At 42.4% G+C, this 144,179-nt stretch overlaps 5 protein-coding genes and 1 pseudogene across 5 annotated transcripts; 1 reads left to right on the top strand and 5 right to left on the bottom strand.

The window, feature by feature from the left end:
- Nucleotides 1-28,594: 28,594 nt before the first annotated feature.
- On the bottom strand, nucleotides 28,595-30,280 carry LOC146578247 (E3 ubiquitin-protein ligase TRIM21-like). Its single transcript, XM_085268555.1, has one exon. The coding sequence runs from the start codon at nucleotides 30,278-30,280 to the stop codon at nucleotides 28,607-28,609; it is 1,674 nt and encodes a 557-aa protein (XP_085124681.1). The 3' UTR covers nucleotides 28,595-28,606.
- A 22,363-nt stretch (nucleotides 30,281-52,643) lies between these two features.
- Nucleotides 52,644-118,695, bottom strand: LOC146578245 (spermatogenesis-associated protein 20-like). The gene is made up of 16 exons (XM_085257713.1): nucleotides 118,420-118,695; nucleotides 117,316-117,444; nucleotides 117,161-117,225; nucleotides 116,921-117,075; nucleotides 116,685-116,828; nucleotides 116,306-116,507; nucleotides 116,059-116,189; nucleotides 114,857-114,961; nucleotides 113,705-113,779; nucleotides 112,141-112,353; nucleotides 111,746-111,938; nucleotides 108,081-108,249; nucleotides 98,430-98,638; nucleotides 80,620-80,819; nucleotides 77,236-77,316; nucleotides 52,644-54,900 (listed from the first exon to the last, which is right to left on the bottom strand). The coding sequence occupies exons 1-16, from the start codon at nucleotides 118,614-118,616 to the stop codon at nucleotides 54,697-54,699; spliced, it is 2,472 nt and encodes an 823-aa protein (XP_085113839.1). The 5' UTR covers nucleotides 118,617-118,695; the 3' UTR covers nucleotides 52,644-54,696.
- LOC146578246 (histone H1 pseudogene) lies at nucleotides 83,112-87,400 on the top strand (annotated as a pseudogene).
- Nucleotides 118,696-119,006: 311 nt separating the features above from the next.
- LOC146578244 (PI-PLC X domain-containing protein 1-like) lies at nucleotides 119,007-122,005 on the bottom strand. Its single transcript, XM_085268598.1, has 5 exons — nucleotides 120,824-122,005; nucleotides 120,598-120,729; nucleotides 120,074-120,238; nucleotides 119,749-119,932; nucleotides 119,007-119,555 (listed from the first exon to the last, which is right to left on the bottom strand). The coding sequence occupies exons 1-5, from the start codon at nucleotides 121,058-121,060 to the stop codon at nucleotides 119,326-119,328; spliced, it is 948 nt and encodes a 315-aa protein (XP_085124724.1). The 5' UTR covers nucleotides 121,061-122,005; the 3' UTR covers nucleotides 119,007-119,325.
- Nucleotides 122,006-128,069: 6,064 nt separating this feature from the next.
- LOC146578243 (uncharacterized) lies at nucleotides 128,070-130,671 on the bottom strand. Its single transcript, XM_085268625.1, has 2 exons — nucleotides 129,512-130,671; nucleotides 128,070-128,636 (listed from the first exon to the last, which is right to left on the bottom strand). Exons 1-2 carry the CDS (start codon nucleotides 129,769-129,771, stop codon nucleotides 128,366-128,368), a joined length of 531 nt encoding a protein of 176 aa, XP_085124751.1. The 5' UTR covers nucleotides 129,772-130,671; the 3' UTR covers nucleotides 128,070-128,365.
- A 1,062-nt stretch (nucleotides 130,672-131,733) lies between these two features.
- On the bottom strand, nucleotides 131,734-133,416 carry LOC146578242 (E3 ubiquitin-protein ligase TRIM21-like). Its single transcript, XM_085268582.1, has one exon. It carries the CDS (start codon nucleotides 133,414-133,416, stop codon nucleotides 131,770-131,772), a length of 1,647 nt encoding a protein of 548 aa, XP_085124708.1. The 3' UTR covers nucleotides 131,734-131,769.
- Between the last annotated feature and the right edge of the window lie 10,763 nt (nucleotides 133,417-144,179).

The raw sequence follows: 144,179 nt of genomic DNA, 5'->3' as shown, positions 1-144,179 counted from the left end.
ATAAAACAGGGAAGATGTGGGGTTAATGCGCACTAATGTTAAAGAAGATTGTGTCACAGGGTTTTAGAGAAGCATTACATGTTAACTACAGTAGCTCCATAATGAATGAGTAACACGGGAAAAAGCTGTCCTGTAAAATTCAAACAAATCAAACAGTTGGAGCTGTTTAGTAAAGGAGCCGCCGACTAATATCATGTAAAAATGTGTAAGAATTCAAGAAAATTACCGTATTTCCTGGACTACAAAGCGCACCTGAATATTAGCCGCACAAGCTAAAATCAGGGGAAAATCCTGTTTTGTACATACATTACCGCACGTGACTAAAAGCCGCAGGTGTTTCAATGTTGACTTATCATATGTAAGAGAATATGCACAAAGCGAATTGTCAGGAAAGAGATGGCTGTTTGGAGACACACCCCTTTTATTAATATTTTGAAAAACAAGTTATGGGTACATATTTGCATAACTTTTTAGGTATACGTACAAGTAGCGGTAATTACAAGTACGAAACATGTACTGTGCTTCATAAATGGGTAACAAATGTAGTATATAACAATAACCTACAGCACACCAGAAAAATAGCTTCGGACTACTGTTATGTATGAACCAAGAATTATTGTGTGCTATGCAAGCCATCGCCAGTAGGGGGCACCACGCCCAGTTATGTGTGTGTGTTACTTCTGTGTTATCCCAATAAAGAAGAAGTCAACTTGTAAACAAACTATTGTGTGTGCAGTCTGACTCGGCATAAGCTCTAATAGTGTATTGACACTACAGTGGAAATATAACAACTACCTTTTAGGCTCAGGTGCAGTGACACGGCTTTAACAAGAAGAAAAGTCAGTCATTCACCATCTTTCTCTTCTTCCTGCGCACTAAAACCACCAAAGTCCTCTTCTCCAGTGTCGGATACGAACAGGCTCAGGGTGGCTTCCTCATCCACTCTCAGCTTCTTTCCTTCGTTGTCACTTTCAAAACCAAAGAAATCCTCGTTGTCAGTGTCAGAGTCGAACACCCTCTGAAGGGCCGTGGCGGTGTCCTCCTCTTCATCATGCAGCAGTCCAGCCCTTCGAAATCCGTTGGTGATCATGGATGTTTTCACACTTTTCCACGCTGTCAGATTCCACCGGTGGAGTTGAGCATAACTTGCTTCTCGCAAGTTTATCGCCGCTCATCATCCACGCCTCCTGCTGAACGCGAGGAGGAGGAGGAGGAGGAGGAGGAGGAGGATGGGAGATATGAGTGGTGATGGTGGTTGTTGTTGTTGTTGCTCTTTCTGTTGTTGCAACAGAGATTGGTGTCACAGAACCTGCAGGAGAGATGAGGAAGCTGGTTCAGTCAGTTTATCATCAGCTTAGCAGATTGGCTTTAAACAGGAAGTGATGTCAGTGTTCTGACCTCTGACCCTCAGAAAGCTCTGAGGAGATGATCCAAACTCATCAGTAGAACACCAGTAGAGACCTTCATCAGACTGCTGCACGTTAATGGTGATTATGTGCTCTGATTTAGGTCCAACAGGACGTCCATTAAAGTAGAAATAAGCTGCAGCTGTGCCACCAATTTTGTTTTTACAGCGTAGAGTGACATCACTTCCTGTCCTCACAGGAAGTGCAGGGATCTCCAGGATCACTTCTTTATCTGAGGAAAAGACCCACAGAGTGAGTTAGAGGTGGTATAACAGTCTGCTGTTAGTCTGATGAAATGAATGACTTCATTACCTGATACAGTGATGTTGACTTCTTCACTCTTCTCTCCAGCTTCACCTTCACACCAGTAAACTCCACTGACTGGGCTGAACTCATCAAAAACACAGGATGGACCATTGAACCTCCCGAAGCCCCGCCCCCCTGCTCCACATGACTCAGTCCCACTTCCTGTGTCCCTCTTCACCGTCCATCCATCAGAGCCCAGCTGACCGTCACATGTCAGAGACACTGAGGCTGCTGTGAAGAACTGCTGAAGGTTTGGACTGACGCTCAGAGAGACTGGAGGACAGACGGACAGTTTCTATCAGTGTTTACACTCAGTGTTTGTCCTGGACCATGGTGCACTTCATCTACTCACCTGCACAAACAGTCAGTGCAGACAGCAGCAGCACACACACACCTGCAACAGGTCAGAGGTCACTGAAGGTCAGAGGGCAGGAACCTGTTTCAATCTGGTCTTGTTCCAAAAACATCACATTAAAGGGGGGAGACCTTTAATTCACTTTTAAGGTTCTGTTTGGGCTTAAAAGTACATTTAGACTTATAAACATCACACAAAGCGCCAGCTCAGTTTTAACACATGCTGACGAAACTATGTTGGTACACTTGGTCTGAATGAGGTGGGCGTCATATCTAGGGATGGGTATTGATAAGATTTTCACGATTCCGATTCCATTTTCGATTCTGTTTAACGATTCAATTCTTTATCGATTCTCTTATCGATTCTTTTTAAAAAGGAGAACACGAAGGTCGATTAGCTTAGAACTTTGTTTTATATCTTCTCTTTGAACAAGGTAGAAATTTAGGAGTAACATGGCCTTACAAACCCAACAGTGAGATCTTAAGAGATCCAGCCTACGGCTCTTCAATGGGGTGTCACAGGGTCCCCAGGAAAAAAATTGTAAATGTAAAATAATAAAATAAATATTCTTCTGTAGCAATAACAAAGTAAAACATAAATTATTCTGTAGCAATTACACAAGAATATCCAGTAATGTCCCTGCCTACAATTAAACACATTCACTTACCGAAAATCGGGGGCATCTGCTGTGGCAAATGGGTGCAAGCCTTTTACCACAAACTTAGTCACTGCTCGGTGACATTCGTCTATCCTGGCCTGAAAGGAGAAGCTACCTGTAGACTGCAGCGAGAACTGCCAGCATCTGAGCCGGACAGACTCTGTCTCTCTCATCATGGTCACCTAAACGCACAGTAATGGCAGGTCTTGTAATAAGGCAGATCGCGCTAACATAATATGCACTGTTAGTTGATTATTTACCTGCCGCATTAACGGGAGAGGACGTGCAAACGTTACCGCTGCTGCTGGGTTGAGATTCACGAGTCCGGAGCGAATTAAAAACACGACATTCATTTAAGGTCATCGCGTGTTTTGTGAGCAAGTGCTTTTGCATATTTGTAGTGTTTCCTCCCTTAAATGAAATATCTACTTTTCAAGTACTGCAAGTTGCCCTGTTGTCATCCGTTCTCGTAAAGTATAACCAAACTTTTGAGCGTTTGAGCCGCTTTCGCGCAGTGTTTCCTGCCAGGTAAATGACGCTCCGCAACGTGGTGACGTCATTCGGGGCGACTGGAATCGATAAGGGAATCGTTTGCAAAAATGGCAAACAATTCCAAGGGATTGAAGCAGTGGGAACCGGTTCTCAACAAGAACCGGTTTTCGATACCCATCCCTAGTCATATCTGTTTTGACAATCCAACACCCTGCACCTAAACATTTCCCAAACTAAGCAGATTTTGGGGAATTGTTGATTATTGGAAGCAGAAGAGAAACTGCTCCCCACTCAGGCTTCATGAAGACTCAGCAGTTTGGGGTGGATGGGCAATGGGGAATAAAAGAGTAAGGGGTACAGCAGGCAAGAAAAGCATTCTCAGGATTAAACAGTCAGAACTTATAAACCAAAGCCATGGGATAAGGGTTAGTTGTTTATTCAGCATCAGCTGCTGAATAAAAACCTGGAGAAGCTGCTTCATTGATCTTTATTCACAGGTTTGAGTCCCAGTTTGCTTCTGTTTGAAGCTCATCATGAGAAAAATAACAAAATACACAAAAGTAAGGTAAATGACAAAAAACAGTCTCCAGTCCTTTCATTAGAGTCCACATGAAGGAAAGTTTGCTCTCTATAGTGGAAGTGAAGACTACATAACAGACCAGAGGAGCATGTGGTACCTGCAGCTAGCAGCTGTGGTTTCCTGAATGAAAGTTGATCTTCGATAAAAAAAAGAGGTTGCCTGACTTCTCTACAAGTCAACATGTTACAGACAACAAACTGGATATGAAGGTCCAACTCTCTGAGTCCAGAACACACGATGGATCTGAACTTTAAAACAACAAAAACACTAAAGAAGAAGAGTGAACTCTTCTTCTCGCATAAACGTAACTTCAGACTTTGGACAGACCTGAAGAGATTTCATTTTAGAGTCAGTCAGTGAGAGCATCCAGCACACACTCTGTTACTGTGTTATAAGATAAATGAACGCTATGAGTGAGTGAAGGATTTCAGCGTTTGACTCACCGAGGAGCAGAGACACAGATGAAGTCTTCATGTTGTCGGGACGACGACTGGCAGCAGAGTGACACCTTCAGCTTCACCACTTCCCTGTCAAGATCATCACGCTGCTGCTTCTGGACAGCGAGGACGAGGAAGAGCTGGTGATGCGCAGTTAGCTGATTTGGATCAAAGCTAGCTCCTTATTTGGTACAGAGGAGGGAAGTAGAGGGCGGAGGTGGCTGTGAGCTGGGGTTTAAGAAGCTGCTGTACATCCAATCATCCAATCAACACTTAGGAACTCTTTCAAACCAGCAATCAGCAGCATCCACCTGCCTCAACAGTCAACACACACATATCCATACTCACATCTCAGAGAAAGCAGAGAAAGATGCACACCATCCCGTGGGAGGAGCCAAACGTCTAAAAATATTTGACCATGTGATCATGTATCATGAAATTTATCCCCACCCCAAAATCAAACATTTCTCCCCTAAAAGAAATGGACTTGGGGTTCAGAGTGTGTTTGGGGAGTGTGGGTTCATCTTGTCTCCACACTGGGTGAGTGCTGAATATTTGTATATGTGTGTATGAGGGTGGTGTATGTTTGTGTCTGTGTGTGCATGTTTGTCTATGTCTATGTGTCAAGTCAGGTCTCACATACTGGCTCACTCCCGGCGGCTGCTTGGCAGGGCCTGGCATCCGTGACTCCGTCAGGCTACTTTGGGGGGTGGAGGGCCCTCAAACCTCGGGCCTCGGTCTGCTCTGGTGCAGCTGGCTGCCGGCCCTCTCTGACTTCTGCACTGTGGCTGCTGGGTGACATCCCATATAGGCATCTCTTCAGCTCTTTCAAGGAGGGTGGAGCATCTGCCCATCCGGTGGTCCTGGGGGGGGGGCTGAATCTATGACTCCCCACACTCACTATCAGATCGTTACACGGAAAAACCTTTTGAATATAAGTGCACACAGGTGTGCGTCAAGATGAACCGAATCAACCTTTTGGGACTGCAGGGAGGGCACTGGCTGCCTCGAGAGCGAAATGCCGTGACCTGTTATTGGAGATACAACATCAGGAAATCTTTATATGGTATTAACCTGCTGTGCCCAGAAAATGGCACAGCTCATGGTGTGTTTGAAAAGCTGGGAAATCTAATATTGGATGCACTTAAGCTGCAACTGGGAACCAGCAAAGTAACACATTCACATTTAATGAAGTTTGGTGTGAGTGAGCAAGTATTTCACTGAGGCAATTCAGTTCAGGGGGATGTGTAGGCTGGGATATCATCCACGTAGGCTTCTAGTTGAACAGCGTTGACCAGCCTCATCAGGAATGTTGCTCGTTCACGTCTGCTAAATTTTTAAATCCAAAACTTCAATTATATTGTACGAAATGGTCAGGTGTGACAAAAGCATGTATGCATGATTACAGTTTTTACTGCCACGAGGACTGGACCGGATTCTGGACCGGAGTTTTTCCCATTTTGTGGATAAGCTGTCGGTCCACCGTTTACCTCAGCTGTCAATGCTGGAGCTGAGAAATGTCCACTTTTATTTACTCTCAAACAGGGTGTAAAACTTTGTGCAAGTTAATAAAGCTCACTGCTGACCGAGGACAGCCATGCTGAGGTGAGCTGTCGACGATATGCTAAACTGTTGGTTAGCGTTGGTATTAGCCTCTGTTAGACTGTGCTAGCTGCAAACAGCAGCTAACAGAGGCTTTTCCACTTTCCTTGAAGTGGATCCTTCATCATTTGTTTGTATTCATGTGTTTTTGGCAGTTCTAGTAAATTGTAAACTCAGTCAAGAAAATCTGGATAAATGACAGATTTGTGTATGAAATGTTTTTAAGTATAGTTTTTAACGTACTTCATCTGGAAACAGACTGTTTTTCAATGAGGCCTAATACTTTTCTTATGTTGAAAGCTGATAGAGGACAGGGTTTGATGAATATCTGTGAGAGATTAGAGATTCAGAACAGAAACGCTAAGGCTGCTAATCTTTGTCTTTGTACCATTTTTCTTGTATCCACTGATATTAGCTAATAAATGTACGGTCTGCACATTTCTTCTGTGTGTGATGATGATTTATTTGTATAAAGAAAAAACTAGCTGTCACAACACAAATCAGTCAAATGTCTGATGTTTTACATATGTATATGTGTTACAGTGCTGCATTTCTGTCCTGACCTTTGACCCCATGCTCAGACTAAAGGTTCACACAGGCTGGTGTGTAAAAACAGCTAACAATGCATTTCTGTGTAAAGCATCATTTGTAGTAAACATTTAATGCCTGTTTCAGTTTTACACAACCTGATGGAAAAGAGAAGGAGAGCAAAGGTCAGTGAAGGGAACGACTGTAGTGCAAATACAGGTGATGTCAGTGAGGATGTGACCCTGCTGCCCTCTCCTAAACAGAGGAGACATTGTTACCCCAATACTGTCAGGCCAACATCAGCAATAAAACAGGGAAGATGTGGGGTTAATGCGCACTAATGTTAAAGAGGATTGTGTCACAGGGTTTTAGAGAAGCATTACATGTTAACTACAGTAGCTCCATAATGAATGAGTAACACGGGAAAAAGCTGTCCTGTAAAATTCAAACAAATCAAACAGTTGGAGCTGTTTAGTAAAGGAGCCGCCGACTAATATCATGTAAAAATGTGTAAGAATTCAAGAAAATTACCGTATTTCCTGGACTACAAAGCGCACCTGAATATTAGCCGCACAAGCTAAAATCAGGGGAAAATCCTGTTTTGTACATACATTACCGCACGTGACTAAAAGCCGCAGGTGTTTCAATGTTGACTTATCATATGTAAGAGAATATGCACAAAGCGAATTGTCAGGAAAGAGATGGCTGTTTGGAGACACACCCCTTTTATTAATATTTTGAAAAACAAGTTATGGGTACATATTTGCATAACTTTTTAGGTATACGTACAAGTAGCGGTAATTACAAGTACGAAACATGTACTGTGCTTCATAAATGGGTAACAAATGTAGTACATAACAATAACCTACAGCACACCAGAAAAATAGCTTCGGACTACTGTTATGTATGAACCAAGAATTATTGTGTGCTATGCAAGCCATCGCCAGTAGGGGGCACCACGCCCAGTTATGTGTGTGTGTTACTTCTGTGTTATCCCAATAAAGAAGAAGTCAACTTGTAAACAAACTATTGTGTGTGCAGTCTGACTCGGCATAAGCTCTAATAGTGTATTGACACTACAGTGGAAATATAACAACTACCTTTTAGGCTCAGGTGCAGTGACACGGCTTTAACAAGAAGAAAAGTCAGTCATTCACCATCTTTCTCTTCTTCCTGCGCACTAAAACCACCAAAGTCCTCTTCTCCAGTGTCGGATACGAACAGGCTCAGGGTGGCTTCCTCATCCACTCTCAGCTTCTTTCCTTCGTTGTCACTTTCAAAACCAAAGAAATCCTCGTTGTCAGTGTCAGAGTCGAACACCCTCTGAAGGGCCGTGGCGGTGTCCTCCTCTTCATCATGCAGCAGTCCAGCCCTTCGAAATCCGTTGGTGATCATGGATGTTTTCACACTTTTCCACGCTGTCAGATTCCACCGGTGGAGTTGAGCATAACTTGCTTCTCGCAAGTTTATCGCCGCTCATCATCCACGCCTCCTGCTGAACGCGAGGAGGAGGAGGAGGAGGAGGAGGAGGAGGATGGGAGATATGAGTGGTGATGGTGGTTGTTGTTGTTGTTGCTCTTTCTGTTGTTGCAACAGAGATTGGTGTCACAGAACCTGCAGGAGAGATGAGGAAGCTGGTTCAGTCAGTTTATCATCAGCTTAGCAGATTGGCTTTAAACAGGAAGTGATGTCAGTGTTCTGACCTCTGACCCTCAGAAAGCTCTGAGGAGATGATCCAAACTCATCAGTAGAACACCAGTAGAGACCTTCATCAGACTGCTGCACGTTAATGGTGATTATGTGCTCTGATTTAGGTCCAACAGGACGTCCATTAAAGTAGAAATAAGCTGCAGCTGTGCCACCAATTTTGTTTTTACAGCGTAGAGTGACATCACTTCCTGTCCTCACAGGAAGTGCAGGGATCTCCAGGATCACTTCTTTATCTGAGGAAAAGACCCACAGAGTGAGTTAGAGGTGGTATAACAGTCTGCTGTTAGTCTGATGAAATGAATGACTTCATTACCTGATACAGTGATGTTGACTTCTTCACTCTTCTCTCCAGCTTCACCTTCACACCAGTAAACTCCACTGACTGGGCTGAACTCATCAAAAACACAGGATGGACCATTGAACCTCCCGAAGCCCCGCCCCCCTGCTCCACATGACTCAGTCCCACTTCCTGTGTCCCTCTTCACCGTCCATCCATCAGAGCCCAGCTGACCGTCACATGTCAGAGACACTGAGGCTGCTGTGAAGAACTGCTGAAGGTTTGGACTGACGCTCAGAGAGACTGGAGGACAGACGGACAGTTTCTATCAGTGTTTACACTCAGTGTTTGTCCTGGACCATGGTGCACTTCATCTACTCACCTGCACAAACAGTCAGTGCAGACAGCAGCAGCACACACACACCTGCAACAGGTCAGAGGTCACTGAAGGTCAGAGGGCAGGAACCTGTTTCAATCTGGTCTTGTTCCAAAAACATCACATTAAAGGGGGGAGACCTTTAATTCACTTTTAAGGTTCTGTTTGGGCTTAAAAGTACATTTAGACTTATAAACATCACACAAAGCGCCAGCTCAGTTTTAACACATGCTGACGAAACTATGTTGGTACACTTGGTCTGAATGAGGTGGGCGTCATATCTAGGGATGGGTATTGATAAGATTTTCACGATTCCGATTCCATTTTCGATTCTGTTTAACGATTCAATTCTTTATCGATTCTCTTATCGATTCTTTTTAAAAAGGAGAACACGAAGGTCGATTAGCTTAGAACTTTGTTTTATATCTTCTCTTTGAACAAGGTAGAAATTTAGGAGTAACATGGCCTTACAAACCCAACAGTGAGATCTTAAGAGATCCAGCCTACGGCTCTTCAATGGGGTGTCACAGGGTCCCCAGGAAAAAAATTGTAAATGTAAAATAATAAAATAAATATTCTTCTGTAGCAATAACAAAGTAAAACATAAATTATTCTGTAGCAATTACACAAGAATATCCAGTAATGTCCCTGCCTACAATTAAACACATTCACTTACCGAAAATCGGGGGCATCTGCTGTGGCAAATGGGTGCAAGCCTTTTACCACAAACTTAGTCACTGCTCGGTGACATTCGTCTATCCTGGCCTGAAAGGAGAAGCTACCTGTAGACTGCAGCGAGAACTGCCAGCATCTGAGCCGGACAGACTCTGTCTCTCTCATCATGGTCACCTAAACGCACAGTAATGGCAGGTCTTGTAATAAGGCAGATCGCGCTAACATAATATGCACTGTTAGTTGATTATTTACCTGCCGCATTAACGGGAGAGGACGTGCAAACGTTACCGCTGCTGCTGGGCTGAGATTCACGAGTCCGGAGCGAATTAAAAACACGACATTCATTTAAGGTCATCGCGTGTTTTGTGAGCAAGTGCTTTTGCATATTTGTAGTGTTTCCTCCCTTAAATGAAATATCTACTTTTCAAGTACTGCAAGTTGCCCTGTTGTCATCCGTTCTCGTAAAGTATAACCAAACTTTTGAGCGTTTGAGCCGCTTTCGCGCAGTGTTTCCTGCCAGGTAAATGACGCTCCGCAACGTGGTGACGTCATTCGGGGCGACTGGAATCGATAAGGGAATCGTTTGCAAAAATGGCAAACAATTCCAAGGGATTGAAGCAGTGGGAACCGGTTCTCAACAAGAACCGGTTTTCGATACCCATCCCTAGTCATATCTGTTTTGACAATCCAACACCCTGCACCTAAACATTTCCCAAACTAAGCAGATTTTGGGGAATTGTTGATTATTGGAAGCAGAAGAGAAACTGCTCCCCACTCAGGCTTCATGAAGACTCAGCAGTTTGGGGTGGATGGGCAATGGGGAATAAAAGAGTAAGGGGTACAGCAGGCAAGAAAAGCATTCTCAGGATTAAACAGTCAGAACTTATAAACCAAAGCCATGGGATAAGGGTTAGTTGTTTATTCAGCATCAGCTGCTGAATAAAAAGCTGGAGAAGCTGCTTCATTGATCTTTATTCACAGGTTTGAGTCCCAGTTTGCTTCTGTTTGAAGCTCATCATGAGAAAAATAACAAAATACACAAAAGTAAGGTAAATGACAAAAAACAGTCTCCAGTCCTTTCATTAGAGTCCACATGAAGGAAAGTTTGCTCTCTATAGTGGAAGTGAAGACTACATAACAGACCAGAGGAGCATGTGGTACCTGCAGCTAGCAGCTGTGGTTTCCTGAATGAAAGTTGATCTTCGATAAAAAAAAGAGGTTGCCTGACTTCTCTACAAGTCAACATGTTACAGACAACAAACTGGATATGAAGGTCCAACTCTCTGAGTCCAGAACACACGATGGATCTGAACTTTAAAACAACAAAAACACTAAAGAAGAAGAGTGAACTCTTCTTCTCGCATAAACGTAACTTCAGACTTTGGACAGACCTGAAGAGATTTCATTTTAGAGTCAGTCAGTGAGAGCATCCAGCACACACTCTGTTACTGTGTTATAAGATAAATGAACGCTATGAGTGAGTGAAGGATTTCAGCGTTTGACTCACCGAGGAGCAGAGACACAGATGAAGTCTTCATGTTGTCGGGACGACGACTGGCAGCAGAGTGACACCTTCAGCTTCACCACTTCCCTGTCAAGATCATCACGCTGCTGCTTCTGGACAGCGAGGACGAGGAAGAGCTGGTGATGCGCAGTTAGCTGATTTGGATCAAAGCTAGCTCCTTATTTGGTACAGAGGAGGGAAGTAGAGGGCGGAGGTGGCTGTGAGCTGGGGTTTAAGAAGCTGCTGTACATCCAATCATCCAATCAACACTTAGGAACTCTTTCAAACCAGCAATCAGCAGCATCCACCTGCCTCAACAGTCAACACACACATATCCATACTCACATCTCAGAGAAAGCAGAGAAAGATGCACACCATCCCGTGGGAGGAGCCAAACGTCTAAAAATATTTGACCATGTGATCATGTATCATGAAATTTATCCCCACCCCAAAATCAAACATTTCTCCCCTAAAAGAAATGGACTTGGGGTTCAGAGTGTGTTTGGGGAGTGTGGGTTCATCTTGTCTCCACACTGGGTGAGTGCTGAATATTTGTATATGTGTGTATGAGGGTGGTGTATGTTTGTGTCTGTGTGTGCATGTTTGTCTATGTCTATGTGTCAAGTCAGGTCTCACATACTGGCTCACTCCCGGCGGCTGCTTGGCAGGGCCTGGCATCCGTGACTCCGTCAGGCTACTTTGGGGGGTGGAGGGCCCTCAAACCTCGGGCCTCGGTCTGCTCTGGTGCAGCTGGCTGCCGGCCCTCTCTGACTTCTGCACTGTGGCTGCTGGGTGACATCCCATATAGGCATCTCTTCAGCTCTTTCAAGGAGGGTGGAGCATCTGCCCATCCGGTGGTCCTGGGGGGGGGGCTGAATCTATGACTCCCCACACTCACTATCAGATCGTTACACGGAAAAACCTTTTGAATATAAGTGCACACAGGTGTGCGTCAAGATGAACCGAATCAACCTTTTGGGACTGCAGGGAGGGCACTGGCTGCCTCGAGAGCGAAATGCCGTGACCTGTTATTGGAGATACAACATCAGGAAATCTTTATATGGTATTAACCTGCTGTGCCCAGAAAATGGCACAGCTCATGGTGTGTTTGAAAAGCTGGGAAATCTAATATTGGATGCACTTAAGCTGCAACTGGGAACCAGCAAAGTAACACATTCACATTTAATGAAGTTTGGTGTGAGTGAGCAAGTATTTCACTGAGGCAATTCAGTTCAGGGGGATGTGTAGGCTGGGATATCATCCACGTAGGCTTCTAGTTGAACAGCGTTGACCAGCCTCATCAGGAATGTTGCTCGTTCACGTCTGCTAAATTTTTAAATCCAAAACTTCAATTATATTGTACGAAATGGTCAGGTGTGACAAAAGCATGTATGCATGATTACAGTTTTTACTGCCACGAGGACTGGACCGGATTCTGGACCGGAGTTTTTCCCATTTTGTGGATAAGCTGTCGGTCCACCGTTTACCTCAGCTGTCAATGCTGGAGCTGAGAAATGTCCACTTTTATTTACTCTCAAACAGGGTGTAAAACTTTGTGAAAGGAGTCTTGTGCAACCAGTGTTGGGGAGTAACGCAATACATGTACTGCCGTTACGTATTGAAAATACAAAATATGAGTAACTGTATTCCGTTACAGTTACCGTTTAAAAAGGTGGTATTCAGAATACAGTTACTTTGTTGAAATAAATGGATTACACTGCGGTACTTTCCTGTTTCATATTGTCGCGGGTCAGGACTGTTTGGGTTTTGTTTGACAGCTACGTTCTGTAGTTCCGGGCGGCAGCGTTGCGGTTTCCATGGTTACAGGGTGACGCTCTCGCTCTGCGTGTTTCCTGGGTGAGAGAGCGCCTTTTTGTTGTTGTTGTTGTTGTGGTAAGCTAATAGGCAGAATGCAGAATGTAGCCTCACGGGCAGTGTAGTCCGTGCTGCAGGGAGAATGGACTGCCATACTCGTTATGTGTCTGTGAGCACGAGGAGGGAGAAAAAGGAAAAGTAGTAGCTGTCATCGAGCAGAAACAGGAGCTGGAAGCATGTAAATATAATAATAACCACTGCAGCCAAGAAGAGAGCCTGACGAGCCCAGCTGTAAGTAAGCTATTAAGACACATTGCATGTCTCCCTGGAAGCCCTAAAGATTAGTTGGAAAACTTATCAGAGGGCAGTTAAGGCCGATAAACACTCCTACTTTTCTCAATTTATTTCGGCCAACTCCCACAACCCTCGTGTTTTATACAATACGATTAATTCTGTACTTAACTTGGAGGGTTACAACCTTTTGCCGTCCTCTGAGGCTATGTGCAATAAGTTTATTACCTTTTTTGTGGACAAGGTTGCTACCCTGAGGCCTCTGATTCCACCTTTGTGGATCCTTGCTCAAGCCTATTCCCTGCTTTTGCACCGATTTCTCTGCGTGACTTAGAGGAGTTGGTGCTACATGCTAAGTGGCTGTGGCTCCCCGAATGATGTTGTTACTCCCCGCTTTCTCCGAAAAGTATTTCCCATCATTGGACCTTATATCCTGAAAATTATCAATACTAGTCTGTTAACCAGTCATGTTCCTAGTGGGTTTAAACGTGCAGTCATACACCCCTTACTTAAGAAACCTGGCCTTGATAGTTCTACTATGTCAAATTTTAGACCTATCTCCAAACTTCCCTTTTTAAGCAGGGATCTATCCTTGGGCCATTATTTTTCTCGCTGTATTTACTCCTCCTTGGTGCGATTTTTTTCGTAAACACGGAGTGTCATTTCATTTGTATGCCGATGACTGTCAGCTTTACTTACCTTTTAGTCATTTGGATACCTCCCCATGTCAATCACTGCTTGACTGTCTTAGCGATATTAAATTATGGATGGCAAATAATGTTTTGAATTTTAATGGTCACAAAACGGAAGCAATTTTATATGGCCCACATCGCTCTACTGATTCTCCAGATGTTGATTTTGGTGATTTGACCTCTCATCTGAAAAGTTCAGTCACTAATCTTGGTGTTAAACTTGATTCTGCGCTTACTTTTGAAGGTCATATAAATGGAGTGATAAAATCAGCTTTTTATCACCTCAGACGCCTGTCGAAGGTTAAGCCTTTCCTTTCCAAACCCAATTTGGAAACTCTTATTCATGCTTTTATCACCTCACGTCTGGACTATTGTAATTCCCTTTTAATAGGGGTCGGGTCGGGCACCTTGTCACGCCTGCAGTTAGTGCAAAATGCGGCGGCGCGATTTTTAACCGGTAGTAGGAAATTCGATCACATCACTCCGGTTCTGGCTTCCTTGCATTGGCTTCCCATTGAATTTAGGGTTCGTTTTAAAGTCCTTTTATTGGTTTTTAAATCTTTAAATGGTCTGGCTCCTGTCTATTTATCTGATTTGCTGAAGCCACATGTTCGCTCGCTCCGTTCAGCTGAGCAGCTGTTGCTGTCGGTCCCTAAGTCGCGGCTGAAATGCAGAGGAGACAGAGCGTTTTCAATTGCGGCTCCGATGCTCTGGAATAACCTTCCCCTCCAAATTAGACAAGCGTCGTCAGTGCAGGTCTTTAAGTCCAGATTAAAAACCTATTTTTATTCCCTGGCTTTTAACTCTGTAGGAAACTGACACCTCTTATTTATTTTATTGTATGTAATGATTTTATGGTATTTTTAATTTGGTTGTTGTTTTGATCTGTGTTGTTCAGCACTTTGGTCTGCCTGGTGTGTTCTTAAAGTGTTATACAAATAAACGATGATGATGATGATGATGATGACTCGACTGAACGCTGTGTTCGTGTTTTCCTCAAATACAATAACTTCCATTGCAGCAGCCTTTCAACGCCTCTCTCTGTCTCTGCTAGCAAAGTTGACCCAGACAACAAAGTAAAGCTAGTTTTCAGCTACGAGCCCGACACGGACCCGACGTATGAGCCAGAGGTCCTTTACTACGGTTTGGAGTCGCGGACCTTCAGTAACAGTAATAAATCACAGCAATAGTACATTCACGTAGTTGTAAACAGCATGATAATATATTAAGTAATCCAAAGTATTCATAATACGTTACATTTTAAAAGTAACCTTCCCAACACTGTGTGCAAGTTAATAAAGCTCACTGCTGACCGAGGACAGCCATGCTGAGGTGAGCTGTCGACGATATGCTAAACTGTTGGTTAGCGTTGGTATTAGCCTCTGTTAGACTGTGCCAGCTGCAAACAGCAGCTAACAGAGGCTTTTCCACTTTCCTTGAAGTGGATCCTTCATCATTTGTTTGTATTCATGTTTTTTTGGCAGTTCTAGTAAATTGTAAACTCAGTCAAGAAAATCTGGATAAATCACAGATATTTTTAAAGTACTTCATCTGCACACAGACTGTTTTTCAATGAGGCCTAATACTTTTCTTATGTTGAAAGCTGATAGAGGACAGGGTTTGATGAATATCTGTGAGAGATTAGAGATTCAGAACAGAAACGCTAAGGCTGCTAGTGTTTGTCTTCATACCATTTTTCTTGTATCCACTGATATTAGCTAATAAATGTACGGTCTGCACATTTCTTCTGTGTGTGATGATGATTTATTTGTATAAACGAAAATGTCACAACACAAATCAGTCAAATGTCTGATGTTCTACATATGTATAAGTGTTACAGTGCTGCATTTCTGTCCTGACCTTTGACCCCATGCTCAGACTAAAGGTCCACACAGGCTGGTGTGTAAAAACAGCTAACAATGCATTTCTGTGTAAAGCATCATTTGTAGTAAACATTTAATGCCTGTTTCAGTTTTACACAACCTGATGGAAAAGAGAAGGAGAGCAAAGGTCAGTGAAGGGAACGACTGTAGTGCAAATACAGGTGATGTCAGTGAGGATGTGACCCTGCTGCCCTCTCCTAAACAGAGGAGACATTGTTACCCCAATACTGTCAGGCCAACATCAGCAATAAAACAGGGAAGATGTGGGGTTAATGCGCACTAATGTTAAAGAAGATTGTGTCACAGGGTTTTAGAGAAGCATTACATGTTAACTACAGTAGCTCCATAATGAATGAGTAACACGGGAAAAAGCTGTCCTGTAAAATTCAAACAAATCAAACAGTTGGAGCTGTTTAGTAAAGGAGCCGCCGACTAATATCATGTAAAAATGTTTAAGAATTCAAGAAAATTGTTTCACTTTCTTGTACACAAACCAAAGAAACTTCCAGACATTTCACCAGAAAAAGATGAATCTGTTGATCTCACAGTTTTCCATGCTTTCATCTCCTCCAGTCTCCTCACGTAGTGCAGACTTTACTCAGTCAAGAGTCCAGCTCGTTCAAAACTCTGCTGCCACACTTTCAGCATATTTCAAAAACAGCGCTACACTGGCTACCTGTGATTTTACCATATTAATGGCTACTTTTAAAGCGTTCCTTGAGCTTGTTGAGACCCACATTACAAATGATGTTACATCCTCAGATCAGAGCCCCAAATAAAGCTTATTGTTATTCATGTTTTTATTGTTGGCTCCAATGGAGAGGTTGTTGTTCAGTTCCACCTGCAAACACAGATCCCGTTTGAGTTGCCTCAGGAAGCTCATCTAGTGCAAAACTGCCAAATCAAACATGCTGAGCTACCGGCTCCACCTGTTTATTATTTATTAATAATAAATTATAGAATGTGTTACTGTTTATCTGCAAGACCTTCATTAGGAACCTGGAATTTTAAATCATTATGCTATTATTATCATTTCAAAATGCCAATCACTGGCTGTCACTACAGGTCTGTGCTGGACTTTCAGTAACAGCCACTTCCATGCAACAACTGCCTGAAGCATAGTACACTAAAAACTCATTCTTTACAAATCCCTTTGCAGCCCTGGCAAAAGCCTGCTTTTAGTAAATGGTAGAAGGACTGGTTCTTATGTAGCATTTATATAGCGCTACTCTGACGCCACAGCCAGGGTTCAGTTTATCAGCAAGAGATTTTTATTTAAACAAAGGAATAAACTGAAGGCTTATTTTTGGCCAAGACAAACATCAAAGTTGAAGGCAGCTGGACATTTGGATGCAGAATGTACACTTTTTAAGCAATGGCAAGAAAAACAGATGAGCAGGGCCTTCATACTGAAAAACAGGACAAGCTCTAAATCTTAGCAGGGAGCTGACGGGACTGGCAGAGAGAAAATCCTCTTCTTCCCATCCTCCTTTAAATTTGATCTGGGAAACTCCATCAATAACTCAGCCCTGATGCACAAGAGAACGAGAATGAGTAGATGGTTAAAAGAGAATCCAGGAGATGGAAAGACAAGACGAATAGAGGAGCAAAGAAATTATCACAAGGACCCACAGTGGACAAAGGGTCATAATCATATTTTGTGAAGCAATAACTTGTTGGATAACAGCTGAATGTGTACCTGCAGTGTCCTCGGACTGGAGAAAACAACATGTGAGTGTGTATCTGTAATTTTATTGGCTGATTGTCTGAAGTTCATATCCTGATAGGTGACTTGACTCAGACTTTATGACAGCGTCCTTTCTGCAGGAATGAGAAAGACGAGGATTTAAACACGAGACAAATAATAAAAGATTCTAAACCGAAGACGTCTGCCAGCATGGAGCACAAACTGGGAGTCATCAGGACGCTACAACACAGAGCGAACACCATCCCCACAGACACAGCAGCCAGGAGGAACATCACATCAAGAAGGCCCTGAGTAAATGTGGTTATCCCAGCTAGTGATGTGTGGGTCGCGAAGGAAACTCTCAGAGCCGACTCTTTGACGTGAACGACACGAGCCGGCTCCTTATCGCGAGCCGTGGGTTTTTCTTTCTCTCACCCTCTCTCTCTCTTGCACTTTTTTCCGCTTCACTGAGCAGAGGGGGGAGGGGCGGTAGTGACACTCAGTAGCACAGGAACAGAGCGGGAGGGAGAGAAAGAGAGCAGGGACAACAACGTCACATTAGAAAGGTATAGTAATCATCCACAACTATTTTCAGTTGCAGATGATAAAGGATTCAGAAAGTTTATTCATGCAGGTCCATATGACAGAGAATATGCATCTTCTTTTTGTTTTCATATTATAATTTATATTTAATTGTGTTGTGGTTTGCAGTGTTTTGTGTTGGTTCACTTTAAATTTGTTTAAAAGGAAAAAGCTGAAAATTTAAATAGTTAAAAGTTGAAATGTGAATAGTTGGTTTTTGTATGATTTATTTATTACATTTTATGTGGAGTGAATAAAAAAGTATATTTACGGTGGCCCCTACAGACAAAGCACGTACGAACTCCGAGGCATGTACAGAAGACAACAGAAGTGCTCCAGGATGCTAGGGGGCAGTGTTGAGCTTTTGTTACCTAGAGGCTACACAAGTCAGCAAGTACCAACGACCGGATTTGGTGTGAGGTAGTAACAGGCAGTGTTGGTCAAGTTACTTGAAAAAAGTAATCAGTATCTAATTACTGATTACTTCCCAAAAAAGTAATCCCGTTACTTTACTGATTACTTATTTTCAAAAGTAATTAATTACTTAGTTACTTAGTTACTTTTTAAAAACACAATTTACAACCTGAAGAGGTGATAAAGTGATAGATCTTTCAGCCCAATTCTACTTTTTCTACATAATCCATCATACAAAATGTAATCAAATGGAAAAGTCTCTTTTTAAAACTTGTTTTATCAGTTTTAATCTTTTAACTTTATGCATCAAGCAAAAATTTAATTATATGAAACATTCTCTGACTTGAATAAATTAGTTTAACATTTAAACCTATTTTCTGCACATTCCAGCACATAAAATAAAATATTTTTTGTGTTTACACTCAGTCTTTCAAATAGATGCAAGTAAAACACAGCAGAAAATAAATAAAGTCAAAGTCTCAGCGGTCCTGTTGCTCTATTTTCACCTGTAAAGCAGGAGTGGGGTAGGCGGAGGTTTACCCTGGTGCAGGTGTGCTGCGGTCAGTGTAAGAATCCGCGAGTTTCTCTGTGAGTTTCCCATTACGTCGTTGCGCACTCGGTGCTTGCTTGGAAGTTTAGGGGTTTTTTTCGCTGTAAAAAGAATTTTTTTCCCACGCACGATGGACACTAATGTTTTTGTTACTTTTTATGGAATCAAACTCAAAGTAAGGTCAGTACTTCCACGCTTTAAACGCTGCACGCTCATACTCTCTCCCGCACTCGATATGTGATCCATTGTTGATCTGCACACAGCTGTTGTCACGAACGGCGCACTCGCTTACGTCACTGTCGTGAGACATTCTGGCAAAAAATCACGGTTTTAGTAACGCAGTAACGCAGCGTTCCTACGGGAAAGTAACGGTAATCTAATTACCATTTTTGCAATAGTAATCCCTTACTTTACTCGTTACTTGAAAAAAGTAATCAGTAACGCATTACTGCCCATCTCTGGTAACAGGTAAATGAACATTTGTTTAAATTATTTGAATATATATGAGTTCTTGTGTATTATTCTGCCCCTCGGTTGTTACTTTGCTGGGTTTCTTTGGCTGGCGCATTTCTCAGGTTTCCCAATAGTTGGCAGTATTACCCCTTCAGTTTGTGGCTTCTTCTTTGGTTGTTTGGTGTGCGCTACACTGTCCCCTTTGGTGATGTGTTGTAAGCAGCAGGAAAAGTTCACGCAGGCAATGTGAGAAAATGCATGGAGCAGAAAACAAGCTGCACAACTTTAAGCCCAGTTTACATCGTTGGGGAGTTTGTTGAGCCATAATCTGTAAGTAAGCAATGTCTAACTTCATTTTCTGTAAGATTGTTACTTTCATGTTACTTAAAAGGTTATTTGAACGTATAAGGAAAGATGTTAATGGTGAATGTAAAGCATAAGGAAAGCTATGTTGCTAACTTCTGTTTTGTTTACAAAATATGTTGATACTGATGCTACGTATTATTTTACTGTATGTTCACAGTCTTACAAATCAAAAGAGGAAAAAACGGTCTTCAGTTAAAGACACAAAGGCAAAGCGATGTGTCCTGTCGTTCCTGGAACCATCTCCTCTTATGTTAAGCTCGCTGCATAGGGTGAATAGCCATAGCCACCTGAGGGCAGCAGATATATAAATACACAAACAATACACACATGCTTTCTCTTTTGTAATTTAAATGATCTGCTCTGTTTTGAAGTTCAGTTAAAGCTAGAAATGTGTTTTGGAGTTTGCACGTGCTTTGTGTCGTGGTCCTCGTGCCTCGCTGGCTGACTCTGTGTTTGGCAACATGTTTTGTTTGTTTTGTTTCCTTTGCGCTCTCTCTCCTCTGCTGGGGCGGTGCTCATTACGGGCTCCGCCCCTGGCCCACGCACCTGTGCTCACCGTCACACCTGCAGCCGATCCCAGCTGATTTGGAGCACTATTTATGACGGCGGACCTGAACCTGTATCTGTGAGTTTGAGACTATCCCTAACCTGGACGTCTCTCTCTGTGTGTATATAGATCTGCCCTGGACCCGAGCAAGTGTGTGTGTGTTTGGAACCCACTGAGAGCATGTATGGGATTAATGCCTGCTTCCCCCGGACCCTGGAGCCCCGGACCGTTTTTAATTAAAGCAACAAAACAACCTGAAGAGCCGCTTGGGAGCCGGAAGAGCCGGTTCTCTAAAAAGAGCCGGAAATCCCATCACTAATTCCAGCTGGACTTTTGTCAAAACCTGTAGTGATACTGTTGTGACAGGAGTATCGGAGCAGTTGAGATGCATTTTTTCTAAACACTGGGTCTCTGTGGAATTTAAACCCCAAAACACGCTGCGCCAAAAATTGTTCCACCCCAAGGATCGGGTCTTATACTTTATCAATAAAAGTGTCTCTATATTTTTCATGTAAGATAAGTTCTCTGCTAAACAATGTGAATGGGGACCGTTTATAATTGAATTATAGTATATAATTACATAATTATTAAGGAAAATTTATTTTTCCATGTAAAATGTTTAATCTAATGAGCTCTGGGGGGTTTGACACACTTTATACCTTGTTTTTTGTTCCAAAACAGCAAAGCTGCAACCAGAATAAGATCTAGAAGACCCAGAGAACCCAGAGCAGCTACAGGTGAGATGATGGAGGAGGACGATGTAGAAGGAGGGGAATTGAGATTGGTAATTGTTGTTGGTGGTGGTTTGGTGGCACTTGGTGAAATGGTGGTGGTGTCATAGACATCTGCAGGAGAGATGATAAAACTTGGTCATTGAATTTATTATAAGCTCAGCAGGTTAGCTTTAAACAGGAAGTGATGTCAGTGTTCTGACCTCTGACCCTCAGAAAGCTCTGAGGAGATGATCCAAACTCATCAGTAGAACACCAGTAGAGACCTTCATCAGACTGCTGCACGTTAATGGTGATGTTTTTCTCTGATTTAGGTCCAACAGGACGTCCATTAAAGTAGAAATAAGCTGCAGCTGTGCCACCAGTTTTCTTCTTACAGCGTAGTGTGACATCACTTCCTGTCCTCACAGGAAGTGCAGGGATCTGCAGGATCACATGTTTATCTGAGGAAAAGACCCACAGAGTGATGTAGAGGTGGTATAACAGTCTGCTGTTAGTCTGATGAAATGAATGACTTCATTACCTGATACAGTGATGTTGACTTCTTCACTCTTCTCTCCAGCTTCACCTTCACACCAGTAAACTCCACTGATTGGCTCGCTTTGCTTATCAAGCAAACAGGATGAACCATTTAACCTCCCGAAGCCCCGCCCACCTGCTCCACATGACTCAGTCCCACTTCCTGTGTCCCTCTTCACCGTCCATCCATCAGAGCCCAGCTGACCTTCACATGTCAGAGACACTGAGGCTGCTGTGAAGAACTGCTGAAGGTTTGGACTGACGCTCAGAGAGACTGGAGGACAGACGGACAGTTTCTATCAGTGTTTACACTCAGTGTTTGTCCTGGACCATGGTGCACTTCATCTACTCACCTGCACAAGCAGTCAGTGCAGACAGCAGCAGCACACACACACCTGCAACAGGAGGTCAGAGGTCATTTAAAGAAAGACTGAGGCTGCACAGTTTTTTTTTTCTCTCAGGAAACTTTTTAATCTCCTGAAGTATCTGCCACAATCTAAGGAGCTTGGAAAGAAAAGCGTCTGGACTTCTTTGAGTTGCTTGAAGACGTTTCACCTCTCATCTGAGAAGCTTCTTCAGTTCTAGGATCAAACGGTGAAGAGACCCACATTTAAGCTCAGTGGGAGTTTCCCACTGAGAGGGACAATGGACCCCCTGATGATCCTCTACCTAATCACATGAGCCAAGGTGTGGTAATGGGTGTGGGTCACAATCAGCCAGGGTTTTACTGCTACTACTTTGTACTTTCTTACTTTGAGTACATTTCATAGTCTGTACTTTTTTTTACTTTTACTTGAGTTAATAAGTTGAATCAGTACTTCATCTTTTACTGGAGTATTTTTGAACACTAGTATTTGTACTTCTACTTAATTATGGAAGGTCTGTATTTTTGCCAGATCTGTGAGCCACGCAGATTAAACTACACAAACACCACCGTGCACTGTAACAGGAACAGGAAGTTATAAAATACCACCGAGACAGCAACGCAGGTTAGCCTGTCTTTTCCTGTTTTCTATACATTTTTTGATCAGATGGCAATCAACGGTAAACATCACAGTGCACAGCATTGTAAACAATGGAGAAGGAACTGTGCATGGATGAGCTTTCATTCATGTGCAGAGAAGAAAGTGTGGGACTAAGAAGCCACCCTTCAGTTTTTATTTTCAGATTTGCGGCCTGTTTCACTCCCACACTGCTGCTGTTTAAAGGTCATCATGTCAACGGGAATGGGAACTTTAACAGTCAAAACCGTCTGTGGTTGTTTGAATACACTCAGTCCTCTTAATGGAAAATTGGCTGTGAATAGAGGAAGTGAAGACTAGATAAAAGAGGGGACGCAGTCAGAGGACCCTGTGCTTCATGCAGTCAGAGGCTGTGGTTTCCTGACTGAAGAGATGTTTGATGAAAAGAGGTCAAGTCTCTTTTGTTCTTTTGGTCTTCATGTTACTGACACTTAGCTGGGCAGAAAGTTTAATCGCTGACTTAGTCCAGACTATATGGTGACTTTCCTGCAGGACTCCAGGTTAAACTGCTGAGAGTCTGAACCTCTGAGAGGTTTGCAGTGATGATGAGATCGATTTAAACCGAAAAACTTTCATCATGCATGTTTGAAACCATTTTCTATCACTCTTCATACATTTCAGTTAGAACTGTGAGCTCCATTATTCAACATTAACATCACTTCTTGGTTCCTGCCCAACTTCACAGCCACCAATCAAATGAAACCAGAAAGACATAAGAAGGAGAATGAACTGTTCCTCCTGCCTTGACGAAACTTTTCAGAATTTTTACATGAACTTTAAAGTCAGTAGCTGCAAGCTTGTAACTGCTGAAAGGTTGTTTTCCTGCCATATTGTTTGTTGGAGCTGTGATAAATAAATCGATGATTTTAGTGTTTGACTCACCGAGGAGCAGAGAGACCGGTGCAGTCTTCATGTTGTCTGGATGACGACTGAACGTCAGTCTGAGCAGCAGAGAGACGCCTTCAGCTTCAGCACTTCCCCGTTAACAGTCTTCAGTATGTCACGCTGCTGCTCCATCACAAAGAGGCAGAGCAGCTTCTCCAGCAAACATCAGTGAATGAGATGTTCCGTTGGGTAATTCAGCTCCGAATCTATAATCCTTTTAAAAAACAAATTCCCTTTTCCTACAAAATGTTAATTGAACTCACATGTAGTTATAAGGAAAAACAGACTGTATGTGTCCAAGTCCAAACTATAAATGTATATCATCACTTTAGCTCCATCTTTGTAGAAGTAGTCGGTTTAAATCTGGTTTTACTATCTTAGAAAACATTATGAGTTGCAGCACTTTATAATAACTAAGAAGCTGTAAAATTAAAGGTGTTGAGGTGGCAGGCAGGATGTAGGACCCAAACGCAGGATCCAGAGACAGAATGATTAACTAAAGTGGCAGCTTTATTGCTGGAGAACATTCAAATAGAAATAGAAGAAAACAAAACTAGAAACTCAAAACTTAAGCCCAAACTAGAAACCCGGGAAACTAGAAAATCAAACCAGGAAAGAGTGAACCAGAACATTACCAGAAGCACATAGAAAACAAAACACAGTACAGTGAGGGTACAACACAACAACTAACAGAGAAACACAGGGCTTAAATACACAAGCAGGACTACGAGAAGATGGGGAATAGGTGGTAACACATCTGGGACAAATCAGGCCTAATGACAGAAGGGAAGCAAAACCAAGCACACTGCACACAGGACAGGGACTATCAAAATAAAACAGGAAACACATGAGGCACAGACTTGATACTGAACAGAGGGAACACAGAGCACAGGGACAGGATTGACAAACTGCAACATGAGACACGACTGAACAAGAAAATCAGCATGAAGACAGAACTAAACCTTGAGTAAACATGAGGGCTGCAGGAAGAAAACCCAAGTAGATTAGATTAGATTAGATTAGATTAGATGAAACTTTATTAATCCCTCGGGTGGGTTCCTCCAGGAAATTCAGTTTCCAGTAGCAAAGCACCGAAAGAAGTTGCATGTTACAGATACATTAAGGGGAATGAGAGTAAGGATATAAGCATAAATACACCACATATACACATATATAGATACAGAATATACAATATGGATAAATAGGATTGCTCATTTGAGTGAGTATATTTCACCGTTGCTTTCGTATACATGAAGCGGACATACCTGAGTGGCTGCGATCTAATCCTGTTTACATAAAGTAAGCCTGCTCCCGAGCAGGTTTACGCTTACGGATCTGTTGCTATGACAGCAAGTCCCGGATGAGCTTCGGAGAACCGAACGATCCAAGATCACGCGAAATCGTCAACAATCAAATCCAGCTAACTTACTTACCCCCTACCCACCTGGCCTGTTGCCGGGTAACACTCTGCTGTTGTCTGGTTTCCAGAGGAGGCTGTCCAGGTGAGACACACATAGACAGGCTTATAAAAGTTTGGACTCTTTATTTGGACTCATTTCCAACAATGTCACCACCAATAAAGTTATGGATTATCTTGCATTAATAGGCTGCTGGTTTTCTTTACTCGTTTCAGGTGTTACCAGCAAAATAGTTGTTTAATCATCTGGAAATGTACCCAGATTTATTTATTTAGACAGACATCTTGACCCCCCAATGTTCAATACAAAGTCACGCCGATGGTTACGTACCTGTGCGGTTTACCTGTGTGTGTGTTTCAGGACAGGAAGTGTGTACTGCACGTACTTACCTGTCAGCTCCATAACTGTGGTCTCCCTGGGAGACACCAGGTAAGTTTACAGGTAAAGTCTGGTTCACGTGTTTGTCGTGCTGTTGTTTATTTGTTTGTTTGGTTTCTATACGCTCGGCCCAGCCTCCTCCTCCTGCTCCCATCATGCACCTGGGTGAGTGGGCTCTGAGCAGTGAGTCACGTGCTCATCGTCGTCTTTAAACTTTATTTTATCTTTAAAAATTTAAGATCGGGTCATGTTTTTATTCCTGAGGCTTTAACTGTGAAAGGGCACATCCTGTTTACATCCTGGTAACAGCTCCGTCTGCTCAGACTTTACTGCCGAACTGGTTTGGGGGCGTGGCGTCAAACTGAGGGTTTTCTTCATATTTACAGTCGGTGTGAAAACGTCAGAAGGTTTGAGTGAAAAGAGAGAAAAAGATGTTTGTGAGGATTCACGTTGTGGATATCTGAGGTTATCAGAGTGTCAGGAAGGGAAACCTGAAGAAAGTCAAAGAGCCGCCCAGCACAGAACAAGCCTGTCAGAGCAAAGACTTCAAAGACTCTACAGGCTGCACAGGGACGCACTGTGAGCTCACAGAGCTCCACGTCTGCAGACACCTTCAGCCACACTGCTGAGGACGAAGACCTGCAGACTGAAACGTCCTGTGGTCAGAGGAGGTGAAACGAGAAGAAGATGCAGCTACAACCCAAAGAACAGCGTCCACACAGTGAAGCACGGTGGGGACGCTGTGGGGGGGCCACCACAGAGAGAAACAGGCGTCCTGCAGGACGTTTCCACAGGGCCGAGCCGTGAGTCTGCAGAGACATAACCTCTGTGTCTGTCTCAGGTGTGTGACGGGGACGCTGATGACTTCCTCCTCCACTTCCTGTTGTGTCTGTGCAGCAGTGATGTCATGATTCGGCCGCTCAGCCTCACCTGCAGGAAACACACCAACCAGAGACCAGAAGGTAACCCCACCCTCACCACCCTCACCACCCTGACTGCAACCTTCAGAGTCGTGTGTGTGTGTTTCAGAGGTGAGGAGGTTCACTCGAGGAGACAGAGAGTTCCTGACCAGACTGGCTCCTCCCCTTCAGCTCACCTGTCTGCACCTCCACCCTGACTGAGCTCCACCTGCTTCGTTCTGACTTCATCTGTTCTACGTGTTCGTACAAATAAAACTTTATTGTTCCTCCTGTCACACGGTATCTCACCTTCACTGACCCTGACGCTGGTGATCAGGGTCAGAGGTCACACGAAGCTCTCTGGGTTTAACCTCACACGAAAGGGGCGTCGCTGTCATCATCACAAAGGGGCCTATAACAGGTCATGTGACCCTTCTACAGGAAGTGATCCCTGTGGGTGGCGCCCACATCAGAGACGTTCTCAGATGGTGATTCATCAAACCTGCACCAGTAAAATCTGACAGTAGAAGGATGATGAGTGAAACTGGTTAATCTGGTGTTTGTGGCACAGAAGGTTTGACCTCCACTGTGTGACACGGGTCAGACTCCAGCTGGGCCTGCCGCTCTCAGCCTCACTCTGAGGAAGCCTACAGTCTGTCACAGTGGAAACTACACCGGGGGACCCCATCCTTGGGGTGGACCCATTTTTGTTTTAGCATGTTTTGGGGTTTAAAAGCCACAGAGACGCGGTGCTTAGGAAAAATGCATTTCAGCTGTGCTGATGCTCCTGACATGTATAAGACTGGGGAAACCTGCATTCAGCTGGACCTGAAAAACACTATGTCCAGATAAACACAATCAACTTTTGGAGAAAAATAAAAGATTCTTCATCAGACTAACAACTAAAAACATGACACTTACCTTAACAGTGTGGGCTACATCAAATATATTCAAGACCGACAACAACACTTCTCACTGCTGCTAATTTTAACAAAACTAAACAAAAAGTAGAAAAAGGCAATTCACCAAGTCTTGAAAAGTAAAACTGAAAAATAGAAACACAGAATAAAATAAAACATCCATCCAGATCTTTACCACCAACAACATAAAATCTATCTTGATTAAATGGCCAAATTCTCCAATAAATTAGCAATAATAAAGTAAGAAAAAATAAGACATTCAATTTATGGACGCTCAAATTAACAGAGCGACATTAAACGCACCTCATTGCCTGCCGTAGCGTTCTTCGCAGCTGCACTTCACCTCAAAGGTCGGTTAATACATCGGATTGAACTTAACCAAAGTCCAATTAAAGGAAAATAAATGTTTCTAACAAATACAATGAAGAAGATTAAAATAATTCACTGTCAGTTACTGTCGCTGTGAGTTTGACGAGGTCAGCTGCTTCATTTGGTTCTGCCTAAAGTTCTCTCAGTGATCCAGTGTTTATATGATAAGATACGTGTTTAATGCAGAGAGTTGGAATTACAAGTTGGTAAGAAGCTTTTTAACAAAGGTTTGATTTAAGCTTGAAGTTCAAAGGTGAAAGAAATTTCACGTTTGATGAAGGAAGATCAAGGCTAACAAGGACATAGGTCAAAGGTCAAAATAAGGTAAGGTGAGAAAATATAATAGATATATATAATCAATCAATAAGGTGAAAATATCAGATAAAAGGGTTTATTTGGTTATAAGGAATAAAGAGGTCAAAGGTCAAAACAAGAGACACTGGTAGAGACCTCAAATCATTGTTACTGAAGAAGGAGGAGTTCTTTAACAGTACGACATTGATAGAGTTTGTTTGTGTGTTTGAGAGTTCAGACTGAAAGGGAGCGCACAATCGTGTGTGTGTCTGCAGCTGTTGTGTTGTTGCTGCATCGTTGCCTCAGGGGGAAAGTTGTGTGTGTGTTATGCAGACTAGCAGAGACTGCAGCTGTCAGCAGCCACACACACTTTCTATTCTTCAAATCAAATCACAGTGAAACATGTTCACTGACAGCTCAGCTTCAGCATCGTCTTCATGCTGTGACTGCAGCCGTTCAACTCTGTTTGTCTTTAACCCAAATCATCACAACATGCAAATATAATCATCAAAATGATGTGACTGGAAGGATGCAGCAGTCTGTGCTCCACCTTTCTCCTCCACACCTGCAGGTGGAGAACATGGATGCATGAATCTCTACAGAGTTCTTTGAATATTATCCGTCTCATCAGTTTTCAGTGAACAAAACTCCTCACAGAGCCAAAATAAGCAGTTTGTATCCAACATAACTCAGCTGGACTCTGATGCTCCGTATAACAGCCACACATGAGTCTGGATTCACTCAAAGCATTGAACAAACTTTATTGGAAATGAAGCTTTTGGACATTTGTTCTCTGATATTTGCTCTTCAGCTCGAGTCTCCATCAGTGGGAACATTTCCTGATTCAACTTTTCTTCTGTTCAAATCAAACTCCATGAGAATCAAAGTGTGAATCAGAGTCCTGATGATCAGATTCTATAGAAACATGGAGACTGTAGAGGATTTACACTCAATATGTTCATTTGTTCCCTTCAAGAAAAATCAATCATTCATCCAATAAAATCAGTCGTTGATCAGTTTGATTGACAGGACAGATGATCAGAGGTGCAGAGTTTTTACCTCCATCATTGAAACAGGGACCGAAGTATGGGTGGAGTTTGTGAGTGAAGGAGCAGCCAGTAAAGGAGTAGATCAGAGCTGCAGCACCTACATCATAAAAGGAGACCAGACCCTCCTCATAATCCACAAACACCCCCACCTTCTCAGGACCAGGATGAAGACAGAGACGAACTGAAGGACCAGCATTAGCTTCGTACTCATTTCCATTTCTCAGCACTACAGTCCAGAAACCATCCTGAGGTCTCACTGTGATTCCTCCCTTCCTGTTGATCGACTCTGTGGCCACTCCTAAAATCCATTTAGTTTTTCCTTTAACCTGAACCTCAAAGTAAAATCTGCCTGAAGAGAAACTCTGCTCTCCTAAAACACAAACACACAGAGAAAATCTCTCTGGGTTGTCTGGAAGATTCTTCCTCACATCACTATGATAAACTTGTTTTCCATCATCAGACAGGATGAGTTTAGGATGAGCTGTATCAGGATCCAGAGTCACATCCACCTCATGCTGCTGCACCCTCTGCAGCTCTGCAGCCTCTAACAGCTTCTTCTTCATGGGTTTCCAGACTGTCTCCTCCAGCTGAGCCACAGCTCTCCCCACAGTCCCCTCATATGATGGTGGATGAACTCTGACCTCTGTCCAGTCCTTGCTGGGTGGAGCAGCTTTCAGGGAGGAGAAGCTTTGGAGGAGGTGGAGGTGGTCTTCAGAGCGTGAGAGCTGCTCCACCTCAGAGCTTCTCTCCATCAGCTCAGAGATTTCCTGTTCCAGATCTTTGATGAGACCTTCAGCCTGTTTCTCTGTAGCTTCCTGTTTGTCTTCGATCTCCTTCATGAGCTCCTTCAGGCGTCTCTCAACAGACTCCATCAGAGCCGTGAGGACCTGAACACCTTCTGCTTTCTGTCTGTCTGCAGCATCTTTACTCATCTTCACCGACTCTGTGATCTCCTGAATCTTCAGTCGTCTCTTCTGGATCATCTGCTGAATCTCAGCCTCTGTCTTCTCCAGCTCTGCCTTCTTTCCTTCATATTCTTCTCTCAGAGGAACAAACTCGTGGTTCTTGTGGTCTAAAACAGAGCAGAGCATGCAGACACATGTCTGGTCGGTCTTACAGAACAGCTGCAGGAGGTTATCGTGCTTCGTGCACATCCTGCCTTCCAGGTTCTCCACAGCATCAACCAGCTGATGTCTTTTCAGACCTTTCACTGTCAGATGAGGCTCCAGGTGAGTCTGACAGTAGGAGGTCTGACACACCAGGCAGGACTTCAGGGCCTTCAGTCTGGTTCCAGTGCAGACGTCACAGGGAACTTCTCCTGGTTTGGCAGCTTGTTGCTCTGAGCTGCTGCTGCTGGCTTTCTGCTGAGCTTCACGTCTGAACTGAGCAACCATCTCAGAGAACAAAGTGTTGATCTTTAGCTGAGGTCGAGTGTAGAAAGTCTCTTTACACATGGGACACTGACAGCTCTGACTCATGTCCCAGTGCTGACTGATGCAGGTTTTGCAGAAGTTGTGTCCACATGGTGTAGAGACTGGATCAGTGAACACATCCAGACAGATGGAGCACAGAAACTGATCTTCAGATCGCAGATTGCTGGCAGCAGACATGTCTGCACTCTGAGGGAGAAAGAAAAGAAACATTTGATTCAAGATTCACTTTAAATTTCATTTTACAAAGAGAGAAACAAGCGTCAGTAGTCTGAGGAGCTTGGAGAGAAAAGCGTCTGGACTTCTTTAAGTTTCTTTTCATCACAGAAGCTTCTTCACCTCATCCTCAACACGGACCAAGGAATGAATACTGCACTTTTGGAAGAACTCCCTCCCCTGCAACCTCTTATCGTCAAAGGGACGGAGGTGGAGAGGGCAAACAGCCACAGATTCCTGGGACTGCAGGTTACATCAGACCTGAGTTGGACTCTCAACACTACAGCAACTGTGAAAAAAGCCCAACAAAGGCTTTATTTCATTCGGCTGCTCAGGAAAGCTGGCATGAACCACCACCCTCTCACCCAGGCCTGCAGAGGACTGATAGACAGCATCCTCACCGCAGGCATCACTGTCTGGTATGGAAACACTACACAGACAGAGAGGAAGGCTCTGCAGAGTCAGAAAGTCTGCAGAGAGGATTATGGGAACAACACTTGCATCCATGGACCTGCACATACAAAGCTGCACATACAATCTCAGACACAACAGAGCGGACAGCAGCATCACACACAGAACACGATTCTTCAACAGCTTCTTCCCCACAACTGTCAGACTGACGGCAAACAAAAACACACTGAACACTTAAAATAACACAGCACTACTTAACCTCACTTTGAATGTATCATCGGTTCACTGACCATCGGGCAATACACTCACAACAGACTTGTGAAACAGATCTGTGGAACAAATGTGCAACACTGTGAGTGCGATAAGAGGTAGAGAACTACACACTCTCTGTACATTTTCTTCTTTTTCTTTGTATATAGAAAATAGTACGACTACCCTACTCCGGACTTCATTTCTATCCTTCTGCTTTTTCTGTCTTTATATTGTTAAAGTGTGATTTGACTTGGAAAGCTCTGCACAAGTATTCCACTGTGCATGGACTGTTGGTCCTGTGTGCAAATGTCAAAATAAAAATCTTGAACCTTCAGTTGTCAGAGTAACTGGTGGAGACCCAGCAACACACTCAGACACAAACTGGTTCATCTGAAACACAAACTGAACAACGTCGTGTCTGCTGTACAGTGCAGCGTCCAGATGAACAGGATCAACAGGATGAACATCTTTTTAACAGTCGTTACAAAGATGTGAAGTTGTTTGGCTGACACAGACAAACAGTATCCCACATTCTTGATTTTTAGCTCACAAACACGTCTTATAAGGACTTATTGATCCTGAAATGTTGGAGGTTTTAGCTCTTTAAACAGTAAAGTTACAGGAGGATACAGATAATTATCAGGAAAATGTCCTCGGTTTGTTAAAATGATCCCGTCCGATAACACACGAGAACAATAAATGTATCATTTTCTGTTGTAACCCACAAACTGAACGGTCACACTCATCTTTCATGTTGTCACTAAAACATCACTCCTTCCACGTCTAGTTGGTCGTGATGGAGGCGGAGTGCGTTGGGTCCGCTTTCCCTGCCCAGCCGATGTTCCTGACGCAGGGAAACAGATCCTGTTGGGGATCCCTACCTCGGCACAACACCTGCCATGGTCTTTGCACACTCACCACAGTAAATGCATCATGTTGTCAGCTTTACAGTATCATAGTCAGAGAAACTGGTCAGGCCGCTCTCTTCCAAATGTCTACACTTCACCCTTTTACTGTCAGTGGGCTCAGAGTCCATCTAATGTGGCTCATTATCTGATGCCGTCTGCAGACCAGTGTTAGACACTGAGAGGTTGATGGCTCCGTGTCAGAGCACCGGCCTTAACGAAAAAGTTATCAATCGTTCTTTTCATCTTTTCTCATTACCCACAGCTACATCCACTCCTATCACGCTGCTCACCTCTGCTGCGACGATTCAAACAGCCGGAAAGTAAATAATTTGGAGACGGTGCGTTTGTGTCACAGTGAACAGTGAAAACAGAGACTTTCTAAAACGATGATGCATGTTAGTCATGTGATGCAGGCATGTGACCAATTAAACAAAGATAGTGGAGAGCATTATACAGCAGCAGTTTTGACAGTCCTATTAAAGATGAATATCAGTCTGCACATGCTCCACAGAGCTTTTCTTCAAATTCTTTATTTCTCTCTCGCTTTTGCAACTTTGTACTTTTGTGTTACTCGCAGCAACAACTCCACCTCATTGTTAGTCCATTTTAAAACTCGGTGCTTTTCCTCCACCTTTTGCCGCGACGTTTCAAACAGCCGGAAAGTGAATAAGCGGCAGACAGAAATGAGACCGGTCGAATCGTCTTGCGTTTCACGCATGCGCAGGACTGGAACGTAAGCGTTTTCAGCCGTCTTAATGTGGACGCACAACTCTGTGAAAACGACTGAAAACACCAGTGTGGACCAGGGGCGGAGCGTGGGGGTGGCTTACTGGGCTTAAGCCCGGGTTGTTTTGTCAGAAGCCCGGGGTCTTTTGGAGTGTAATTTTTTTCATAGTTAGATGCCTGGCTGACAACTGTATAAAACAAAAAGTACACACAATATTCGAAGCACATAGTGCACACCGTGGGAATTTACGACTGTGCATGAATCCCCCCTGATATTGGTATGATCCGAGCTCAGGCACTAAGCGACTGAGCGAGGGGGCGGGGCAGCTGCTGCCTGTGAGTGCGCTGTTGTAGAGACGGAGCCAGCCATACTAAGGAGAGCTTAAGTTTGACCAGGTACCAAAGCAAATCATTCGTACCGTACAAATAATGTAAATATGACGGTGCATCACGAAAGATTGATATCAAACTGATCACTTGACCAATATTATTTTACTTGCTCTTCAAGTGAATCAACAAATGGCGAAACAAAAAGCCGAACAAATGCTATTTTTTTTAGAGTCTTAGCTTACGTGTGTTTATTTCATATTTTCAGTTCTTACCCTCCCCGACTAAATCGGTTTCAGTTATGCACTGAAATATAAGAATGGACATTAGAGGGTTCTTTCAAAGAAAAAACTCAGGTAAATGTTATTTTATATATTATGCTTTGTATGTTGTTCAGTATATTTCTATGCAAAACAAGAGGGATTTCAGTACACAGCAGGATATTCACATCTGTAACCAGATATTTACACTTTAGGGAGAAAACATAAAACATTTTTACTGTACAACATCAATTTAGAGTAAACTTTTCTTTTAGATAAATATTGAAATATCTTTTGAATTAGTTAAATGTCAGAATAAAGAGAGACAGAGCTGTATTTTTTATCACTTTCATCAAATTTAGGAGTACATGTACACTAAGTTTATTGTTAACTAATAAGAAACTCCAGACGATTCCATTCTGAGCTGAAGAAGCTTCTGATAGGTTAGTAGAGTCCCATGTGAGTAAATTTTCTGTGACATGGGAAAATCAAAAGATGTCAACCAAAACACCAGGAACAGAACTGTGGAGCTCCATAAGTGTGGCTCAGTTTGAATACAATTTGGTGCCATTTGCAATTAAGAAATACAGACAGTTTCTCTCTTTACTCTTAAAGTTAACAAATATGTTTTTTATATTTATCAATCTAAAAAATAAACATTTAGTCTGATTTGATGTTACAATTAAAAAAGTGTTTGTGTTTTGATCTGAACAGTACATAAATATCTGGTTTCAACTGTATATTTGATGATTATCAGCACAAAGAGAGAGAGAGAGGAACAGAGAGGGAGAGAGAGGGAGATGGAGAATGAGGACAGAACAGAGATGAACAAGAGCAGGTGAGACACACATGTTAGTCAAATGGTTGTTTACCAAAAGTATCACCGTATCACAGGTCCTCATGTATCTCGTACCTAGTGTTTCTTTTTAGGTTTGTTATTTTTCAAATTCTATATTTATTAAGTTCTGCAGGCTTGTTTGCACAACAAGGCTAAATAATTATATAAACCTTTCTGAATCTAAATATTGTACTTTGGTAGAATTAAACAATAAATGTACTGCAGGTCTATGATGACTTTTAGTGCTACTATCATCTAGTTCTGATTCTGGTTCTGTCTTGGTTAAGTCCTCAGTAGTCCTGATTTTGAACTGTTGTAGTCCTGTTTTAATTCCGGATCAGTTCTGGGTCTGGTTGAATTGGGGTTTAGTCCTCATGTCTTGATGCAGCCCCGATTTTGTTCTGCCTTGCTGCCTAATTAAAAAACTAGTTTAAGGTGTCCTGCACATGTGATATATATTTTTCCCTATATGAAGTCATTGTTTTTTGAACAAAACTCAAAACAGAGCCAATTAATCTTTCAGTAATTTCTACCCCCCCCCCCCCCCCCCCAAAAAAAAAAAAAAAAAATCCCACATGCATACTACCCTTTTGGGCTAAGCCCCGGGTGTTTCAAATGTCTGGCTCCGCCTCTGGTGTGGACGCGGAGCGCTGTTTTCAAATCTATCCGGGCGAGTGTGGACGTAGCCTAAGTGGCACCATGGAGAAATGAGGTGGCGCTCTAGACCCTGATGAAGTGAACAGAGTGAAGATTTGTGTAGAAGCAGGAAGTGTGATCAGCTGCACTCACCACTGTTGCTGAGAGAAACCTGATGGACTCCAGTGAATCTTCTTTTAGAGACAAACAGGACTCGACTGCAGCTCTGCTGCTGCTCTCTCACACTGTCACTTCTGCAAAATGACGTTGAGCTTCTTGTTTTTCAGCTGTTGCTCCGCCTCTTCCTGCCTCTCCCTTTACAGGAATCAGCCGGTCTGTACTCAGTGACTGTGTGCAGCGGGTGGGAGGAGTGAGGAGTGGTGTGTGGGTAAAGTTCAAACAGTAATGACGGCCTCAGGTGATCAGGAGAAACTCACCTGGATTTCCTTTTTCCACAGCAGACTGAGAGCTTCAGGTGGACCCTGAAGGAGGTCTCAGACACAGGTGGTAAAAGTACACACAGTGTGTACTGAAGTAGAAGTACTACTGTTAAAAATACTCCAAGTACTGTTTCAACTTCTTTACTCAAGTAAAAGTAAAAAGTACTGGCTGTGAAATGAGAGTAAAAAGAGCTGATTGAAGAACATTTCTAACACGTGTTTATACAAAGCTAACTGAACCATGTGCTGCATCAACGTGATAATAAAATAATATTATTCACTTTGTTTCTGTCTAAATTTGAATTCTAATAAATATTTTAGCTTGAAATAAGTGAAAAAAATCTGCCAATGGAACAAGTTAAAACTCTCTATTTTTTCTCTGGTTTCAAGATTCACTGTCTTGAAAAAAGTTCATATCTGGTGGCGGACGCCCTCAGACATCGGTGCGTTGGTGGTTCTTTGTGTCCGGGGATGGGCGTCCAGGTACACACCGGCTCACTCCTTGGCGGCCGCTTATCGGGGCCTGGAGCCTGGGGCTCGCTCGGGCCACTTCGGGGGTGGGGTGCCCTCGGCCTCTCGGCCTGGGGCTCGGTCACTCAGGCACAGCTGGCTGCCGGCGGAGCTCACGGGCGCGTCACTGCAACCCCCCCTGGCTTCTGCTCCGCAGCTGCTGAGTGAACCCTCATCTGGGACTCTCCTCAGCTCTTTCTGGGACAGTGGCGCGGCTGCCCCTCTGTGGGTCTTCCTTGGTCTCTTGTGTTCTGGGGGCCTCTGGATGTCTGGAGTTTTGATCTCCTCCATACCTGCTTCATGCCCTGGAGGACGGGGCTGTGGCCCCCCCACACCCTCTAGCAGATCATTACATGAAGGAACCTTTTAAAAACAAGCGCGTCCATGCTCACAGGTGTACACACCGGTGCTCACACACACAAACTACACCCTTGTTTGGCTCCTACCTTAAGGTCAAGGTCAAGGTCAAATTTATTTATATAGCACATTTCAAACAGCTGATGCTGCACAAAGTGCTTAACAATATAAAAATGGTATTAAAAAGCAACAATGTAATACAATAATAACAATAAAAAACAATAATAGGACAGTAAAAGAATTAAAACAATAACTAAACTAATTCAAATAAGACCAAAATGCTTGGGTCATAGTTTGTTAAAGGCCAGGGCATAGAAATGTGTCTTTAGTAAAGATTTAAATTGCTCAAGTGTTTGTGCAGATCTAATATTTAAGGGGAGACTATTCCAAAGTCTGGGACCTGCCACAGAGAAGGATCTATCACCACGGGATTTGAGGTTAGTCCGTGGGATGGACAGCATTAGTTTTGAGCTAGACCTCGTGGTTTTTCCTGGAGCATAGGCAGAGAGGAGCTCAGACAGGTAAGGAGGGGCTCGGGCGTTAAGTGACTTAAAAACAAAAAGTAAAAGTTTAAATTGGATCCTGTAGGAGACAGGAAGCCAGTGTAAAGAAGCTAAAAGTGGGGTTATATGCTCTCTCCGTTTGGTACCAGTTAGCAGGCGAGCAGCTGCATTTTGAACCATCTGAAGATGATGGATGGTGGCCTGATCTAGACCATAATACAATGAATTGCAGTAGTCCAATCTGCAAGTAAGAAAAAGGTGAATAACACGCTCAAAGACGTTAGCCGGAAGGTATGGCTTTACCTTGGCTAGCTGTCTTAACTAAAAAAAAACAGGACTGAACTACTGCACTCACCTGCTTATTCAATTTAAAAGAACCATCAATATAGACACAGAGGTTTTTTACATGTGTTTTACAATACGAGGAAAGTAGCCCAGAGTGCTGTCGATATGATTAAAGTTGCCAAAAATGACAACTTCAGTTTTATTTTCATTTAGCTTTAAAACATTTAATGACAACCACTGTTTGACATCATCAAGGCAGCGTAATAAGAGCTGGGGATGGTCTGACCCTGCTTTTAAAGGTAGATAAATCTGCAAATCATCAGCAAAACAATGAAATGAAATGCTGTACCGCGAGAAGATGGAGCCCAATGGCAACAAATAGACTGCGAACAGAGCAGGACCCAAAATAGAGCCTTGAGGTACACCGTATTTAAGAGGGGCTATTTTGGAGTTGTGGGGGCCCATACTGACATAAAAAAACCTTTCTGACAGATAGGACCGAAACCACTGTAAGGCAGATCCTTTTAGGCCAGCATGAAATTCTAGCCGTGATAACAGGATGTCATGGTCGACCGTGTCAAAAGCTGCTGACAAGTCCAACAATAAAAGGGCAGCAGGGCTGCCAGAGTCCAGAGTTAAAAGAATAGCATTAAAAATCCTTAAAAGTGCTGCCTCAGTGCTATGTAGGGATTTAAAACCAGATTGAAATTTTTCAGAGATCATATAAGAATCAAGGTGTGCCTGCAACTGTAGGTAGACCACTTTCTCCAAGACTTTAGATAGAAAAGGAAGCTTTGAGATAGGCCTGTAGTTGGACAGAACAGTTGGGTCCAGGTTTTGTTTTTTAAGAAGAGGCTGAACTACAGCTTGTTTAAAGCATGATGGGACGCAGCCTGTAGCAAGGGACGTATTAATTAATCTCAGGATAAAAGGCCCAACAGTATTAAAAGTGCTTTTAAGCAAGCTCGGGGGAGACAATCAGAGGGGCAGTGTGATGATCTTAGGTTACTAACTACCGCGGTCAAGTCCTTAAGGGAGACGGGATCAAACTGCTCTAAGACAGCTGAGCACACAGGAGAAAGACTCTGATCTGAGGCAGCAGACAACGAGACAAGGGCCCTGATCAATAGGATCTTGTCATTAAAAAATGCTAAAAAATCATCGCACATACTTGGTGAAGAAGTGACTCCAGAATTATCACATAAACTAAGAAAGCGATTAAGAACGTTAAAAAGTACCTGAGGCCTGTGACTGTTTACTGACACTAAGTTTGAGACCTTAAAGCACACTGTGCGCTGTCGATCTTACGTGCTGCACAATAATGTTTAATATTTAGTATTACTGTTATAGTCACATAGATCATCGTGATGTTGTTTATACTATTGCTCTAGTCTTCCTCTGCTTGTTTTCTTTTTTCTTTCTCAACAGGTGATCAAGAGAAAGGAAAAAGAAAAAAAAAGGTGATGAAGCAGATTTTCATCGTGTTTTCTCTCTCTCTCTCTTTTCCTTTTTCTTTCTCTCTCCTTCTGTTAACTTTCTTCTGAACTTTTCTTCTTGTTTTTCTTTCCCGTCCCCGAGTCCAGTCTGGCCTGATTACAATAACTTATAAAAATAACTAATAAAGATCAAATAAACTATGACAATCAAGTGGACCAGTATTGCAAAAGGCCCACTTGGGAAAGTAAATCTGTTGGGCATTTGTCTTGGCCTTCAGACATAATTCTGATTGCTACAGTGCCAGACAGGACACACACACACACACACACACACACACACACACACACACACACACACACACACACACACACACACACACACACACACATTACACAGTTAACTATTTCTTTGTTAAATAAACTGAACCAGCTAAACCTTGTTTGTGTACCTGTATAGCCAAAATAACCTCGACACATCAAAGCATGGACTCAGCAACAGATCATGTAAGTTGGAGCCTCCATGGATCAGACTTCTTTGTCCAGCACATTCCACAGATGCTCATTTTGTATTGAGACTGGATTGAGATTAGATAGAGATTTGGATTGAGTAATTTGCTGTGCTGTGCTCCTCTAACCATTCCTGAACCATTTGTCCTTTGTGGCAGGGCGCATTATCCTGCTACAAGAGGCCACTGCCATCACAGAATACTGTTTCCATGAAAGGTTGCACATGGTCTGCAAAAATACTTAAGTAGGTGGTACTTGTGAAAGTAACACCCGCGTGGATGGCAGGGCCCAAGGTTTCCTAGCAGAACACTGTGCAAAGGTTCACACTACCTTCGCCAGCTTGTCTTCTTCCCATAGTGCATTCTGGTGCCAGGTTTTCCTGGCAGCTGGCCACAGAAAACATAAGTCAACAGACCAGACCACCTTCTTCCATTGCTCCGTGGTCTATTTCTAAAGCTCATGTGCCCACTGATGGTATTTTCAGTGGTGGACAAGGGTCAGCAATGGTACCCTGACTGGTCTGTGGCTATGTAGCCCCAAAACACAACAAATTGTGATACACTGTGTATACACGGACCAACCTTCGCTCCGCACATGAATCTGTGAGCCTTGGCCATCCATGGCCATGCCATTGGTTCACCTCTCCTTCTTCCTTGGTATAATTTTGATAGATACTGACAACTGCAGGCCAAGAAAACTGCACAAGAACTGCATTTTTGGAGATGCTCTGACCCAGTCATCTAGCCATCACAATAGGCCCTTGTCAAAATTGCTCGCATCCTTACGCTTGCCCATTTTTCTGCTTCTAACACATCTACTTTGAGGATACAAAGTTCACTTGCTCTCTAATATGCCACTCACCAACAGGTACCATGATAAAGAGATAAACAGTGCTACTGACTTCACCTAATAATGTTACGCCTGATAAGCGTTCTTTGTTCAGCATTCTGGCTCTCTTCCCAGAAAACCTCCAAAGTCTTGCATCCATGCCCGAAGCACCTCAACTGGCTCCTTTTAACACAAAGGAACAGCAGCTCTACTTTGAGCTCCCTGCAGTGTCTGACGTCCAAGTCAAATATTGGAGACATTGTTCAACACCTGGATTACTGGCACACAAATCTGCCAGTCTATCTAAAGCTCCATCTTCCTATCACTCATAAATAAAATGTCGAGCAACATGAATTCCCTGATTTGGGGCAGTCTTCCTCTCCAACTCACAGGGAGCAATATCCAGCATATCCTGCCACTGAATAACTTTTGGAGTCATCCTCAAGTGGTCATTGGAGGAATTGGAATTTTTTGACCCTTCTTAATTTTACAAGCCTGGACACATCCACTCCATAACACTGGAATAGATCTGGAAAAAAATCTTAGACTTTCTCAGGGCTACAAAGTCACAAACTGCCCCTTAAAGCCACAATGCAGCATAAGTGTCCAGCGTCACACTGTCCCACATCGCATTTCCCTTCAGTTCTGGTCCCATGATAACAGATGGCCAGAGCCTGGTGACATGTGTCCACAAATGTCAACAAATGTCGTGCAAATGTCAAGGCCGCAGACAAAGAAGGCAAGCAGGGATAGTTGAGTTTGTGTGTGTACGCACTACATGAATGTGGAAGGGAGATCTTTTTGGGAAGGCAACAAAAAAAATGGCAACATGACAGTATATATGATATAGACAACACAAAGAAATCATGAGCCCCTTACGACCCCTCACCTCAGCTTACAGCAGCTCAGCCGACCCCTCGTCTGTGGCAGGTTTAAGCCAATAATGATCACACACCATCATCAAAAGTGACAGGTCCTACCGTACACTGACAGTGATTCCAATTAGGAGGACGAAATGAGCAGCAGGCAGTAGAAAATTACCAGACTGTCTTGTGCAACAGTTTGATTTTTTTTCCCCCCCTTACCAAGTATGACGCAAGACCCTGACACTGAGTAAGAGGAAAGAGGACAGAACTGTAGAGGACAATGGGAAACCACGGAGGCTTTAATGAGCACCTCTTTCTTTCCACTTTCATCTAACTGGGCTAACATGATGAACTAGTCGTCCTGTTCCCGCTTAGCCTCCATCGCTCTAGTTACCTCCCTACACGCCGCACAAACCAGGCCTGGTACCTCATGATAAATTTACAGCGGAGCAGGTGAGAGGGAGATGGAGAGCACGAGTTTGCTCTGTTGTAATGAATAAATGTCGATTTGTTCTCTCTGGTTTCTCTTGCACTCTTTGTCTACCAGCCCACCAGCAGCCACAAGCTGGCATATGCACTGTTTTTATTGTCCTTTTACAACAAAAAGTGAATTAAAACCTGGGTTAACCCTATATATGGCTGGAGTTTAGTGTGCTTAGCCACGTGATGAGTAAAAAAGGATCATTTAGTGCATTCAAGTTAAATGCGGTCAACTTTCAGTAATTTAAAGTCTCTTTAATAAAATGGGTTTTCAAAAAGAGCAAACTCTAATCAGCAGCAGCTCTAACTGAACTTGTCTGACTGTGATTGCACAGCAGGCCTTGCATCAATGGGCATGCAAACAAGCAACAGGCTTTGTCCAGACAAATGAGCTGAGGAGAATTTAGCCATCTCAGGCCCACCCACCATATCTACTGTGGTGGTTGGGCCCACTGGGGCCCACTGTCACACTATCTACTGTGGAACTGCTCCTATGTGGTGTTTAAGAAACAGTCAGCACTTAAAAATTAATAAATTAACACAACTGCTCAACTGCTTGTTAGCGCACATATCTAATTACCCAATCACCCAATCACAAGGCTGCTTACTTAGTACATTTAGCAATGCAAACATGGTCAAGACTGAAATTCAAAATGAGCATCAGAATGAGGAAGAAAGGTGATTTAAGTGACTGTGGCGAGGTTGTTGGTGTCAGACATGCTGATCTCAGTATTTCAGAAACCCGTGATCTGCTGGGATTTACCCACACAAACATCAGTAGCTTTAAAGAGGATGGACTGAAAAAGAGAAAATGTGCAGTGAGTAACAGTTTTCTGGGCTGAAATGCGTTGTTGATGCCAGGGGTCAGAGGAGAATGACCAGACTGCTTCAAGCTGATAGGAAGGCAACAGTAAATCAAACAATAAAATTCAATAACATTTGGTTCATGGGTTCAACATAGGGCCAAATAATAACAAAAGTCATCTTAAATGCTTTACATTGTAAGGTAAAGATGCTACAATAATACAGAGAAACTCCAACAATCAGATGACCTATTAATAAACAAAATAATAGGAAGTAACCCCTGGCAGCAATCTGCTGTGTGTGGTTGGAGGTGAGGTGATGAACACAGGACAACAGACACACCGTGAAAGAGAGCCTGAAATGAATAATAACTAATGATTAAATGCAGATGGTGTATAAACACACAGTGAATGAAAGGAGGTGAGTGAAGAAGAAAAAATATGTGCATCATGGAAGATCCCTAGGATTATTGCAGCATAACTAAGGGGGGGTTCAGGGTCACCTTCTTCAGCCCTGACTACATGCTTTATCAAAAAGAAAAGTTTTTAGCCTCATTTTAAAAGTAGAGGAGGTTGTCTGTCTCCTAAACCCAAACTGGGAGCCGCCTCCACAGAAGTGGGGCCTGAAAACTGAGGGCTCAGCCTCCCATTCTACTTTTAAGTATCCATAGAACTGCAACTAAGCCAGCAGTCTAAGAGCAAAGTGCTCTATTGGGGTGATACAGCACTGTGATGTCTTAAGATAAGATGGAGCCTGATTATTCAAGAAAGGGATATTTTTTGGCACACTTTGGACTTATCAGCTGAGCAGTGTTTAAACACCACAGCCGACCTGAGTATTGTTGAATATGTCCGTCCCTTTATAATCACATTGTACCCATGTTCTGATGGCTGCCTCCAGCAGTATGCAACGTCACAGAACTCAAATCACCTCAGACCTTTTTCTTGAAATCATTGTCATGTGGCCTGCAAAGTCACCGCTTGTCAATCCAGTTTTTGGGATCAGGTGGAATGGGAGAGTCGCATCATGGATCTGCTGGAACTTTGTGATGCCATCATGTCAACATGGACCAAAATCTCTGAGATTAGCGCTTTGTTGAATCTGTGCTCTGAAGAATTAGGGTAGGTCTGTAATTGAGAAGAAAAACAAAGGCGTTCCCATAATAACAGAATGGATTTAGGAGTTTCATTGCTCACAGCTCTTGCATGTTCTGTCTGAATGATGACTGGTTGATTATGTGTTCTGCTGCTCCTACATTCAATGAAAGCATATTAATCAAGAAGACCGATGAAAGACTTTTTCAGTCTGCAGAAGAAGTTAATCAGATGTTGGTTATATCAGCTAGGGTGGTTATATGACACTGACATATGGCAACTTTTTCATGAGTAAAAGTAGACAAATAAATTAAAGTTATTAATAATATTTTATATTAATTGTCTTTTTTCCAGGCATTAACAGGTTTCCATTGGAGAACCCTGTCTGAGAAACATGGGGTTTCATGAGATAAATTATAGACTGGTGTAGAAACTCAAAAAGATTTGTTTTTCTTGCTGTCATGAGGGAAAGGGAATCTTTGCTCACATTCTTTAATGATATCTCGCCTGGAGCCGTGCTTTATGTCCACTGGGCAGCTTTATAGTGCACTGTAGCAGCTGGAAAAGGCAACACAACAACAGAAGGGCAGTGATAACATTCACACAAAGTGACTGAATGGGAACAATAAAACAAGTTACTGAATTTCACACCTCACAAAGACGACAGTCAGTGTTCTGCCCAGCACTCCAACCATAATAATCTAAGGTACAACAATAAAACATCTATATGTGGTCAAAGTCAAAATGTACAAAAACTGAAATATTTTAATTCCTTTTTAAATGGATTGTAGACCCACCAGTGCTGATCCAGCCAATTAAAAATGATGGAGTTAGGGAATCTTGAAACCATAAAAGCTGTACATGCCAGGTCTGTGCAATTATTTGTAATAGAACAATAATGTCAGCATTTAAAGAGGACGTTGAAACTGTACCAATAACTGTGAGCGTTCCCACTGCAGTTGCCAAGGTTCCAGCTGGAAACAGGAACCTGCTGGTTTTTGGAGAGTCCTGAGGGAATGTCAGAATGTTAAAAGAGTAAAAGAGCATAGGCACCATGTGTCTATATATAGTTTACACTGTTTGCATAAGTGCATTTTAACTATACAGGTAGGCGCTTCTCCTGCAACGCTCTTGGTTTGGTACACTTTGCTGGTGTTTCTTCATTCAACTTTTGCCGGCACGTTTATCTCAGTTTTCTACTTCCTGTAGTATCTTTCTGCGTATCCTGTGCATGCAGTCTGATATTCTTCTGTCTGTGTTGTTCCGACATCATCACAACAGTGTTGGTCCAGAATTAGCATTTCAACTGACCACCCACATTTTCTGAGCAATCAGTTAGCGTTAGCAAAGAAGTTAGCTAATGCTATTGAAAGCTACCACTACCAAACCAATGTGAGTAACCTAAATTTGGCTAACCACAAACCTAAGTTGATAATAGTATTATTTATACATTGTATAAATGGATAATGAATAAAGAAAACACCTGGGATGATTACCATTTGTTCCAGAAGAGAGATTATATAAATAAAAGCATTTCTTTTCTTTTTCCTCCACATTCTAAAGCTTGACATTGCAAAAATGGGCATTGTTGAGCCTGGATTTTTGTAGTGATGTAGGAACAACACAAACAACACCGTCAGGCTGGTAGCCGTTAACCTCTGGTCTTTCAGCTGAGCTGCCAGCCAAACTTCTTGATAAAAACTTTGCAGTGCAAGACCTCATGGTACACTCGCTTTCTCTCTACCTGTGACCAGGTAGGTGTAGTTTGTTCTCTCGTGTAGTTTGTTCTCTCCACCCTTCATCCAACATGACGGTCTAGCAGTAGCCTACAGACTTAACTGTTGGGTAGGGAGGCAGAGCAAGCCATCTATTAATCAGAAGGTTTGTGGTTTGATCCCTGGTTTTTCAGTCTGCATCCTAAATATTCTTTGGCAAGATACTAACTCCAAGTTCCTCTCCACTGGATTCATCACAGTGTGAATGTTCATATAAGCACTAAGAAAAAAGTGCTTGTATGAATGGGTGAATGAGCCATGTTGCATTAAGCACTTTAAGTACTTGGAGTGGAAATGCACCATATAAGAAGATTTAGACCGCAATGACCTGACTAACTGAGAACTTACACGGCTTTATGAGAACCAGTCCGTTACCCCAAAACACACACAGACACACTATGGTTTGCTGAGCTAAGCTGCAAATCTTAACATGGCTTCGTCCTCCATTGCACCTTAATAATTTATTTACTATTTCCAGTTTTTGTAAAGCACTTCTGTGGTGTTACCATGAGTTTGCGTTGACTTAACGCAGCCCCAGAGATAGAGAATGACACTTGGTGGATCTGGCACACTTCTACCTCTCCGAGGCTTGTGGGGTGCTCGGACTAACCATGCTAAATTCTTGGAGACAGTGGTCTGAGGGGGCACAAAACCTGAAACGCTGACTACAAAGTGGGACTAGCCTGATATGCAGTGACTCCATCATACTTGTAGACTGTTTCTACAGATGTGGTGTCAGTTCCATGTATTTCCATATATAAAATAACTGGTGGTACCAGCATGGCACCACAGAAATGGTGGGCCCAAAGCTGGGACCATTAATGCTAGTGTCTAGGTAAGAAATTTGCTCATTATTGGAAGATGGAGCCCATGGATTCTGCCCACCATAATTCAGTTATAATGGAAATTACCTGAACTTCTGCTCGTAAACCTGTTGAATAGCAGGTTTGATCTTGAAAGACACCAAAGCAGAACTAACTGCACGAGTAATTTTTGGTGGAAATGATTTATCACATCGACTTGGATAATCTACCTTTCAGCAGATCCTAACAGTTGTTCCCTTTATGGGCGGTCCAAGTTGTTTTGGTTGTACACAAATGAATACGGGAATGACAATGATGGCTGGCTTTTGTCTTACCAATGTGTAACAAAGTTTTCATTGCTATAATATCAGCACTGACATATCAACATCAGTAGTGACACTGCTATTAAGAGAAGCTAGGTGCTGCAACAGATGTTGTGTTCTGTGTTCTCACGTTTAAAGGAAATTCATACATTCTGGGAAAAAACAAACAAACTGTGTGACACCATAAATAACCAAAAATACATGGATGCATGCTGTTTGTGCTGAAATGTCAAAATCAAGTATGTTGTTTCCCATCTAGGCTGTGTCCATGACTCTATTATCCCTCCACCTCCAACCCAGCCATCAGTTGGCCTGACAGTGTCTGGCTGGATGCACTCTGCTGCCCATGACTGCTTTTGACATGCTGTTGCCTCTGATATAGTCTGAGCCATGATCCAACACTCCTGCCTACACAATTCTGTCATGCACATAAGTTAGCTAAAATGTCAAACTGAGAAAGCAAGGAGGAGCAGATACAGAAAGGTAAAGGAGGTGACACTGTGGCAACAACTCAGTGTTTGAATGTAATGTTTTTCATCCTCCTGCCTCTTGAACTTTGGATCAAGTGATGATGAATTTTGAACAGAGAACTCTTTCTTCATCACTAGACTAGACTAACTCATCATTGCAGAACATCCATCCAACCATTTCCACTTATCAAATTTACAGCCTGGAGAGGTCACCAGTCTGTTACAGGACAAACACAGTTCCCATACAGACACCCATTCAACCTATGGCTAATTTAGAATAACTAATTAACCTGAAATACAGGAAGCTGGGTTATCCAAAGTTTGGCTGGACTGCTGAGAGAAAGGTTCATCAGCAGCTTTAAATTTCTCCAAGTATGTAATGTATGAAAGTGTGTGTGTGTGAACATATGGAAGACGTGTTTGTTTTTGGGACATCTACGCTTATATTTTATATCTGAGGATCTTTGTAACTATGTTTAAAAAACTTTATACAAATAAAGTTATTATCGTATGATTATTTTTTATTGCATACAGCCTCTCTGAAATCCTGAAATGGACAACCAAAGTTCTACAAAAGGATTAGTGAGCACTGCTCCACACACTAAAACTTTAGAAATGAAGGAAAACAAAGAAGCAAAGAAAGAGCCAGAAAATACATTGAATCAATTGATGGCGTTCCAGGGAGCTCTTGATGAGAAGAAAAAGAAAATGAAGAAGGCAAACAAAGAAACTGAAAAGGCAAAAATGGCAATGAGGGAAAGGCAGAGAGCACTAGAAAGGGGAAACATGCAGTAAGCAAAGAGGGAAAAGGAAACAGCAAAGAAGACAACTGAATAGGCAAAACTGAAAATGAGGGACTGAAAAGTCCAGTGAGCTCTGGAAGAGGAAATACAGAAGGCAAAGGAGGAAAATGAAACAGTAGGGAAGGCAACAGAAATGACAAAGAAACAAATGATAGAAGTTTAGAGAGTGCTGGGAGAGAAGAAAAAAGAGATCCAGAAGCAAGTGAAAGCAAGTGAAGCAGCAAAACATGCAACTGAAATTGCACAACTGCAAGCTGAGGTAGCAGAACTGAAACCCGAAGAAGCAAAGATGGGACTGATGGAAATGCAGACTGAATTGGAAGTAGAGGACAAGGAAATAAAAACAGGCAAAGATGCAAACTGAAATCGCAAAAAAAGAACTGATGGAATTCCAGAGAAAGCTCAAGGAGGCCAAAAAAGAAATCCAAGAAGCAAAGACAGAAAATGTAAAAGTGAACCAGGAAACTGAAATTGCAAACAAAAGGAAGTCATGGAAATCCAGACAGCACTGAAAGACGAAAAATTAGAAGCAAATATGGAAACTGGAATAGCAAAGAAGTACTGAACCGAATTGAACTGAAATGAAGTTCATTTATTTAAGTACAATCAAAGACTGCAGCAATCCATCTAATGCTTTGGATGTGTTGCCAGGAGAAAGTTTTTTTTTTCTCTTTAAAGAATATGGCAGGACAAATGACAAGACTTCAACAATGTTCTTTAGACCAACAAGATCAAAGGGGCGATAAGTCACTATCATGCACAGGACCAGGTTAGGTGCAAACCAAACACCACATACCAGCCGTAAAGCACGGTGGTGGAAGTATAACGATTCGGGCTTGTTTTGCAGCCAAAGAATCTGGGGGTTCCTTTATACATTGTGTCAACCATGAACTCCATTCTACACCAAAGTAGTTTAGAGTCAAACGTAAGGCAGCTAAGGCTTGTCGTTGATGTTAATTTAATAATGCGTTAAAATCTTTTGTATTAGCTTTATTAGTTAAAAAACACTAACTTTCAAGTCCACCTCACTTGGCACATGATCTGGTTCTTATATAGTGCTTTTCTACATTCATACTCCAATGAGAACACATTAAGCAACTCAGGGCTCAGTATTTTGTACAAAGACACCTTTTGCATCAGGATACTCTGGCAAACAGACTGGAGCAGCTCGGAATCAAAACACCAACCTTCCAGGTTAGTAAATGACCTGCTCCGCCTGCTGCCTGAGCTATAGCCCCCCTACCTGCTCAACCTTAGCACCTCAGCAACTTCCCTTGTAGTGTGAAATAATGGTGCATCAGCTCGTTTGAATCCTTGGGACCCCGCTCTCCCAGTTTAACTCTATTTTTGCTTTGTGTAATCAACAAAGTACCAGCCTGGGCTGATAAGCGGTACTGATTTTCTCCAGGAGGTTTAGGTCTTATCAGACAAGTTCCAGTGTTGTGATACCTGTTTTGACTGTCTCTCTCTCTCTCTCACACACACACACACACACACACACACACACACACACACACACACACACACACACACATTTACAGTGTTGATTCCATATTTCAGATATCTGAAGTGTTTTCACAGAATCACATAAACACACAATGCACGTATCTAATTATTTACAAGTGACAACAACATTTTTATTTTTATTAAAAAGAAAGTTTTTTCTCAAAGATTTTTCTTTTCCTTTTAAACAAAGCATCTTAAACAGTTTGAGAAATGAAATGTCCTGTAAGAACACATCAGGAGTGGAGAGAAAACCTTAAGACTCGTGAGCTGGGTGACAGAAAGTACGCAACACCTCCCCCTCTGCTGAATGTTCCTCCTTTCCTCCAAGTTGGTGTGTTGCTGTTCCCGGCCCCCTGTGGCCTCATTATAACACAGACTGAAACACAGCAGCCATGTCTGATAGCAAGGACAACAGCACACGCACACACACACAGACACACAGACACTTGCTTTCATCTAAAACACAGATCGTTCCACACACTTAATGTCCGTTCAAAAACCAGAACGGAGTCACGAAACACATGCACGCTAAATAATAAGGAATTATATAACAAGACAAATACAGCTCTATAATTTTAGCTTCACTTCATTGTTTACATCCAACCCACACAAAATGTAGGATATACATCAATTCTCTCTAAACATTTGGAAAATGCAAATCGCATTCAAAACAGGAAACGCAACTATGGCAGCAATGTACATCATCATATTTTCCAACAGGATCTTTGAGATGGTTTCAGCTCTGCTTGGTCTTACCATCTTCATGTTCATATCCAAACTTTTATCAGCTTTTATCAGTGGAGAGGCATGTCACCTGCTCTAATAAACCTTTTAGGAGGCTAGACTGGTTAAAAATATTTACAGGTTCACTGCTTTCCCTCTTGATTATTACAACTCTCTTTATATAGCATTTGGTTAAAAAACATACCAATAAAACACTCAATTTTAAATTGTTCCACAATGCAGCTCGACCCTTTTATTAAGTGGTTGCAGACATGCAACCGCTAACCACATGACGTTAACTTATCTGTCATTTTGGATGTGCGACAATCATGGCAACAATGTGAGCCCCAGTCCTACAAACCTTTTTGTAGCCCTTTGCTAGCTCAGATTTTTACTGTTGCTAGGCTAGTTGTTAGCAATTATTTACAGATAAACATGAACATCTACAGGCAACTGTGGAAATGTGTATATACGTATACATGTATTTTATGTTCACGTATGTGTGCTTATGTGTGAATGTGTACATTTTTGTACATGTATGTGCATATTTGCATGTACACATATTTTTTACAAACATACATGGATGTCTTATAATGTTTTCATCTTATCTATTTTAACTCTTTTTAATTATATTATCCCTCTGTTCAGCACTTTGGCCGACACTTGATGTCTTTTAAATGTGCTATATAAATAAAGATGACTTGACTAGATAAGGACTAGGAGGTTTTTGCTGCAGTGAGAGACTCTCTAGGAAGCCTACAAGAACCACTGCCAAACAGTCGAGGAATATACATTTTAAGCTAGCAACTGGTGGCTGTATCATGGCCAAAACAGCATGCAACTTTTGAGCAATGTGCATGACATCGCGTGAACATTTTTGTTGGAAAAACCATTGTTGGCATGCAGAGCAGGAAGACATTTCTTGAGGTTGACCACCAGGTGTGCATTCATTTCAGGTGAGATTTTGGCTAACTCCTCTTTACAGAAACTTTAAATCCTTTCATGGCTATCACTTAGCAACTTGAAGCTCCCTCCAAAGATTTTCTATAGGATTGAGGTGTGGACACTGGCTAGCCTACTCTATAACTTTAATGGGCTTCTTCTTTAGTCATGTTAGAAGACCCATCTTTAGATTTTACGCCACATGCTGGTCCATTGGCCCCTTAATGCGGTGAAGTTGTCGTACCCTTGGTGGAAAAACAGCCCCGACTTTAGATGTTATTCCAGCTCCGTGCTTGACTGTGGGAATGGAGCTCTTTGTGTCATAACCTTTATGTAATGTGTTTTTCCTTCTGGATTTTTGGTCAATATTCTTTCTCTTTCTCTCTATTAAAATGAAACTGTCATAAAAATTAGAGACTGTTCATTTCTTTGTGACTGAGCAAGTTAACAAATTCAGCAGGTGATCACATAATTGTTTCCTCCCTCTGTATGTGCAGACTTAGAAACCAGTCTTCTTTTTTTGTGGATTTGAAACTAAATCTCATAAATTGTGATATATTATAGAAATTAAATTAAAATTTAATTAAAAAGTGCAGATTAAGTATTTTTATTTAAAAATGAGTAAAATATCTTTCAAAAAAACGATTAACAAAAACCTTATTAAAACATCTCTTCCTTTATGTGCACAGCTGTATTACTGTGTCATGCCTTTTGCGTATGCACTCCATTTAGCCTCTTTCTACAAAGGTGCTGCTCAAAATGTACAAGTTTATCATTCATATCATGACTAAGATCTGAGGCATGCAGATTACAACTTCATAATTAGCGGGCCGTCAGGTTAGCTGGGGTCAAACACTAATCTCAGTGCTAATTAAAATTTAGCTTGTGCAGCTCATCAAAACAATTAGTGGAGAACAATAATGAGAGGAGTGATGGAAGGAGGGGGACTGTGTGTGCTTGTAGACTAGGATTCAATAAATGAGACAGAGGCTCCAACATGCTTTCAATGCCAATGGCACAGCAGTGGAATGGCCAGTGTGTATATGCCACCAAGACAGAGGGGTCCAATCCTGGGAGAAGATGAGAGGAAAGGGAGGAGAAGGAAGCAAGCGAGAGAGAGCGGTGTGGAAATACAAGAAAAGGAGCATCCAAATGTTTCAACAGACAGAAAGAACAACCGCTCACAATCTGATAAGTTAAGAAAAGTGATGCTGGGACATTTCATTCAAATCTCTCTCCCTCTGCCTCATGTTCTTCCTCCCCACAGCCTTGTTTTCCTCTTGGCTACTTCTTCTTCCACAGAAGCAGCCGTCTGCCAATATGATCCCTCCTCAATCTTAAGGTGACACGAAAAAAAGGAGGGGAGGGCGGAGACTTGGCTGACAAAAGTACAGAGACAAAAGTAAACAAGTGCAGATGGTCTGCGTGTTGTTAAAGGACAGCGGTGGATGCGAGGTGAAGGACACGAATCTGCCGCCACCATTGCGGAAACTTTGCATTTCTCCTCTCGTCTTTTTCTTCTCGCTTTGCTTCCGCAGCCCAGAGGATGACCCTCAGAGACTTGCCTGCCTCGACATCGGCGGTCCATCTGTGTCTCCCTAAAACACACGCAGTAATACACACACTCCCAAGTGTTTCACACAATGTTTACATTACATTGGCCCAGCCTACAGCGGGAAACAGACAGCAAGAGAATACACAACTGACGGCTTCTCTCTGTACGAGTATTTATAGTACAGAGAAGAAAAACGCTGCTGGGACAGACTCACTCACTCCTTCATGGAATTTCCCCATCTTGGACGTCACAGACAAAAACGAACACCACAAAAATGACACTTATTCTGGGCACCTTTATAGCTGCATTACATAACGCAGCACATTCAAACAAAACAGAAGCATCAATCCAAAAATCAAACACCCACTGCTTGTAGGAGAAATAGATTTATTATTCGGGGGTTGTGAATATACATGCTCTGTTTTTTTATGATGTCTAAAGGTAAAGACAACATTCACAAGGCGGATCTTTTGTGCAACAGTTTCAGTAGACTCGCTCCTCACAGATAAAAGCATCATAAAATGTATGTACACGGTTACACACAAATCAACCGCCGCCAGGCAGGTCTCCTCTGTCAAATCCGTGTGTCGTGAACACAGGAGCTGGAACGCATGCCGGAGAGGTCCCTCTGCAAAATGTTATCGGCCCAGTTCATTTAAAGGGCTCTCAGTTTATCCTCTATTAGGGATCTTCTGGGGTAACGGTAAAGCTACAACTTTTTGCAAAGTTGCTACAGGTTTTTCAGATTGCCACTGTTGCTTAGCTCATCTGAGCATTTCTACACATTGATTTGAATTAAAACCTGGAGCTGATATTTGAGGTAATACCTGGTATTGCTGATAAAGAACAGGCTGGAGTAACAGATGTGGAATGGCTAGCAGGACGACACCCTCAAGATTTGTCAAGGGTAGACATTTGTTCAAACACAAGTAAGAGAAATGAGACAACTGCAGACCGACTCAGAGTGTAATTAGAAAACGTGCGCACGGGTGAATGTCTCTCTGAGAAGACACACACAACGAGCACAGGCTGCTTGCTTTATTTATAAGGCAAAAATGGGTTACATAGTACTTCCTCTTTTAACTGTCAGGGAAGAGGTTAAACATTAAATCAGCTTATCTGATCTTTCACACACTGGGATAAGAATACAGAAGTATATCATGCTTGTCAAACATCTCAGACACTGAGGTAAGGAATGCATCATGTTTTCCTTTAACAATAGACTTGGTTAGGTGATTCTTCAACAATAGGCTTGGTTATGTGAAAATATATGAACACAAGAAAATATAAGGCATACTTGGTTAGAATATAAGGCACACTTGATTATATTGTATTACAGAGATTTGGTTATAATGTATAATGTAGAAAATCTCTAACAAGATTCCTTAGCCCTACCCCTACCAACATCAGCTGCTAAAGCACCGCCATCCAGTGATGGCAAAGCCGGACTCACTAGCCACATCCAACAAAAAAAGAACTAGGCTTGAGCTGCAGGTCTTAGAAGAGCAGTTTTTGAGGATAACATGCTCGGTCAGTTTATTCAGCTGTCATTCTATCTGCGTGTTTGTAGTTCCGTCTAGGGCTGAACGATATATCGCATTTGCGATAATATCGCGACATGATCAAGTGCAATTTTCTAACCGCAAAGGCTGCGATTATACTGCGATTATATTATACAATTCATGGGCTGCATCCTCCTGAGGCCGCATTTGTAGACCGATTACGTCACAGCGACGCGCCGAAGGCTGTCCAAATTACTACCATATCCCAGAATTCATAGCGCGGCCCAGCCAAACTCCAGTTTCCAGCAATGGTGGCCGCTACTAAGTTTTAAAATTACTCATACTAATCTTTCTGGGTCACAAAATAAACTTTTAACATATTTTCAGGCGAGAAAGTAGTTGTGTAAACATCAAATATCTGCTCGGTTTATCAAGATATCCCATATTTGCAAAAGTGCTTCGACGTTTTCAGAGGCGTCTGCTACCCACCAGCTCGACAGCTAGCCGGGAGCTCGAGGGTTACTGATGCGGCCGAGAACGGCACAACTCCCGGCACATCATTTTCAGATCACCGCGGAGTTTCGCTGCTCGCGTTAAACGTAATATATAAGTCACTTAGACAACCTAAAAATGTTATTGTTGGGCTTTTTTCAGTGTTTTGTTTGTTCGTGAGTAAATCGGTTTGGCTGAGATTAAAGTTATTAGATTAGATAAAATAAAACTTTATTAATCCCCCGGGTGGGTTCCTCCTTGGTTTTCACACAGCTGACTAAACGTCAAACAGAAAACTTATTAAACAGAAGTATGAGACAGTCGAGAATTTACACCAGTGTCTGGTTATATTTTAGATAGCAAGAAGCAGACGGCCGAGTTTATTAAACTCCACCGAGACAGCGGTGACGCTAATCAGAACTAGACCGTCCAATTTCACGCCTTTAAACTTTAAAGGCGTGTTTGTGTGTGTGTTTATACAATTGCTATTATGTTTGCACTTTATGTGTAATGTTACTGACTGCAGAGATCAGTAAGATGTGTGTATTTTTTATTTATTAGTTTTATTTATTTAATATTATTTTTTAATTGAATGACTGTCTAGTAGTTCACAGATGTCGAAAAACTGAGTGTGGTAAAGCCACTGATTTTTTTTATGTATATTTCTGCAATCTGCACATTGTACTGACTTTCATTTTAATGTTTACACCAGGGTTCCTTGTCACCACTTTATGCTCAGATGTTTGTAAGCTAAAAATAAACTATTGTGTATGTTCAAATATACTGTTGTGATTGAAGAAGTTAAATAAAAATGTCAGTCATCAATTCATGCATCACCTCATGTCATCATAACAGAGGTCTGTCTTCCAGGAAAGAACAGTTTAAAATTAATGTAATATAGTATTGGCCATACTATATGATGTATTGCTTGTCTTTGTTTAATAATACAGAAGACAAATACCTTAAAAAATAATCGCATATCGCATCGCAATCGCAATATTGGGGCAAAAAATCGCAATTAGATTATTTTCCATAATCGTTCAGCCCTAGTTCCGTCCAGGAGTAACCGGCGGAGCTCCTGTGGGTCGGTGACGGGCAGAGAGCACGTGAAGTCCTGACAGACGTAGGCTGTGGCTACACCGCGCAGCTGCGACATGGAGGAGAGGACGGGCAGGCGCTGGCACAGGAAACTCTCCGTGTCCCCATCAGCGAGCATCAAGACCTGAAAGAGCCAAGCAAAAAGTATGTGGCATCAGATTACAAGGACAGAACTGATCAACAAGGTGCAGTAAACATTTCTTTGACCATAAATCAGTTCGCCATTATGATAACATTTATGCTTCAAGATTAGGATAATGTTTGCATATAGAAGCGTACGTGCTGAATCTCTAATTAACAAATCGGGATTAAGAGAGGTTAATTAAACTCAATCCAAGCTCCAGTTAAAATAGTTAACATCTCATCTCCAGCTAGTACTTGGTAGACCATCCTCTGTCTCAAACAAGCCACTTTAACTCCTATGGTCTTCGCTTTAAATCAGGCTTCTTTTGATTGGCTGTCCCTCAAAGACAAAAGGTTTGAACAGCAGGTGGGTGTGGCTTCTACTCTGGGGTGTGGCTTCTATGCTGACATGTGCCTGATATGACCATATTAGTATGCTGCTCTCACTGACATCAAACAGAAGACATGCTGTTATGCTTGTAAATTAATAAAAGTGAACTGAGTTGAAGTATTGTGCATCTGCTCAAAGGCAGTGATTTCAGTGAAGCTAGCCCCTCCTGTATGCTAATTCCTAATGCATACACACATTTTGTTTTAGCATCATGGAAAACTGGAATTCTGTGTGTGGGACACAGGAATTACAGCTGAGAAGCAGAAAAATCAAACGAGTGCTGGAACAGTAAATAGAAACCATTTGTTTTAATACAAAAAAAAAAAAAAAAAGAAAGTCAGTTGTCGCCATTTGGCCAAGCGTGAAAATGGTTTGAGTAATTGGATTGTCATTTTTATGTTACTTCCATCTGTGTGGCAGCAGTCCAGTCACTAAAGAAGAGTGTTACTGTCCGGGAGAAAGATGTTCAGTGTAATTACATCTTTAAACCATTTCTGTGTCAACGCATCATCTCGGCACACAGCGCGGCCTCGTGCTGATCATGATTGCTCTCTTTATTCCTTTAATACAGCTGTACTACTCCCATACACTCACCCAAAATAACCCTTCAATAAGTGGCTGCTATGCTGTCATGCCCACACCAAGTCAAGAAATTATTATGTGTGTGTCTGTGTGGGGGATACATGCGTGGTTCACCAGTCCTGCCTGCAGCAATGACGCTTTAAAAAAAGACAAAGACCCAAACAAATAATTTAAGTATGTATTCACAAGAATGTGAATTTGGGCTTCAGGTCACCAGAGAGAGAAAAACCGGCTGCCTGTCTTTGTGCATGTCTGTGTGTCACTGCAGTGTTGGACAGGCAGCAGAGCGAAGTTAAAGAGAGCTGCCCTGTCTGGTCCCTGGGCGGTTTCCTGTCAGACACGTGTCATTTCCTCCTGGCCCTGCACCACCTCTGGTTCACAACGGAGCGAGAAATGACAATACAAACAAGGAGCGGAGGGAAAAATGAGAAAAGGAAGGAGAAAGGAGACAAGATCGGACGACTGCAGGAGGGTAGAGGTGAAACTTCTTGAGTAGACTGACATGACCGTCGGTATAATAAGCTGACAACCAGAGGCAGTATAGGAAACAAACACTGGTTACAGGTTTGAATGATCGACAGAGTATCTGCAGTATATAAACATCTAAGACAAGCTTGAGCCAGGTAGGTTAAACCTCTGCACTGTTTTATCCACACAGCAGATGAACTTAATCAGGTCTTGTTTGTTTTTCCAATAATAAATTGTACGTTTGCTAGTAAGACAAATGACCACCTTATCCTTTAGCACAGCCTGAACTATCTTAGGAAAGCTTTCCTGTTGTTTGTTCAGGCAGTCTTCAGGAACATCTTGATGTATGCAAAATCATCCAGGTAAGGAAATCCCCCAAAGTAGTCTTATGGGTCTTCAGGAATAGTTCTCCAGACGTCCCCTTTCTCTTCTTTGGAGGTCGACTGCCTTTCGTTGTGTTCTTTGTCGAGATGCCGCACTGCTTCAATAGTGCTGAGGTCCAGGCGGGGAGGCCAATCCATGACTGACAGTGTTCGATAGTGTGCTTTTCTATCCAGATTCGCTGTTCCTGCACTGACCGTGTGTTTACACTGTCATGCTGAAAAATGCAGCCATTGCGATTCACATCCTTCCCAGTTGGTATTGAATGGTGGGTCAAAATCTGAAAGTACTTTCCTAGATTGATAAATTGCATCAATTTTGACAAGTTCTCCAACAACAGCTCCAAACCATGACAGAGCCTCCACCGTGTCTTACAGATGGCTGTAGACACTCACTATTGTACATCGTTGCTGACTTCCTGCCGACATTGGTTTAGTCCTGTTAGTCCAGATCTTGTGTAATGTGGGATACCTCAGCCTTTTCTCCCAGTTTCCCTTCCTTCAGAATGTCTTCTTGACAGCCACCATTTGACAGAGACCATTGTGCTGAATGCTCAGTAAACAACTGATGCATCTCTCTGATATTGTGTCAGGTCTTTAATAGATTTTTTCCTAATTGTTAAGGTCGTCACTTTCAGATACTGATACAATTCACAGAGATGTATAATTCCTAGATGATGCATCTTAATGAGTCCAGTTACCCTCCGACACTTCCCTTTTGCACAACTATATGGTTGACAATGAATATCATTCCCATCAAAGTCAGCTGTACTTTGCATTTAGTCCAAATTTGCTAACATGCTCAACTCTAATGGCAAACCTGTTAAACACAAACCTGCTAATCATCAGCATTACCCAGCTGTCCCTGTGATTCCTTAAATGCTGCTGTGCTGCAGTACTAACTCTTAGAGCTGCTAGCAAAGCATTTAATAAAAAGATCGAAACACTGTTTTGGTATCAGTGATAAAACAACATTAATATATCAGAACTGTGATCTGGGAATATTAGAAATGTCATCCCTTCACAGAGTACATAATGATCAGTATGAAGTATGGATTAAACATAAATAATGATACAGTAAAATATCACGGTCCTTCATCTTCCTATGGGTTACCCAGTGGCTAGAAACATCCATATTTAAATTGAAATAGGCAGTAACTCTGAAGTGCATACAGCAATGTGAAGCACATTAATCAACTTCACACATTATTAACACTGATTAATAATGCTAATACACACACTGACACTGCACTGCAATATACAGTATAGATATAAACAGAAATCCTGCGCTTTGCCTTTCAGATGTATGTTTTTGGTCTTCTATCTACAGCTGTTTTGACACAGTCATCAATAATGTATTGTTATTATTCCGATTAATTCAACCTGTAGTATGCGAGTGCACGTGGGGGTGTGTAGGACATGTTAATGTGAGCTTATCCGTGTACTGTGATCCACTCCGTACAATAACGCTGCACCCTGTTACATGTCCACATGTACAGGTGGCTGTAATAAACTAGAGCACACAGGTACTCCCGATCCTGCTTTCATCGCTAATTGTTCTTTAGTCATTAGACAAAATTGTCTGCTGGAGGAGACTCTCCTCTTCTGTAAGCGTGCCAGCCAGCACTCACCCGGGCCACCATGCGGAACTGTTTGCATCCTCTTCACCCCGTCTCAATGAGCCTTCTCATTCACTGGCTGTCTCAGAGCTCCCCAAGTGCTCCACTCAGCCATTTAGATGCTCATTTGTGCCGATAGCCATCTGCACTTCAAAAGCCAAAAAACTATCAATAGATTACGCCGCTCAAATCCATCCATCCATCCATTCGCTTCCGCTTATCCTTTTCAGGGTCGCTGGGGGCGCTGGAGCCCATCCCAGCTGTCATAGGGCGAGAGGCGGGGTACACCTTGGACAGGTCGCCAGTCTGTCGCAGGGCCAACACACAGGGACAAACAACCATTCACACTCACATTCACTCGCACATTCACACCTAGTGACAATTTGGATTATCCAATTAACCTATCCCCACAAGCTGCATGTCTTTGGACGGTGGGAGGAAGCCGGAGTACCTGGAGAGAACCCACGCAAACACGGGGAGAACATGCAAACTCCACACAGAAAGACCCCGGCCTGATGTTGGAATTGAACTCAGGACCTTCTTGCTGTGCGGCAACAGTGCTAACCACCGTGCCACCGTGCTGCTGTGTTGAACTACTTCTGTGTCTATTACTAAATATGCTGTGTGGTAAAGAAAATTCTTCCTTAAGGGGAGCATGAAAGGATGCTGCCCACATCTTATCTTCTCAAAATTCATGCAGGCTTACGTGTTTGAAGAAGCTCAGATGATAAATAATTTTGGCACTAAAAAAACAGAAAACTGTGGAAACATCACACCGAGCACCGGAGAGAGCTGTCTACAAACATTTTTGGGCATTAAATCAGGGGAAGACTGGGAAGAAGCATGATGGAGTGTGTTCATATTGGTGTGACCGTTGTCATAGCGACCAGAGGAGGATTTCCCTGCCAAACTGAACCTTTTCCACCCTGACTTGATTCTTCTTTTGGCTTCATGCCGTCCCTCCCTGGGTTCAGACCACATCCAGCCACGTGGCCTCAACTTAAAGGTCGCTCAGTAGTCTGTCTGTGTCACAACAACACGATCTGCACAGACCCCTCGGTGCTGGAAACGACCTGTGCGTGTGTGTGTGTGTGTGTGTGTGTGTGTGTGTGTGTGTGTGTGTGTGTGTGTGTGTGTGTGTGTGAAGCTGTAGCAGACAGCACAGTTGGCTACACATGAGAGTGCAAACTCCCACAGGGTTAATCCCCTCATACTGGGCAACCCTGAAACAAATACACACACACACACCTCCCACCCGTTAAATGTCCCTACACTGACAGCTCCCTCCCACTCTACATCTCTCATTCTGCCAAAGCAGAAGAGCTCAGACATTTAAAAAGAACATGCCGTACCTGTGCTGACAGCAACTCGCAAACACACACGCAGCTTCGGAAATCATTTTATCATACTTAGCATCCGCACAACTTGGGGGCTAAACTCACACAATGATCGCATCGAATGCGTGCTTTCAGGAGCCGCTGTCACACCTGAGGAAAAGCAATCACAGTTCTACACGCAGTCAAGCGTGAAGAGAATTACTTCCCCCATCCCTCTCACTTTTGTTTTGTCCAACTTGCACGCACACACGCACACACACACACACACATGCATGCATGCTCACTGTGTGCTGCTCAGTCATCACTGCAACCTGACATCTGGACTTCTGCCCCAGGACAGAAACAGACAAATTCACGCTTTTACGTACATTCTGTGACAGTGTGCTGCTCATATCACCAGTCATCCAGTGACTTTAACTTTACCCTTGGGTTCATTTATTTATCTTTTCAACAAGAGAGAAGGATGAGAGGAGGTGAGTGTGCCAGAAAGAAAACTGGACAGGAGACATTTGAGAGGAAGGAGAAGGTCAGAGAAACGGGAACGGATTCGGCTGATTTGGGAGCATTAAGCAGGATTGAGCTAAAACTCTTCACAGAGATCAAAATCTGCCTTTTTCTACACTTAACTATATAATATCCAGAACAGTTAACACACTTCAACTAAGTGCACATTTTAATGCAGGGCTTAATATTCAGTTTAAACTCAGACTCCAAATATGATCACCTACACCACATTAAAAGCAAGAATCTGGAAGCTTTCCTTATCCTTCCAAAAACAGTTATGACACACAAGGGCTCTGACGAGGATCTGAGGCTTTCCTATGGATTAAAATTTTGGACCGCCTCATATTTGAGGTGTTTCGTCTTCTTCAAGCTAACGCTTAACAGTTTTTACAGTGTGGAGTTCCCACTGTCCTGCTCACAAAGACCACTGCTGTCAAAGGAAGGGTGTGTTAAATGTGCAGAAATGTTTAGGTGGGTGGCAGTGGTGGGGGTGTAAATCAGCTTATCATGTGCATGAATATCAGGAGTTTCACAGCAGGTTACTGAAATGTGACAATATCATTGATGTTCTCCCAGTTTGTTTTTTTTAAATCCAGAGAATTAAAAAGACTGACACGAAAATGTGGAATCAAGCTAATGTCCAAAATTATGCACATTACTTGACACAAGAGCTACGAATACAGACATAAGGAAAAAAACTACAAAATAAGCCTGCGCGCACGCACGCACGCACGCACACACACACACACACACACACACACACACACACACACACACACACACACACACACACACACGCACACGCCGTCTGACCCGAGTTAGAATGAGTGGGCGAGCCTGTTCTGGCAGTGTGTTCTGTCTTTTGTCAAGCTGGGCATCAGTTTTCAGCTGCTGACAGTCTCTACAGGACCCTCTTCACTAAATCAAACTGTGTCTGCAGCAAGATGTGAGAATGCCTTGGGATCTGAGCAGAATTAACAGCCTCTCTCTTCAATCAGGCCCTGACACCTACGGCACACTTCATCAGCTTCTGTTGTGTTTAAGATGAAAGAAGATTCTCATTTTTTAATGTCGTAAAAGTCACGCCAAGTTAGAAATGCTAAAGCGATAAAATCTGACATATGAGTGATACAAGGACGAGGCCAGTAGTCTGAAATATCCCAGATATACAGGCGGGTGACTAATGAAGGAAAAAGACTTGAACCCTTGACCCCTGTATGGAGAGGATCTGCTGGCTCTGTTATGCTGGGGTGGGGGTCTGTCTCCTTAGAAGGAAGGATGACTGTAAATCCATACAAAGATGTTCTGAGGAATCACCTTTACCTTTTTGGAAGAATGTCGTTCATTACTCCAGTAACATTTCAGCGATTGGCTGATCTTTCTGGAGGAACAGTGGAGCAGATCTGGTTGTATGGAAAGGCCCAATCAAAGGTCCTCCCTTACTAATGTAACGGGGAACATTATATCAAAGACATCACAAAATGCATAAGTGTCCTACTTCACATTTAAAGAAGAATGTTAAGCACGGCTCCACAACACGGGTGGAGAATCATCCTGGTGCTACACGTTTGAAACGGCAACGGTTAGCTTTAGTTTGGTTAATATTAGAACCACCAAGAGGGTCATTTATGTAGCTGTGTATAAAACTCATCATCTCATACTTCATTACTTATCCAGTGTTTTAGTGCTGGCTAAAATGACAAATTATTACAAACACCTCTACTTAAAGCCGCCAAGAGAATTTGACCCCCAACAGAAATCACTGTAAAAATGCTGCACTTTACATTTACAGCACACCTGCATTGTTGACACATGAGCAAGAAACAGCTAGATGTGATTGATAGATGAATACACAGGGCACTGTAGTTAGATAAAAGATGAATGGTTACTACGGTGCTGACCCGGGGCTGGAAGTGTAGAGAATTGGGCAGATTTCTACTGTCAGAGCAGAGAGTCCAAAGTAGTAATCAGAGCAAAAAAAAGTGAAATACACAGCAGATCAGCTGAACTGATTTCAGGCCTGAGGAGCAGAGCCGAGGAGGGCTGCAGACTGAGGTGGAGCAATGTGGGTGGTGGTGAATGAGAGAGGCTACAAGTCCACTGAAGGAAAAGCAGACATGACAAACTTTCACTGTTTTACCTTTATAATAATTCATTTGGGGGGGTAAGAGGAAAACGATACGAAAAAGAGAAGACAAATGAAACCACAACATAGGGAGACGGGACAAAGCAGGGTGAGGGAGAGAGGAGACTACAATTAATGCTGCAGTGGCGTAAAAATATGTGAAGAGTAAAAAAGGTGAGCGGAGAAGAAGTGCACAGTGTATCCTATTAAGTCCTTCAGCATTCTGAGCCTGAAGCAGCATAGCTAGAAGATGGTTCAGGGACATCTGATCTAGCCCCAACTACAAGCTCTATCAAAAAAACCTCATCTTGAAAATAGAGAGGGTGTCACACTGGGAGCTGGTTCCATGGGAGAGGAGCTGACAGCTGAAGGCTCTACTTTTAGAAACTCTGGGAACCAGAGTGCTCTGTTAGGATCATGTGCATGTATGACAGGACCTGATTATTCAAGATGTTGTATGTGACGAGAAGGATTTTGAATTCAATTCTGGATTTAACTGGGAGCCAATGACAAGAAACTAATATGGGAGAAAACAGAAACAAGCAAAATGAACTCTCATCCTCTCAAAGCTGGGGGCTTTTTAGGGAATTATAAGATCGATAAAACCTGATAATAACAAACATCAATAGTCCAGCATAGAGATAATCAGTCCAACATATTTGTTTATGTGTGCACTGAAAAACATATCCTGATCAAAAGTGTACTGAAGGTTATTCTAATATACTGTAAATTATTATATTTATAGATTAAACAAAGCATATTGTGGTGAATTTTACCTGCTCAAATCTGTATCAACTTACATCAACAATATGTGGTTGTTGAATAGTGGTATTGTAAAGCGCTTTGGGTGCCTTGAAAAGCGCTATATAAATCCAATCCATTATTATTATTATTATCAATCAGAATACTACAGATGTCTGCAAATTATTATTATATAATAATAATTATAATAAAAATATTATATTATCATAATCGGCCTTTGTCAATACTCAATATCGACTCATAAGAAAAGATTTACATTCTGTTTTGCTTTTGCAAAAGCAGAAAAAATAATAGAGATGAACTTTTTTTTGAACCAAAAGAAATCTAGATTCTTGTCAGATGTAACTAATTTAATCCTTGACAGAGAGCTTGGCTCTTGTTTCAGGTGGCTTTACACTCAGGGTCACTGGAAGGCAGATGAACAGTACATCTGTGCCCCTGAGAACCACTAGCCACTAACTGGATGTGTGAGATGAAAGACTGCTGGACTCCATCTGAGGTGTTTCATTAGCTCTCAGTCGTACAGTGGGCCAGAATTGGAAATAAGGTCTAAAATTTTGCTTCTTTCTAATTCACTATGGGAAATTGTGTGAATTTCAGCACGTGTATGGATACTAGCTCTGTGTGTGAAAGATTGATCAGCTAGAACATATTTGTATGTCTTTTAATTTCAGCACAAAATGAACAAAGTGAGTTTTCAATTATTTTTCTTAGCCTTTCCAACAACACCATTCTGTTTACAGGATATCTTTGTATACTGAGATTTTAGCTTCATACTGCTGTAAAAAATGTGAGCAGAACTGAATTATTCAAGCGTTATTAACCCTCTGGGGTCCAGGGTATAATTGGCCGTTTTTGACTACCGTACTTTTGATTTTACTTCTATATTTCACCTTTAAAAACTGTTCATCTTGCTTTGTTTGGTATCATTTTCTTCAGCACAGCCCTCATACCTCATATCTGGTGTCATTACTAAAACTTACCCCCTCTTCCTAAACAACCAAATGCCACATATAATTTTGTGATTCGTTGACATGGTACACTTTAACACCAATAGGAAAGGGGTGTTTTTCTTTAAAAAAAAAAATTTTTGCTCCAAAGGGGAGAGTGGTTGCTAGCGCTGTCCTTAGAAAACACTGTTTATACCATTTTATTCAGACACAAAGATAGCGTGTATTTTTCTTTTATCATAACTCTCGTTTTACATGGCCTATCAACACAATTCAAAAACTGGTATATAGTTTGCAGTCCACACTTTTGACAAGTTGAAATGGAGGCTGTGCATCGTTGCATCTTGTTGTCTTAAATTGGTCATGTGATTTTGACGCACTCGTGCATCCGTCGACCCTAGAGGGTTAAAGAAAATAACTACTAATTTCTAACTTTAGTACTAATAACTACTTCATTCTTCTTGCAACTTCACAAAAAATGACTGTTTTAATTTTATATAGCTATTTTAATGTCTAATCAAGTGTGTCAAAGAATAAGGCCCAGGGTCCACAATCAGCCCAGCAAGGACAAGGACAGCAAGCAAGGAAAATATGAAGAGGGCAGAAAGTTTTAGAAGTTATACAACTGATAAAAATCTTCTCTATAGCCATTCTTACTACACCAAAGTAGTTAAGTAACAGATAAACAATTAAATGACAGAAAAGTTCCTGTTTTTTTACTTTCTACCATAGAAGTTTCAATTAAAACAAGAAAACTTTCATCAATCAATAAGCTGTAAGTTCTATAAATATGGGACAGTCTGGGCAGTGAGCTGCCAGAATCTTTTCTGTATTTTTAGATATTTATCGTGTAGAAAAACTGAAATTGAACTTCTTTATTTTATAGTAAGATGTCTCAGGAATTAAATGTGTAGTTAAATGTGTAGTTAAATGTCTTTACACAATGTATGTTTCACTCGGCGATCAAAGTGGCCTTCAATGGAAAATGAGTTTGACATCCCTGGTCTAAATGCTCTTTTATATCCTCTTACGCTGCTTTTGTAAATTACCTTTGATGTCTTTTGAAATTTTATGTAAAGCACTTTGAATAGCCTTGCTGTTAAAATGTGCTAAAGAAATAAACTTGCCTTGCCTCCTCGATAGAATGTTACAAGGTCCAGATACTAGATACCATTCATCAGTTTCAGATAAGAGATCCAAGTGAAAATTACATGATACTGGCTGAGGCAGATGAAGAAGTACACCAGTACAGGAAGGAGACACAGGCAGCCAACAGGAACAAAATCCAAATTGTTGCTTTGAAAATAAATTATCTGAAAGAGACAGACTAAGACTGAACTGCTTGTAGAGAATTTGCATGCAGTTCGGAGTAATGTTGATGCAGGATTTTCTTCAACACAGTTCTCCACTAAATGCAAATTGATTCTTGGCACTGTCAATGAACAAAATGCTCAGAACTGCTTTCCTTCCTTTGACTGCCAGGGAGATGTTGGCTCAGCTTAGAGTGCTTCCAACTATTTATGGGCACACAAACTTTCGTTAAAGCAGTTTTCTACTGTTCCTTTCAAAAGTTTACATGAAAGATTGAGTTTTCATGTTTGGAAATGTTGTGCTGAAATGCTACTTTTTCATATCTATACATGCTACCACAGATGATGTATTTTTTAAATAATTAAAATAAAAATGATATCACAATAGAAATACACTGTAAAAATGTGATATTAAGTTTTTTAAACTGGCTTTTGAGTTTTTTTTAAAAATGTAAAAATGTATTATTACTTAAATCCACCACCGCCAAGCTTGGGTGTGAGTAGAGCCCTCTAGTGGGTTGCCACACATGCCCAGCCCCCCGAACACCCAAACAAACAGTCCACTAGTCCAGGACCCGGGGCTTAATCAAATGTCCAGAACGACTGAAACGCGGAGTCCGAGAACTGGCTGTGGGCTCACCAGGCCGGGAAGGACAGGCCGAACCCTCCGCTTGCCGGACAAGCGCCGACGGGCACGGTGGGATCACAGAGGGAGGGTCAGAGTCCAACGTTCCGGCAGCAGGTGGGGGGCTGCGGCGGAGGGCTGGCACCACAGGCGCATCCTGCAGAATGTGTGCAGGCTTAAGTTGGTCCACTGAAACTACCTCCTGCCGGCCCCCAAAATCCAAAAGAAACCCCCTGGCCACCACCTCTGCTGTCGTGAAAGCCAGGGGAACCACCCCTGGCCACCTGGTGGTGCGATCCACCACAGTCAAAAGGTGTGTGAACCCTGTGACTGTGGGAGTGGTCCGACCAAATTGTCGTGCACATGGTCCGAGGGGCACCTGAGTGTGCCTGTGGACCTTCGAGCGTTAGCACAGAACACACGCAGCAGCCCAATTCTTTACCGCTTTCCGCAGGCCCGGCCAAACAAACTTGTCGCTTACCAGCTTGACCGAAGCCTGTAAGCCCGGGTGAGAGAGAGCATGGATGGAGTCGAAAACACGACGGTGCCACGAAAGGGGAACGACGGGGCACGGGCGACCCATAGACACGTCGCAAAGCAAACGCGGACCGCCATCCCACACCGGCGTGTCTTCCAGCATGAGGCTCGTCTTTCTTTATAAGTTGCAATAGGAGAACCGTTAGCCGCAATCAGCTGCAGTCCGTGGCCTGCTGCTAAGCGGTCCGCGGCGGTGGGCGTGATGAGGCTCTTCTGGGAGCCAGAGTCCAGCAGAAAACAGCGCCCGGAGCGTGAGTCTTCAATGAAGAGCAGCCTTTCCATATCGTCAGCGACTGCGGCAGGCAGCAACGCGCTCTGGCGCCAAAACGCTGATGGTAGAAACAAAAATCTTTCCCGCGGTGTGTAGCGGTTCCTGCCGTTAGTGCCAGCTTGTCCGCTCTGGAGAAGGCTGTTGGGGGTGTCGCCGGCAGATCCACGGCCGAGGCATGCACTCCAAATGTGTGGGAAACCAGCAGGATGCGATCTGCCTCTTCAGCCAGGGAGCGGTACTCCTGCGCCGCTAGAAACGGGGAGCTGGCGAGGCCAGTTCTCACAGTGACAGGCAGTTGTCTGGTAAAGAGATGGACGAAAAGGAATCCTCCGTCGTCCGAACCGAGCAAGGACAACATGTTTTCCGTGAGTTCAAGAGCCGTGCCTCTGCCCAGCCTGGAGAGGGAAAGAAGTTTCTTGGCTTGCTCCGCACCGGAGAGGGTGTATCGCCGCGGGAGTAGGTCCTTAAGGGCGACATATTTCCCTTGCACGGGCGGGTCCCGGAGGAGGGCCATCGCACGGCGGGTGGCTAGCAGGTTGAACGATGCCACCACATGATGAAATTTCGTGTCGTCAGCCGAGATGCCGGGGAGAGCAAACTGAGCCTCCACGCGGACAAACCATGACGAGGGGTCGTGGAGCCAGAAGTCCAGCAACTGGAGCGCCACGGCAAACGTAGCCACAGCAAACATAGCCACAGCAGGAGCTAGAGGGCCGGCAGTAGCTGGCCGTCCAGGGCGAACTCCATGGTTCGATGCGTGTTCAAGGTAGGGTCACCAATATGGAGGCATGGGACACATAAAGTTGTAGCATTTTCAGCACAACATTTCAAAACATTATTTTTGATTGATTTAAACTAACCTAGACTACAAAAGGAGAGTGTAAGTAACACCAAACAAGATGTGTTTGTCAGCTTTAGTCTGCAACTGTATTGCAGTCTACCTAGTTCCAGGTTTGGAAACTTTAACTAAAATTATTACATTTTGTCGTAGCATGCTGTGTAGAGGAATCATTTACTCAAAAAAAATCTCAGAAGTTAAATTTATGCTGCGAGTTTTCCAAGACAAAAGCAAATCTTGAGTTTTATTTAAATACAGGAAAGATACACTGATGGGTATCAAGTGTCAAAGTAAAACTTGCTAAGGGAGATTTAACCAAATATGAGTGAAATTGCATGTATATATTTGAACATGTAAGTATAGTTTTGACCTTGTGTGCATTAGAGGAAATTCTTAATAAATTCAAACTTGTGAACACAATACTTGTTTTTTTTAAAGGTAATTCTTTGGAAAGAAAAAAAAAGTTCAAAGAAAGTATTAAATATATATATGCAAACTTCTGTCCACAACTGTGGGAAAAATCTTTTTACAAGCATAAGAACGATCAAACAAATTTTTTTTTTCATCTTGCTACACCTGTGATTACATGAGAAAGAATTTCACAGCTTATAGAGAGGGAAAGAATGACCCAAAGGGATATACAGTTGCAAAATGCCTGTATTTATGTATGTGTAAATGTGTATCCACACACAGCATAAGGATATTTACTGAGCTGAGATATGGACAAGCACGAAGCATCAAGCATGGCTACAGCACTCAAGATACCACGGGCAGAGGATTATATCGCACACATGCCACTAAAGCTGTCAACTCTGCTGAATCATGAGTGTACATGCAGCTTCACCGTTGCTTTATGAAGATGAAAAGAAAAAAAAAGTAACATTCACTTAATGGATGAATGTGTAATGCTTTAGATTAACAAATATTAGAAGAATGGAAGGAGGTGAATGTAATGTGAAACTGAATATCTAAAGGATGTTCATTTGCAAAATAGCAGAGACAAAGCAGGAAAAAGAGGATAAGTGGCTACCTGAATGCATTAAAGTAAGCATGAAATGCACTTTTCCTCTACATGAACCATCTGGGGCCATCTGGGGCCTTTCCCAGACCTGTCAGTCAGACTGTTTTCTACTCTGGATGGTTACTGGGCTTAACAGGTCATCAAGGTATTGGCGGCTCAGGTGGTAGAGAGAGTTGCCGAACAATCAGGAGGTGGATTGATTCCTGGCTTTACATGTCGAAGATGCTGAAGATGCCCAAGTTGCCTCTGACGCATCCATTAGACTATAAATGTTGGCTAAAAAGTGCTTAGGAATAAATAAAAGCACTGAAATTGTGTGTTTTTAAGTGGCTTGTGGTAGAAAGCACTTTGAGTGGTCAAAGTGAGCAGAAAGTTGCTACAAGTATGAGTCTGTTTAACAGAACAGAAGAAACAATTCTTAGCGGACATATGCAATCTTTTAAGGAGCTTTCATGAGTGACCGAGGCTCAGCGAAACAAAGAGACACAACAGGACACAGAGTGAAACAACGGAGCTTAAAGATCACTGAGGACCCTGGGCATGCCTAACTCTAATCCTCTTTTTTACAGTCGTGTTACCATTGCAAGTTGGCTAGTAGATACTGTCTCTTATCTCCACCCATCCCCTCCTTTCCCTTTCTCTACTCACACTCCATATCACCCTGCTAACTGTTCCCCCATGTCTCTAAGGTCTTGTTAGGGATTCCCAGTTGTTCGCAGACATTTTCAAAAGGACTCTCCTCTTAATAGGCCACGGTCCATCCTTCTACTCTACGATTTGTCCTATTCTCTCTGCCTCACTCTCGTCTTTCGAAAGGCACAGGGAATGCGAAATATATCCATCTACATTTAATTCCATTTAATAATTCTTACATGGTATTTCTTAAACCATAAAAAATCTCTCTGTCCTAAGCATATTTTCTAACGCTCACATTTTACAGTCCTCCATAAGACGTGCCACAAACACTTTCCAGATTATGGGACACATATTGCTGAAGTTTTTACTTAAATACACTCGAGAGAGGAACAGCAACTCTATTGCTCTCTGTGACAGTTTGCTTATAATAGAGTTACACAAAGTTACTTGGCTAGTTTTCTGGGGGGAAGGCTGATGAATAAGCAGAGCTGACAAGACACAGTCGGGCTCAGTGGGAACTCACAATGGGAATTACAGTTCTTGTAAAGCATTATTCAACTCATAAAAGATCATGTGTAAATCTTGGGCTGACAGAAATTCATAATTTGAACCACTATCAATGCCACTGCCAACATGCTTTGTTGCTTACATTACTAAGCAGCCTTGAGATCACAGCTTGATGAATGTAAATCTTCATGTTTAGTGTTGAATGTATTCCATTTTCTAGAAATGTATTCTAAAAATGCTGATCAGACAGACCAATGGAGAAATCTTGATTTTTCTTTTTTAACCACCAAGATTAACCAGCACACAGTTCAAAATGAAGCTTTCTTTCAACAATTCCAACCCTCTTTCAAAAGTAATGTTCCTAGAGAACTAAATTGCATTTACTTACCTTACTTACCAAACATTTTTCTCTATAGCAATAAAACCTTAAAATTTTAAAGAGAGACATTCATCAGGTTGATAATGGCTTTTTGACCTTGAACCCCCATCCTGTCTCATTGCCTTGATCATCTACTCTACACCTATGTCTAGTTTGCCCCAAGTGTATAAATAGTCCTCTTTTCTCCTTTGTCCCTGGGTCTGTTAAATTCCCCAAGTATGTTTGAACTGTACGATCTCGTGGGTGTTTTTGGACTTTGTTTTGACAATTCTCATCTCTGCATCAGCCCTAATAAACGTTAACTCCTGTTTAATCAGCCACAAACACAGTGAAGAAATTTAGTTTAATGACTCAAAGCAGTGAATGGACCCTAGCGAAGACCTTCTAGTTTCAGCTGCCTCTGTTAGGACATCTGCCATAAACACAGCTATGTGTCTAACTCCAGCACCCAGGTGGATTTGTTTAAAAAATGAATTAAACAAATAAATAAATAACTCAGTAGTCATAGAGTTGTTATGAAGGGAGAAACTATCAACAAAAACAACCTTTTGGTACCAGGTTGAAACATGTTTTTTTAATCCTGAAGGTGCTCAAGTGGCAGTTTTTGGCACTTGCACACACGTTGCCTCTTGGGTAAAACATGTTATCATTTTGATAATGTCATCTCTTTGTTATAAACCACAAAAAGTCTCGGTAAGCATTACTATGTGGAGATTTGCAAAAGACGCTAAACCATTCTGACTCACAAATGTGCCCAAATGCAGACATGGTAAAAGAAAAAGGAAGCGAATTACTCAGTACAGGTTGAACATTATTGGAGTGCAAATATGGATGTAATGCTTTCGAATCAGTGACTCACAGAGGTCACTAACATGAAGATGATACAACAACTTTGCAAGTGTTGTTAGAATATTAGCCTTATTTTGAGAACACATTCTGACTGCACACTTTTAGAGCAAAGAAATTCCACACGTTGGTGTTTTCAGTGCCAACGTGGCTTTGAAGAAGAAAATTTAGCCACCATCAATTTATCATTTATACCTGTGTTTTTCACACTGTTAACATATTTTCCACAAGATAGACCTCATGTCCTAAGTAGAGGAGGCACACTAGAAAAACTGTTTCTAGTCCTACCAATGTAAGACTAAGATTCATGTCACAAAACACCACTGTAACACTGTAGTGTCTATCTCTATCCTTAGGCCCAATTGCTAAAAAAGACTGCATCTCTATTTGTATTGCAAATCCCATACTACAATTCCTGTACTTACACAATCAACAAACCCTAACCCGACTCTAATCAAGCTATGTTTCTGTGTAATAGAAAAATTAACCACAATTTATTGCAGCAATTACAATCAAGAGCGATGTTTCGGTTTAACGGAGGCCTATAATTGATTCCAACAAGCAAAAAGTGAAGAAGCAGCTCCGAGTGCTGGAGTGAATTGAGAAGTGCAGACTCTTGCGGTGAATTAAAATAGTAAGTATTTTAAATGAAGTGTGAAGAAATAAAAATGTGCGTGTGTGTGTGCGTGCATGCTCTAGATTAGCATGAGTTGAGTTCTGAGCACCTCATTCACCACAATTAGTTTGTGGCGGTCTAAAACCAGGAAAACAGGCAAGGAGTAATTGGATTTAAATTAGACATGTTCTCTGCTCATAGCTACCTAATGTAACGTGGAGCACAGTCCTCTTACTCTTCCTTCGACTTCTTCCCTTTATCTCATTTACCAACCCTCAATCTCTTCCCACTCCTGATGCTTATATAACCCACCCAGCTGACTCCATCATGCACTTTACCCCTTACTTGCATTATACCCATTCCCTTCCAGTTCATTTGGTGTTTTTACGTGTCATCTTGTACATTATCTGTTTTAGATCATGTTTTCTACTTTTCCTTGTTCTTGCTACCAGAAATGAATTACTTTAAAGGAACAGATCAAAGAATGTGTACCAAGAAAGTGTCGAGGTTTTTATTATTTCATAGGTTTTAAAACATTTCACAGAACAGAATCATTTCTCTTAAGAGTTTTTAAATGATCTTTTATTAGCTAATGACTCTGTGGACAGCATTATTTTAGTGCTTTAGATCTAACCAGTTTCACAGGGTTCTATTCTATTACTTTGCCAGGTATCAATTCTGTGCTGATGATTTCCAAATCTACCTGCTCCTAAAAGTATTACATATTTTGTCAAGTGACATTAAAGTCTGAATGACCTTAATTTTTTTTTTTTTTACTTTAATGAGAAGTATGAATTACAATAATAAAAACCAATTAGTTCCAGCGATGATCCAAAACTGGACCTGTGTCCAATGTCTCCAAAGGTTGATTCTGTTGATCTGGACGTAGCGTTTTTAGTTTCCATTATAAATAAGCTTGGTGTGAAAATGGGCTGTAACTTAAAGACTGAACAAACAATTCTTAATTCATTTGTTCAATTAGGTTTTTACCAACTAAGGCTTCTAAGGTCAAGCACTTCTTATTTATTATTAACTTTTGGAAAGTTATACATGCTTTTATTACTAAGAGCCATTTCGTTCGTGACCGACACAACACTACTTTTGTCAACTTTTTAAAAAAAATAAAATTGGATTGGATTGTTAAATTGGATGCTCAAATTAGACATGGCTAAAGTTTCAAGCCATATTTAAGCATATGATAAAGTAACCCCTGTAAAGCCAAAACTAAGGCTTTACGTTCAGAGTTATTTAGTACGTCAGCACTAAATCCACACCCATCTGCTGCTCAATCCCTCTGTTTAAAAAATGTAACCAATCAGAAGGAAAGCTATGTTAAAAGTAAGTGGAAAGGCGCTAAAAAAAGCTGGTTTCTAACAGCAGTGAAGGGCTTCACAAAGGTTCACTATAAAATAAGCATTATTCTAAACACTGAACCATTAAACTGGAACAGTTTGCAGCCGAGAGTGAAGTGGTGGGAATGAGAATCAGCACCTCCAAATCTGGGGGCATGGTCCTCAGCCGGAAAATGGGTGGAGTGTCCACTCCGGGTCAGGGACGAGTTCCTGCCCCAAGTGGAGGAGTTTAAGTATCTCGGGGTCTTGTTCACGAGTGACGGGAGAAGGGAGCGGGAGATTGATGGTCCATCATGTTGAAGAGAGAGCTGAGTATAAAGCGAAGCCCTCAATTTACCAGTAGTTCTACACCCCTACCCTCAACTATGGTCACAACCTGTGGGTAGTGACCAAATGAACAAGATCGCGGATACAAGCGGCGGAAATGAGCTTCCTCCGAAGGGTGGCTGGCCTCTGCCTTAGAGATAGGGTGAGAAGTTCGGCCATCCAGGAGGGACTCAGAGTAGAGCAGCTGCTCCTCCACATTGGAAGGAGCCAGTTGAGGTGGTTCAGTCATCTCATAAGGCGGCCTCCTGGGCGCCTCCTGGGTGAGGTGTTCTGGGCATGTCCCAGCCAGGAGGAAGCCCCAGGGCAGACCCAGGACAAGCTGGAGAGATTATATCTCTCTCTCGGTTGGCCTGGGAACGCCTTGGTGTTACCCCGGACAAGCTGGAGGAGGTGGCTGGGGAGAGGGAGAGGTGTGGGCTTCTCTGTTTATGCTGCTGATTAAATTGCTGATTAAATTTCTTGATAATCAATTAACAGGCGAACTGCTTGAGCACAGTTTTATTTTTTCTTAATTTCTTCCTTTTCCCTTCCTCTAGTTTGTAATCACATCACGTACATGTGAACTTTTGTCCTCACTTATTTATCTTATATTTGCATGTGAAACTGTGTATCTCCCAGAATGTGTTTATGTGCTCCAAGTGTTGCTTGTGAACAAACTGTATCAGAAAGTCCGTGAGTGTATTTTACATCTGCTGTAGGCAGTGATGCCATTCCTCTCAAAGTGTGATGTCTCATCTCCAAAAATAGGTTTATGTGCATGTTTATTGTTGTGCAGGACCATCAAATCTCATCCTGGCTGAGACAGCTTCTACTGCCACTAAAGTTGGCTCTTGCCACTATATCTGGACACACACAGATACTATGTGCACACACACTCTGTCCTCTGCCTCATTTACTCCCTCTCAGCCTCCCCCTTCATCTCACTCTGAAGGCTCATTAGAACAAAATCTGTATCTGACGTGTCACTCAAACAGACTCCAGGAGTCTTTGTTTCTTTGCTTCTAAAAGCACAAATGCACAGTTATACTGTAAACTGTTCCATCTTTACATTCAGTATCTAACAAGATACCAGTGAAGCCTCTTTTTTTCTATTCCATGTCTTCGAGATAAAAAATAAACACATAAAATTTCCTCGACTATAATGTTTCTACTTCTTTTCTGTATTCTTTTTAACCATATTACTGTTTTCAGTCCAAAGAACATTTTATTCTTTTACTCTAAGTGGTGTAGTGCTGATCACTTACTGCCTCACAACAAGAAGGCTCCTGGTTCACCTCTCTGTATAAAGTCTGTGTGTTTTCTGTGCACGCTGAAGTTTATTTGTGTGTGTATGTAGCAGCTACACTGATCCATCATAGTCATCATGAAATGAAAGAAAACAAGAGGAGGACATTTCCGAGTGTTGGATTGATTTTTGAATCACAGTGTAATTTGACAGTGCATTTGCGGAGCTTCTCGATCATCTCATCTCCTTAACTTTTTCCCCACCGGGCATTTTTGTCATTGAAAAACTTGAAGTGTGCTGAAGAGCACAGGAGTGACAGCTGAGTCATTTTACACAAGAAAAACAAACAAACAGGGACAAATTTCTCATACGTCACTACACAAGGGCTCGTCTGTGAGATGGCCTCCTCATGCGCGATTACAATACGAGGCTACAATTTAGCCTACATAGTCACTGCTGCTGCCAGCATTTATCCACCCACCCGGTGGGGTGACCATGATACCCCATCAGCCTTACGTGGCTAAGGGGTAAAAAATGGTGACAGAAAGAGAAGCTGGAATTGCACAGGAGGAAATGACACCACCGAATGGGCCGATCACAGCTGCACTGACATGACGTGGTTACCATTCTGAGGGGCTGCAGCGTAAAATCAATGAGCAATAAAAACTAAATTTTTCATGACCAACTTTCTCATTTAAATGAACCTAACTTGAAAATAAACCTGTCTTTATTATTGATGTGACCATTTCTCCTGACTGAGACAGTACCCCATCAGAGAAATCACTGTCATTACCCTGAATATAACATGGCTGAGCATGTGACAGTACACAGTGTACATCAGCCTTAATAATACATCCATCCTGATAATGGCTCCATCCAGCTCGGTCCTGATCTGTGTCTCTCTGCGGGGATCTGGAATGGCTTGATGTTACTGCAGCCACTGCCTGATACTGCACAACTCATCTATATTTCAGTAGGGCAGTGTGGAGTGTGTGTGTGTGTGTGTGTGTGAGAAAAGACAGGGCGAGAGATGGAGTGGACAATCACTGCTTTAATTTAGTAGTCTAATTCTGGTTGCAAGCTGGGCAAATAAGTGAATTTAAAGAGCAGTGTTATAGTGAGAGCTGTGAATCTGTGCTGGAGCCCTTTCTTTGTTGAGTTTCACTTACTCAACAAGCTTGTAAAGATTCTTTTTACAATTTAACCCAGCGGTCCCCCACCCCCGGGCCTCGGACCGGTACCGGTCCGTGAGTCGTTTGGTCCCAGGCCACGAGAGTTGAGGCTCAGGTGTGAAATGTATGGTTTTCAGGGTTTTTATCGGTTTTCAGCGTTATTTTATCGTTTTTATCGTTAACTCGGTTTTCCTGGGTCTTTTCACGTGTGTTATGAATAAATCTTCTTTTTCGGTACCGGTACTAGTTTTATTTTGTTGTATTTATCCGCGACACCTTAAAGGCCGGTCCATGAAAATATTGTCGGGCATAAACCGGTCCGTGGTGCAAAAAAGGTTGGAGACCGCTGATTCAACCCACAAAGTGACAAAAGCAGCAGAAAGCTACAACACCAAGGAGCTTTCCTGTGGATGCACTCTGGACCTTAACATCCATAACAGACAGTGACTGTCTCCGACCTCACCCTCTCAAAGTCAAAGCCACGCAGAAATTTTTCTTCCATGCTGTCAAGATGTTCTGAGATAGAGGCTGGCACCAAATCACAGGCATGTGTGAAAGCATGGCCTTTTTAAGTCAACTCAGATCTGACCACATCAGACGTAAAGGCAAATAGTCACATGAAATTTTCAATTTCATTACACCCCCCCCCCCACAGAATGACACAGAATACTAGAAACTAGTATTTTCACCTGAGATTTTTTATGTATTTTTTTGATAAACAAGTTACAGTAAGTAAAAGGTCTCTTTTATCTACATTCTGTTACTGGCTCATCTTCTAGCTTTGTTTCCTTTTGTGTCAAAATTTTCTAAAAAAGACATTTTTTTAACGCTCACAAATTGGAAACCTCTGGTGCTTGTTTGACAATCTTTTAGGTTTTACTCTAACATGTTCAGTTTACAAAGAAAGCAGGTTAAAGGCACTCCCACACTGGATTTTCACCACGGGTAACCTGCCATTATATACAATTTATGCTGTTGTTGTTTTTTTAACATTTATTATATTTAGTGTGAAACACAGAGAAACATTTTTTGTCTGAAAGCACTGAAAAATGTTGGCTAGCCACAGTGAATTTAAGACTGACTCAGACTGACAGCTGTCCAGTTCTTAACTACCAGCCTCCATCAGGGCTAGCAGGAAGACAAGTAAGGCCTTCACCGACTGCAGAGTTAAGATTTAGACCTACTGGGCCTTTCAATGTCAGCAACGGGCTTTAAGGTCAACTAATGCCCCCAAAGAGATAGCTGGGAAGTTATTACACTGAGGAGTGGAAAAGAGAGAAGCTCAGGCTGACCTTTAAAAAAACCACACTTAAATCAGCCAACGCCACAGGCGCTGTTCTACGTTGGGCTCACTCTGCTTCTGTGTGTCAGTGTGTGTGCACGTTTAGAAGGTTAGTGCAAATCTGCTGCCTCCTTAAAGACACTGACGCTGGAGTAAATCAGCATGCGTCTACAAAGCTGAAAGCTGATCTTTGCTTTAGCGATTGGTGATATATTTTTCTCAGTTTGTCGAAATGATGCATCACTTTCAATCAAACATGATGTTGAAAGCTTACCTTATACGGGAGGAAGAGGGACTTGACTGCTGCTAGGAGACTTGTGGTATCTGGAGCATCCCTCTGGCCACAGATCACAATCTAAAAAAGATAAATAAAAAAAAATTGAAGAGGGAGGGTGAGGAAAAAAAGATTATGTGGATGAAAGAAGAAGGAAGAAAGAGGAAAGAAGTATAATAAGACCACAGCAATGGGGGGGAAAGGTGACACGTGGGACGAGGAGATGGAGAGGAAGTGATATAGGTCAGTACTGTATTTGTAGCACTAACAAGGGAGGCAGGTGTTTTCTCTGGGATTGCCTTCCCCTGCTTTACTTCTCAGTTTGTTACCCTCGCGCTGTTACCCTGACCTGTCACCCTGTCATCTATGACAGACAAACCCCTAACTAATCCTGTTTTAGGCTCCTGTTATTCCCTTCTCTCACACGCTTTCAAACTTAAAATTTTCTTTGAGTGTTACAGAAACTTTGGGCTAACTCCTGCTGTGCCTGCTAGTTTTGGTGGTTTCAGGCTAAACTGAGGGTGTTAATATTTCAAAGCAGTTACATAACTGAACAGCTGAAATAATCCCTTAAATGCACAAGTCCTGTTTAAAAACAGGGGAAAATGATTAAGAGTCTGTGTGTCCAGGGATTAGATGTGCAGGGAGCTTAGAGAGGTGCTGTCCTCAGATGACCTACGGGCCATGAAATGGGGTGAAAAATATGTATCAACAAATTAGCTGCTTGCTTAAGGAGGACTCTTGTAAACAAATGTTTATCCAAACAGGGTTTATATGATGGGCGCTGAGCTTCCAAGTTAATAATGAAAAAGTAGCAGCGGGAGGAGAAACAGCACAGGACATAAATATTGTGAATGGTGAGGATATTGAAGGCTACTTGGCTCTAACTCCACTTTCATTAGTCAGTAAATTACACACACAGCCACTTTGTTCACAGTCTAACTCATGATTATTACTGGGATCGAGGTTTACCAATGAAGCTAAAGAAATACAACATTGTTTAAAAAAATTCTTATTTTTTTAATTACTGCAAAACTTTCATACATTCCAGTTTCATTATATATAAAGTGAAAGATTTTTCATCCTTCATTTGATTTAGAACACTTCCTCAGCTTAAGGATGTGCGTGACTACTTGACTAGATGACTGACTGTCGCTGCTGGTTGGTACCAGACATTCTGCTCATTTAATCTAATTGTTAACATTTCAATCGATGCCAGCAATTTATTGTGTCGTAAAGGTTATGCATCCATGAGCCACCAGATGGAGCTGCAGCCCCAAGATCGCTGTAGAAACCCCCATAAATCTGTAAATCTAGGCTTGATCCTTTATTTAAGTCACTGCTAGTCAAGCTGGTTTGATAGTCTGATCGGACAAAGGAGGGAGAAAGGTTTCACCCACCACAGCAGGGCTGTAACTAAAGATTATTCATGTAGTGATCTAATTTGCCTTTTTCTTTAACTTTCTAAAACGGACCCATTCAGACCTGGCGTCACAGCTCCAGGGTGCGGGCGCTTTAAATAATCACGCACTGCGGTAGTGCTGTTGTGGGAGGAAAGCTCCACTTTGCACAATCTACATTTAATGTTTATCTTAATCTCTCATTTCCATTTTCTTCCGTCCTCCTTGTTTTGCGGTCAGTTACAAAAACACATTTACGTGGTACTAGCGTCTGATGCGTCGACAATAAATTTCTGCGCAGGCGATGTCGTCGATTATGCTGAGGAATAGTTGCAGCCCTACACCACACACACACTCCTGTGCAGCCCCTCATTTAGTCGACTAAGAAATTAGTTGCCAGGAGCTGAGATCAATCAAAAACTGATTTACAATACAAAAACAACTTCTGAACACAATGTTACTTATTACTTTAAAAGCAGACACAAATGTGATATAAAAACAAAATGGACTTGACTAAAAAGCTCCCTGCTATCTTTTTTCATTAAATGAAAAATCGTTTTGATTTCAGGGAACAAAAATCGTAACTTTTTTTTTTTTTTGTTCAGTAAAAGATGTTTAACAGTGATAACGTAAATGTGGGTCACAAACTGATCCAGGTGGGCCGCGCAGCATAATTTACAATAAATACCTAAAAAAATATATTTGATTCTTACAAACAAATTACATTTCAAGTGCACAGAAAAGCATCGTTTTAAAAGTCACACCTTTTAGACTTTTATACAACTTAATCCTGTTTGATAACTTTATAAAATTAGATGCACTTATTATTTAACCCTACAGGATAAAATCCTTTAGGATTGGTTTCAAAATCAACACATTTTTATTTTAAAAGTTTTGGGATTCTAAAGAACTTCTGAGGGTTTAAGGGGTTTCAAAATAACTTATTTTTTATTATTATTATTATTCAGGTTTTCAGACCATTTCCTGATCTTGAACTCATCTCACATTTCATAGTAACCAGGAAACTTAATTTGGAAAGAAAAACTACGATTAAAACAAATGAATGACAAAACACGCACAGGAAACGTTTCATTTTTCATTTGTGAGACGATCAGAGTGACTAAAAGTTTTGTGTGTCCCATTTCAAACTGTGCCGTGGAAGTTTAGGAATGGCTGAAACACAATACAGTAAAGTACAGTACAGTAGGGCTGCTTGCTGTGATTTGCAATCGGAAGGAATAGTATACGTTATCTCTGTCTTTCACTTTTTGCAATATTTGTTATTATAAAAAAAGTTAACAAACAGACATGACTTTAGGCTCTGGTTGCTTCATGGCATCTGTAGTTTGACCAACTAAAGAGAGAACTTTATTACCCAAATATGCAAACATCATCAATCAATAAAACTTTATTTGCAGTGCTGTGGAGAGATGTAGTGGAATAGTTTCATACTGATTCACGTTCACTTTACTGCATGGTTACTGAGTATACAAGAGAATCAGTTAAATCTGTTTCACCAGCTTCTTGTTCAGCTTTTGTTTCTGCTATGCCACATCATTTTCTTCAGTTTTTGTTTACCGCTAAATGCAAATTGCATGACAAACTGTGTTTGCACAATACATCATTCAAGCAGAAACCTTTGCCTTTAGTGGGTGGATGCAAAAATCAATTTGGGCTGGCAGCCTGGCAAACACCTGCTCTCCAAGCCAACCTGGCTTTTAGGACAACTGTCTTTGGCTAACACCAATCAACAGTGGCACTTTAAATGCGTAATATTAAATCAAGACTACTTTGACTATCCTACCAATACCAATTGTAAAGTATTATCTGGTTGTCATAGTAACTAAAACCCACCAGTAGCCCTGATTCCTACATGCAAAACTCAAAAGACTTTAATAACCGGTGAACTCACAGGACAACATAAATCCTTCTGGTGCCTGAACTTGTTCCCCTTCATGATCATGTGTGTTAGTTTCAAACTCACCTGTTTAAGTGTGTAGTGCTGGGCCAGAAGAGCTCGCACCATTTCAGGCAAGGCTATGGGAACAGTGGTCAGACGGTCAGAGAATGCCGTCAGTAGCTGCTGGGACTTCTGGAGCCACTCCTGTCTTCCAGTGTAGTGGGACAGACGAAGGAGGTTGAACGCTGAGACTGAGTTAGCACTGGGCTCAGCTCCATCCTCATCTGAGACGCAAAGACAAACAAAAGATGCTCAACAGTTACAGTCTAAGACCTTGAATATACCCTGAATCAAGAAAACAGAGGAGTTATTTAAATGAAACCGAGTATAAAGTTATAGTCACACTAAAACCGTGGTCAGAGATTTCAGCATGAGCATATTTATTGCACAATTGTGCAAAGAATTTGCAAACTCACTGGCTTTGAACGACTCCTCTGAAGACACTTCAGTTGTTTGGAGACAGGCTGCTTTTCACCAGGCAACGTGCAATAAAAATACTCACAGCAACTACTTGCAAATTGTTCACCGATAGCAAAAAACTTCAATGCAATTACCAGGCGACCAGTGATTATTCCTAGTTACAGAGATGTTGCCATCCTATTTTACTCTAGTGTGACTGAGCCATAAGACGGGGATTAGGACTTGATACAAAACAGACTCACTCACAACACAACTCATTTATTGTTATCTGAAACAAGGTCCTGGGAAGGTGCACAAAAAACAATAATCAACTTAAGCATTATTTTGTCTTTTAGATATTCTTCACTAAAGTTGGCTTCAATTTTTGCCCAGTGACTGCATTGAAGTCTTTTGCTGTCGGTGACCGACTGAAACTGAATGTTTGAACATTCAGTTGTGGAAACACAGGTATTGCCCACTAAGTTCAGCAAATTGTCCTCTTTTTTTTGTTTGTTTGTTTAAAATGCCAACATCAATCAACAAAAGCTTCTTTTTTATTTTTCAATTTTATTTTTAATGAAAAAAATCATTTAAAAAAATAATAAAAAATGAATGCAGGTTTAGGAAATTTCATGCTTAAGTTTTCAGACTCAGATTATGCTCAGTGTTTTATAAACTCTATGGCATAGCAATGCGTTGTACGTTATTTTTAACTAATGTGATTTGTCTAAACATGAACAAACATTAAAAGTTTCGCTTTTAAATCCAGAATGATGCCATGCTTGTAATCCAAATGTGGATGCAATGCCTTTCTGTGTGATGTGATGGACACAACAGATAACCCTATGAATGGCTCTGTTCAGTGACTGGTCCTTATCATTCATATCAGTGTCTAATGAGAACCTGGAAGGTGATGTTCCCATAACCTCTGCCCTTGCTACATGATTGCTTCTCAGGCCTGAGTTCTGTGTTTCTGAATGTGTGTGAGTGTGCTTTTTATTGTCCAACACAATTTACTCTTTAAGTTAAACTGCACATTTTGAGCAAAACGTGGAAATGTAGAGTTGTAGAGTTCTGACTTCTAAGTATTTACAGCAAAATGGCCCTACACAGCCACACAGCTGTCCTGTACACTGCATATTCAATATGTTTTATAATGAGCACGAATTACCATCATCCATGCGTGACTGAAATGCAGAAATACTTTGATTTGCATGTTTCTGGACTCCACAGCAAGGAAGTTTCAGCACACACACACACACACACACACACTGTAAACACACACAGAGGTTTAACCTGAGAGTCTGTTTGCTTTCAACATTTCACATCTCATCTCTTAAGGATCCCCATGGAAGGAGGGCAGATGAAGGCGTGACAGTACTGCTTCCAAACAGATACACACATAGAAAACTTGCTGTCAGCACAGAAACACACACTCACTGCAGTAAAGCACTACTTAAGACTTTTATCAGTTTTTTAAAGTCTACAAAAACAGCTGAAGCAGTCTCAAGTTGATGTATTGTGGGGATGAACAAAAAGTATTTTACCAGCATAATATAATCTGCAGTATGATCATTGCTTTAACAATGTAACAGATAGCTTTAAGATGGCCTTAAGATGTTTATGATGATGTTAACTTTGTATTTCAGGTGCAGTTATAACTATTTTATACATATTGCATATCTGTGCTTATTTGAGTTGATGTTCAGGTTCTTTAAAGGTCTTAAGCCTCACTGACGTGACTGTTCAGGTGATACATGCTGAGGGAAAACTAGAACATAGAAGGAATTGCAGTACATGCTTACACAACAGTTCATTTTAATATCTTTTATATGTTCATATTCTTGTATTAAGCTTTAAGTAGGGGTTCTTGATTAAAACATTTATTTAGTAGAGGACACATACATAGTTTCAGTTGTTGCATATCAGAGTGGCTTCTGTCTCTCTGTCTGGTTAGAGGTTAGGAGCTAGTCACGAGGTGAAACAGGGTGCAATTGTGGTTAGCACACAGACACACACTTAGTTAGAGAATCATTTATAGGTGAAAGTTTAATCATGTTTTGCTGGGGTTGCAACAAGAGCAGTTTGTCGCCGAACTGCTGCTGAGGTGTCAGGATGACAAGCGAGCATCCGGCAGTGACAGGAAGCACCTGTTATGAAGATAGAAGACAATTGTTCTTTTAAACGGTGTCAAAAGTCGTTGTGGTTTTGATTTGATCTATGTATAAAATGTATCTGTGACGTTGAAGGGGCGTCATTAAATTTAAGCCCTGATGCTATAAAATATCTGTTCATGCTTTGATTAAGTCGAGGACTACTGGCTGTCTGCGTACAGAGTGTCTTCCCACGCGTGTATTCATTAAAATCATTGTTTGACCAAAGACCTACTGGACCATGGGTGGTGTGTACTCTCCTTCCTCAATTTTGAATCTTAACAGTATCCTGTATTTTTCTGTCTTTTTAAATGGGAATACATCTGACAATGCACTGTGACCACGAGAGACAAAAAGTGTTTTCACAAACAACTGATTTTCAACTACAAAACAAAGACGGATATTGTGCATAATTGCAACCTTAGTCTTCAAAAACAAATACACACAAGGGAGGCTGAGGCGAGGGGATGTAGAGTGGCAGTGTTAGATTTGTATTGTTGATTGTCATTTATGCTTAGAAATATTTACTTATATATGCTTAGGGTTTTGTAATTAGTTGTAGATTGGTAGAGGTTTTGATCCTTGATAGTCTGCAAACTTTGTGTGTATTAGACAGCACTTTGGGAGCATGAGAGGTCATACCGTGTCTTATTGTTTTATGGTAGGATTAACGTAGCTACGTCTGTTCTAGTCTAGGTGCTCTTTGTTTAGATGAACTGCAGGACTTCCTCACCGTGTTATCTAGGATGAACCATCTAGGGTGAGGGGGAGGCTACCCTCTTCCTGACCAAGGATGTTTGACCCTTTGATCAGCAGTCCCCACACACACACACACACACACACACACACACACACACACACACACACAGTATTCTTTGTTCACATGTATACCTATGTAAGATGTTATATGTTAATGACCCTATGCATATTCATGTAACCACAATAAAAGGAGTGCTGTGGGGAAACCTGGCTGAGAGTCTGACAGAGGTCAAGTGGTGGAACGACGCTTGGCTCCAGCCAGGTCTCCCTCATGCATGAGTAACCAGAGAACTTTGGTGCCTTGAGTCTTGCTTTTGCTGCGTAGCAGATTGTCCTTAACGTTCCAGCGAATAGGTTTATGCTACAAACCTAACATTAATTGGTCCTTCGAGAGCCGGATCCCTGGAGTCGACGTTCACCGAGGGGAAAAGAGACACACCGAAAGACTGACGTCAGCCAGGACTTATAGAGGTCCTGCAACAAAGTCCTGAGGCGTGAGAATTCGTCATCGGGCCGGTGGATTAGCCGTCTGTTTTTTTTCTCCTCGATGGATGGCGATTGATGGGATTCGGGACTGACGCTACACGCAATAAGCAACTCCAAGTAAGAAAAAAAAAAAAAAAAAAGAGTTTATAGCTATAATTACGTCTTCACCGCTCAGTGGGGTGTTGCCCGTGGCCGCTCAGTGGGGCTAAAATTCGCCGTCTAAGTGGGGCGATGTACAAGGCCGCTCAGTGGGGTTTTTTGTACAGAAGCATTAAGTCGCAGAGTTGCGCAGTTCGAACTTTTTTTGGTTCGCCGTCTTAGTGGGGCGAAATACAGACCGCTGTGTGGGGTACTGTAGTGAGTTCTCCACCGCTCAGTGGGGTGTTGAGAAGTTCCGCGGGGTCCAGATTGTGCTGGACAGTAGGCCTATTTTGTGTTGTTGTCATTGTCGTCGTCGTTGTTGTTGTTGTTGTGTGTGCGGAGCAGAACATGTGGTCTGTGACACCGACTGTTGTTGTTATCATGGGTTTCTAAGCAACCAAGAGTGAGTCGGAGGGAGACAGACGTTTGTGCTGGACTTTGCTCCTGGCAGCACAAAGTATTTATGTAAAAAAGAGAGAGAGCGACGGCTCCACAGCTGCGCGGGTTCACGCGAGCGCGGTCACGCGGACCTGAGCCGTGCGGTTAATCGCAGGCTTATAAATGGAAGAGATTCAAATGTTAGAAGTTTTCAGAAAACACACCAGCCTTGGAGAGCTGTGGAGAAGGCCAGCCCACATCAGCAGCACTTAAGATATGCTCTGGTGAATGGCTTTCCCCCCACCCCTTGCTGACACAATGTTTATTCTTTAGCTTGCCCTGATCGACAGCAGCCTGTGTGCCAGACCATAGATTTAATTGAGGTGGATAGTTGTTAAAAGTAATCTACATTAAGCTTGTGGTTGCTTAAATTCAGTACAATGACATGTGAGGTGAAGTGATATAGATAAATATTTAAACTCATGAAGTGCATAGAGGCACTTGACCTGTGTGGAAGACTGTCGTCTTATTATGAGCCATTGTTGAGATATAGAGCACATCTGTGAAAACAACTAATATGCTCAACCCTGTATGAAACATCTAAAAATACATGATGGAGAAGCTGTGTTGAATATGTAAGTGTAAGACTTTGCCACTGTGGGCAGAGCAACTACTGTGTGATGTTGCGTTGCAGTTTTTTTTTTTTCTTCTGAGCTGATGAGCAGGCTACACATTATCAGATCGAGAGCTGTCTGAGAACTACTCAAAGAGAGGGAAACAGAGAGTGTGCAGCGTTTCCATGAGCAGTTTTTCTGCACCTTGACTCGTGTGTGTGTGTGGCATCAGCATCATGTTTTTGTTTATTTGTTTTGTTGGATTAAAAATAATTAAATAAACTGGTGATCATGCTTATGGATCACCATGGCACATATCTCCAGCCATATGATTTATTTATGCAGATGAAAAAGTGAGTGTGAATGTGTCTGACATCACAGTGTTTTTGTGCACTGTGCAAAAGTGATTGCCTCTGATTGTGAGTGAGAGCGGTGATTTTGCAGACCACCAGCTATTGTGAAGAAAAAAAAAAAGAGTGAAAAAGAGACAAATTACTACATTGTAGACGAAGAGAAATAATCATAGGAAAAAGGTTTTGTGTTGATCAGCCGAAAAACAACTACAATGTCATTTTCTGCTTTTAAGAAAGGATTGTTCACACAAACACAGACAGAGAGAGAGAGAGAGAGAGAGAGAGAGAGATGTGTGTTGATTAAGCAGTGATGATAATAATGAACATGTTTTAGTTTGTCACTTTCAGGTGAAAAGCAGACCTGTATCAATTTTCCACATGCAACAGTCGGAAGAAAGTTATAGTTTAACATCATTGGAAACATGCAGGCCAAGTTTCTGGCTGACTTATTTACAGTGCCATGTGTTTCTCAACCTCACAAGCGAGCTCACTCCTCCCTGAAGATAAGGAATGCAGCTCCAAAGCAATAACATGATAAAGAGACAGCAGCAAGTCCTGAGCACAAAAAGTCCCAGCAAAGCAGCAGCAATGTGGATAAACAGCAGCAGAAGAAGAAAGCAAACCCATCTTCCTGTCTGATTGGTTGAATTTCACGGAGGGGCGAGCAAGATGGCAGCGTGAAGAGGAGTTTTTGTTTGAGTTCTCAGCACGAGACACTTATTTGATGTCTTTCTGGCCTTCGGGACTTTTTTGGAGATCAGCGCGCTAAACTTGCTGGATCTGAGGCCAGGGTCTGCGGCGGCAGCATGTTGAAATGCTCAAAAAGGACTGAGTGACTCGGGCAAGCCACATGCGGCTAGCGACATGAAAGAAATGGACCCTTCATGATGCGTTCAACGTGCCAGCGCTGTGGTGGGAAAGGCTCCATCATAAACACGCCCTGCACCGAGGTTCAGGCCAAGAAGAAGAAGACGATGACTTCCAAGCCCAAGAAGGTCAGCCTCAGCGTGGGCGAGCTGATTGTGAAAGCCGTGGCCGCTTCCAAGGAGCGCAACGGCCTGTCCGTGGCCGCTCTCAAGAAGGCTCTGGCTGCCGGAGGCTACGATGTGGACAAGAACAAGGCCCGTGTCAAGACCGCCATCAAGAGCCTGGTGGCGAAGGGCACTCTGGTGCAGACCAAGGGCACCAGGACCTCCGGATCCTTCAAGATGAACAAGGCTACTGAGAGCAAAGCCAAGAAGCCCGCCGCGGCCAAAGCCAAGAAACCGGCAGCAGCTGCTAAGAAGTCGCCCAGGAAGGCAGCAGCAGCAGCACTTCAGCCACTAGCACGAAGTCAACCGCATCAGAGGACAATAGTGAGAGTGGCTGTGACTTCACTGTGCATGTGAAGAAAACGTTTGAGGAGAACTGAACAGTTGGAGTTTGACATTTGCCACCTGTGGAGTAAAATGGCAAGAAGAGACAGTGGGACACAGGACAAAGCTGAAGGAGAACTGCCGGCTGTTGGACTGTTGAAGTGGGAGAGGACAACAGAGTGAGAAGACTAGGTGAGAACACATAGGAATTATTTAATGTGGGAAATCAAAATTTGGGTTAGCAAACCTGGGGAAAAAGAAAACTGACTGCTTAAGTTGGAAAATTGAGACGGAGTCTGAAACATTGCGAAAATAGAAACATATACAAAATCACACACACACAAGCAGAACATGCATTAACCCTACTAACAATTCCAAACACAAAATGACTCATGAAGACTCATAGCACATTAGTTAAGAAATGATTAAATAATAGCAGAGAAGTGTGTAGGAAAGGCAGCTTTAAGAACATGCTCTGCTGGAGATGCAGCTCCACAGACATGCATTAGACCTGCCTAATAACACAAACACACATGTAATGAAAATTAGCTTGTTATCTTTCATCAGTGTTAAAATAGTGTCAATTTAGCAGACACTTGTTATTAAATACTGAATTTATCTAATGCAAAAAATTGACTCTCCAGGTTGCAGGACAACAGTTTAACTTTTGTGGGAAAAAAGATCCTGGTTTGACCAACCAGTGATCAGACAATAAATTTAGTTGTTAAAATGGTAAATTGGGAGAAGCTTCCTGCTTGATTGAGGCAGCACATGTAATTTACTGTATGAGGGAAATTGTCTTTTGTGATACTATTTTGAACATGCTTTTCTGTCGTCCTGTCAACTTAGTGGGTTAATAGCTGATATGCAAATTAGTTGATCGGTTTTAGATTAATGAAAGGTGACTGAATTCTAGTATGAGTGAATGAGATGTGTTGGAGTTGTTGTGTGTTGAGTGGAGACTCTAAAACACTGAGTTTCCTGCTTTGATGTGCGAGTGAATCCTGTATTTAGATACACAACTCTGAATACGTCAGAACAGACTGTTTTGTGAAGTGCATGACAGCATGTCACATGTTTTATGATGAAGGGAAAAGGAAAATTGAATAAAATAGATCTGTGGCCTAAATGAGTGAAGAGCACAGACCTGGTAATTAAACTCATAGCTAATAAGACATTAGGATTATGTTGTGTGTTGTGCAGCTGATGGTTGATTTGGAGTGAATCTAGCTGATGATTTTTCTTTTGTTGTGAAGTTGAGCCTGCCGATTAGTATGATGGTATGATAAACCATGCTAATGGTATGATTTACCCTCCTGAGATGAGGAGCTTGTGTCATGACTTAACAAGGCCTTTTTATTTTGATACTTTCACAGTGCACTGAGAGTTTGGTTTGATAATCTCTGTTATTTTTTATTTTTCATTTTTGAACAAGCACTGATTTTTGCTTGTGAATTTCTTTTCTTTGAGCAGATCTGCAAGTCGGGAATTAAAAGCGTTACACGTCGTCAAGAAAATTGTTGCAAGTGAGTTTCTCCACATTTAAAATGGGTTCAGGAGAAAGCCACTTATTTGGGACAATTAGGAAATGAGAGTCCCCCCCAAAAAGGATTCAACGAGGAAATCCAGTCTAAATTATTTTTCTTTTTGAAATAACGTCGTTTTGCTGAGCGTGGAAACGAATGCGATGATAATTTCCACAATTAGCAAAAGAAGGAACCACTGAGTGAATGAGTAAGAATTTTAAAATAACTGACTGACTGACTGAACATGATTGTGTGAAGCTAACCCCCACCTGACAAAGGTGCAGATGAACCCATGTGTTTCCTTTTACAGGAGCAGAAAGATGACAGCAACACTCGAGGTTGCATGATGATTTAACCTTTTAAATGCCATTTTCTGTGTCTGTGCATTTATCAGGTGTGTTATTCATAGGCTTGAGTTGCTCACAGAGATATCTGTGACAAAGTATGCATACGCCTGCGCAAGCGCTAATATTTGCATTTTCTTTTCTTACAGCATGCCAGTTCTTCATGTGAATTGATGATGCGATTTATACCAGGACAACTGGTTGATGTTTTTTCCTACTACAGGATTTTTGGGTTTATGTGTGAGGAAAACTGTGTTTACAGGTTATGAGTGGTGATGCTGTTGCATTGTGTTGATGGGAAAATGTGAAGGTTACTTTGATAATGTGAATAACATGTGTGAAATTTCCTGTGTTGAGAACTGGTGTTACTTCTTTCCACAGCTAGGGTTGACTTTATGGTGTTTTTATGGCACCTCTGGAACCTGTTGACCTGTGTCTGACCTCTGTCTGACTACAGTCAATGTGTTTTGCTAATGTTTGTTTCTTTGAGAATGCTGTAGTAGATTCAGCTGAAGCGGACAAGTGACATGGGTAAAACAAATAAGAGTTTACGTGTTTATGGAATAGTTTATTATGGGCTCATTTGCTGGCCACTTTTGAACCCATAATAGTAATATATAAGTGGAGTGACTTTGCTTAAGAGCAGTCACCGATTACATTAATGTTGCCTGAGTACATGGGATGATCCATGTCTGAGGCGACTTATGAAAATAATTGTAGTTTACTGATTTGAGAAAACCTGCACATGACACTTGTCTTGCTGATGTTGAATGCTTCTTGTCCTTATGATACAATTGTTTACAGGTATGAAGTTTGATTTTACTTCCAGATTTTGTTTTCCAGGCCATGATGGTGTGTATGCAGGCTCCTGGGAGAGCCAGGTGTTAAGCAAACTTAATATGCAAAGCACACTAACATTTTCATTGCAGGATTATAGGTCCAGGGTGGTGCTGCTCCAGGGGAGGAGATGCCCTGATGTTGCCTGGGATATGATCTAGCTAATCTTTTTCTTTAAGACTGGACTCCAGGTTTGGTGAGTTGACGCATGGGTGTGTCCATGCGTCAAGAGGAGGGGTCCAAGGATTAACATTAAACAATGTTTACTATTATTGTTGCAGTGATTTGTGTGATTAGCCGTTTATTTACAAATATTAAACCTATGCAAGTGGTGCATCCATGTTCAGATGAGGCTTTGATGGCCTATAAGTGAAGTTCACTGAACTAAAGAATGTGGTTTGATGATTGTTGACATGCTCTCCAAATAGAAGTTTTTCTTCTTAGCAAGGAAATACAGGTGCAGCAGTAATCTCCTGAGAAATCTTCAGAGGCCCAGTGAGAAGCGTGAACCATTCCAGGCATAGCTGACAGCCAGGCAGTGGTTGAGGTCAAAGGTCAAGCTGGTTGGGGCCCATCATGAAATCAGACCTTGGAGCCACAGCAAGGACCATGAAACTGCCTGCAAAATAGAGGAGAGGATCGTCCACAAGATGGGAGAGAGGCTTCAGGAGGATCAGAGATCATCTTCAGCACAGCAGACATCACACAGAGAGCTGTGCTACTAAGCTTCCAGGAAATCAAGAGGAGACTTCCCACAGCAAGATTTTAAATAAAATGAAAGATTCAATATTGACGCTGAGGAAGACAACTAAGGTGTACGACGTGCTCTGCCTTAAACCTTCAGCAGCGTTGGAACATGAAAACTCGTGGGATGAGGGGAGCGTGCCAAGCTCCATCGACAGCGCAGAAGGAGTTCGAGGATGACATCATGATTCTGTGAAAGCACAGGAACCAGAAGCTATGGTGGTGATAACAGCAGTTCCCTATGAACATCACCTAACGCTGTGCCACTGTACTGTGCATACGATGACACTCTGAAGGCTGCTGGGATCATAACAGCAGTAAGATGACGGAACCCAGCACCCTTTCCACAGAGAGCTTTTTCTGCAGAGCATGGACAATTAAGGAGTCATAAATATCCCCCTCACAAGACGAAGGTCTGAAGTCAGGTGATGGGGGCTGGTAAGAGGCCATAAAACTAGAGTGCTGAGAGGTCTGCAGCTTTGGAAATAGCTGAGACCCATGTTGACAAACAACAAAACCAACTGGTATGTTTGAATGTCTATTCTACATACATTTGGACTCTGGTCCTATGGACAGTGATGGAAACAACTGGAAGAGACATTCATGACGCCCTGCAGAGCTTAAACCACTCTGCAGAGAGACATGTGATGTGCACACCCGGAGGAAGCATCACCAAGCTGAGATGTTTTTGAAAATGTTACTTTTTTAGTTTCACTATTAAATTAACAATTTCTTTGGTTGCTCGTAAGATGCAGTTTGCCATGAGATGAGCTCAATGAATGGGGTAACTGCTAATACATTTATTAAACTGTGTACCTTTCAGTAATTTAGGGTGATTTGACATATGCTGAGTATAAAAAGGTTTGCATTGAAACTGTCAGACATGAGGTATTCATACCTGGGAACTTTTCAGGCATAAAGGTCAAAAAGGGGGGAAATGTTAGATTTGTATTGTTGATTGTCATTTATGCTTAGAAATATTTACTTATATATGCTTAGGGTTTTGTAATTAGTTGTAGATTGGTAGAGGTTTTGATCCTTGATAGTCTGCAAACTTTGTGTGTATTAGACAGCACTTTGGGAGCATGAGAGGTCATACCGTGTCTTATTGTTTTATGGTAGGATTAACGTAGCTACGTCTGTTCTAGTCTAGGTGCTCTTTGTTTAGATGAACTGCAGGACTTCCTCACCGTGTTATCTAGGATGAACCATCTAGGGTGAGGGGGAGGCTACCCTCTTCCTGACCAAGGATGTTTGACCCTTTGATCAGCAGTCCCCACACACACACACACACACACACACACACACACACACACACACACACACACACACACACACACACAGTATTCTTTGTTCACATGTATACCTATGTAAGATGTTATATGTTAATGACCCTATGCATATTCATGTAACCACAATAAAAGGAGTGCTGTGGGGAAACCTGGCTGAGAGTCTGACAGAGGTCAAGTGGTGGAACGACGCTTGGCTCCAGCCAGGTCTCCCTCATGCATGAGTAACCAGAGAACTTTGGTGCCTTGAGTCTTGCTTTTGCTGCGTAGCAGATTGTCCTTAACGTTCCAGCGAATAGGTTTATGCTACAAACCTAACAGGCAGCATAGTGGGGTAATCCGTCTTGCGGTGACAGGCCACGCTGCTGGGACCGGCGTCCACACTGCAGCGGGTGTAGCGTCACTAATGGGCTTCAACCCCACACAGCGCCGCCACCATAATGGCTCCGTCAATCCTCTCAGATGAGAGAGCTCTCACGTGTCAGCTTCGATAAACACACACAGATGCAGGTGTGACGGCGCGCAGGGACAAGCGCTCCAAAACACACAAGCTCAGGCTGCCATCATCTCTGATCTGTCCCACATTTCATAATAAAAATAACAATCACCAAAAGATCTGCATTTCCAACTGAAAAATGATGAATCCTGTCATGGAGGAAAAGAAAAGATGTAACGTGAGATCCATTTGGAAGGGAGAAAGACGAGCCTACTGACTGTATTAGTAAGGAGAAAAAAAATTAACTGAGTCGAGATGACAAAAGAGTTATGAATAAAAATACAAGTGGGAGTAGGAAGCTGTTGAAATAGATGGTCCCTGTCAGACAGAGCAGCTTGGGAGCAAAAACAAATAGGCAACTACATCCAAATTGGAATCTACAGCCTGGCAGATCAAAGGTGCATGTCAGCACGTAGACAAAGTGTCAGTTTCTCTGACATGCCAGCAGCCATCAGTTACAGAAGTGGATTGGCAACTGAAGAAAGGCTGGAGTGCACATCCAGGCCAGGACCATTTATTTTTATATCCCCAGTCCTTTGGTACAAAAAAAAATCTCCTTTTTCTACAGATTTGCAACATTAAAGAAGTTCTTGAGGAAAAGTTTTTTTGTTTTTTACGAGCTAAGCAAAAAGTATAGACCAGGGATCGGCAACCTGCGGCTCCGGAGCCGCATGCGGCTCTTTAGTCCTTGTACTGTGGCTCCGCGTGGTCTGGGAAAATAAATTAGAAGTATTTAGCTGAAGTGTGTTTTATTTGTGATTAGTTATTTTTTTAACTTGTAGTTCTAAATTGGAAGATTATTGTGATATTGAAATATAAAATAAAATTATATTTTATTATTTTTTCATCGCTCAAAATAAGCGTCACACTCGCGGAAGCCGGTATACCCGCCAAAGCGCCGTGCATTTATCGAGACTTTCAACCCCAGGTAGGCCAATTATGGATCTTCGGATCCACATTATGTCAGCAGCTGTTCTCCACCGTGAACTATGTTAAAAACAAACACCGCTCACGCCTCACAGATGACAGCTTACAGTCCTGTAAAGATGAAAGTGACTTAATAAAGCCCCGATTTTCAGACGCTGTGCGCAGAGGTTCAGGAGCGGAAGTCCCATTGTAAACATACCACGCAGACCCGACGATGTTTCCATGAACGTGCTTTTCAGCATCTCTTTATTGACCACTTTTCACACACGGTTGCTGTACGCATACAGCCGGCTGTAGCTTTTCAGCTCACAGCCCGACACACACCAACACAACAGCCGAGAGCACAGACGTTAAGGCGGCGAGGCGAGATTGCGGGTGCCGCTCAGGTGCGTCCGCCTCCCCTGCAGCGGCGCTGCAGACCACGCCCCACCACACACATCAACCTGGTAAAATACATATTTAGGCAGAATTTTGCAAATATCTATTTTTCATCTTTTAGCAGCATAGTGCTTTTTTTCCAATTGTTTTTTCAAAGTCAGGTCAAGGCTCCAAAAGCCCAAAGGCGATATAAGGGGGCCTCACAACAGTTTTTGTTTGCTGGATCATTTTAGTTCAGCTGGGTGTCTTTCCTTTTGTTATATTTCTTTAAGAGTTCAAAATGTGTTAATTACATAAATAAAATGTAATTTTCTCTGTAGCACTTCATGGATTTCATAAGCAACACACCTTAGTTGAAGCATAAAGGTAAAAAACAAAACAAAATAATATATGCAGTGTTATCTTCATTTTAGATGTCAAAAAGTATTTGCGGCTCCCAGTGTTTCTTTTGCGTGGAAACCGGGTCCAAGTGGCTCTTTGGGTGTTAAAGGTTGCAGACCCCTGGTATAGACCATTATATTTTCAGACACTGTACAGAATATGTATATATGCGGATGGGTTTCTTGGACATTTGTTTATATTTAACGGCGCAGCGAGTCTCTTTACAGAAACTCTTTAAATCTTTTAGCTTTCTTGGCTAACAGATTAGCTACCTGCTTAGCTACCTGAAGCTTGAGCTCCTTCCACAGACGTTTACAGGACTGAGGTCTGGAGACTGGAAGAACAGATATGTTGAGTGTGACCCAAAGAACATATCTGTTCTTCCAAACATGGCAGGTTAGGTTGATGTGAGTGAGTTTCATCTGACCGCAGCACTTACTCCAAGCCTTCTCTGAATTATTTAGCTGTTCAATGGGAAAGTTAAGATTTGGTCTTGCCGACCATGGCGGACAGACTGGAATGGAAGAAACTAATTCTGTGGACAGGTGTGCTTTACACACATAACACATTGAGATCAGGAGTATCTGTAATTGACTGATTGTTTGTAACGTGGCACACAACCAATCAGTGGGAACCAGAATTCTGGCTGGGCTGTAGGGAATCAAGTACTTCACTTTCACTTAATGAGACGCAAATCTATTTATAACTTTTATGTAATGTGTTTTTTCTGAACTTTTGGTTAATATTCCGTCTCACTTAATTAAAATGAAACCATCATAAAAAATAGAGACTGTTCATTTCTTAGTAAATGAGCAAACTTACAAATTCAGCAAGTGACCAAATAATATTTTCCCGCACTCTAAGTAACAGCTAAGAAGGCACTAATATTTTAATCACCAAAACTAAGCACAAACTTCTGGGATGGCCAGCAACCCATAATAGTAGTTACATAATTCATTTAAAAATTCTCCAACAGCACACACACTAAGGGGGGGGGGGGGTCAGTAGACACTATAACTGTCTGTCTTGGGACACCTATCAGTCAAAGTGACTGTGCCCCGAACGTGACTATCCAGCTGGAAAAGTTGGAAAAATTCACCCAATTCAGGATTGAATCTCTGAAACAGCAGGCTGTCAGTCTGTCTGCACAGTGCTACTTCTTCTACTTCTATAGTAATACACTGTTTCATCACTACCTTTTACATAAGAAGATTTTAATTAGCAAAACTTTAGGCATCTAAAGGAATTATTTCTACAAAACTCCAAACTTTCCACTGCAGGAAAGGTTTAAGTTCTTAGTGGAAAACAAGGTTAGACAACATTTTTCATTTTTAGTGGCCATTCGTGTACCTTGTTCAATCTATTTCTAACCTTTTTAATCATTCAATTTATTCTCTACAGTTATATGCCAATTTTAGATTAGATCAGATATTTTCAGTGCATTTGTGATAAATAACGAACAAACACATAAATACTGGCCTTACACAGCTTGTCCACTAGGGGCCTGGCCCAAATGTCCCACATCTCATCACAGCTCCATCAATCACTTATATTATGTTAGATATTGCTGAAAATATTGTCCTCAAAGGTTTCCTGCACCATGCTGATGCTAGTCTAATGCAATGCCACCTGTTTTGTCATTTACCAGGTTCAAAATCATTGTAAAGCTGAGGCACAGGACCAGGTCAAAGACAAGACTTCAGTCACTGGGAAATCAGTAGGATTGTTTCTGGGTTGGGTTTCATTTCCTCAAGCAGAAAACAGATTTTTATTTATCGAATAGCCTGAAACAAAACAACACTCTAGTACTGTTTGTAAGGAAAACTATTTGCGGCCCAATTGTGCTTATATTTGTAATCAACATGAAAAGGCCCATACTGAGGAAGGAAAAGAAACAAACCCTACAAGGCTAAAAGGTAAGTACGAGGGCAGCAAGGAAGAACATGTAATAATTGGAAAAGAATGAAGATGTAAGCAAGATGAGAGCAGGCAGAAGCAGAAGGTGGGTTTGAGATTCCCACTGCAGATTGTCGTCCTGTTCCAGCCTGTCAGGAGCAGATGGACTGAGAGACAGAAAGAAGACATATTTGACAGGCCTGGTGATCAAAGTAGCCGAAGAATCAGAGCATCAGTCTTTGAGTGCTTTCAAGTTGAAGAGGTTCAGCTTGAATGAGTGAGGCTTTTACAGTGCTGAAGGTAGATAGGAGGAGGTCAATACTCCTCTGCTCCCCTCTTTTATCCTCCAGCTATTCATCAGTCTATCCACCAATCTGTGCCTTCTTGCCTTTTCACTAACATTTAAAGTGTAGCAATAGAGGGAGACTGACAGAGATATTACAGACGAGGCTTCCATCGTGTTAAGATCCAAATCGATCAATAAGGTGGAAGATATACATAGGCGAGAAAGAGATGGACGGTACATGAAAAGATGAGCAATTAATGATTACGCTCATCCAGTAACTCAGCATCCATTCATGCCTCCTCTGTTTGTTTAACTCAGTGTGGTCAACTTCTGCCAATTTCCAATTCTGCAGACACATCTCAAACTTAGTATTTATTCATCTCTCTGAGCTACATCCTCACACTTTGCCTGAGCCGCAGCGGTATTCTGCAGTAGTGCTATTAATCTTTCACCTGTTTGTCAATCCAACCTGCATCTTTAAACACACTTGCCACATGCCCCACAGTAGCAGCACCAGTTTGTTATTTATGTTCTAACAGCTCAACAGAACTTCCAATATTACAGCAGATGTGTGTACATGCCTGTAGCACTTTCGGCCTGTTGCTTAGTCGACTGGCATCATTTTCTGATGTCACATTTGACTCCATGTGTATCCAAAGCTTGAACCCTTCTCAGTTTGTTAATCACTTGACTTATTTTTCTACTGCTTGACAGGAGCAGCTGGAAGCTTAAAAAAAAAACATTACATGACTGCTTAACAAAATTACCCTAAGTTTTCTACAGACATTTGTGAGCCCAGGAGAATGGACGTTAAAGACTTTTCCTGATCACCTCTGTGCTCATCTAACAACACAATCACTGCATTCGAGCACTCGTGCTCCTTTCAGTTACTAATCTGGGCAAATCTTCAGGTCTAATATCAAAACTGTTGTTCCTTGAAGACCCACTTAAAGCTATTCAAGACCACAGACTTCCATTTAACACACTTTTGACTCCATGGCTAATTTGCCTCTTTGTATAAACTGTATATTATCCATAGGACTTAAAGTCAGAGGAGCTGACTATAGGGTTCATATAGTGGTTATAGATCGGTCGGTGTGTGTGTGTGTGTGTGTGTGTGTGTGTGAGATCATTAAGGTAGCTACATTATATCTCTTATATGTAGTGTATGTTGAAACTTTACAGAGCAGTTAGATTTCTAGAGGGTTAAAATACAACATTCAAAAACACTAGCAAGTTTTTAAACAGAAGAAGTTAGTTATTCAGTATGAGTCACAAAAAATGCTAAATACAAACTGTGATGTTTTTGTTGGCTTTCATATTTTAGAAACAAAAGACGTATGAATCACTATAGCTCAGAGTACAATCACTCAAATTGTCCGCTCTATGACACTGTAAAATCACACTCCTTGCGGATTCCTAATTGCCACAGGCGACATTACCATCATGCTCTGACATGATGGTAATGTCTTCCAGAGTTATGTATTTAAATTCACTACTAATATTGTAGACACAGGTAAGATAACAGAGATTTCAGATATCTAAGTAGTTTATTTTCATTTTATAAGAAAGAAATCATGTTTGCCTCAACACCCATACTGAGATGATCTACCAATCTATCAGCACCTACATTTCCACTCCAGGTACCTATTCTGTCCCTGAAACTTCAAAGAAAGAAAAGGTTCCTTTACACTGTTGTTCATATGTGATTCCACTTCAGTCTGAAGAACCTCAGAGATTAGGCAAATTAGTTCACTGATGTAGAAACAGCTATTCTGACAAGACTTTCTAAAAACATGGCAAACCAGACGTTCCAGCTGTGTAAGCCTCTCTTGTCTTGCTCAAACAGAGCAATCAAAAGCTGTGCTTGGGCCAGATTTAAATGTTATCTTTATAAAAAGTAAGTTATCCTAACAAAAAGCAGTCACCACTCACACATCCCTAAACTTCCAGAATGTGCCAACCCCCCTGAGCAGGGACTTTGCTGGGGGTAAGATATTGTAGTTCTTATTGAAGTTAAGTGCATTGAGCATCTTCAAATGTTCCTATGGTAAAAAAAAAAAAAAAAGCAGCTAATGCATCCATCCCTCACCCTCTTTCAGCTGCAGCAGTACTGTGCTGTCAGTGGGATCACTGCAGAAGTAGCCTCTGCCCTGATCATCCCAGAACAACACGTCCTGCCTCAGCTGCAGCTCCTCAGCCCACTGCAGCCACTCTGTTTGTAGCGTGGCCTCGTACAGGTCCAGCAAACCACATATGATGAAGGCATAGTCATCCAGGAAGCCAGAGATAGACGGAGATCTGCAGAGCGCAGAGGGAGAAAGTGAAAATCAGAGGAGCAGGAGAGGAGAGTGGGAATCAGGACAATTTTCATTAAGAATTTATTGATCGATGCGTTGACATGAGTTACTTTTAGTGAACTAGTTTTGCTTTGTTTTTTTCTCCATTCCATGCTTTACTTTTTTATACTGCCTGAGGAAGACAAACAGGGACTGCCTTACAAAGGCATTACAAAGAGCCTGAAGGAGATACTTGGGACAATCCACGACTACATTATAATACACATAGTTAGCTGAGTATAATCACTTCCTGAAGCATTTTTCTCAATGTGTAATTATTCATCTGTGTTTCTATAGTAAAGGCAAAGACATTCGCATAGGCACACAACTGCATACATAAGATGTCTGACGTTTGAAGTAACTCTTTTTCCTCCTCCACTTCATTCAGACGAGTTCTTTTGTCCTACCAATTTCTCCCAATTTTACAAATCATTCTCTGTCAGTGAAATTGATTCTGATTTATTGTTCAAGACTTGTCCTTCACAATGTTGCTACTGAGTCGCTGCAAATCAGCTTCTAAATTCGAGGGTTATTCCACCCCGTGCTACTTTTCCCCTCCAATTCTTATGACGGCACCCCGTCTGAGTGAGTGCATGGGGACAGACAGTGACAGGAGGCCAGACAGTGCTGTGACATGAGAGGCTGATGGCTGGCAGTCAAGAGGCTAAAAACAGGAGGTGCACTTGGAGAAGATAAAGTGCATGACTTTAAGGTCATGGAGAGGTGAGGAGTCAGAGAGCAGCTTTTCTTCCCCAGAAAAAAGGTTGATTCATGAGCCAACTCATACACAGAGCAAAAGCACTTGTTCTAGCCAACTCAACTCAGTATAGGACTCTGCAAAAGTCCTGACCCACCCCCTCTTTTCTTTTGTTTCCATGGAGCCAGAATTTCTTGTTATTTTTAAATTGGCCTTAAGCAAAAGTTCTGAGGCTTTCTGAAGTGGCTTTGGCCACTTTATTCACTCGTTTCAGTCCCTGTAAACTTACAATTATCATATAGATTATTATGTAAAATCTGAGGCCATGGTTCTCAGCCGGAAAAGGGTGGAGTGCCCACTCCGGGTCGGGGATGAGTTCCTGCCCCAAGTGGAAGAGTTCAAGGTTCTCGGGGTCTTGTTCGCGAGTGATGGGAGAAGGGAGCCGGAGATCGACAGATGGATTGGTGCTGCGGCCGCAGTGATGCAGCTGGTCGAGCTACGTCCCTACCCTCAACTATGGCCACGAGCTGTGGGTAGTGACCGAAAGAACGAGATCGCGGATACAAGCGGCAGAAATGAGCTTCCTCCGAAGGGTGGCTGGCCTCTCCCTTAGAGATAGGATGAGAAGTTCAGCCATCCGGGAGGGGCTCAGAGTACAGCTGCTGCTCCTCCACATTGGAAGGAGCCAGCTGAGGTGGTTCGGGCATCTGACAAGGATGCCTCCTGAGCGCCTCCTGGGTGAGGTTTTCCAGGCATGTCCCACCAGGAGGAGGCCCTGATCTATGTTTACACATAGCAAATAAATGATTTTTCTTATATTTTCTATATAATTAAAGGAATGTGATTTCTTTTTTTGTCAACAAGGAGGCCGTTGTTTTTTGAGTTTGAAACATAAATAATTCCTTCCAGCAACTTGATGTAAGTAAGTATCCAAAACATACAAGTTTCATTTATATAATTTTCAAGGGATCTTATACCTGTTTTCACTCTTGTATACTTTTCATACAAGTTTCACACAAGACATAAATCTTATAAAGTTTGTATCTATATATCTTTTCCATATGGGGTACACGTACTGGAAAATTATTTACTAGGACTCACCTATCACGCGACTGGAGAGCGCAAACTCCGCCATTGTCGTTTTCCATCAAACACTCGTTAAAACAGCAACCTACAGGTATGTTAGCGCACTCATCCCTGACTGTCCGAGGGAAGGGCGGGGTCACACGTTGAAACAGACGCAAGGCAGCCCAGGCGGGGAAATTTTTCTTTTACATTTTGCGACTCATATTATTTCTCTATCTGATAAGAAAACTATTCAATCAGATAGTTATTTGTGGTGAATGAAATACAGTTACACTTTCAAGCACTTTTAAGCGCCACATCTAAAAATTCAAGCACTTTTCAAACCTTGAAAAGACAACATTAAAATTCAAGCATTTTCAAGTATTTCAAGCACCCGTACGAACCCTGTTACAAGTCCTTTAAGATGCCCAGACAAATATTCCTTGAGATTGATAAAGAAATTATAAGAAATCTTGACCATAAGAATTCAAGCTGTGCTGAAGAATAAATCTGGTCATTCCAGTTATTGCTTGACAGAACTGTGAAAACTCGTTTTTTGCCTCATATTCTGTACTTCCATTTATGCTTGCACGTTTCAGTAAATCGCTGCATTCATTTCCCACTTTCCTTACAAAATATAAAGAAATTTTACACTGGCTTAATACTTTTGCACAGTACTGAGCTTATAAAGCAGATATATATACAGTAGGGGTGCAACGATATTCGTATCGATATTGAACCGTTCGATACAGTGCTTTCGGTTCGGTACGCATATGTATCGAACAATACAAAATTTGTAATTTATTTTATCAACTTTCCTTCTGACGATGCTGTCTGTGTGGAGCGCTCAGTGAATCTGCGTTCGACTACTCCGCCTAGGCTGCACTGTCGAGCGCAGATCCACTGAGCGCTCCACACAGACAGCATAGTCAGGAGGAAGAGCGCAGGGCAAGTTAGCGAGACAGAAGTTAAGCTCTCCTTGTAACATGGACCTCCCCCACCCTCATTCAGATCTGGCGTTTGGAATTATTTTGGTTTTCATGTGACGTATGACCCTGAAGGTAAGCGAGTCATGGACTAAAGTAAAACAGTATGTTGGATGTGCCATGCAATGCTTAATTAACTAGTGTGTTAGCGCAGTTAGCTCGTTAACGTGTTGGCCGTCTAGCCCCATGCACAGGGTGATCGGCGGTAGCTCGTTAACGGAGATTTGCCGTGTTGTGGCGTTAAGGTCATTTCAACGAGATTAACCTGAAAGCACTAGTGGGAACACAACGAATATGACTGCACATTTATGCCGACATCATCCTAGTGCAAAGACAAAAACAACAAGCATGCTACTAACTTTAGCCGAGTCATTTAGACAGCTGTTAGCACATGATTCTCCTTATGCTGCTGAGAATATAGCCCAGAAGAAGCGGATAGTATAGCTTTTATTTTGGAAAGAGACATTTCTCTGTAATAAACTCTCTTTTCCAAAGATGAGTGATTCCTCAATCAGATACAGGGCTTGCAATATCGCTAGCCTGACCTCCTGGGGCTAGCGATCTTTCCAGTCGGGCTACAAAAATCTCTCTGCCCTGCCCGTCGGGCTATTGTAGGAAAAATATATGTCAATGCTTTTGCATTCTTTCAGAAATGTAGCTGGGTAATTATGTCATTGGCATCGGTGAGCCACTGTCAATATGTGACATATTGAAATCGCGTTTGAATTTGCGCTTGTTTTTTTGCTTTCACTTTGCAATGACAGCACTGATCTGTGAGTGATGATAATTTGTGCACCAATTCCTCTGACATCGTCTTATTAATCGTTAGCTTACTATGCAAACATGACAAGTGAAATCTCCCGCAGCTTAAACATGTGAGAGGTTGATCGCGCAGAGCATCGCTGAGCTTATGTGAGTCCGTGTGTAAAAGTAGCAGTATATATATTTTAGTTCTGCTGAGCCAAATAAGACAGGTCAGGGTGAAGAAGTGACAGCCAAAGAAAAGCTTACCACAAAACGGAGAAGTTATGACAAATCAGACTATAAGGCAAAAAGAAAGTGCAGCTTTATGGTTTCATGGACAAAAGAATTTCTGTGGCTGCAATATGACGAGCTATATAACCAGGGCTGCACATAAGTGGTCCGCAGGTGCGCATTCGCTGTCAAAATAAAAAACGCGCACAAGGGTTAGGGTTAAATTTAAAAACTGTATTTTTGAGTTAAAATATATATTTATAATTTTAATAAATGACAAATTAAAAAGGCATGAACATTTTTTTTGTATCGAAAAAATATCGAACCGTGACACCAAAGTATCAAACCGAACCGAACCGTGAATTTTGTGTATCGTTGCACCCCTAATATACAGGGCTCTAGAGTGCGACCAATTTGGTCACAAATGCAACCAAATTTTTCAGTGGTGCGACTAAAAAAACAAACATTTGGTTACACCTGTGAGACCAAATGTTCGGGTAGCAAAAAAAAATAAAATAAAATAAATATGCAACCTTCCCTGTGGTCAACAACAGACACACATTTTGCCCCTATCGTGGACTAAACCAATCAGAGATAGTCAGGGGCGGGACCTCTCTGATTGGCCGTGGTCCAGTTGAAAGTGCAGGTGGAAGTGGGAGGTGAGTAGCTTGAATAAAGCGATATCAATTCATTAAATCCTGACTTTTAAATATAACTGTGTTTTGCCAGAAACGCCACAAAACCATTTCAACAACAACCAAACAGCAGATGAGAGCAGGTACACGGATTCTACACAAAGACGTAAACACAGAGCCGACGCATCAGAATCAGCTTTGTCTTTCTCGGCTTTCTCACCCGACGGCCCGTAGACGGACACGCTGTCGGAGCTTAGCGATTCTGATGCGTCCGGTCCGCGCTGTGTTTACGTCTTTTTGCGCTGATTCTGAGCTGCAGGTTTTGTCTCTCCAACCAAAATTCACCAAAGAAGCAGCAAACTACGCTTCACATTTGATCAATGTCGTCACAAATTTTGCTGTTTTGCTTCCACGACTATTAAAATCACACTTCATGCACAGCTAGCTCTCTCTCTCTCTCTCTCTCTGTACTTCAAGAACAGTTTCCCGTCTCCAATCTCTGTTTTCTGTATTATTCATTCGCTTATTACCCACCAGTCTACCGTTGTTTACAGCGCTGTGGCTGCTGTCTTTTTCTTTTCTTTTTCTTTTCTTCACTTAAATGACCTCGGACAAGAAAGCCTATTTTTTCTGTTGTTCAATACTGAAGAAATTTAAACTTTATATGCAGAACATTGTAGAATCTTTTTAAGGTTATCTGCTATAAAAAGCCAGACCAGGAAAATCTCCTTCATGTTTTTCTGTGTTTTATTCTCAGTTACTTTCACACAAAGGCATCTGCTGTGATGCTCACAATGCTGATGAAGTCAGTACTGATAAATGATCAGAATTATAATATTTCTGACTGTCTGAGGCTAAGTTGAATCAAATCGGGACTTTGAAAACCGGAATCGAATGGATTATAGAAATCAGTGATGATACCCAGCCCTAGTGAGCAGCCTAGGCCCGACAGAAGTGGATGTAGCTGTAATAGGAAAAGAACTATTGCTAACTTTTCTGTTAAGTTAAGGCCTGATCCTTCTGAAATTCATAGCCAGTGCTCTGACACGGTGTCATCAATCTTTGAATGCTGAAAAAGCACAGTGTATCCAGAAAAACACATTATATTATATCAATTATTATACAATTTGTGTGCGCCTAACTTTTGTGCCGGTACGCCCATGGCAAAAAGTTAGTCTAGAGCCCTGATATATAATAATGAGAAGTTTATTTCCCTAAAATCTTTGTTGCATGAGCCTCATGAAGTCTGGGTCTTTAGAAACACCCACACTATGCAGTGATTTAGAAAACTACTGCAGTATTGGCACAGAGTGTCTGCTGGTGCAAAGTCTTTAAATTGAAAACTTAAAAAAAACAAAAAAACATTTTAAATTACATTTAACATCAGACACATCAAATATTGTTTTTCAATAGAACACAATCTCAACCTTCCCTACACTCACACACAGACATTACTAAGCCAGCTTCTGAATCATTTTTGTTTTCTTAGTTTAAAAAACAAAACAAAAGAGGACAACAGCCTTTTCAGTCACACAGCAACATGTCATCTGGCTGGGGTGACTCCAGCCACAGGCGAGCGCTAAAGACGACCTCACTAACACACAAACACAAAAATGTAAAAAGCCTTTCAGAAATACTCGACAGCCTTTTTATTCACACCTTCAACAGCCCGTGTTAAATGAGTCATTTCCCTGAGAGCAAAGATAAAACACCTTGTCAGTCTACTGTATCATAGCACCGCGGGGGACACTTTTAGAATGATGGCTTCATCATGGTTCCCAGATACACAGGCACTCACTTCCCACTAAATAAAGCTTAGATGGAGGAACTTACTGGAGTGATGTGGGTCACAGAAAGGCAACGGGTCCCATCGTTTTAACAACAGCACTGACCTTTATGTTCGAGTCTAATTTAATATGTTTGCTCGTCCCACAGAACGTGCTGCTTGAGGAGTCAATTACATATGAAAAAACACAATTGTGAACAAAGGAGAGACAAAAATAAAACACACAGAAGGAGATTCCCCTTTCTGAGTCATTAATAAAACAATGTAGCTAACCCTAACAGAAGCCTATGATACTCTGCAGACCCTTGAAATTAATTTGAATGCCCTCATCTAATTGCTCTTTATGCGCCAGCCCATCAGCGTGTGTGGGATTGTGTATAAAACTGTAATTGAACGGCAGTGAGGTGGAAAAAGAATAACTGCTTATGACACTATTAGAGTGCAGTCAAAATCACATTTGATTATTGGCTCAAAAAGTTTGAATTTGCATTACTACATATTATTGTGATCTTTGGAAAAACAAGCAAACAGACCCACACAGTAATGACAGGCTCATGCTTAAAAAGCCAGATTCATTTTAGCACAAGAAAATAACATTTAATTTAAACTGCAACAGTCATTGAATGAAAACAAACCATCCTTAAAACTAACATCATTAAAAATCAAATCAAATTGGTGGGCATTGGGGGGGGTGGGGCTTGGAGCCTATCCCAGCTACCATAGTGCGACGGGCAGAGTACACCCTGGACAGGTCGCGAGCCTGATGCAAGGCTAACATTAAACTAAAACAAAATAAAATAAATTAGGGGGCTCCACTATAGGTCAGCTGGTTGACCAGGCAATACATATGCCCCAACAAGGGTCTGGGCTCCATTTCTCCCCACACAATTTCATCTGGCCCCACCCTTTCTTCCTACTTTGGATAGTACAGAGTAGACTGCAGTCTAATAATTCTACAATGCCAAAAAAGAAATCTTAAAAAAACAACTAATTGAGAAGTTATCTCTGCTAAGTGTAGTGCTGAAGAGGCTACAGCAGCAGCCTGAGTAACGAGTCAACATCACCAGTGACCCACTTGCCATGGCTATACTGGATCCATTGTCATGCCTTCCTTTGGTTCCTAAAGACCTTGGTGATACTCTTCATGATCAGCTCCTCAACATTACCACGGCCTATTAACCCAGTTAGCCCGAGCACCTACTATTCCTCCTGGTAAATTAGCGCACGGCCCATATGTGCCTGGCCTGGTGTGACAGAGTGATTTACCAATGTACAGAAAGTAAACCAGCCCTGAGAAAAGGGCTTTGGTAAGCACTCTCAGTGCCGACCCCATCTTGAATTGGAACATTATGAATGAGACACAGGCTGTGGAAGACAGAGGCTCGTGGTGTCTATCTGTTTATATGTGTGTTTAAAATTGCATGCATTTCATGCTGTGATGTGGGCTTCCTGGCATATTTTTCTGCTGATTCGGCCATACTGCATACTCACTCATTCGTAGTAACTAGGACATAGGGCTAGCCAACAGAACGGGGACACCTGGAGTGATGGTGTAGAATCAACAAGAGACTCTGTTCGTTCCGCTGTGTTTGTCACACTGATGAGAAATTCTGTTTGTATTTGGTCGTCTTGGCCATTTCAACACAAAAACCAGAGCTTAAGCTTAACAGTATTAGCTTAACTCTGTGCCATCTTCCACTTCATGTTAGGCTTAACTGTAAAAGGTTAAAAATCAAACACGGCACCCCGTAAAAGAAAACAGTCATTCTAAGACAAAACAGATTTTGTACTGTTGCTATGTAGGCTGAAAAAAACTCATCACGAGTCATTCAACAGGCGTCTTTAACCCAGTTAACACAGGGCCAGTCTTGTCTCAGATAGACAAAATGATAGAAACTAAAAGAGAAAAACTAATTACTGACCTGCAGCATGTAAATGTGGCTTTGCTATAACCAGGTTACTAGAATGCATGTGAACATGTTCTCTGATTTATCCAGATATAACCGTTTCCTGTTTGCATATAAACAGCCATCTCAGTACAGAACTACTGCGTACCGCTCCTCTACTACAAAGTGGAAAAAAAACCATTTTCCACATCCTATTTAACAATGTCACACAGTACAAAAGGGACAAAGCTGTCTGTCATTTGGCATTGAGAAGCTCAAGATTATAACCTCATATCATCTCAATCATCAACATCTGGAAAAATCCTGGTGTGGAGGATCATCCCTTGCAATTAGGCCTGGGTCTCCAGTTCTAACAGGACAGTCTTCAAAGACCACACAGTCATCAGCCTGAAGGTAGAAAGACTGAGATTCTAGACCACAGAGTGAGAGATTAGAAACCTGACGTTATGATGTGACGTCTAAAGGCCCCTGAGAGAACTTCCAGCGGAAACAACCAGAACTCTGATGTGTTCCAGCAAACTCAAACTTTTTCTGGCAACGCGTTGATTACAACTCGGCCACCTTGGGAACTCTGTCTGCCACCCAAAAATGAAAATCAAGTTGAAGGATCACCGCTGGAGAAGATCCAGTAGATGAAGGCACAAGTGTCCACTAAAACCTAAAAATAGCAAAATGCTCAAAACAGTCTAGAGGCACAACAACAGGAATATGTTAAAGGAGAAATCAACCAAACCCAAAATCAGCTAAGGCTTTTCATTTTTGTGGGCCCAAATACTGGATCAGACCTTATAAATCTAGCAAACACTTCAAGAAAGCGAAGGAAACTCAGACAAATACAGGAGTATTTCCTTTGTGGTCTTCTGCTTTCTCATAAGAACTAAAACATTCAACAACTCTCTCGGCCGAGGAGGACTCAATTTAGCACAACTTGTTTAGTGCAGTGGGTTCAGCAAACCTTTACTTTCCATAAATCATATTCATTTCATTTTGGTTTCACTCCATAACCTTCCCGCCTCACCTGCAATGACTCTATGCCCTACCCGTGAGGCTCGCTAAACTTCAGGAAAAAAGCACACATGCAGTGTCTCTGAGAGAATTTTGTACTACAGATGCATCGAATCAGGAATAAAATTCTGAGACTCTCAAAAATCCAAATCAAGGTTAGGACAAACATCCTCTGACAGCTTTCAGTCACAGTTAAATATTCAAAAACTGCAGGACTGTGTGGGTCTAGTCTGACATGTATGTGAACAAAAGCATCAAGCAACCAGCTGTCATCAGATTCTCATTCTGACTATGATCGCTGAATTAAAGCTTTTAAAAACTGAGCCATCAAAACTTTCTCTCGCTTACATCTGTTGCACCTCCATCTGGTCTCCACGGTAACAAGATCGAAGGATGGTCTGCTGCTTAGCGTCCCACAGGTGCTCCTTTAGGAAACCCCCAGCCTTCACTGCTCTCTCCACCAAGTCCTTGTCTCCCAGCACAGCTCCGACGCGAGCGTAGGCCGACAGCATCAGGCCTAACAGGGAGAAAGTAACGGTGATGTCGTTGAGGGTGAGTGTATTGAGGTCACCAAGTAATAAAATGACATACTCACTGCTTAGGTATCAACATGTAGCCCCTGCCACACTTCCAATTTAGTTATCCCCCCCTCTCTCCTTTGAAGTCCCCCTGTTCCTCCTCTTGTCCCTATCTGCATCCATCCTTCCTCCCGCTTTCCCTCCACCCGTCTTTTATGTAGTAAATCAAAGCCTAGTGAGTGCACAGCCTCGCCTTCAAAGTTTTGCAGCAGAGGACAGGTGATTAATGGCAAGGTTTCTTCATTAGAGAGGAGACAGAGAGTCTTGCGTCTAATTGGAAAGTTCTCAGGATCGCCGAGCTTCATTACCTCACTAACACACACTGTCTGAGACGTCAGCCCCGGGAGCCAAATTCGTGGGTGCACTTGTGTATGTGTGCTCTCTTGTAATTAATCGAATCTGAGACAATGTGCAGGACAAACAGTGCTAAGGAGACATCACATTAATCCCAAATGACAAGTGTCTGTAATAATCTACGCACACTTTGACACTGCAGAAAAACGGCGTGCTCGTGAATATGAGCGGTATTTACTGTAAATATATGACAGTCTGATAAAATTGCTTGTGCTAACTTGACATAATCAGAATCAAACTGTCTTGTTGAGAAAAGAAGAAGTGCTCATAATCTATCAACTAATATAATGTAAGGTGTCTGTTTCCGTTGTGGAATTAATGGTCACATTGTGGAACATCCCACAGAAAAACTTCTCCTTTCTGGCACGCTGTGTTACACTTTTGATCATGTCTGCAACCTGAATCCCTGATCAGACAGATCACTGCCTCTGATTACGAGGCTGAGCTGTCTATCGATACTTAGCTAATCCAGCCAAAGGATCGATGAGCTCATGCCACAGCCGTGCACAATTTACAAGACCCGCGACTCCTCCTGTGTTAATGGTCAGAATTTAATCAGACTTACACACAGTGATCAACTTATTGGTCTTAACCCAAACTGTGCCCAAAGGTCAACATCACTTTTGTCATTTTGAGGCAATAAGCTCAGAACTGTGACCGATCGTGAAACGCTTGAACTACTACGTCACTGACATTGTTTTTTGTGCATGTCCTTCATAGTGACATAGTTTGATGTTTAAAGTCACAGCTTTTCCAGTGGTGCACTCTAGCACTGTTACCTAAAGGTCGCTGTCCAACTTTCTCCTGCAGCATGGAGGGGGAGACAGTGCAGGTCCAACAATAAATAGTAACTCTAAGTTTGAAGCTTTATATTAAATTAATGGCTAAACTTTGTATGTAACAACAGATGACATTTGTTGATTTGTGTTAAGAAAGAAAGTGTAGGTTGGCAGTTACTCTGTGGGACAGATGAAATTCAGATGAAAGGCCCCTAACTCACCAGTCACACAACACTAACTGACCAATCAAGGTAGGAGCACACAAACAACTGTGTTTACTGCTGTTTTGGGAGGTAAAATTACTGGTTTTGTCAATGGAGTCTGACTGAGTGCACCGCCTTCTCTTCAGGTAAAAGCCTGGAAATGTCCTAAACATAAAGTACACTTAAACAGATATTGATCCCTTTTTGTGGCTGAAATCCATGTTGGCGCTGACTGTGTCCTCAGCAGTACATGGCTATAGTTTCTGTGCTGTGTGCTGTCTGTTTGAGTTTCTGTCACTGGCATCTACTGAAGAAAACAAACTGACCGTGGATCACAACCTCAGCCAGCCTTACTTCAGATAAAATTATCTATCCCCAGCTAAACAGGCAAAATTACTTCTGATATCTCAAATTTGGTTTTGTACAAAATGCAGACATATGTATTGGGTATCACCACTCTAGGAGTGTTTGGTCCATTTAAGGTACAAAAAAAAAAAAAGATTAAAGGACTAAAGAGGGGGGCTGAGAAGGGAGTAAATTTTCTATCGTCCAAAAAATGACCATATTTAGGCAAATTTATGAGAACAGGAAGTTACTAAATGAATTTCTAATTATTTCTCATCTTATCTTACAGAGCTCATAGTGCTCCAATAATGCTCTGCATTTAATCATTAGTTATTACTAATCTGTGGCTCACTTTCAGTCTGTCTTTTGTCCCATCTTCCTCCCCTACTCCCAGCCAGTCACAGCAGATGGCTGCCCTTCACTGACCCTGGTTTTGCCAGAGGTTTCTTCTGGTTAAAATTGAGTTTTTCCTTCCCACTGTCGCCAAAGTGCTTGTTCGCAGAGGGTCGTCTGATTCTTGCTTTATTCTCTATTATTCGTAGCTTCTTTACTTTACAATATAAAGATCCTTCAGGGGACTGTTTTGAGTTGACAGCTATATACTGCTCCTTAGTGGAGAGCATGCTCTCCTGCTGCCTGGCTGTTTAGTACCCAGGGGCCACAAAAGAGATCAGGAAGGCTGTACAGAGGGTAATTAACACCACCTCAAAAAAATCACTGGCTGCCCTCTGCCACCCTTTGAGCCCATCACCAGCTCCTCCCATCTCAGGAAAACCAGATCTATCACAGGTGCACCCCGACCACCAATTTCCTGCCCCGCTGCCCTCCCGCACCTCCAGACTTACAAACAGCTTCTTCCCCTGGGCCATTCTCACATGCAGTCTTTTCTTTGCTCTACATCCAAGCACTTTGCAACTATTTTGTTCTCTATTGTGTGCCTTTCTCTTGTTTTGTATAAATCCCTCTTGATTGTATATATTTCTCCTGTTTGCTATTTATTCCTGCTGTGTACAGTTTAGATTTTGCTCCAGCACAGTTGGTGTGGAGCACCCACAATTTCGTTGTATGTGTACATTAACAATAAAAGGCTATTCTATTCTATATAAATATAATTGAATTGATTAAAAAAAAAAAGAAAACAGGAACAGGTTTTCACAAACAAAGACTTGTAGTGTGCCCAAAAAGGATAAAGTGATTTCAGTGACACTTCACTGTATGAGTGCAAAGCTAACACAGCTGAGTGTTGCACTCTGTAGACGGTCGCAGCACATTCCTCTCACAGTCAGCTACATATGACTTATTAATGTGTATTATTGCTCCAGGTCTGCCTCGTTTTAATAAAAAAGAACTTGTGGTCTGTTGACGTCCTGAATAAAATGATTGAAAAAGGTGCTGTTGGAGTTCTAAAAACGCTCCTCATGAGTTATTGATTCCAGAAAATGGAAAATGTGAATTTCTTCCCTACCTAAACCTGAAAAGTAAAGCGATATAGTTCCTTGACTAAAGTGAACGTGTGTTTTTAGTGGTCTTTTGTTCCCTATAAATTTGCATAAATTTTTAACACTCAGTGGCCTTAATATATATAAAGCTGCACCATTCACCCTCAAATGTTTTTGTTCATATCATCAAGCCCTATTACTGCTGTCACTCATTACGATTACTCATCTATTAAACAGAAAAATCAATGATGCTGAGCCTAAGAGCCATTTGAATGACTGGAAGTGACCATTTCAGTGCTGTAGTGTAAACTTTACCATTCCAGGAGGCCAACATCTTGGTGTCCAGATGAGGGCGTGGCCGACTCTTTCTCACTACGGCCATTTTGGCTCTGGCAGAGGCCAGGAGCTCATTGACTTTCTCGACAGTGATGCCAAAGCGAGCAGCTGTTAACTCGACTGAATAACGCACGATCAGCACATTCTGGCCCTGCAGCTCCCCGTGGGGGTCCTGGCAACACACAGTACAGGGAATAAGAGGGTGTTCACACATACTGATCCACACTGACTGCAGCATTTTTCATGTTAATGGTTACTGACACTATCAAGTCACCTTAAAGTCCTCTGTGACTGAAGTATAATAAACCATTATCATTCTGTGCATATTCACTTTCATTCATTGAGCAAGACCAACACAACTAGAACAAAAGTACCTGTTCTGGAGCAACATTGCCTTGCTCTTTGACCCCATAGTGATGCATAAAGATGTCAGCCAGCGTAGCATTACCAGCGGTGCCCTCCACCACGTCTGGTAAGAGCTCCCGAACTTCAGAGGCTGTCCACACGCAGAAAGCCCCCTCTCGCTTTTCTGGTCCCCCCGAAGCCGGGACAGAGTCTGCATCCTCTGCACTGTAGAAGCCCCCAGACTGTTTCAGAGAACGCACAAACACACAGAGAGGGCAGGAGGAGGGAGAGGTGCTTTTTAAGGACGAGAGACAAAATGCACTGTTGTAGATCAGTTGAGAAACATGCAACAGTATTCACGACACTCTTTCTGTTGCTGTGACATGATGATGAAAAACAACTATCTGAGAACATGAAAAAATTATTTTAGACACTGAAATTTCACAAACGCATTAATTCGGAAAGCTTCGGAAAGTAAAAACACATGAAAACCTAAAACCGCGGCAGTTGGTTGGAGGAAAAGCAGGACGGTTTAGCATCCTTTTCCTAAAATGAAGACTTAAACACTGCACTGCTACTGCACTTTTTTAAGATCATAACTGGCCTATTAATGTGGTTGGGAAACACAGAGATTTGCCAACCACAAAGTTTAACAGGGTTTTAATAGATCTACTGTAAAAAACACATAATGATTAATTTCAACCCCTATGATGCAAGATAAATCAAGCTTCAGGTAGTTAAAAAGGAAATACAGAGACTGAAGATCACTGGGACCCACACAGCTCACAGGGAACCAGCTGAAGTAAAAAAGTACTCCAGTAATTTAGCCTGAGGACAATCACGGAGTCTCCCTCACTGTGGGAAGATCCCACCCACTGTATTACAAAAAAGCAGCATGAAGTCTGTAGAAAATGATCTTTGCAGCACCAATTCATTAGCCTGTAATTGCATAATAAATCTTAGGGAATATTATTATTGCAACAAGTCTGGTTTTAATTGTGTGCCCAATTCACTTCTGTCGCCTCATTTAACAAAAGGGGGGGAAAAAAGGCTTGACCCTTAGACGAGAAGCAAGAGTTTAAGAGGCTATTCATCAACGGGGTCCCACCTCGTGACCTTGAGGATGCATGAACAAAAAGAATCCATAGAAAGGAACTTAATACAGTGTTGGCTTTAATATGCCTGTGCATTGATTCTCCAAGTCTGTGAAAGATGTCTTGACACATGCTCAATCATGCAGGTAAGAAAATCCCCAAAAAGTTTTTTGGGACTGTAGAAAGATAAACATGGTTAGTGTCATAAATATCTCCCTTAGCTCCACAGTGTAGGGGTTTACACATTTGCTCAGCTGGAAACATAAATCCTCTTTGGGGTTATATCAGGAAGGACATCCGGTATAAAAGCTCTGCCAAACTAAACCTTTAAAGTTACCTGCTGTGATGACCCTTCATGCCAAAGAAGCAGCCAAAAGAAACTATTTCTTGTGAAATAGTTTCTTTATTTGCTGATTTACAAAACCATCACAATGACGGTGAAGTTCCCATTACCACAAAAACAACACAGCAGTTGTGCACACAGAAATGGCAGACTCACCTTGTCGCTCAGGTCTCTGGAGACGTAAAGCAGTACATCCTTAGCCACTTCTGCAAAAAACTGCTCACCTGAAACCTGGAAAAACAGAAACGCACACAAGTCACCTCCCAAAGCAACATGATTTAACCTTAACATGACCTCACAGGTACTGTCACGTGGAGTGGTCTGTGCAGTATGCAATGAGAGTTCTATTTGTTTGAGTTTGTATGTTTGTGTCCTAATTAGGGTTTGTTTTTCAGTCTCTGACTTAAAAGCAGGCCAGCCCAGCAAGCACTCACGGGAAAACTGAAAACTATGGCATTCAGATTCTTAAGTTGTTTGCTGCATCATAACTCAGTGCTGCCCACTGCAGTGAAAAACACTGTCAAGTGTTTGAAGTGATGTACTAAAAACAGTAGAGTACAGTCATTTTGACTGAGGGCTAAATAAATAAAATGAAAGTTACAAAGTACAGTCTGACCACTCCTGGATTTTTAGGACCTATGTTGATACAGACTTTGAGGAAGCAAAAAAAATTCCAGCATTACATCTACAATACTTTTTTTACTGTACTATATTAGCGATGTGTGAAACCACTTGAGATGACGATGTTTAATCACTGCTGCCCTTGATAGTGATCATCAAAATTACTGCGTAGTTTAAGAAATTCATCCATTTCTTATTCAATTCTGGGTCACAGGGCGCCTGACCCTATCCCAGATGTCATAAAGTGAGAGATGGCGCATTTGCCGCATTAATTTATTATTTTTTTTTTTTTTTGCTATGTCTGGTTTTATTACTATGTGCATATTAGTATTGTACAGCACTTTGGTCTACCAGGTGTGTTTTTAAAGTGCTAGATAAATAAATAAATGATGATGAAAGAAATCTGTTATCACAACTCTTTGGGCTCAAACTGTAAGAAATAAATGTGTAAAATTACAGAATATGTTCTGGTAGGCCATTGCCCAAACAATAAGCCTCACAATAACAGCACATGTGTTGTCACTGTGAGTGTTTGATTTGACTCTGAAACAAAGTAAATGTTTGCCATCTCTTATGCTGGAGATTTTAGGTTGGGGGGTAACATTAATTATGCAGACAAGAGAGAAAGATCAGAGCTAATTACACTGTCAGATACACAAACAGCCACACAGAGACAATTGCACACACCTGGGAAGCTGTTATGTAGGCAACAGCCAGCTGAGCCTGGTCGTACAACATCTTCTCAAAGTGAGGAACATGCCAGGAGGAGTCTGTGGAGTAACGATGAAAACCCTGAGATAAAGAGACATAAAGAGGGAGGCTGCTTAATTTTACTCACTAAAATTAGTTGAAAGTATCAGTACTACAACATAAGTATATCTGACTTGAACTAAAAACACGATTATATTAAAGAGACCAAGAGTACATCTGTGTGTTTTTGTGTCTGACATGAACAAACCAGGCTTGCACATTAGAGAAGCACCACTTCTGACAACTTTTTATTTAATTTTCTTGTTACTTGATGAATAAAATGTCCTAACCGTACAAAATGCCCTTTTTAAGAGCTTTCCCCTACAGTTTTGATTCAGTCTGTCATGCATCTCTATGACTCGCCACTGCATTCTGTATGATTTGATGGGTTGGGCATCACTGACCACATGCACAAAATAGCACTAACATATTTTGGTTTTCTGGGTAAACTTCCAGGTTGTCTTGGTATCCTTGTCTGTTCGAGCACAAATGCCCTTTTAAGACTGCTTTTTTGATGAGTTCTGACAGATGTGGGAAAAACAGCGTTTTATTAAAACACACCTAAACTTAAACATGCCAGTTTCTACTAGTGAATTTAAAATGATCATAAAATGGAATGGATTGAAAGAGACCTGTGGATGTTTTTCATGAGAGGCTTCTAATATTTTATGTTATGGATACTTGTATATAGTACGTTATGCTGCAGACCTCACAGAACAGAGCAGGCCTCAAGGACATTGGATGTGGCATTAATTATGCTAGAAAAAGGTTGAGCCAGGGTAGAGTTGGGTTGCAAAGCAGCATGCAGAGTCAGCAGAAATGGTGGGGACAAGCTACATGACAGCTGCCAGTGTCACAAACTGTATCAGCTGAGCATCAGCTGAACTAAAAGCATCTGCCCTGTCAGCCAGAATTTAGGGTTAATTTATAAATTTTTCTGACAGTTAATTTACTCCCTATTTTTCATGAATCTTTACCACTCAACCTGGTGGTTTGAATTTTGTTTTTCTGTGTTTAATATTTATTCATATATCAATTTTTTTACAATACTTTGCCATTCATAATCCTGTTACAAAAAAAAACAACAACAACAAGAAAGAAAAACCCTGAATTACAACACTAGTTTGGTTTGTTTATACCTGTGCAATGTGGTCATGGATGCCTCCCAGTGCCATCATGCGAAGCGTGTGCAAGGCCATCTGGAGAGCCTCGACCCCTTCCAATGTGGAGCGATTCACAGTCCAATAGGACATGAGGAACATCAGATTCACTACAGATGCATAGGCAAGAGAGAGAAACAGGAAAAGACTTGCTGTCAGGTAGTCAAATAAAGAATTTTCTACAGGCCTTAAAGCTACAGAGCTGACCACTTGGGCTCATGTCGACCTGGTGAGGGGAACTTTGGAGCGTCTCTAAAGCCTCCATACTCTTCCTCATAGGAATGGGCGAGCTGCTGGAAGCAGCGATTAGCCACGTCTGGAGCCAGTGGAGGACTTTGGCCTGCGTTTGCAGTGATGGTTGTGCCTTTTTTCAGGGCCTCAATGATCCTCTCCCCACTGGACTCCAAAGCAGGACGATTATTCTGCCACTTTAGAACACAAGTCATACTTTATGTCATTCATACACTTCCACAGAGACAGCACAGGAGGGTAAAGAGAACAAACAAAAATATAATTTAAATCTCTTTAACGACTTTTTTTCATCCCCACTAACAATGCATGAAATCTGATATAATAATGTTCCCTAATTCTTGAAGTTTTACTACCTGATCTATGATTCTGGTGAGGACCGTCTTGAACCCAGGTCTACCTCCACGGTCTCTGGGAGGGAAGTAGGTGCCTCCAATGAAAGGTCGAAGTTCAGGAGTCAACCACACACTCATAGGCCAACCACCACCTCCACTTGTTGCCTGGAAATAATTCCCAGGCAAAAATTATAAAGGGGCACTAGCAGAGTGAAGCTGAAAGAGATTTTCATGTGAAAATGTAAATGTATACAAACCTGCACAAAGGTCATGTAGACCTTATCCACATCAGGCCTCTCTTCTCTGTCTAGCTTGATGCAGATGAAGTTTTCACTAAGGATTTTGCCAATTTCCTCGTCCTCGAAGGACTCCCTCTCCATAACATGGCACCAATGGCATGTGGAATAGCCCACTGGAGGTCAAGCAAAAGAAAATTCTTAATGTAGTGATCCAGATATCTGTAATCTATGTCTCGGAGATTTTTTTTTAACTCTTACCGGATAAAAAGATGGGTTTGTCTTCATTCTTTGCTTTGTCAAAAGCATCCTTCCCCCATGGATACCTGACCAAAAAAGGAAAAAAGAAAAACAAAACGTGGCATTTGGCCGTGCTTTCAGAAAGTATGTCCATCTGAAGTTTAAAAAGCACTCACCAGTCGACAGGGTTGTGCGCATGTTGTAGCAGGTATGGTGACCTCTCCTTAGCTAACCTGTTGGAGTGTTTGTGAGAAGTGGATGATGGCCCTTCACTCCCTGACGCCATACTCATGAAGACAGATGGACTGGACACACAAGATGCTTATGAATGTGGATCCTGATTCTTATTAGCAAAACAGAGCAATCTTGATGTTGCTGCCTCGGTGTGGGCCCAAATACAGTGACTAAATACCTTACACAATGTTAAGCCAGCCCCAGGATGTCATTGTGTTACCCTTGAGTAATACGATAAAAATACAGCTACAACATTCAGTTCAAATTTCTCTATACATACCCGTTCCTTACAGAAACACTGTCAATACCCTGTGTAGTATATCGACAAAAGAATATATAAAATAATATACTAATATTGATAGGTTAATTTTTTCTAATTACAATTCTTGAGCGTTTCTGGGGCTGTACAAGCTTGTTCAGCAGCTCATTAAAGCTGCAGTAGCTGTCAAGCAGCTGTTAGTCCAGACTGGCAGCCGTGGCGAATTCCATTTGAATATTCTCCAATTTATTATGACTTAGCTAAAAAATAAAAGTTCATACCCCGGAAAACGTCAACAAACAGCTTTCACTTTATGAGTCATTTTTGTTGAATTCGGGTGGAAAAGCTGCACATATGTGCGTGATTTTTCACGTGTAACTTAGAAGCACAATGCTAGAATTTTCATCGTTAGCGGAGGGTGGTCGATGAGTTACCAAGAAACCAGCAAGAAAAGCTAACCAGTTAATAGAAACCAAAACATATTGTCAGCCTTTGTACTTACACCGAATTGAAATGCGTGGCATTATGATTTTAATCAAATGTTTGCCCCTACGGGGGAATGTCTCTGGCCACGAGTTAGCCTTAGGGACATATTAATATGAATGATTTTATATGGGAGTACGGTGTGGTTCGACACTCGTTAGTGCTATTGTGCCACAAGCAACAACCGTATCATAATACAACAGGTCGTGACTTTTATGCTAAGCCCGCTATGCTTGCTGTAAAATGTCAAAGCAGTGTTTACGTACAGCTAGCATTAGCTACACATTAGCTGAGGCAGCGTTACCTGAGGTAGCAGGCCGCCCGGGGATGGAGGAGCGGTGACCTGTCGCTTGGTGGGTGGGGAATTTGTCTGAAACACCTTAAGTCACCCTGTGATTTCTGCTGTGGACTATACGCTCCCGAATAAGCTGCAGTTAACACGCATGTAGGTCCCGCGCGGCTATGTTTGGACGCCGACCGACGCCATGCTAGTCTTAACATCCTAATCCACCAAGTGCGTCACTTTAGCAAGCTAACGTTAGCTAGTTTGTGAAGAGACAGCAGTCAAAACTTCCAGGCATGAGTAAACACTTTTTTTTGCAATACCCTCACTTGACAGATGGAGGCGCGACAACAAAGCAGGAGTGGGGATCACAGGAGATAATGTATTTGTTTTGGTGATACAAAATAAAAATGACAAACTGTGCAGTAACGTCTTCTCCCAAGTTTGTTATTTTCGTAAACGAATTTAAATTAAATATAAAATCTTTACATTACCTAAAGGAAATAAAACACAAATTCTAATATATTATAAACCATCTTTGCATTGCATTGGATATGTGAGATAAAATATATATCTGCACTTTTTTCCTACCTCCTTGTGTATGTGGCTTATAATTTAATATTACACCCTGTTCATATGCTTATTTTTCTACACATTTTTTATTTTATTAATTGTTATTAGTCTTGAATTTATACAACACAAAATGTGTTTGTTTTTGTATTTGACACATTAAATAAAAATTTAAAAACAATTTATTGTTTATTTAAAAAAGCAATACAATACTTATGTACAAGCAAAATATTTAAGCCTCTAGTAACTGTACAATATTTATATCTTTTCAATGAACCGATGAGTTATCTATGGTTTAAAGAATAAAACACACACACACCGTCATATTCAAACTAAAGAAACACAATACTTTTTCAGTTATGGTTTCATTAGTGCAGAATTGAGCTCAACAACTGTTGACACAAAGTCCTTGCGAGTTGCCAAGTCTGAGGCAACGATGTTCACACCTGATTGCTGCTTCAGCCATTTCAGGAGCTTAGGCAGACCCCTCCTAATAACGTTGGGGAAACTGTCGCAGAGACGAAGGATGTAGATGAGTATCCTATGATCTGCTGGAAGAGTCATGTTCAAACCACATACAAAGAAATCTGTGGGGAACAAGTTGAAGCTTAGTAATTATCTCAAATTATATTGTGTATAACCTGGCTGTTTAAAACTTTTTTCTCTCTGAATAGATGTTATTTTGGATATTTACATTCCAAGTAATATTGTTTTTTGATCACCAAAGATGAATGTCTTGCTGTCTATAACTTATAACATGGCATAGTTGAGAAAACTCACAATTGGAAGTCTTTTCCTTTCCCAAGGCTTCAGATATTTTTGATTTAACTTGTGCACGGTCCATGCTATTGGCGTAGTAATAAGTTATTTTTTTCCACATTTCAGGATGGTAGTTTGCTGGATAGTCATATGAAACTATGACATTTTTGCCTTGGTCCCAGCAGTTCTGCAGTGTGGGGATGCCCTGTTGTAAGATAATGAATATCTTATTTTGAAACTATAAGCAAAGGTTACAGTAAGTACTTCAACAATGAGACTTATTTGACCTACTGATCTAAGAATAAATGAATACATTTTTTTAAAAAGAAGAAAAACTGTACACTACCGGGGGGACGAGTGTGCTTCCAAACATGGTCTTAATGAAGCCGATAAGATGGTTGTGAAGTTTATCTTTAATGTTTTTCTCAAAACCATTGAAGTTTGAAAAAGCCAGGATGATGACTTCTTTAGGATGGGCCACTGTCCAGGCATGTATTTCCCCGAGAACAGTCTGAACTCAATGGGAAAATTAGCTGGCATTAGATAAAAGAAATCTTCTTTATAGGGTTCCTTCATGACACAGTAAGTGAGCACATGTGTTATAAATCACATTAACTAAGGCTAATTACCAAAATAGAACAGACACTTCATAAAGGAAATCAGTAACACCTGTGTTTATTTACCTTTGGTCATATTTTAAAACTTGAACTAGTTTTAAAACAGGTCTTGCCTAAAGCTTAGTAAAGGTCTTCTTAAGTTAAAAAAAATCTGCTAAAAGTTCAGTTATTTTTATATCAAAAAATTTGATATTTTAGTCTTGTACTTTGGTATATATAGTCTTGTACTTTTACATAATATGCTTATTATTACCTCAACATCAGTGCTTGTGTACAGCCCATGGTAAAAGTAAAGCCTAGTGGGATGGTGGTCATTATGTTTGCGAGCGATCCTCAAGTCAAAGTAGCGAACTCCTGCTTCCAGTTGCATTGTGATGTTGTATTCCTGTGATAAAAACCAACATCAGTCAAACATTCCATTCTCTGTTTGTTACGTTCACCTATAAATTTGATAGCGGCAGGTCAGAAACTCCCCTTACCTGGGTCATTCCCCATGTTCGTACTATTCTGCGTAAGCAATAAATCCAGCTGAATCGTTTTAGATTGTCAGGCTCTATAATAGCAGAGCTGGCATCCAAATCATAACTCACAGAGTCATGGCTTCTGTTATGGCCCTGTCCATAATCTGTTTTGGTGGCTGTTGTTGTCTGTGCCTTTAAGTCTTTGCAGGTCCCGGAGTGGATGAGCTGACGGCTGCTGATTGGTCCCCTGGCCATGTGATCTTCATTCAAATCCCTCACCAGCAGTTGTCCCGGGGCAGCCACTGACAACAGCAGCAGACCTGACCCTGGCCTCCAAAACCTGAGACTTTTGTGCCTGTGACTTTGTGCGACTTTTTTGGAGTTTTGTATATAGTGTGTACGTTAGTTTTCATTGTAAATAGCCTTGTAAATAGCACTGCAACAGAAGGGGTGAGCTGCCTTATTGTTTTTCCTTGCACTGTTTTCTCCTGTTTATTTCAGTTAGGGAGTTAGGTGTAGCGCTTGTCTTTTGTTTGATATTTGATTTCACATAGGGTTGTAGATAACACCTCCTCCTGACTTAGCTTGTTTTGTTTGTTATTTTGGCCTTTGTTCACCCCGGAGCTTCATTTTTGCAGTGCAGAAAAATAAATCACGATTCACTAAGAAATTGGTTTCCCTTTGTGTATGGTTTTGGGGACCAGGGCGGGGCAATTCTTTCAAACTTGTGTTGCGTTCCTGTACCCCTAGACTGGGGCGTAACATAAAGTGGGGGCTCGTCCTTTTTTTTTTTTTTTCTTTTGCCATCCTTTTTGCTCATTGTATTTTGTGGGTTGTCTGCAGTTTTTGGTTGGCAGTTTTCTTGTAGTGTTGGGGGTGATCTAGTCACAATGACTTTTGATGTGGATGATTTTGCACTACAACCCACCGTGGATAAGTTGGGTCGATGCACAAAGGCGGATTTGTTGTTGGTGGCAGATTTGTTTAATGTTAGTGTGCCTTTACATGCTAAAAAGGCAGAAATTAAGCAGTGCCTGACAGCTCAGCTGGTGGATAAGGGGGTATTTGCGGAGTCGAAACCTCGGCCGGTTGAGGCGACTGGAGGTTTGGTGGTGGATGCGGGAGCAGAAGCTGCTGCAACCATCCCAAAAGCTCCCAGTGGACGGGTGTCGCCAGGGGCGGAGGCTCCTGCTGCCATTCAGATCCCAAACGTTAGCCCAGCCAGACAATCAACAGGATTGGTTACGGAGGATCTTGGGCTCGCCCTTCGCCTGAAAGAGGTGGAGCTTGCGACTAAGTCCAAAGAAGTTGAGCTTATGCATCTCCACATAAGGGCTATGGAGCTGGATCCTTCCCGGCAGCGCAATGTTACCTCTACCCCAGTGAGTAAAGTTGTGAGTAAATCTTCTGATTCACTCTCCTCTGACCAATTTGATGCAAGCAGGCAAATTGCTTTAGTGCCACCTTTCAGAGAAAGTGAGGTTGACTCTTACTTTAATGCCTTTGAACGCATCGCAACCACTTTGAAATGGCCCAAGGATGTGTGGAGTTTGTTGCTGCAGTGTAAATTGGTGGGGAAAGCACAGGAAGTGTGTGCGAGCTTGTCTATTGATGACAGCCTGGATTATGAAATTGTGAAATCCACTATTTTAAGGGCTTATGAGCTAGTTCCAGAGGCATATCGCCAGAGGTTTCGGTCGTGTGAAAAATCTGCCAACCAAACACATGTAGAGTTTGCCAGGGAGAAGACTCTCTTGTTTGATAAGTGGTTAGCTGCAAGTAAAGTGAAGGACTTTGCTCAGCTAAGAGAATTGGTCCTGCTGGAGGAATTCAAAACGTGTCTTCCAGAGAATGTTGTTGTATATATCAATGAGCAAAAGGTGGATTCGTTGTCTAAAGCTGCTGTTCTCGCAGATGAGTTTGTGTTGACCCATCGCGTTGCGTTTTCAGCTGTGCGCCGTGAATGTGCCCCGTTGTCGAAACCTGCGAGGAGTTTGAGGGTTTCTCCTAAGCGTCAAACGCGCCCTGATCGGGTCCCCATGACTGTCCGAGAATGCTTTTATTGCCATGATACTGGCCATCTCATTGCCAGTTGTCCGTCGCTCCGTCGCAAAGAGCAAACTCACACATGGAAAAAGCCAAAAAGCATTGGTTTTGTTCAATCGGTTGCTACTCCTAATCCCGTCAGTGATGAACCAGGAAATGACAGTCTTGACAGCAGTTACCGACCATTCATTTCACAAGGGTTCGCCTCACTGACTGGAATAGAGGAGGATCGCGTGCCGATTGTAATTTTGCGCGACACTGGGGCTGCCCAGTCTCTCATTTTGGAAAGCGCGTTGCCTTTCTCAAGTAACTCGTTTTGTGGTGCTGATGCTCTCGTGTGGGGAGTGAAAATGAGTGTGTTACGAGCTCCGCTGCACAGTCTTCCTACAGTCGCCTCTCGTTTCGGGCCCGGTAACAGTTGGGGTGCGCGCTCGCTTGCCCGTGCAGGGGGTTACTATGATTCTGGGGAATGATCTAGCCAATGGGAAAGTTTTCCCGATCCCTGAAGTAATTGAAAACCCCGTCGATGATTTTGATTTTGTTTCCGAGTCTGCTGCTGACAGTCTGCCCTCTGTTTTTCCTGCCTGTGTTGTCACACGCGCCCACAAGCGTAAATATGGTGATGTTGACTTGTCTGACTCTTTTCTATGTTCTGAAGCTGTTCCTGAGAAAGCCGAACTGCCTGTGGAAAAAGCTGAAAAATGTGTGTCTGATAAACTGCTACCCGCTACACCTGACCTGTCTTTTGAGGTAAACAAAACAGATTTTATTCATGCGCAACAGAATGACCCGACTTTGGCCAAATGTTTACTTGCCGCAAATTCAAGTGATCAGAATCCCCGTGTCTACAGCATTGAAAATGATGTGTTAATGCGCAAATGGCATCCTCCCTCCTCTAGTGATCTTGGCTGGAACGTATTTCAACAAGTGGTTGTACCGCAAAAATTCCAACACCAAGTACTCAGCCTAGCACATGACAGTTTCTCTGGACATTTAGGAATTAGGAAGACCTACCTTCGTATTCTGCGTCACTTTTTCTGGCCAGGTTTGAAGACTGATGTGACCAAATATTGCCGCTCTTGCCACGTTTGCCAGGTCAGCGGAAAACCCAACCAGGTTATTCCTCCTGCTCCATTGCATCCAATCCCAGCCTTAGGCGAACCATTTGAGCACATAATCATCGATTGTGTAGGTCCGCTTCCAAAAACCAAGTCAGGACATCAGTACCTCTTGACTTTAATGTGCGCCGCCACACGCTTCCCCGAGGCTATTCCGTTACGCACTATCAAAGTCAAAGCCATTGTCAGAGCATTAGTAAACTTTTTCTCCCTTTTCGGTTTGCCTAAATCAGTTCAAACAGACCAAGGGTCTAACTTCATGTCCAAGATATTCGCTCAGGTCTTAAAATCGCTATCCATCAAGCATCAAAAATCCAGTGCATATCACCCCGAATCACAGGGTGCGCTTGAGCGTTTCCACCAGACTTTAAAAGCCATGATGAGGAAGTTCTGCCTCGAGTCAGGAAGAGAGTGGGACGAAGGTCTGCCACTTCTCCTTCTAGCGGTGAGGGAGAGTGTGCAGGAGTCCACGGGTTTCAGTCCCGCAGAGCTGGTGTTTGGACACACAGTGCGTGGTCCCCTGCGGCTGCTTAAAGAGAGATATCTGTCCGACACAGCTACCCCCGAGCAGAACGTATTAGATTACGTAAGTTGTTTTAGGGAGCGTCTGCATAAAGCATGCGAAATTGCACGCGAGGCTCTTTCCGCGTCTCAGGAAAAAATGAAAAGGAAATTCGACAAAAAGTCCGTGCAGAGAAAATTTGAAGTGGGTGACAAAGTGTTGACTCTCCTACCCGTTCCTGGATCCTCTCTCCAGGCAAAGTTCTGTGGGCCCTATACTGTCCAAGAGAAACTGAGTGACACAGATTATGTTATAGGTACCCCAGACCGTAGGAGAAAGCGTCGTGTGTGTCATGTTAATCTGATGAAGCCTTATTTTGTTCGTGATGCAGGTGTAAACTCCTCCTCATCCCCCGCTGCGCTGTCTGCCGTGTCGGTAGTTGTGCCAGCATCCCCGTCTCAGTATAGCCCAGAAAGTGATGGCTTAGCTTTCGTTTGTGCTGAGGGTTGCTCCCGACTCAGAAACTCTGAAGTATTGGATAAGTTGAATTCCCACCTAAAACATTTAGATGAGGCTGCCCAGACCGATGTGTGTTCTCTGATCAATACTTACCCATCTCTGTTTGCTGACACTCCGTCTCGCACTACTGTCCTCGAACATGACATAGATGTAGGTGACCACCCTCCGATCAAACAACACGCTTATCGTGTGAGCCCTACCAAACGTGCACTTTTTCAGCAAGAAGTTTCCTACTTGCTGGAAAATGGTCTTGCTGTCCCTAGTTCGAGTGCCTGGAGTTCCCCATGCCTTCTTGTGCCGAAGGAAGACAAAACTCCACGTTTTTGTAGTGATTTTCGAAAAGTGAACAGTGTGACCAAACCCGACTCCTACCCTCTTCCCCGCATGGAAGATTGTGTTGACAGGGTTGGCTCCGCAAAGTTTGTCACCAAACTGGACTTATTAAAGGGTTATTGGCAAGTTCCCCTCACTCCGCGTGCATCTGAAATTTCTGCTTTTGTCACTCCTGACCACTTCCTCCAATACACCGTCATGCCTTTTGGCCTTCGAAATGCCCCTGCCACATTCCAACGCCTTATGCACATTGTCTTAGGTGGTGTCACAAACTGTGAAGTGTACTTAGACGACATTGTAGCCTATTCAGAGACTTGGTCAGATCACCTTGGAACACTCACGGAGATTTTTGAAAGATTACAAGAGGCATCCCTTACCCTAAATCTTGCCAAATGTGACTTTGGTAAGGCCACTGTGACTTATCTAGGGAAGCAGGTGGGTCAGGGACAGGTGCGCCCCCTGCTGGCTAAAATCCAGGCTATCCTAGATTTCCCTGTGCCTCGCACTAGACGTGAGCTTCGCCGGTTCCTTGGTATGGCCGGCTATTATCGTGGCTTCTGTAAGAATTTTGCAGATGTAGTTGCACCTCTCACCAGTCTCACAAGTGTGTCAAAACCATTTGTATGGTCCCCCACATGCCAGAATGCTTTTGAGTCTGCCAAAGCTCTCCTCTGCAGCACACCAGTACTTGCCGCTCCTGTTTTCACACATCCGTTTAAACTTGAGGTGGATGCCAGCGCCAACGGTGCAGGTGCGGTACTGTTGCAGGAGGATAGGCAGGGTGTTGATCACCCAATTGGTTACTTTTCGAAAAAATTCAACTCCCACCAACAGAAATACAGCACCATTGAAAAAGAAGCCCTCTCTCTATTGCTTGCTCTACAGCATTTCGAGGTCTATGTCGGTTCCAGTTCAGCACCTGTCATTGTTTACACAGACCACAACCCCCTCGTGTTTTTGACCCGAATGCAAAATTCTAACCAAAGGCTCATGAGATGGTCCCTCTTAGTACAGGATTTCAATCTGGAGATCCATCACAAAAAAGGGACAGAGAATGTACTGGCAGATGCGCTGTCACGTGGTTTTCGGAACCCCTAACGGTGTGTTCACACCGAACGCGATGGACGCGAATAGAGCGTCAGGTTTACATGTAAAGTCAATGGAAAGGCGCGATGACGCGCGATTGCGGGTCCCGCGAAAATTCGGAAGCAGATTTGCGTCGCGAAAACGCCAAAACGCGTGAAACGCGCGTCAGTGTAGCGCGTCTGGCGCGTTTGACTCGCGAATAAAACCACGCGCGTGAGTTTTTGTGTTGCATTTTGTGCATACGCGCGTTTCGCGTCTACCGCTCGAGTTGGAAAAATCTGAACTCCAGCGTCAAATCGCGCTGCGACAACCAATCAGGAGCCTGGTGACGTGGCTGTTACCTAGGTCAAAGGGGCAGATCCAGCCAAAGCCTTTCATACTTCAATGGAGGGGAAGGCTAATCAATGCGGTAGCAAACAACTCGGAGCTGTACAACACCAGCTGCTTTCAGTACCGAGACAGGAATAAAAAGGACCGAGCTTGGAGGAAGATGTGTAAAGAGATCGGGCAACCTGGTAAGTTCATTCATTTCTCTTTTGAAAGTTTTCACTGACCCGGGGAAGCCGCACAAAAGCTAGCAAGCCACCGCTATTTTCCCACTGACATACAAATACCGTTCTGCTTTTATGCATGTTGTCATTTAGGAATATATTTTATTGTTTATTAATAAACAGCACACAGTGGTCCCGCTGTTCATCCGTCACTGCTTTGCTTTTTCGCTGATTTTTTATTGCACAGTACAGCATTGCATTCTGCAGCCTGATTGACAAATCTCCTGCGCTTGCCAAATTTATCACGTTTGGTTTTGATAACCATCGCGTCCAATAGAAAAAACAGCACAAAAACACCCATAACTATGAGCCTCATTCGGAAATAGACACCTGCACCGTGAGGGGAAAAAGGCGCACGAAAGTGGCGGGCAGATGAAGACAAACCGCGGCATAATAATACTTTTACGTTTTGCAATCTACAAAGGTTTGCACTTTGAGAATCAATTGTGAGAACTGTGACCAGGGGCTAGTTATTCTGAGAACCCCTGCAATAAATGAGGGACCACTGTCTACTCTACGATTATTATATCCAACCTGTTAACATTTAATACTGTATTGATAGAACCAACTGATTCTGCAGCAGAGCATCCCCAGTCCCTGAGCTCCTGCTGCTGCACCCACAGATATGTACAGCAAGCACTGATACCTTTTTAGTCGGTGGGATTCCCTTGTGATCACCTTTACTAAATATCTACAACCAATCTGATTATATCCTGTTATTGTTTTTGTTTTTTTTTCAATGTTGAAATTAAAATCTAGTAGCAGCCTTCTCATTTCTTTGTGTTTTGTGCTGTTTTACAGGCCCACAGAGGAGGACGGCTCCGAGGCAGATGAGGGACGGGTCCCAGGACGGTCCATCGGCGGTGGAGCTGGCCATCCTGGAGTCCCTGAAGAGTCCACACCAGTCTCCAATGGAGCATTTCCTCCTCAGCCTTGTTCCTGCTCTGGAGAGCAGCTGGTCCTTTTTATTCCTGTCTCTCTGTAAATTCTTATATTTTATATATTTATGTTTAATGTTTTTCTGTTTGAGACTTTTAATATTATTTCAAATAAATGTTTATAATGACTAATGTCTCAGTTCTACTACACAGCAAATGTTGGCACACAACTTGACACATGTAGAATTTATTTCATATTATACTAATGACAAAATATACTAATACAGTGGGATGCAGAAGTTTGGGCAACCTTGTTAATAGACATTATTTTCCTGTATAAATCGTTGGTTGTTACAATAAAAAATGTCAGTTAAATATCATACAGGAGACACACACAGTGATATTTGAGAAGTGAAAAGAAGTTTACTGGATTTACAGAAAGTGTGCAATAATTGTTTAAACAAAATCAAGCAGGTGCATCAATTTGGGCACCACAAAAAAGAAATGAAATAAATATTTAGTGTATATCAATGTGTGTGTCTCCTATATGATATATGGGGTGCCTTTGTCTGGACGTGCTTCCCATCCAGAGCTGCACAGCACAGAGGAAAGTTCCAGCGCTCCTGGAATCCCTCTGTGATGGACCGCCAGTCTCCAGGTGAAGGCACAGCCATGAAGTCGTCCACTAGACAGTCCCAGATGGACGTCGCTGCCTGGGGGGTGATCTGGCTCACCGTGGACACACCGACTCTGAAACTGAACGCGATGGTCCTGAAGGAGTCCCCGGTGACAAGGAACCTGGACAAAATTGTTCAAAATCAGTATTATGTGTACTGCAGTTACAAAATACATTATTCAAATTCCAAAATACTTTTGTGATGTCAGATATAAATCACAAAACTTAAATCTTACATAAAACATTTTGTAATTATAAGGATAATTACAAAATGTATATTAGATAATATCTAAAACAGTTGTGTTTTATTTTAACTTTAACATATCATAATTTGATTGGTAGCAACTTTCACAACTACAGTGAGCCAATCACTCATAATTTCTAAACATGTCAATCAGGTAGGAATGAAGTGAGACATTAATAGAAATAAAGAGTTGTGTGTTGACATGTAGCCCTTTCCTTGCTTAAATCATTAATATTTTTGAAAAATTAATCTGTGATAAGACAGCTTATCAAGATAGAACCATGTAACTAGAGATGAACCAAACTGTTCACAGTTTTATCTAACTCTGTTTTAATAAAGGCTGTGACCCCTGCTATAGAGTCTGACAGCTGCAAATATTCAACTATCCCAGAATTAAACCAGGTCTAAATAAAAAGGAGTGAGTATCACTACAAAGGTTAACTCAGTGGTCCTAATGCTACAGTTTGATATCAGCAAACACCGAGCGCATACATTGATAGGACACCACAGCCATGCTATCATTCAAACACTGATAACAGCATAAATCGAATTAAATCGGGACTTGATGAGACCTTCTGAGTATCACTAGAAATATTATAAAGAGTCGTCTCTGTACCACAGTTTGCTTTCAGTAAACACCGACAGCATTCACTGTTAGCATAGCACATCCATGTTAGCAGTGTATAACTGGATGGATTAGCATATTAGCACAGATATCAATAAAGGACTACCGTATTAAATAGTTTTACTAACCTCAGGCAGACGGACAGGCGCTCTGCAGGTGGGATTGAGCGTCTGTAGTTGGTGTTTAAGCGGGCGATGCTGGGACCGACGAGGGAAAGCAGGTCCTCAAACTGGCCGACGGTGATAGCGCTGGAATCGGCCGTCATCCAGGCGCAGCTCCTGGAGCAAGTGGTGAAACTCACCAAACTGCTCATGCCTCTGGAGGACCTGATGGACCCAGGTACGGCGAGGACGTCTTTTACGCCGCTGCTCTGCTCTCCACAGTACATAGAGAAGGGAGACTCTCTCTTCAAGCGCTAGCTCGATAGCTGCCATCTTGCAAAGATACCAGTCTGGCACAACTCCCTCCCACATTCCTCCCACATTTCCGGTTCACGCGCGTCAAAATATCATATTTTGAGGCGCGATGGATTTTTCTTGGACACGCGTTGAGACGCGAATGTACACGCGTCAAATTAGGGGCGTTTGGGGCGTTTTATTCGCGTCCATCGCGTTCGGTGTGAACACACCGTAAGCGCCAAACATCTTTAGGGGAGATGTTTGGTCTTGGGAAGGGGGGTGTTATGGCCCTGTCCATAATCTGTTTTGGTGGCTGTTGTTGTCTGTGCCTTTAAGTCTTTGCAGGTCCCGGAGTGGATGAGCTGACGGCTGCTGATTGGTCCCCTGGCCATGTGATCTTCATTCAAATCCCTCACCAGCAGTTGTCCCGGGGCAGCCACTGACAACAGCAGCAGACCTGACCCTGGCCTCCAAAACCTGAGACTTTTGTGCCTGTGACTTTGTGCGACTTTTTTGGAGTTTTGTATATAGTGTGTACATTAGTTTTCATTGTAAATAGCCTTGTAAATAGCACTGCAACAGAAGGGGTGAGCTGCCTTATTGTTTTTCCTTGCACTGTTTTCTCCTGTTTATTTCAGTTAGGGAGTTTGGTGTAGCGCTTGTCTTTTGTTTGATATTTGATTTCACATAGGGTTGTAGATAACACCTCCTCCTGACTTAGCTTGTTTTGTTTGTTATTTTGGCCTTTGTTCACCCCGGAGCTTCATTTTTGCAGTGCAGAAAAATAAATCACGATTCACTAAGAAATTGGTTTCCCTTTGTGTATGGTTTTGGGGACCAGGGCGGGGCAATTCTTTCAAACTTGTGTTGCGTTCCTGTACCCCTAGACTGGGGCGTAACACAGGTTACACAGAAAGGATCGGCAAAACTTAAACAAGGATAAAGAAATAATACATTAAACAAGGAAATAAATTAAAAGTCTGAGTTAATGAGAAATTAAACGTTTAAATCAGGTTAAGAGTTAAATTTGAAGCTTTTCTTAGTTAAACTAAATAAAATAATCAGAATAAACGATTGGAGGAAAAAAGCAAAGATGTTGTGATCAAATAGTTTGTACGGCAGAAAGAAAAACATGTTTCAGTAGATTGTATGTTGGAAACCACAGTAGACACAGTAGACTCAAATCATTGTTACTGAGGAATTCTGCCTTAAACAGTAAAGTGTTCTTTAACAGTGTGTGTGTGTGTGTGCAGCTGTTCTTTGTGTTGTTGCTGCATCGTTGCCTCAGGGGGAAAGTTGTGTGTGTGTTATGCAGACTAGCAGAGACTGCAGCTGTCAGCAGCCACACACACTTTCTATTCTTCAAATCAAATCACAGTGAAACATGTTCACTGACAGCTCAGCTTCAGCATCGTCTTCATGCTGTGACTGCAGCCGTTCAACTCTGTTTGTCTTTAACCCAAATCATCACAACATGCAAATATAATCATCAAAATGATGTGACTGGAAGGATGCAGCAGTCTGTGCTCCACCTTTCTCCTCCACACCTGCAGGTGGAGAACATGGATGCATGAATCTCTACAGAGTTCTTTGAATATTATCCGTCTCATCAGTTTTCAGTGAACAAAACTCCTCACAGAGCCAAAATAAGCAGTTTGTATCCAACATAACTCAGCTGGACTCTGATGCTCCGTATAACAGCCACACATGAGTCTGGATTCACTCAAAGCATTGAACAAACTTTATTGGAAATGAAGCTTTTGGACATTTGTTCTCTGATATTTGCTCTTCAGCTCGAGTCTCCATCAGTGGGAACATTTCCTGATTCAACTTTTCTTCTGTTCAAATCAAACTCCATGAGAATCAAAGTGTGAATCAGAGTCCTGATGATCAGATTCTATAGAAACATGGAGACTGTAGAGGATTTACACTCAATATGTTCATTTGTTCCCTTCAAGAAAAATCAATCATTCATCCAATAAAATCAGTCATTGATCAGTTTGATTGACAGGACAGATGATCAGAGGTGCAGAGTTTTTACCTCCATAATTTAGACTGGGACTGAAGAATGGGTGGAGTTTGTGAGTGAAGGAGCAGCCAGTAAAGGAGTAGATCAGAGCTGCAGCACCTACATCATAAAAGGAGACCAGACCCTCCTCATAATCCACAAACACCCCCACCTTCTCAGGACCAGGATGGAGACAGAGACGGACTGAAGGGTCATCAAGAGCTTCGTACTCATTTCCATTTCTCAGCCACACAGTCCAGAAACCATCCTGAGGTCTCACTGTGATTTTTCCCTTCCTGTTGATCGACTCTGTGGCCACTCCTAAAGTCCAGTCAGTCTTTCCTTTAACCTGAACCTCAAAGTAAAATCTGCCTGAAGAGAAACTCTGCTCTCCTAAAACACAAACACACAGAGAAAATCTCTCTGGGTTGTCTGGAAGTTTCTTCTTCACATCACCACAGTACACTTGTTTTCCATCATCAGACAGGATGAGAGCAGGATTTGCTGTATCAGGATCCAGAGTCACATCCACCTCATGCTGCTGCACCCTCTGCAGCTCAGCCTCAAACAGCTTCTTCTTCATGGGTTTCCAGACTGTCTCCTCCAGCTGAGCCACAGCTCTCCCCACAGTCCCCTCATATGATGGTGGATGAACTCTGACCTCTGTCCAGTCCTTGCTGGGTGGAGCTTTCAGGGAGGAGAAGCTTTGGAGGAGGTGGAGGTGGTCTTCAGAGCGTGAGAGCTGCTCCACCTCAGAGCTTCTCTCCATCAGCTCAGAGATTTCCTGTTCCAGATCTTTGATGAGACCTTCAGCCTGTTTCTCTGTAGCTTCCTGTTTGTCTTCGATCTCCTTCATGAGCTCCTTCAGGCGTCTCTCAACAGACTCCATCAGAGCCGTGAGGACCTGAACACCTTCTGCTTTCTGTCTGTCTGCAGCATCTTTACTCATCTTCACCGACTCTGTGATCTCCTGAATCTTCAGTCGTCTCTTCTGGATCATCTGCTGAATCTCAGCCTCTGTCTTCTCCAGCTCTGCCTTCTTTCCTTCATATTCTTCTCTCAGAGGAACAAACTCGTGGTTCTTGTGGTCTAAAACAGGGCAGAGCATGCAGACACATGTCTGGTCGGTCTTACAGAACAGCTCCAGGAGTTTATCGTGCTTCGTGCACATCCTGCCTTCCAGGTTCTCCACAGCATCAACCAGCTGATGTCTTTTCAGACGTTTCAGTGTCAGATGAGGCTCCAGGTGAGTGTGACAGTAGGAGGTCTGACACACCAGGCAGGACTTCAGGGCCTTCAGTCTGGTTCCAGTGCAGACGTCACAGGGAACTTCTCCTGGTTTGGCAGCTTGTTGCTCTGAGCTGCTGCTGCTGGCTTTCTGCTGAGCTTCACGTCTGAACTGAGCAACCATCTCAGAGAACAAAGTGTTGATCTTCAGCTGAGGTCGAGTGTAGAAAGTCTCTTTACACATGGGACACTGACAGCTCTGACTCATGTCCCAGTGCTGACTGATGCAGGTTTTGCAGAAGTTGTGTCCACATGGTGTAGAGACTGGATCAGTGAACACATCCAGACAGATGGAGCACAGAAACTGATCTTCAGATCGCAGATTGCTGGCAGCAGACATGTCTGCACTCTGAGGGAGAAAGAAGAGAAACATTTGATTCAAAATTCACTTTAAATTTCATTTTACAAAGAGAGAAACAAGCGTCAGTAGTCTGAGGAGCTTGGAGAGAAAAGCGTCTGGACTTCTTTAACTTTCTACTCATCACAGAAGCTTCTTCACCTCATCCTCAACACGGACCAAGGAATGAATACTGCACTTTTGGAAGAACTCCCTCCCCTGCAGCCTCTTATCGTCAAAGGGACGGAGGTGGAGAGGGCAAACAGCCACAGATTCCTGGGACTGCAGGTTACATCAGACCTGAGCTGGACTCTCAACACTACAGCAACTGTGAAAAAAGCCCAGCAAAGGCTTTATTTCATTCGGCTGCTCAGGAAAGCTGGCATGAACCACCACCCTCTCACCCAGGCCTGCAGAGGACTGATAGACAGCATCCTCACCGCAGGCATCACTGTCTGGTATGGAAACACTACACAGACAGAGAGGAAGGCTCTGCAGAGTCAGAAAGTCTGCAGAGAGGATTATGGGAACAACACTTGCATCCATGGACCTGCACATACAAAGCTGCACATACAATCTCAGACACAACAGAGCGGACAGCAGCATCACACACAGAACACGATTCTTCAACAGCTTCTTCCCCACAACTGTCAGACTGACGGCAAACAAAAACACACTGAACACTTAAAATAACACAGCACTACTTAACCTCATTTTGAATGTATCATCGGTTCACTGACCATCGGGCAATACACTCACAACAGACTTGTGAAACAGATCTGTGGAACAAATGTGCAACACTGTGAGTGCGATAAGAGGTAGAGAACTACACACTCTGTACATTTTCTTCTTTTTCTTTGTATATAGAAAATAGTACGACTACCCTACTCCGGACTTCATTTCTATCCTCCTGCTTTTTCTGTCTTTATATTGTTAAAGTGTGATTTGACTTGGAAAGCTCTGCACAAGTATTCCACTGTGCATGGACTGTTGGTCCTGTGTGCAAATGTCAAAATAAAAATCTTGAACCTTCAGTTGTCAGAGTAACTGGTGGAGACCCAGCAACACACTCAGACACAAACTGGTTCATCTGAAACACAAACTGAACAACGTCGTGTCTGCTGTACAGTGCAGCGTCCAGATGAACAGGATCAACAGGATGAACATCTTTTTAACAGTCGTTACAAAGATGTGAAGTTGTTTGGCTGACACAGACAAACAGTATCCCACATTCTTGATTTTTAGCTCACAAACACGTCTTATAAGGACTTATTGATCCTGAAATGTTGGAGGTTTTAGCTCTTTAAACAGTAAAGTTACAGGAGGATACAGATAATTATCAGGAAAATGTCCTCGGTTTGTTAAAATGATCCCGTCCGATAACACACGAGAACAATAAATGTATAATTTTCTGTTGTAACCCACAAACTGAACGGTCACACTCATCTTTCATGTTGTCACTAAAACATCACTCCTTCCACGTCTAGTTGGTCGTGATGGAGGCGGAGTGCGTTGGGTCCGCTTTCCCTGCCCAGCCGATGTTCCTGACGCAGGGAAACAGATCCTGTTGGGGATCCCTACCTCGGCACAACACCTGCCATGGTCTTTGCACACTCACCACAGTAAATGCATCATGTTGTCAGCTTTACAGTATCATAGTCAGAGAAACTGGTCAGGCCGCTCTCTTCCAAATGTCTACACTTCACCCTTTTACTGTCAGTGGGCTCAGAGTCCATCTAATGTGGCTCATTATCTGATGCCGTCTGCAGACCAGTGTTAGACACTGAGAGGTTGATGGCTCCGTGTCAGAGCACCGGCCTTAACGAAAAAGTTATCAATCGTTCTTTTCATCTTTTCTCATTACCCACAGCTACATCCACTCCTATCACGCTGCTCACCTCTGCTGCGACGATTCAAACAGCTGGAAAGTAAATAATTTGGAGACGGTGCGTTTGTGTCACAGTGAACAGTGAAAACAGAGACTTTCTAAAACGATGATGCATGTTAGTCATGTGATGCAGGCATGTGACCAATTAAACAAAGATAGTGGAGAGCATTATACAGCAGCAGTTTTGACAGTCCTATTAAAGATGAATATCAGTCTGCACATGCTCCACAGAGCTTTTCTTCAAATTCTTTATTTCTCTCTCGCTTTTGCAACTTTGTACTTTTGTGTTACTCGCAGCAACAACTCCACCTCATTGTTAGTCCATTTTAAAACTCGGTGCTTTTCCTCCACCTCTGCTGCGACATTTCAAACAGCCGGAAAGTGAATAAGCGGCAGACAGAAATGAGACCGGTCGAATCGTCTTGCGTTTCACGCATGCGCAGGACTGGAACGTAAGCGTTTTCAGCCGTCTTAATGTGGACGCACAACTCTGTGAAAACGACTGAAAACACTAGTGTGGACGCGGAGCGCTGTTTTCAAATCTATCCGGGCGAGTGTGGACGTAGCCTAAGTGGCACCATGGAGAAATGAGGTGGCGCTCTAGACCCTGATGAAGTGAACAGAGTGAAGATTTGTGTAGAAGCAGGAAGTGTGATCAGCTGCACTCACCACTGTTGCTGAGAGAAACCTGATGGACTCCAGTGAATCTTCTTTTAGAGACAAACAGGACTCGACTGCAGCTCTGCTGCTGCTCTCTCACACTTTCACTTCTGCAAAATGACGTTGAGCTTCTTGTTTTTCAGGTGTTGCTCCGCCTCTTCCTGCCTCTCCCTTTACAGGAATCAGCCGGTCTGTACTCAGTGACTGTGTGCAGCAGGTGGGAGGAGTGAGGAGTGGTGTGTGGGTTCACACAGTAATGACGGCCTCAGGTGATCAGGAGAAACTCACCTGGATTTCCTTTTTCCACAGCAGACTGAGAGCTTCAGGTGGACCCTGAAGGAGGTCTCAGACACAGGTGGTAAAAGTACACACAGTGTGTACTGAAGTAGAAGTACTACTGTTAAAAATACTCCAAGTACTAATTCAACTTCTTTACTCAAGTAAAAGTAAAAAGTACTGGCTGTGAAATGAGAGTAAAAAGAGCTGATTGAAGAACATTTCTAACACGTGTTTATACAAAGCTAACTGAACCATGTGCTGCATCAACGTGATAATAAAATAATATTATTCACTTTGTTTCTGTCTAAATTTGAATTCTAATAAATATTTTAGCTTGAAATAAGTGAAAAAAATCTGCCAATGGAACAAGTTAAAATTCTCTATTTTTTCTCTGGTTTCAAGATTCACTGTCTTGAAAAAAGTTCATATCCGGTGGCGGACTCCCTCAGACATCAGTGCGTTGGTGGTTCTTTGTGTCTGGGGATGGGCGTCCAGGTACACACCGGCTCACTCCTTGGTGGATGCTTATCGGGGCCTGGAGCCTGGGGCTCGCTCAGGCCATTTCGGGGGTGGGTCACTCAGGCACAGCTGGCTGCCGGCGGAGCTCACGGGCGCGTCACTGCAACTCCCCCTAGCTTCTGCTCCGCGCCTGCTGAGTGAGCCCTCATCTGGGACTCTCCTCAGCTCTTTCCGGGACAGTGGCGCGGCTGCCCCTCTGTGGGTCTTCCTTGGTCTCTTGTGTTCTGGGGGCCTCTGGATGTCTGGAGTTTTGATCTCCTCCACACCTGCTTCATACCCTGGAGGACGGGGCTGTGGCCCCCCCACACCCTCTAGCAGATCATTACATGAAGGAACCTTTTAAAAACAAGCGCGTCCATGCTCACAGGTGTACACACGGGTGATCACACACACAAACTACACCCTTTTTGGGCTCCTACCTCAAAGCACACTGTGTTCTGTTGATCTTACAATAATGTTTAATATTTAGTATTTACTGTTATAGTCACATAGATCATCGTGATGTTGTTTATGCGATTGCTCTAGTCTTCCTCTGCTTGTTTTCTTTTTTCTTTCTCAACAGGTGATCCAGGGAAAGGAAAAAGAGAAAAAAAAGGTGATGAAGCAGATTTTCATTGTCTTTTCTCTCTCTCTCTCTTTTCTCCTTTTTCTTTCCCTCTCCTTCTGTTAACTTTCTTCTGAACTTTTCTTCTTGTTTTTCTTTCCCGTCCCCGAGTCCAGTCTGGCCTGATTACAATAACTTATAAAAATAACTAATAAAGATCAAATAAACTATGACAATCAAGTGGACCAGTATTGCAAAAGGCCCACTTGGGAAAGTAAATCTGTTGGGCATTTGTCTTGGCCTTCAGACATAATTCTGATTGCTACAGTGCCAGACAGGACACACACACACACACACACACACACACACACACACACACACACACACACACAAACAGACACACACACACACACACACACACAAAGAAAAAGATAGACCTGAAAAGCTCAATTGAAGGCCGGACAGCCCTGATGCCAAAGGATCCCAAGAAGCAAGTGGTCTCACCCGAATACCTCGGTACCTCATACTGAATCTTGTCCATGCCCGCTATGACTCCCCACACCCACTATCAGATCGTTACACGGAAAAACCTTTTGAATATAAGTGCACACAGGTGTGCGTCAAGATGAACCGAATCAACCTTTTGGGACTGCAGGGAGGGCACTGGCTGCCTCGAGAGCGAAATGCCGTGACCTGTTATTGGAGATACAACATCAGGAAATCTTTATATGGTTTTAACCTGCTGTGCCCAGAAAATGGCACAGCTCATGGTGTGTTTGAAAAGCTGGGAAATCTAATATTGGATGCACTTAAGCTGCAACTGGGAACCAGCAAAGTAACACATTCACATTTAATGAAGTTTGGTGTGAGTGAGCAAGTATTTCACTGAGGCAATTCAGTTCAGGGGGATGTGTAGGCTGGGATATCATCCACGTAGGCTTCTAGTTGAACAGCGTTGACCAGCCTCATCAGGAATGTTGCTCGTTCACGTCTGCTAAATTTTTAAATCCAAAACTTCAATTATATTGTACAAAATGGTCAGGTGTGCAAAAGCATGTATGCATGATTACAGTTTTTACTGCCACGAGGACTGGACCGGATTCTGGACCGGAGTTTTTCCCATTTTGTGGATAAGCTGTCGGTCCACCGTTTACCTCAGCTGTCAATGCTGGAGCTGAGAAATGTCCACTTTTATTTACTCTCAAACAGGGTGTAAAACTTTGTGCAAGTTAATAAAGCTCACTGCTGACCGAGGACAGCCATGCTGAGGTGAGCTGTCGACGATATGCTAAACTGTTGGTTAGCGTTGGTATTAGCCTCTGTTAGCCTCTGCTAGCTGCAAACAGCAGCTAACAGAGTCTTTTCCACTTTCCTTGAAGTGGATCCTTCATCATTTGTTTGTATTCATGTGTTTTTGGCAGTTCTAGTAAATTGTAAACTCAGTCAAGAAAATCTGGATAAATGACAGATTTGTGTATGAAATGTTTTTAAGTATAGTTTTTAAAGTACTTCATCTGCAAACAGACTGTTTTTCAATGAGGCCTAATACTTTTCTTATGTTGAAAGCTGATAGAGGACAGGGTTTGATGAATATCTGTGAGAGATTAGAGATTCAGAACAGAAACGCTAAGGCTGCTAGTGTTTGTCTTTATACCATTTTTCTTGTATCCACTGATATTAGCTAATAAATGTACGGTCTGCACATTTCTTCTGTGTGTGATGATGATTTATTTGTATAAAGAAAAAACTAGCTGTCACAACACAAATCAGTCAAATGTCTGATGTTCTACATATGTATATGTGTTACAGTGCTGCATTTCTGTCCTGACCTTTGACCCCATGCTCAGACTAAAGGTTCACACAGGCTGGTGTGTAAAAACAGCTAACAATGCATTTCTGTGTAAAGCATCATTTGTAGTAAACATTTAATGCCTGTTTCAGTTTTACACAACCTGATGGAAAAGAGAAGGAGAGCAAAGGTCAGTGAAGGGAATGACTGTAGTGCAAATACAGGTGATGTCAGTGAGGATGTGACCCTGCTGCCCTCTCCTAAACAGAGGAGACATTGTTACCCCAATACTGTCAGGCCAACATCAGCAATAAAACAGGGAAGATGTGGGGTTGATGCGCACTAATGTTAAAGAAGATTGTGTCACAGGGTTTTAGAGAAGCATTACATGTTAACTACAGTAGCTCCATAATGAACGAGTAACACGGGAAAAAGCTGTCCTGTAAAATTCAAACAAATCAAACAGTTGGAGCTGTTTAGTAAAGGAGCCGCCGACTAATATCATGTAAAATGTGTAAGAATTCAAGAAAATTACCGTATTTCCTGGACTACAAAGCGCACCTGAATATTAGCCGCACAAGCTAAAATCAGGGGAAAATCCTGTTTTGTACATACATTACCGCACGTGACTAAAAGCCGCAGGTGTTTCAATGTTGACTTATCATATGTAAGAGAATATGCACAAAGTGAATTGTCAGGAAAGAGATGGCTGTTTGGAGACACACCCCTTTTATTAATATTTTGAAAAACAAGTTATGGGTACATATTTGCAAAACTTTTTAGGTATATGTACAAGTAGCGGTAATTACAAGTACGAAACATGTACTGTGCTTCATAAATGGGTACCAAATGTAGTATATAACAATAACCTACAGCACACCAGAAAAATAGCTTCGGACTACTGTTATGTATGAACCAAGAATTATTGTGTGCTATGCAAGCCATCGCCAGTAGGGGGAACCACGCCCAGTTATGTGTGTGTGTTACTTCTGTGTTATCCCAATAAAGAAGAAGTCAACTTGTAAACAAACTATTGTGTGTGCAGTCTGACTCGGCATAAGCTCTAATAGTGTATTGACACTACAGTGGAAATATAACAACTACCTTTTAGGCTCAGGTGCAGTGACACGGCTTTAACAAGAAGAAAAGTCAGTCATTCACCATCTTTCTCTTCTTCCTGCGCACTAAAACCACCAAAGTCCTCTTCTCCAGTGTCGGATACGAACAGGCTCAGGGTGGCTTCGTCATCCACTCTCCGCTTCTTTCCTTCGTTGTCACTTTCAAAACCAAAGAAATCCTCGTTGTCAGTGTCAGAGTCGAACACCCTCTGAAGGGCCGTGGCGGTGTCCTCCTCTCCATCATGCAGCAGTCCAGCCCTTCGAAATCCGTTGGTGATCATGGATGTTTTCACACTTTTCCACGCTGTCAGATTCCACCGGTGGAGTTGAGCATAACTTGCTTCTCGCAAGTTTATCGCCACTCATCATCCACGCCTCCTGCTGAACGCGAGGAGGAGGAGGAAGGAGGAGGAGGATGGGAGATATGAGTGGTGATGGTGGTTGTTGTTGTTGTTGCTCTTTCTGTTGTTGCAACAGAGATTGGTGTCACAGAACCTGCAGGAGAGATGAGGAAGCAATAAATGTATAATTTGGGGGGTCAGCGGGGGAGCTGGCCCCAGGGAGGGGTCACCTGCCCCTCCCTTCCTTCCCTCCCCATCTCCAGCTGCCTCCCTCCTCCCGCTCCACCACAACCACCCACACATGCAGGGCCTTGGAGTAGGGGTATGTCACCAGGGTGCAGAGGAGGCTACCCCCCCCCCCTGTCCCCTTCTGGCTGCCTCTGCCTCAATTTTATCCCACAACTTAGACATTCACATTACTCACACTCTCATTACACATACATATAGGATCTTGGGGGTGGGCACGATACACGGAGTCCAAGTTACCATCAGGGTGTACACCTCAGCCCTGGCATCGTTGCCCACCTCTCAATTTTAAATACACGTAGACATTGAGGGCTAACAGGAGGGACTATGCGCTTACCTGCTGCTCTCTGGCAGGTAGCTCCATGCCCTCCTGGGTTTTAATTGCACCTTAGAACACACATGCATCAACACTACAATGAGCGGGTGGAGGGAGGTTTGGAGTCTTCTCTCACCCCCGTTCTCTGCGGCCTGCTGGAGCGGGGGGGCTAGGAGGAGGAGTTGGCCGTCCGACTGCGGTCTGGAGTGTGGGGCCTTCCTGCTGCTGCGGAGTCGGGGCGGTCTGCCTCCCCCCACCGCAGGGAAAAGGGTAACACCACCTGGGTCTGGGTGCAGTTCCCCCTCCAGGGGCAAGGGTACCTAGACCCAGTTCGTAGAGTACGCTTGGGGAGTGTGATCGTGTATACAGCGTCTCTTTATATTTGTCTCCACGTCGGTTGAGTGTGAAGTGCACATGAGAGCATGAGGGTAGGAATGGATGTTTGTGTCTGTGTGTGCCTGTATGTTTGTGTCTATATGTCAGGTTGGGTATCAGACGCCACCTCTCTGGGGACATCTCGGGCCTTCCAAGGTTTGGAGGCCTATCTCCACCCACCACCACTTCCCCTGCCGGTGGCGGACTCCCTCAGGTGTCGGTGCATTGGTGGTTCTTTGTATCTGGGGGTGGGCGTCCGGGTACACACCGGCTCACTCCTTGGCGGCCGCTTATTGGGGCTCGCTCGGGCCATTTCGGAGGTGGGGTGCCCCCAGCCTCTCGGCCTGGGGCTCGGTCACTCAGGCACAGCTGGCTGCCGGCGGAGCTCACAGGCGCGTCACTGCAACTCCCCCTGGCTTCTGCTCCGCGGCTGCTGAATGAGCCCTCATCTGGGACTCTCCTTAGCTCTTACTGGGACAGTGGCGCAGCTGCCCCTCTGTGGGTCTTCCTTGGTCTCTTGTGTTCTGGGGGCCTCTGGATGTCTGGAGTTTTGATCTCCTCCATACCTGCTTCATACCATAAAGGACAGGGCTGTGGCTCCGCACACTCCCTAGCAGATCATTACATGGAGAAACCTTTGGAATGCAAGCATGCTGACCCACACAGGTATGCACACAGGTGTACACATGGGTATTCACAGACGCGGACTACAGCTTTCTTGGCTGCTGCCTCAAAGCACACTGTGCGCTGTCTATCTTGCGTGCTGCACAATATCGTTTATTATTTAGTAACTATTGATATCTATGACTAGCTAGTTTATTGTGATGGTGCTTTTTTTTTCTATTATTATGTTGCTCTTTGTTGTTTGCTGTCTCCTCTGTTTTTTTTTCTCCATACAGGTGACCCAGAAGTTTTTTTTGTTGTTTGTTTTTTTTTTTTTTTCTCTCTTCCCCCCCTTCTCACCGTCTATTCTCCCCTTTGGATTTATTTCTTTCTCTCCCTCTCTTTCTTTCATTCTTTCCCCCTGTCCTATCCCACAGCCATGTCTGTCCCGTTTGCAACTGATAATAAAATAAATTCATAATTATAATAAAGGTCAACCAAATGGACCAATATGGCAAGGCCATGATGATCCACTTGGTAAAAAAAGAAAAAAAAAAAAAGGAGAGATGAGGAAGCTGGTTCAGTCAGTTTATCATCAGCTCAGCAGATTGGCTTTAAACAGGAAGTGATGTCAGTGTTCTGACCTCTGACCCTCAGAACGCTCTGAGGAGATGATCCAAACTCATCAGTAGAACACCAGTAGAGACCTTCATCAGACTGCTGCACGTTGATGGTGATGTTTTTCTCTGATTTAGGTCCAACAGGACGTCCATTAAAGTAGAAATAAGCTGCGGCTGTGCCACCAGTTTTCTTCTTACAGCGTAGTGTGACATCACTTCCTGTCCTCACAGGAAGTGCAGGGATCTCCAGGATCACTTCTTTATCTGAGGAAAAGACCCACAGAGTGATGTAGAGGTGGTATAACAGTCTGCTGTTACTCTGATGAAATGAAAGACTTCATTACCTGATACAGTGATGTTGACTTCTTCACTCTTCTCTCCAGCTTCACCTTCACACCAGTAAACTCCACTGATTGGCTTGAACTCATCAAACAAACAGGATGAACCATTGAACCTCCCGAAGCCCCGCCCACCTGCTCCACATGACTCAGTCCCACTTCCTGTGTCCCTCTTCACCGTCCATCCATCAGAGCCCAGCTGACCGTCACATGTCAGAGACACTGAGGCTGCTGTGAAGAACTGCTGAAGGTTTGGACTGACGCTCAGAGAGACTGGAGGACAGACGGACAGTTTCTATCAGTGTTTACACTCAGTGTTTGTCCTGGACCATGGTGCACTTCATCTACTCACCTGCACAAACAGTCAGTGCAGACAGCAGCAGCACACACACACCTGCAACAGGAGGTCAGAGGTCATTTAGAGACACTCTGATGTTATAGTCACATAGTTTTTTCTTTCAGGAAACTTTCTAATTTCCTGAAGTCTCTGCATCATCGAGCTTTTCAAGTTGAGGATGAAAGGAGCTTCATTGTTTCTTTTATTTTAACACACACTCGACCAGCTTTATGAAAGGAGGGTACCATCACAGGTCATCAAGCACCGCTCGTGAAAACAAACCATCAGCATGGCTGACATGTGTCACCTCATGTAAATGAGGATTTGATGTTTATGCATTATTAATGCAGGCTTACATTTTACGTGCTTATTTAGAGTTTGGTGCCTAAACTGACCCAAACAGTGACTTTGGCAACATTTAGATCTGAAAACAGATCAGTGAAGCTCCAGAGTCCTGAGAGACACAGGAAGATTATTGACTCTGTCCACACATTGGAAAATTTGTTCGTAATAAAGGAAATATCGTCTACACACAGAGCCAATCAGAACGCAGCAGCTGTGGTTTCCCGTTTCATGAATAAGGTCGTCTGCCTTCATGTTCAGTCGTCATGTTACACACACTAACTGAAGCTTCACTGACTCAGTCGACATGCTCGACTTTCATTAGATTCAGTTCTGAGCATTCAGCAGGTTTTGGATGTTTATGAGACAAATTTGAATCATAGTAAAAACAAACTTTCATTACTATAAACCAGCAAGTTTGAAACTGTTTTCTTCACTGACTCTTTGTGTG

This window comes from Mchenga conophoros, linkage group LG3, assembly GCF_057382185.1.
Source record: "Mchenga conophoros isolate Kocher_MC1m ecotype Shallow Benthic linkage group LG3, M_conophoros_male_GT1.1, whole genome shotgun sequence".
NCBI lineage: Eukaryota > Metazoa > Chordata > Actinopteri > Cichliformes > Cichlidae > Mchenga > Mchenga conophoros.
The sequence above is the reverse complement of the archived record's forward strand: the minus strand, read 5'-3'. Positions and strand labels throughout refer to the sequence as shown.

Excerpts from the sequence above, each read along its gene's own strand:
- LOC146578247 (XM_085268555.1), bottom strand. The coding sequence starts at position 30,280 with ATGTCTGCTGCCAGCAATCTGCGATCTGAAGATCAGTTTCTGTGCTCC.
- LOC146578245 (XM_085257713.1), bottom strand. The coding sequence starts at position 118,616 with ATGTTAAGACTAGCATGGCGTCGGTCGGCGTCCAAACATAGCCGCGCG. Across the intron at positions 116,829-116,920 it reads TCTACATGACCTTTGTGCAG|GCAACAAGTGGAGGTGGTGG; the intron begins GTTTGTATACAT and ends AATTATTTCCAG. Across the intron at positions 113,780-114,856 it reads CCTACATAACAGCTTCCCAG|GTTTCAGGTGAGCAGTTTTT; the intron begins GTGTGTGCAATT and ends CTGTTTTTCCAG.
- LOC146578244 (XM_085268598.1), bottom strand. The coding sequence starts at position 121,060 with ATGGCCAGGGGACCAATCAGCAGCCGTCAGCTCATCCACTCCGGGACC. Across the intron at positions 120,239-120,597 it reads ACACAAGCACTGATGTTGAG|ACTGTTCTCGGGGAAATACA; the intron begins GTAATAATAAGC and ends CATTGAGTTCAG. Across the intron at positions 119,933-120,073 it reads GAAGCACACTCGTCCCCCCG|GGCATCCCCACACTGCAGAA; the intron begins GTAGTGTACAGT and ends ATCTTACAACAG.
- LOC146578243 (XM_085268625.1), bottom strand. The coding sequence starts at position 129,771 with ATGTACTGTGGAGAGCAGAGCAGCGGCGTAAAAGACGTCCTCGCCGTA. Across the intron at positions 128,637-129,511 it reads CGCCTGTCCGTCTGCCTGAG|GTTCCTTGTCACCGGGGACT; the intron begins GTTAGTAAAACT and ends AATTTTGTCCAG.
- LOC146578242 (XM_085268582.1), bottom strand. The coding sequence starts at position 133,416 with ATGTCTGCTGCCAGCAATCTGCGATCTGAAGATCAGTTTCTGTGCTCC.